The sequence below is a fragment of the Lacerta agilis genome, chromosome 2 (assembly GCF_009819535.1).
Source record: "Lacerta agilis isolate rLacAgi1 chromosome 2, rLacAgi1.pri, whole genome shotgun sequence".
Taxonomy (NCBI): Eukaryota; Metazoa; Chordata; class Lepidosauria; order Squamata; family Lacertidae; genus Lacerta; species Lacerta agilis.
Genome location: NC_046313.1, coordinates 47,624,748 through 47,768,926, shown reverse-complemented (window position 1 = coordinate 47,768,926; position 144,179 = coordinate 47,624,748). Strand labels below are relative to the sequence as shown.

Genomic DNA, 144,179 nt, shown 5'->3' with positions numbered 1-144,179 from the left:
TTAGGATTTAAGATATGTGGAGTATAATTTTAAGACTAAGATTAGATGCAAGAAAGTAGATTTAACAATGTTACAAAGTTACTAAAGAAGATGAGAAATGAACGCAAAAGAGAGGATGTGAGGAAGTCCCAAGCTTAGGATTATAAAGAGGATAAGGATGAGTAAATAACTGTTTTGTTTGTGTGTATTTTGTGTGGTTTTTGTAGTGTATGTATTTGTGTTTTGTGTATTTCTGTTATTAAAATCCAATAAGTTCTTTTGAAAAAAATAAAATAAAATAAAAGCCATCCATTAGTGGTCCTCACTGCATCTTGTGGTAGGGAATTTATATAAATAGGCACTGTGTGAAGAAGTACTGCTCCCTGAGAGTCCTGAATCTCCCAGCATTCAGCTTCCTTGAATGAATAGGTAATTAGGTGTGCTCACATTTGAATTTCTCTTCAGGCAACCATGCCCAACACACAGTTGTTGCAAGAAAGAAGATCAGATACACCTTAGCAACAAAAGGAACTAGGGTGGACTGAGTAAATGAAAAATGGATACAAAAACTTATGGAATATGCAGAAATGGCGAAACTTACCGGAAGAATAAGAAATCAAGATAACAAACTTTTTATAGAAGAATGGAAAAGGTTTATTGAATATTTACAGATAAATTGTAAACAGATAAAAACATTAGCAGGATTATTGCAATAACCTACAGATTTATAAGAGTATATATTTACAGTAGATAATTAAATGAGCAAGTTAAATGAATTTGGATATGCAGAAGATATTATAAAATGAATTTAAGGAACCGCAGAAAGAGGGGGAAGGAAGTCAAATTTTGAAATGTTAAATTGATTGTAAAACTAATGAAAATGTATAAATTTGAAAAGTATAAGTGGACTGAGTTAGGTTTTATTCTCTTGATTTCCATTTTATTATTCTGCTGCCTTGTGGACATTAATGGGAAACGCTTAAGGCAAGATTCTGTTTATGAGCGGGGTTTGCCAAGCCTGAGACTGCTTGTCTTGTCCAGATTCTATATGCCACCATAAGCCTGGCATGCTGCCATATGTGTTTCTTTTAATCAAGCTTCTATTAAACTTTTGCTGAAAGGGATTTCTCTCCCCAATAGAACAGCTGCCAGGCTTCTCCACCCCTTTGCCTGGCACAAAAGCCAGCTGCCAGACAGAAACGGGACAAAAAGAGCACTGGCACCTGGTAAACTGGCTGAATGGATGCTGTTTGTGCTTCCCTGGGAAGAAAAGGAGATCCATTACTTTCCTGGGAGAGATGCCACTTGAGAGGCAAGAGATTTAAAGCAATTAAACTGGGCATATAGCATTTCTCTGCCAGAGTTCATGTATTACCCTGAGCAATTATATCATGGAAACCTGGAATTTCATAGGTATCTAAATGAAAACCTGCTTTCTTTCTGGAATGATCTAGCAAATCTTTGGAGACGGGTTCAATTGAGAGATTGGGTCTAACCCTTAGGTTTGAAATGTCTCCTCTGAGCGATGTGGCACACCTAACAGGGCAGGAATTTGAAGTGAATTCATTGCTTGTGTGCAGAATCACACATTTTTAGTTCAGATTAATAGCTGCTTCTCTCTCTATGCCCTATTAAAACCATTCCTATACAAAACCCTGCCCATGAATCCCTAACCAAAGAATGGTTAGGTGGGCTATTTAGGTAAAGGGACCCCTGACCATTAGGTCCAGTTGTGTCCGACTCCGGGGTTGCAGCGCTCATCTCGCATTACTGGCTGCGAGAGCCGGCGTACAGCTTCCGGGTCATGTGGCCAGCATGACAAAGCCACTTCTGGTGAACCAGAGCAGTGCACGGAAACGCCATTTACCATCCCGCTGGAGCGGTACTTATTTATCTACTTGCACTTTGACATGCTTTTGAACTGCTAGGTTGGTAGGAGCTGGGACCGAGCAACAGGAGCTCACCCCATCGCGGGGATTCGAACCTCCGACCTTCTGATCAGCAAGCCCTAGGCTCTGTGGTTTAACCCACAGTGCCACCCATGTTGGACCCAAAGTTAACATTTCATCCCTCATACTTCCCCAAGCACTTTTCATTACCAGTTTGCGCTAGAGGGTTTGCACTAGAGTCAGTCTCCATCCTGGTCCCAGTTAATGACTAGTCCACCCATAAGCTACTATCATCTTCCTGCTGGCTTGAATAGATGCACTAAACTCACTATCCACTCATTTGGAGATGGTACAAGAGACTCAGTGTTCAGTTGTTACTTCTTCTTCTTCCCTGCTGTTTGAATCAAACATCATCTTGGAAACTAACTGACATGTTGTCCCGTTGTGGAGAAACTGGCACAATCACAGTGGTTTTAACCGAGTTTCAGCTACATACTACTTAGGCTATGAAAATAGGACTGTGCTCTTTCATTGGGCTGGTGACACTTCAGACATCACTCCTTTGATAAAGCAAGGAGAATGCTACTACACTGTCTCTGTATCAGAATTGATTAAGATAACTATGGGTTGTTTTTTTTTTTTAATTCCAACACATGATCCCTCTATATTCAGTTTGAACTGGTATAGTCCAGGAACAGATTGTAAAAGTGAAGAAATGCAATGAATTGTGGGTAAATGACAGAAGTAACTATGGTGCTCTCCTCTCAGAGGGATCTCCAGTTCCTGCCTTGTAATTGTGCTGTTACCACACATCCCCTTTACATTTGTATAGAACTACACACATAAACCCTAAAGTTCTCTCTAACCCAGAGTCCCTGAATGCCACAAAGGAATTAAGATCCCCATAAGGAAGAATAAGTAAGGAGAGAACAAACCAGAAAACAGGGCACCCAAATACACTGTGGCAAAGGCACATAGGTAAAAAACAGATGATTGGGTTAGCACAATAGTAGGCTTGCCATATTTCAAAGAGTGACAATCTAGACAGAAAAGTTTTTTAAGGGAAATCGCCATATTTAAGCCTACTAGAGGTGAGCATTTTGGAAGGTTGGGCTATTGTAGAGTCTTGGAATTGTAGAATTGGAAGGGATCCTGAAGGGCATCTAGTCCAACCCCCTGCAATGCAGGAATCTCAATACACAGTCCCCCATCCAATGTGAAACCATACTGGACCCTGCTTTGCAAATGCACTAATAATTTTCTTGCTACACCGCTAGGACGCGAGGAGCGCCGTGGAAGACCTGATACGGAGTTACAACTATCACTAAATAAGGAAGAAAAGGGGGGAAAGATGTAAAGTAGACAGAAGATGAGCTAGGCTAAGGAATGGATCCAAAATAACCAGTGATACCTGACCCAATGTGACACAGGTAGCTTTTTTGCAAGTTAGGCAGGCAAGAAGAGAAACAAGCAAGGAAGAGGGTGAGGAGAGAACACAACTATTACTCACACTCACTTCATCTTGGAAGAGGTATGTTTCCCCTCAAAGGTTTACTGTAAAACAGGCACAGCTAAGCTGCTCACTTCTCCTGAAGCCTGGTATGGTACGGAACTCTCTGGAATGAAAGGCATGTGGGGGTATACAGGCAGGCTAAGCCATGGGTTCTCCTGGAGCCCTCATAAAACAGGTACTAAAATAGAATAAGATAGGAAAGAAAAAGCCACCAAAGCTAGATGGAAACTCTTCTTAAAGGCTCAATTTCCCAAGGGAGGGGTTTCATGAAAGAAAAAAAAGGAAAAGGAAAGAAATATATATGGTGCTAGTGGGAATTGTCCACCCAGGCCGGTCCAGCTTCTGGCCTCTCAATCACTTTATCAATGGCTGCTAGTCATGACTGCTGTATGTCATCTCCAGGATTATTCTCACGCCCAGTGCCTATGGGCTTCTAGTTGGTTTGGTTGGTCACTGCAAGGACCAGGATGCTGGACTAGATATACCTTTAGACTGATCCAGTAGTGCATTTTTTTTTAAAGCAGATGCTTGCTTTGACCCAGTTTTTGGAGGCACATCTCCTAAGACATGATTTCTTCTAATATCAGTAAAATAGTCACTGGCATGCATTAGATCCAGGTCGACTGTATATTGTCCCCCAACACCTGCCTGCCAGCCCCCGTGTAGCAAATTGGCAGGGCTTGCATTGTGTAAGAGGGCTTTTCCCTGTGTCCCCACTGCACACACTGAAAATTGGCTCAGGGTGGGGTGGGCAAACCAAGGAGCATGGGAAGGAAGAACAAATGTTCCATCTAGCAAGCCGAAACACTGATACCAACAGAATGTTGGAAATGGTGTGATGTTGAATTCCACCCTTTGTGTCTGCCTCCCTCACTTCCTAACTGGGGCATTGATCATCTTCCAGTTGAGGCCAATGTGACCAGCATTGTCCTCCAGATGTTTGGGTCTACAATCTCATCAGCCCCAGCCATCAACTACCCTCTCCTTTTTTTCTTCTTGAGAAGTGCTGGTATGTTGAATTGAAGGATGGTATTTGGTTTGTTTTCAATATTTGTTCTCTATGTGAACTATGCCTGGGAGACACCAACTAACTTCTCTGGAGGAAATGAGATTGGAAACACTGGTTTGAAGTGATCTGAAAACAATTACTTGATTCAGGTTGATGCTTCTTATCTTGCACAACACGGATATAATCACACAACAACACCCATTTTTGTGTCTCCCCCCCCCCCCGGAGTAAAGTGACTGCCTCTTTGGTTATATAACCTTGCACTTTTTTTCTTGGCTGGGCTAATTTAAGAATCCAAGTCCAGCATAGAAATTGTATACACTTTCTTTGATAGATAAATGTCACAACTCCAGGAAGCAATTTCCAATGCTATTTATAGGTCCAGAAAGTATGGACATCAAGAGGCTTGTAAAAGACAAACAACAGGTTTTTCTGATCTTTGGAGAAAGGACAACACTCAAGAAACAGTATGTTAGGATGTTGATTTTAGAGGGTGCAGGTGAGGAACTCTTCCTTGCATAATTTTGTCAACTTCCTTTTGCTGTCAGAAGTAAGGAAGTGAAAGAGTTTACAGCTTTCTAAAAACCAAAGAGTGAAAAAGAGGAAGGGGAAGTCCACGAAATGGCTGGAACTGGTGTGAGCAAGGTAGTTTTGCTTGTGTTCACAATATTTAAAACTATAATTAGATAAATGATCTCATGCATCTGATACAGCACTCGGAACCTCTGCCTTTAAAGTCAATATCTATTTTTACATGTATTAATGGCCCACACAATCATGCAGGTGTTGGGGAAAGACTTACACCACTCATAAGCAGAGGTGCTGTGAGTGATATCTAATAGGTTTCCCCACCAATTGTGTAAATGCTTTTCCAAACAGCATTTACAGTTCCAAATGAAGTGCTAGATAGAAGAGAATTGCAATTTTGCAGGGGGGGGGGGGAACACTGCTATTTCAGTGCTGAGGTGGAAATGTAATATCCCTCCATTATTTATTTTATCTTAAGGAGAGATGTTTGGATCCCCTAGAATGGATCTCGGCTAAGCCTCATGTAATTGGAAGATTAAGTCCCAAACAGGCAGGCATCTTTCCAGGGACAGAAAAGACATAATAAATGGCAGCTGCTACAAGCATCTTAAGTCCATAGCAGAAGAATGGATGCGTCTCCAGAGACTTTCAGCCGGGATAAAAAGGCAAAAACGCAATATACCTTCAGCATCATTTAAAAAGGCCAGTAACATAGTCTAGATGGCTTATAATTTAAGAGGATAGCATACATAGTACAACAGAGAAAGGAAAGCAGAAACGAAGAAGGACATAATTAAATGTAGACACTAGCTCTTAAATGCTGCTGCTGCTTTCTCCACTCTGCATCTCCCCCCCCCCCAGTCCAATATTGATTTGAGTCTTCCTGTGCTCAGGTTTTTGTAGTCAAAGCCACAGCGCCTTGCAGAAGAGGCTGGGCCCCTGGATGGCTGTTTTGGTGGTGGTGTCAGCATTGCTTTTACACGAGAACCAAGCTTGATTTCCATCTGTGGCTGCCCAAAATTTTAAGTTTAATAGGTCAATTTTATATAATTTATTAATTTCATAGATCTGTAGGGTGGGCAGGGGACACACACACACAGGGTAGGGAGAACCATTACATTTACTGAACTACTCCCTGGTTCACATTGAGAAGTTATTTTTAAATGTCCTCCAGGGATGGAATTGAGAGCTAGATGGGGGGGAAGCTAAAATGTGGAGGGGGGAACCCAAAGCAGACCATTGAGCACTCACCAGGCTCAGTGGGCATGGAAAGATTTCTGAATGTTGGAGAGGGAGCAAAACCAGGGGGCAGAATGGAATGGAGCATCGAGAACCCTAATCATTGTTATACACGCCACCAGGTAAATTGTCTGAGTGAAAGACAGATATTGGAAGGAAGAAACCACATGGCAGCTGGTTCTAGTTGAGCCGATAAGAGTAGATCTGCTGTCTCTTGTACATTTCTAACTACATAGACCTTCCATGTACCCTTCCATCCTTGTTATAAGCCTGCTGTTCCTCCTATTTCTCCTTCATTACTAGAAGGAGAAAAATCTTCGTGAAACAGACTGTTGAGAAATCTTAGAACCCTGAGACAGATAAGGAGGCTCGAGCATGAAACAGTAACACAGCGGACAGAAAGCAAAGGCAGAGCAAAATCAAAGTGTGTATTGTTCGACTGACCTCCAAAATATTGGTTTTGGCGGAATCTGGGTGGCTGTTCTAGTTGAGCAAAGAAAAGCTTATAGGGGACAAAGGTCTGGGAGACTACTAATCTTGACCTGGCTTTTTGACTTTGATATTCAATTGGTGCTTTGTACACTGAGTGCGTGCAAGAGAGAGAAAACGGGATTCACCTTCCTTCCAATCAGGGAGGATGGCAGAGGCTTTCCATGAATGTGCTCCAAATGTAGACTTTTGCAAATGAGGATTTTGGCAGTCCACACTCCAGTGCCAAACTGTCCAAGGAGAAGATTTTCAGGAAAACTCTGGACAAGTACTAACATTAGCATTAATGTGGGATGCCGGAGTGAATTTTCTTTTTCACCCTTTGTTCCAGACTGCTGATGGGGATATCTCAGTTACGTGCCAAGATTTGTAAGATCCTGATGTGTGAATAACTCACAACTCCCTCTTTCCCTTGAGTCATTCACACATTTTCTTTTGCCTTTACTTTCCAACATGCAAAGCAATTCTAAATATCCACTTGAGCATGGGCTGACATAATCATCAGCCCTTACACAGAAAAGTCCTTGATTCAGCTCTTATCGCACCATCTAATATGTATTTGTTTTTCCTGCTCTGTGGCTTGATATTCTAATTCCCCTTGGCTGCTGGTGCTGCTTTATCTTTTAATAAGCAGAAATATTCTCTCTTGTGAGTGGGTGAGAAGAGCCTGAAGTGGTGCTAGCTAGTCATCCATCTCTGGCTTTTATGTTGCGCCAATTCTGCTGATACCGGGAGGAAGCTGAGTGCTTCTGACACCACCACAAAGACTTACAAGATGATCTCATATTCTAAGAGGTTCTGTACGTAATAATAAATACATGTTTATTTCCAAAACATGATGTGCCCATAGGCACTCCTTGCTTATAAATCTCCTTGCTGTGAGTAATCTGCTCTCACACTGTTTTCGAGAGGGAAATGTCATAACAGAATCTCCCATCTGGTAAGAGAGTCAATTTCCCCACTCCTAGTCAGCCAAAAGGCAAAAGAGATTAGATTGCAAGTTTACGCCAGTCAGGTGCTTCAAATGGTTGGATATTCAATTTGAGTAGCAAATTTGAATTGGAAATTAAGAGAAAGTTTTAATTGTTAAATGAAACCCATCCTTGTAATTACTCTCCTGCTTGCTCAGTTTTGAATCCCAAGTGTCATGGAAGTCTGCCCATTCCCTCTGCATTTGGTTTGTTGCTTCCCCCCCCCCCCGACTCCTCCTCTGAAGCACTGAGGTGCCATCAGGATGGGACTTATAGGGCAGAAGTCCAGGGTTCCACTCAGTAGTGCTGAAGGGCCATTGCTCAGTGGCAGAACATCTGCTTTGCATGCAGAAGGTTCCAGGTTCAGTTTCCAGCACCTATGGCTAGAGTTGGGGGTTGCAGTCATGCACTAGTTGGTTCTTTTTTCCTTGTGGTCTCCTTGCATAAATTCATTTTGATTCACAGCTCATAAAATGTGCGTCGCTGCAGGCTACTCTTACATTTTGAGAAAATGATGTCATTGGCTTTGATTTGCCTGCTGCATTGCAAGAACTCCCAGCAAAATGGACTTCTGCTACTGGTTCTGCCGCTATTAGTCATGGCCCACCAACACCAAGCACCCACTTGCATGCCCCGCCTAGGATTTTGTAGTTTGTCTTGCAGTGTCTTTGTTCTCATCTTTGCACAATACCAACAGAGCAATTTCTGCTCCCGTCCCTTTTAAATTACACAAGCACTTTTAAAAAAGTTTTCTCAATTTGGTCTCCAAATTAAACAATAAAATGGCAAGGAGGATTGGAGAGTAGAGATGGCTGAATTTTTCTGTGATACTTACTTAGTGGAAGTCAAAAAGCAACAAAGCAGCAAGGGTGGAATCCTAACCTGATTTACTTCGGAGTAAGCACCATTGATTCAAATGGGACTTATTGTTGAGTAGACATGGTTAGGAATTGATTGCTGCCTAACCATATAAGGTACATAATTTTGTTATTATTTTTAATATCAGCTGTTAGTAAAAGCAGTGCCACTGTCGTAGCAACGGCATCTTGTACTGCATGATGAACTCTGCCTTCATTCTACTAATGACTCTGCCATTCCTTAGAATCCCCAGTTTTTTCCTCTCAGATTCTTTAATTCAACCCTCTGTTTTGTTCAAACTTCTGCTATTGCTTTAAGCCACCATTTAAAAGCATGACTTCTCCATTTTTCGTCTCCTCCCACTGACTTCATGCAAATCCAGGATTGTGATGCAGCACTATGAATCCTCCAATGGGGGTTGTGCGATGACATCCTTACATTTTTATGTCTATAGGAGGACAAGAGACTCACAGAGAAAAATCCCTCTAGCCAACAAGCTGCAACTAGCAACTAACTGAAAGCACAGTGCCTAAGGCCTGAACTTCCTGCACTATCCGATATGGCAAACCAGGAGGGCCAATATTCTACAGGTAAAACTTATTGCTTTACTGTGCTGGTGGAATCTTGATACTCAACATAATGCTCAACCTCCTACATCATGCTATTTCCAATGTGGGAATATAAAAAGAGTTTTGCTTTTTTAATGAAGCAATCTGCATTTCCTTTTTAAAAAGCTGTTTTGGACCTTTACCTCCATATTCCAGTCATCAAGGAATGACAATAGTTTCTAGCCATTAACCTGGTTTGGTGTTACTATTCCAAACAGAATCAGAGCAAAGCATTGACAATGGAGCCTTCTGGCTTGTCTCTCATGGAAAACCTGGATCGCATACTAGGTGGAATAAATAAACAGATCCATTGTTTATTCTTGGTGCATAAAATGGAAATGAAGAAATATTTATTGCTACTCCACCGTAAATCATTTAAGACACTGTGCCTTTGTTTAGGCAGCACAGAAGCCTCATGCAATGACATTCATTCTTTAAATCTTCAGATAGAATTCTTAATCACTGCTGTTTTCTTCATCAGATACGATGACTTAGAGCAAATAATCTGTTTCATGAAATATTTGCGCTGAAGTTTCAGTTTACAACTAGCACATCTACAGCAGACCTGCCCAATTTGTGACTGGCCAAGTTGAGCACACCACTTGAGGCATGTATTGTGGTTCACCAAGGACTTGATAAAGTACTTGGTACTCCTGTCTACCCGGAACTGCAAAAACAAGTGGATCAGCAAGCAGGGGTGTTTTTAGGTACCCAAAAGACATACAAATGTACACAAAACTGGCATATGCTTATTTATATGTACAAATGCACATTTAGGTCTCTGAGCAAATTAAGATGGTGGCTGGTTGTGGTTTCTCTTTTGAAAAGTTTAAAAATAGAGGGCAAGTCGCAGGAGATCCCAGGGCCCAGCACCAAAGGTCTGCAGTTCATGCCCATGGACCATTTTCATAACATTGCCCCTGTTGTCAAGCACTTGGTTGGTGGATTGTCTTTGGCTTGGTGTGGCAAGTCACTTGTTGAGGAGTCCTGATCTACTAGAAGGAAATTCAGTTGCTCAGGCTGCTCTGAACCATCTGATCTGGTGTGCACACTCTTAATTTAAACTATAGATAATCACCCAAAGATACAATTCCCTGCACCCTTAATAAACTACATTTCCCAGGATTGCTTGGGGGAAGCCTTGTGTTTAAATGTGCTTTAAATGAGTAGTGGTGTGCGTGTGTGACCTAATTCTGGTCTTAATTTAATCTTTAAGGCACGCAAATGCACAGCTGCTTGTGCAATTGCAAACTAGAAGTGCAAACAAACTGTTGTTTGTTTTGTACTGCATTCACAGAGCTTCATAGATCACAGCTTCTATCCCTTGTCTTTTATGGGTCTAACTCTCTTTGTTTATCCTGATGTCCACCCTTTCCGTGCAAGTGGATTAATTAAGCTTTACATATCTAGTTAAACTTCATGTTTACATTTTTTAATTCTGAAGCAGAGCAACCAGTATTGGGAAACAGGGGACTAAGTACAAATTAAAGGCGATGTGTAGGTGCCGCCGGCCAGCATCGTATGCCTCATGCCAAGTAAGCTTTGATAAAAGAAGTGTGTGATGTGACACATTGTCCCATCCACATCTTGACTCCTTGCAGGTGACAGCAAATGAGTTGGAGTGAAAACATGGAAATGATGAGCAAGATGGCTGACGTCACCTTGTGTATCTTCTCTACCAAACATTAATCAGAAGAAATTAATCAGAAGAAACACTAATCAGCAGAGGAGGGGCCTGGAATGTATCCCCCCTTACCTTTACTTAGTTGCCAGACTAAACAGGTCTGACACACTCCTGCTTGAGCGTCAAAGGCAAAAAGCAGCAGCTTGCTTTTTCTTAAATATCCGAATATGTCTAAATGAATCTGCAGTTACGTTTCACTAAGTAAATTTGGCATTTGTGTTTATGTCTCCCTTGGAGCTATGTATGTGATTACCAGCAAATACCTTACACCCTTCTGTAATAACTGTGATGTGACAGTGACACTCTGTTTTTGTTTGTATAAGTTATCATTTAGTGTTGTTGGTTGATATTTTTGGTCATTGGCTCACTTTATCTAGAGTAGAGCTTTCCAAACTTTTCATGTTGGTGACACACTTTTTTGACATGCATCAATTTGTGACACAGTAATTCAGTTTTATTAGCAAACTGGAAGTTAAACTAACCCCTTTCCAGCCCCGGGAGAAGCACAGGGAGCATTTGTGCAACACACTTACACACCGCAGCTGGCATATTAATATGTCATGACACACACTTTGGAAAGCTCTGATCTAGAAGATGAAGTTTCTCCATGTTATATAACAGAGGTAGAGGCTAATGAAATAAGCATGGTTCCCCCATCCCATAATGAACTGTGAGTGGGGTTGTCAGCTACATAACAGGCAGAAGGCTCACCTGTTGGTTTTCCATCTGTGAGGCAGCTGTTAAAGGCAAAAGAGCTGTTCCTGAAAAGAAAAGCAGGCGGAGGGGAAGAAGAAACAAACTCTAAAAATGAGTCAGGGCAAAACACGGAAATTCTTTTGTAGACTTATATTTAAAAGGTTAACGGTTAACTTTAAAAGTCTTCAGATACCATCTGGCAAGAGCCTAGTTTGCTAGCTATGTGTCTTGGTGGTGTTTACATTCAGCAGCATTGTGAACCCTCTTGAATTAGGGAAGGAAACCACAGAGAGAAAATTATGACATTTTCCAGGAGCAGTAACCTGAGTATTCAAAGCCTGAGAAATTGTCTTGAGCCAGTCAAATGTTGTGTTATATTACCTACCCTTTTGAACTCTCTCCCATGACATATCAGCCGCATGCCATGTCTAGTTTGCTTTCATCACCAATTGAAGACCTTCTTTCTTCAACAATGCTGAACAGATGCCGGTTTGACAACAGCCGCATTCACAGCCGCTCACAGAGTTGCTAAAAACTATAGCAAGCTGTCTCCCTAGATGGTTTGGGGGGGGGGGTTGCCCCTGGTTCTGATCCAGGTCAAATCAGTGTGCCCCTGCCTCCCTTGTTCTCTTAGATTCAGGCAGTTGGCAAGGGCAGCTCTGAAGGGCTGTTGTGCAAACGTGTGTGTGTGCAACGGTAGAGGCCTGGCTGGAAAGCTTAAAGCCCACCACCACTACACAGGAAAGATGGAAGAAAAGGAAATATGAATTTTCCCCACCTGTGGCTTGACCAATCATGGCCAGGAGCGGCTAATAGCTAGGTCTAAAAAACAGTGTAGACTCACCATGCTGGGCAGCTTCTGTTTTGACTTGAAATATTTGTTTGGGCTTCGCAGAAGTATGTAAAGACAAGAAGCAGCTGGGGGGGGGGGTGCACACACCAGAGAGCACTCCAGCTGAAAAAAAAAGCTCTATCTCTGACTTGGGAATTACGGAGAATTAGCCCAACATTCAAATAGCATAGATTTCCCATGTGCATCAGGCTCCCTCTCTTAGTGCATTTCTTTACCCCATGACTAAAGTCCGTGTTTTCCATTGTAAAGCAGAAGAGGGCTGCAGAAGAGTTTGCCAAAGTGCAAAGGCCTCAATAAATGTCAGACTGCTGTGCTTGCTGGTCCTTGAACTCTTGCACTGTTGGAAAACTCTGAACTGTCCCATCTTGATAGCTAAAGTCAAAGCACTTGGAAATGCAAAGAATACAGCGAATTAGCAAGAAAATGGCGTGGGGTAGGGTAGGTTGTTGTTGTTGGGTAGTCAGATGACCTTTTCAACCAGTTGGCTTTTTTGACATAATAACCTGTCTCAAAAGGAAAGGAATGCTTTTTTTGATATAGATATGCTTTTGTAATATACTGAGCCCGAGATCTTAACTGAATGTCCACTGAAAACCTGTCTATTTGCATATCTTGTTTTACTCAGTGATAAATGGGCACCAATCACAATTTTATCCATTTGCAAACTTGTTCTGCTAAATTGGATATCTCCCAAAGTTTGGATCTTTTATTTGGAAAACAAAGACATTGGGGCATCAATCTCCCATGGAAGCACTTAAGATGGTTTAACAGCTGCTATCTGTTTCAGTGGGAGATGCTTCTCTCTCTCTCTCTCTCTCTCTCTCTCTCTCTCTCTCTCTCTCTCTCTCTCTGTGTGTGTGTGTGTACTTTGCCTCTGCAGCTCTGTTCTTCTCTGTTATACTTCTGGGCAGATAAATTGTCAAATTCATTTATGAAATGATTTGACTTGGACCCACCATCGGCTCTTGGTCGTGTTTTAGACATGTGTGGACATTCTCCACTGAGACACAACATTCCATGTCAAGTTAACAAGAAACAATGCTGTGAACCGTTTGAGGCTTGCTATATAAGGTTTGCTCAGCTGAGTTGAGTGAGCAGCAAAGTCTGATGTCTAGCCTGCCCTTGATTTGTGTTTCCTTTCCACCCAGAACATCTTCCGTGTTCAGTTACACTTTCCATGCTATGTGGTGTGAAGCCCAGCACTTTACAAGCATTTTCTAATTGAAAATGAGAATCTCAGCAATGCAGTCTACTGTATATATGTTTCCTTGGAAGTAAGTTACACTGTGTTCAGTGGGGTGAGTTAATCCCAGGTGAGTGTGATAAAGATTCCTAGAGGCTCTACCAGGCTTTTTTGGGGGGGTGGGGATGGGGGTGGACCAGGTGCCTTTCAGCATGCACACACCCAACCCTTCTGCTTGCATCTTCTCTTAAATATATGAGATGGTTGAGAGCATTTTTCTTTTCCTTTCTAAAAAAAACTTTAAAATAGAAAAGAGCTCACATCCCTCACAGTGGTGTGGGTCTCTTTGGGCTCTGCCCACTCCCTCTACTGGTGCCTACACATTCTAGGTCTTCAGAGTGATGCAACACAATACATGGTTATGTTGCTCCAGAGCCGCTCCAAAAAGTGTGGCAAGAAAGCCTCAGCTACCTCATACATTTAAGATAAGAGGCAGCCTCTGCTCCTCTATGAGAAGAGGCAAGTCAACCCACTTGGTAGGGGCTATGGACTATGCAGAACTCCAGATCCGTGATCCCTCTTCCAGCTCTAAGGTTGCCACTCAGAACCGTAACAAGGTGATCTTGTGCCCCTGGCAGAACCGCTCAGATTGCTCCCCCTAGCCACAGATAAATTAGCTCTCCTTTCTGCTTCTCCTCCACCCCTCCCCCACCCATTCAATTCACCCTCTATTTAAAACCATTTCTTATGTGGCAATAACCAATATTTATATTTATGGACATATTTTTAAACCGATTTTGCGCCCCCCACATTACCTGTGCCCCTTGCGGGGGCCCACCTCATGACCCCCTAGCTACGGCCCTGTCGCCACTTAGGAGCCTAGTGTGATTTTCTCCACACTTTCTTGGGAGTAAGATCCACTGAAATGCACTGGGTTCATTTCCGAGTGAGAAGGTAGAGGATTGGACTGCCTGGCTACAATCCTTTTCACACTCCCTTGAGGGTATGTTCCAGTGGTACTATGACAGAGTATTCATACTTGGGGCAGGGCTGCAGTTTCCCTACTGCTGCAATTCACTTGTACAGTGGTACCTCAAGTTACAGACACTTCAGGTTACAGACGCTTCAGGTTACAGACTCTGCTAACCCAGAAATAAAGCTCCAGGTTAAGAACTTTGCTTTAGGATAAGAACAGAACTTGTGCTCTGGCGGCACAGCGGCAGTGGGAGGTCCCATTAGCTAAAGTGGTGTTTCAGGTTAAGAACAGTTTCAGGTTAAGAACGGACCTCCAGAACGAATTAAGTTCTTAACCCGAGGTACCACTGTAGTTATGTCATTTGGAGCTGCCACACCTTCAAATCTTGATGTAAGAAGTAATCTTCTAGAGAGAGCAAATGCACAGGTCCAATGAAGCCTAACATATTTTACTGTCCTCTCAGAAAAAGAGGCTACATTAGTCGTCCCGTCCCCCGGTGCTACACTGTATTTGTGGTGGTCAATGCAATAACCTCAGCTGCTGGCTGAAGTGAAGCAGTGTGTAAGAGGAACAACTGGTGTTTCCTTGCAGTGCCTGGAATGCACCTTAGTTGACAGAAACCCCACAGCTCATTAAACATCTTTGAAAGCCGTGCCCATTTCCTCTTCATCATTGTGATCAAACAGCTGATAAGACTGGCTCAAGAATCATTACGGTGTTAGTCACTTGTCAGCTCACAGTCCAGTGAGGGCTGCCCGGAATGAATACACTCTCTGTTTTATGTTTGGCTTACTGCATAGATAATGTGATTTTCACTGTATTTCATCTCTGGAACTTGGAAACACTTTGACATTGTGGCTGACATCAATAGAAGCTTGTAGACAGGGAATGAGCTGGGGAAATGTACGTGGCTACCTCAGCCAATTAGCACAAGGAACAGGGTGGTTCTGTTGGTAAGAATTTCAATGATCCTTGTGGTCCCTTCCAACTCTGCAATTCTATGACCAGAATTATATAGATAGTTTCCCTTCCAGTTCTCCAGGTTCTCTAACAATGCTAGTTCTCAGATGTGAGCAGGGTGCTTTTTTCAAAAAAACAACCACAACATCATTGGGTGGATAATGTAGAGAAACTTCAATGTGGGGCAAGACTGTACTTGGGTAGCTCCTTATGAGTTGGTTTTTTTTTTTTAAAAAAAAGATATGCATGGGGGGGGAGACAAAAGAAGATACAGATCAGCATTAAAATTGCTTATGCATACTTTAGATAGAAATACTGCTCACCATAGCAGAGATGGCGTGACTGTTGATGGGTTACTTCATGGCCCCTGCTCTCTCCTGTGTAAGATAGGGCTGTGTTCACACTCCGATTTGCTGTGTACTCCCTGCATTTCCAGTACTGGGTTTTTAATGAGTTTTCGCACAACGTTATCCAAAATGCATATGTATCCTGTACTTTCTTATAAAAAAAACTTCTGTTTGATGTTCTGTTTCTCAAAGCTGCTTCACATCGATCAGAGTCCTTAAGCCGTTCCTAATTCATCTTTTGCCAAGGAGTGCATCTTCTGGTGTGTACACAAACAAATAAATCTAATGAAGCGTTCCTGATGTTGACATGGGGGGGGAGGGGGCAAGAGCTGTGAAATGTGCCAAAAACACGCACAACCTCAAAGTGCACAGCTCACTGTGAACATGGCCTAGGACACATGGCCACTCTAGACCATGCATCTAGGATACAGCCTAAAGTATTGGACTGCTCTTTCTATGATGAGGGGCAAAATCTTTCCCCAGGTACCATGACCACAGTCAATGCCTGCTGCCTGGTAAATGCTGTATCTGCATGTACATCCCAGTTAAAAATATGGAGATTTATCCATGTAATTCAGGATCAAAATGGTTTGTTTGCCTGTGTGAACACAACAAGGGAGCTAGAGCATTCATGACTCCTCGAGGTTCTGTAACCTCTGTGGTTCATGATGTTGACAAAATTGGACATTCCTTCAATCCAGGGAATCTTGAGTGAGGAGCTGGGGAGCAGGGATACCCTGGGACCATAAAACTGCCTTGTCCAACCCACTCAGAGTTTCATTCTGAGGCCAGCTGAAGCCAAATCTTACTAGGTTGCATGAAAGCTTTCCCTATTTACCACCCCCTAGAAGCAAAGAAAATGCATGAGCGGCAAAATCATAGCCTTCATTGGAACAGCACCCAGGATAGTACTGATGCTGAACATGAAAGGCATGTTGTCTTTGCTTGTCTCCACCTCATATCCAGTGCTTACTGAGGCTCCCTCATGCCCATAGTAATATATTGGCTGCCCAGAGCAATGGAGGATTGCTCAGGGAGTACACCGGCAGATGGACGGGCTCCTAGCCACTCTGAGCTAGAGTGGAGAGGCATGATTTTTGCAGCCCCCTTGGCCTGCATCCTTGGTGGAGGCCAATCTGACCAACCCCTAGGTATGCCCCTGGTCTCTAGTTCCTTTCATTTTTTTTTTTATAAGAATTTATTGGCATTTTTCTATAACAACATATACCCACACCCACACCTACAATTAAACGAATGCAATACACATAGAACAAATACAAACAGTGTCAAGTTTTCTTATTGCATCTTTCTAGAAAAAAAAAAATTCTATTTCCATATCTTGACTGTTGACTTCCCCTGCCTTTTCACCTTCGAGTTTATATCCTAAATCTATTTTATAACCATTTCTCCTAAAAAAGAAAAAAGAAATTAAATTCAGTTGTATAATTACAGTCAATTATATCTTCAACATTTTACTAAAAATACATCTCTACATCTTGATCTCAATCCTCTTATTCCATAAACTTAATCCACTTAAATTTACTTTACTTATACTCCACCTCACTGATCTTCACAGCTCATTCGGTCAAATCTATCTCTTCTATCCTTAAGATTGCTGCTAATAACATGATAACTAGAAATATCTCCTTTCATGTTCAAATAAAAAATATAACAAAAAATTGTTGACAGTATTCACCCTCCGATTTCAGTTTACCATATCAGGCTACCTTAAGTTTTACTTATTGCTTCACCCCACACCCCCTCTGTCCATTATTCTTCTCCTGGTGGTTTCAACACTAAACTTCCATGTAGCTTCCCTCTCCAAACGTCCACAGATCCAGGCACAGTCCAAACCTCTCCTTGCCACGAGTTCAGAGGTATCCATCTCATCATCTCTCAGCTTCTTCGGTTCTTTGTGACATTCCTTTTCTTCTTGTAAATACCTTAATTCTCTGTCCCTGGCCCCCGAGCTCACACCTCGGGGACTGGATATAAAAAAACTTGACGTCGCCTTGGGGCTGCCACCCCCAGAAAGCGAATTTCTTCTCCGAAGTAGCTCACTCATCAATCCTCTCAGCTCCTTGGCAAGGCATTCTTCCAAAGTGTCAAAAGTTTTGAAAGCCTCCTCTGTGGGCAATTGGTTCCATTTCAGACCCCCACACAAGACTTTGACTTTTCTACAAAGCAGTTCCACCTTCAAGGCAGTGAGTCTCTGTTCATCCGTTAGTCCAGAGTTCAATACCAGTTCAAGGACGAAGCCCAACATACTGGCAGAGGAGGAGGAAGTGGGTGTCATATTTCTACTCCCCTCTTTGTTCGTCGCCATTTTCCTGAGCTGGAGCGCAAATACCGCAACTTTAAATGGAGATATTTTCCTCTAATTAGCTTCCCGAAAGAAAAATTTGCCAGTCTCATGTGTCAATTTTAAATACATTATAGCCAGTTCTGTAGCAGTAATCACTCAGATTGGTTAGATTCTTGAGCTCGAAGGGAGGGAGGCAGGCTGCCCTTCTCCTTCCCCCCGGATCGTCCCAAAAGCACGATTTCACTCAAATTCTTTACTCACGACCACCGGGTTCCTTTAGCTCCATTCTTCACAGGTAGAACTTAGACGCTCACCGCGGGCTCTGTCGCCGCATTTGCATCCCGGTTGGGGCATGTCCCCGAAGCCCGGCTCCGGTTGTCCCTTCACCCCCACTCCCCCTTTACAGGGGGAGCGAGGGAAGGGTTCGGAGCCTCCGCGGGCGCTGCCGGGGAGCCCAGGGTGCGGGACGCTCTTCCCGCACCCCAACCGGAGCCCCGCTTTGCGGTAGCGGGGCTCCTGACCCCCGGGATGGACAGGGCGCTTCGGACCCGAAGCAGCCCTCGACCACCCAGCGATTGCGTCGCCGCCGGAAGTCCGTCTCTAGTTCCTTTCAAAAAAAGCAGTCAGTTGATTAATATTTCAGTCCTCAGCCTAATTTCTCTCATCAAAATCCAGATGACTTCAAAGTGCTTAAATTTGGCAGGGTCGTTTATTTATTTAAAGGTGTGTGTGTGTGTGTGTGTGTAAAATATACACTGTCTTTCATAAACATTTATTTCAGGGAAGTTTACAGTCCGGTATGAAACCCAAATGGAACACTAAATTATGTAATAAAACTATTGAAAATCAATAAAATTTTGGAACAACAGAGCAGAAAACGGAAGCTTAGTAGAATTCCTGAGAGAATAAAAATGTCTTAACCTGGCACCCAACATGTATGTATGTATGTATGTATGTATGTATGTATTTATTTATTATTCACATCACTTATTTATGATGTGTTGGGAGGACAGAGATTTCTGAAAGTGGTTTCCAACAATATTGGGCAATATATAAAACATAATGAATTTTAAATGCATTAAAAGTGGGCACCAGAGATGAACCCTTTGCTGTTTGTGACTAGGAATGGACAAACCTGTCAATTTCAGTTTCTTTCAGCTTTTCATTTTTCCAATCTTCAGTTTTTCCCATTTCCACATCTGTTTGAAATTTGGTTTACTTTTTAAAAGATGACCACAAGCAAATTCAAGCACATTTTTGTGCAATTTCACCTAAGGCACAATTCTTTTGCACATTATTTTGTGTGATATATGCATTTTTGCAAACAGTTTTTTTTTGTAATTTAGTGCATTTTTTGCATTAATTTCACTGGTATAAGTGTTTTTGAGTACACCTTCCCTTTATGTCCTTTTAAAAATGTATTTTGGTTGGAGGACTGTATCACTGAAGATAGCTGTGTGTAAATTAAGTGGGTTCACATGTGAATGAAACAAATTTCTCTCCCTTCCCTTATAACAGAACCCTCCTGACCTCTGACGGCTGGGACACTCTCGGGGATCAATGCAGCTGCATACAATATCCCCACAGGAAATTTCAGTGAAGCAGAGCCACAATAAAAAAGCATGATATGGCTGAGAAGTCAGCTGGAGAGTATATAGTTATCTGTACAGAATAACTCTGTTTATTCTGCATAGTGTTTTAGGTTGAGCCAGAAAGTCTTTTTTTGCCTTTTATCTTTATTGCTGAGGGGATTCTGTTTACATCATTATACAAGCAAATTTAACAGGGCTTGGTCTCTACATATCAGGCTGAAAGACAGTCAGGGACATCCTAATGTTTGCCGTATGTGGTTCAGACCTGTCCAGACTTTGAACCCGAGACCTCTTGAGAGGAGGATTGAGGAGAACTGAACCCTCCAGCAGATCTCCACGTCACCACTGCCTTTAATGAGCTAATGGATCCAGATATCTTTGCTTCAAGACTTGAGGTCCCCACTTCAGCTGCCTGGGTTCCTGGCTGGCTCTCAGACACCCTCTTCTTCTCCCAAAGGACCACAACAACAGAGGAGACAGCAAGCCAGACAGAAGTGTGAGAGCTGCTACCAAAGTACCCAGCTGCCTACTCAGGAGGAGGGAGAATGCACAGAAGAACCTGCCTAGATTAATGCCTAGCTGAGAACCAAGAGGGATTGGAGCTTCCAGCTCCTACATAAGTTCTCAGACTCAGCTGCTTCCTTGCTGAAGCAACAACGAGCCCCAGCCTTCCTGATCTGGGAAAATTGACAAATCCACCTCCCACCCAACATTAAACTGTAGGCTTTTCCTTATGAATGCCACTAGTCTCAGGAGTGGACTTTGGCAATATGGCACCCTGAGTGAGGCAAAATTTGGTGCCCTCCCCCAGTATTATTTTTACTATAATTCATTTCAGTAGAGTTGCTTATTTAAAGGATCTTCTCAGTAGGTGCCTGTATAAATGTTGTTGTTGTTGTTGTTTTGTGACTCCTTGGATTTAAGATCTCCATCTCTGCCAGATTCATGAGTCAGCTATGCAGTTCCTTGTCTTGCAACTCAAGCATTTCTCCAGTCAGCCAAGGACATGGGGAACCTAATGTAGACCAGGCATAGACAAACTCAGCCCTCCAGATGTTTTGAGACTACAATTCCCATCACCCCCGACCACTGGTCCTGTTAGCTAGGGATCATGGGAGTTGTAGTCCCAAAACATCTGGAAGGCTGAGTTTGCCTGTGCCTGATATAGATGGTCATTTTGTGGGCTACGGTACTTTCACTGTACCTCTCCTCCTCATTGCATCCCTTCCTGATTCACCTCTTCCCAAATGTAAAATTTAGTGTTATTTTAATATAGCTCCAAAATGGTCTAGGAGCAGAATATCTTGACAAGCACCTACTCAATAGAGGCCTTCCCAGCAATTCCATCCTATTTATGACTAGGAGAGTGATGTGGCCACCTGGGAAGAGCTGTTTGTGCCATGCGACCTGTCCTTCATATGTGCTATCCTATTGCTGGTGTTGAATATTCAACTGCCAACCAATTTGGCTTCTGTATATGGAATGGTTGCGTACTATTTTGTTCTTGTCTTTTGCCTCAGGCAGAAAAAATATGACGCAGTACCATAGCACAGCGGTAAAGCATATGCCTTACATGCAGAAGGTATGCCAGGTTCAGTCCCCAGCATCTCCAGGTCAAGTTGGGAATGAATTGGGTTTAAAACCCTGGAGAGCCACTGACAATATGGAGCTAGACAATATAGACAATATGGAGCTAGATGGACCAATGGTCTGGCACAGTGTACAGCATCCCCCCATATTCCTTCCATGTCTCAGGCACATCATGAGTATTATTCTGGGGGTCCTGCTTTGGGTCTGTCCATTCTCCTGTCAGAAATATGGTGGGTGCATTTAGAAGATGGGGCCTTAGCTGTGGTCTCCAAGTCTCCCAAGGTCTACCTGGATTTATCACAATTTGCTTTTATGCAGGCATGTTTCTTTCCCTTGGATTCTTTCTTTCTTTAAGAAAGGAGGGATAAAAATATTGATACTGAATTATGTTTTTTTAAATAAAATAAAAGCCCACTTTTAGATAAGTCACTCAGATATTTTACTCCATAGGCTGGCTGTTGGATTCCATGGGCGCAACATAAATGAGCAGCTATCATTTCAGCCAATTGAAGACTTTGTATTATAATATGCTTAATCCCTAGAAATAAACTTTGCCTAGATATTGTTTTTTAATTATGCATCAGCATGCAACTATCTACATTTTGCCTTTACATGGAAAAATAATTTCTTCTTGGCTACACACAAGCTTCCTTATCTTAACACTCATATTGATAATCTTTCTCTGGTTTATGTCCAATGTGGAGAGTATCATTCTTGCATAAACACACTCTCCAAAGAATTAGAAATGGTGTTTTGGGGATTTAGAAAGAATTATTTCTTTTTCCTTTGAATGTACGCTCTCCACAGCATGACTTACCATTTTAGTGTACATTTGATCTTCCCCAGTACTGGTTTGAAAATATATGTCATGTTTAAGGAAGTTGGCAGTGTACTTGTGTGACAGAACTTCCAGGACTGTGAATTCTCATAGGATATCTCACTTATCAACATTGTTCTTCCCTAATAGCTGGTGTCAGAGTCCTCTCGCTGATAAAATGTCCTGCATTTGGGAACAAACTTAAAAGTGGTTGCATAAATGCAGTCACTTGGAAATTTTACTTTTCTCTGCTGGAGGAAGAGGGGAAATTTTGGAAGAAACGGGCATATTTTAAAGGTCTAACAGCCTGTATTTCCTTTACTTTGATGCCTAATTTGTGATTCTAAACCTCTGCTGGGGCTTTCTCACCAAAGAGTACTTGCCTCAAATCTGGATCTTGACATCCAGGAAATGCATCATTTTTATTTATGTATATATTTCCTTTCTACAAACAAGATGAGAAAAGTAAAATTTCCAAGTGACTGCATTTATGCAACCACTTTTAAGCTTGTTCCCAAATGCAGGTCATTTTATCAGCGAGAGGACTCTGACACCAGCTGTTATGGAAGAACAATATTGATAAGTGAGATATCCTATAAGAATTTCACTCCCTTATGACATTTTGCTGGATGGAGAATACATCTTTCACTAGAAGGGCATTTGGCTGACAGCAGGGATAGGGAACCTGTAGCACTCTAAAGATTTCTGGACTCCAACTCCCATCATGCCTGACTACTGACCATGCTGGTTGGGACTGATGGGAGTGGAAGTCCAACAACATCTGGAGGGGCCCAGGCCCCCCATCCCTGATTTACAGCATCTTGCTTAACAGGCTTCTGATACTGCTTTATTCTTCTGGGATGAGGTTTGAATTGATGCTATTGTGAGTGATTTTCTACAGCTATTTTTATAGGTTATGTTTTATCTCACTTTTTAATGCTATTTAGCGTTGTAATAAAATGTTTAATGTTTTTATTGTTTAAATAATGGGTTGGAAGGTGACGCTCCTTAGTTTGCTCAGGCAACATTAGACAAGTGTATTTGAGGGGATCCTGACTGTCGGTTTGCCATAAGAAACACTTAATTTACAGTTGACAAACAGGAGCAAACTAGCTCACACAGATATGGCTATATTATATTCACATGCACATATATGCATAAATGGAGGACTTCTGAGCACATATCCCCTCTATTCATTGGTTTCCTTAATGGAAAGTGAATACATGCTAGACATATGGTTGAACATGTCCTTCATAAATGGCAGGTGTGGACTACGGATAGGTTATCTCCAAGCCCTGCATATTCTAGTTTGGGCTGAGAGAAAACTATCCACAGGTTTACTATTTTTTCTCCAGATGGTTATTTTCCTTCTCCCCACTCTGCATCATTGTCTGCCAGAATTTCACAGTGTTGTAGACTTATCACACTGGGTAAGTGATCCTAAATATTATGGGGAAGAGCTGACAGACCTGTCACAAAGATGCCATTTTGAATGGCATGCATACTATGGTCTGTCCCCAGCAGGCTCACAGTTTCTTAAGCCAAAGGAAAGTCACTTCTCAACCAATGTGGTTTCCACAGAAATTTCTTTGTCAGATAATTGAGCAATATGTGTTTCTAGCAAGGTGGAGGTCAATGAGTTTTGAAAACAGAATTGTTGGGACTAAAGGGGACACTCAATCAGCTCAATTTTTCCACTTGCTCTCATATCAGTGTATTACTGATCGGCTCACTTTGGACCAGCTGCAGAAAACCAAAACAGACAGTAGGAGGATGAGAGCAAGATGGGGGGAGGGGAGGGGAGGGGGAAGCAGGGTTGCTTTTGTCTCACTCTAGAATGTAGCCCTTAGCATTCTGACCCACATTCTTCTAATTTCAGCCTAAATGTATTAATAGCTAATTCAGAGCCACTGGTGCTACTCACAGCCCCCCTCTCTGTGCAAATAACCATTGCCTTCTTTATATTGTTACTCCTTTTGATACATTTGTAGAGCCTAATTAGAAAAGGGTGTGATTGTGCGATAGATTGTTGCCCCTTCCTTCCTCTGTAGGATATTAGTAGTCTAATGTTGTACAAGGAGCACAGGGTGATTTTCAGGAACCAACTTTATTATGAAAGTCACAAAGAATATTTTGAGTATTGAGTTCTCTTATAAGAGAGACCTATGAAAAAGCTGATAAAGGATACTATAAATACAAAATAAGATCCAGCTGAAGTGCATCAAGACAATCAACATGGCAGACTGGCTTGAGTGTTGAGATTCAAACCCTTCCTAGGCTATGAAGGTCAGGTGTAAACTTCAGAAAGTTAGTGAAACTCTCCCATCATAACTACTTCCTAACATTCTTGTGAGGCTAAATCTCTGCTCCAAATGCCTTCAGAGAAATGACAGGGTTCCATTCTAGCTGAAAAAGCTACTCCCCAAGGTCCCAACACACTAAAGCAGTTATGCTGAGAGATAGTGATGTGCTGAAATTTGAGCTTCATAGCTGAGCAAGGATTTGAATCTGGGTACTTTAAGTCCAAGCTCAGCAGTCTAGCCCAGGGATAGGGAACAATTTACAGACCAAGGACTACATTGCTTTCTGGGCAACCTTCCAGTGGTAGGCAGGGCCAGGTGCAAAAGTGGGTAGAGCAATGGATGCAAATGTTTGTCACTGTACACACTAGGCTAGTTTCTACACTCACACACTCACTCCATTCTAACTTCCACCTAAGCAAACAAGAGACATTATCAGAGTCCAAAGATACATTCCAGCTAGGCAAAAGCTCTGAGAGGTTAGCAGCCAAACTTAACAAATGCATATTCTTGCTAGTTAGTACGACAAGGGGCTAATTCCACGGAGCAAGGTTTCCAAAACTTGGGTGTCCAGCTGTTTTTGGACTACAATTCCTATCATCCTTGGCCACTGGTCCTGCTAGCTAGGAATGATGTGAGTCGTAGTCCAAAAAAGCATCTGGACCCCCAAGTTTGGGGAACCCTGCCATAGAGCTGTTTTGCTGATAGGCAGATACAGTGGTACCCCGGGTTACGTCCTTAATCTGTTCTGGGTTACAGTACATAACCCGAAAAGGATGTAACCCGAACAATTTGTTCTGCATATGTGCAGACCAAAAACCCTGAAAAAACAGCGAAAACGCTCTGTGCATGCACAAATAGTGCGTGCGTCGGGTTGCACTTCCGGGTTAGTGGAGTTCGTATCCCAAAAATTACGCAAGTCGGAGTGTACGTAACCTGAGGTATGACTGTACTCAGACCATAGAAATGGAATTGACAGAGAGAGCTCTGTATGATGTCATTTCCCCTCCTCTTCTGGAGAGGAAGGAGCAAATAGTATTTCCTGTCGCACCCCTCTCTCTCATCCTTTGGCAAGTGTTGGATGCAGACATATCTCTGCATGCTCCAGTTTTAGGCACATGCCTGAAGCTGGTTATACTGTATAGTTTTTGCCTGCATAGTTTTCACTGCTGCCCTGAATGCATGATTCAGGTTATAGATGATTCGGGTTATAGATGCTTTAGGTTGCAGACGCTTCAGGTTTCAGACTCCGCTAACCCAGAAATAGTACCTCAGGTTAAGAACTTTGCTTCAGGATGAGAACAGAAATCGCGCGGCGATGGTGCAGCAGCAGCGGGAGACCCCATTAGCTAAAGTGGTGCCTCAGGTTAAGAACTGTTTCAGGTTAAGAACAGACCTCCAGAACGAATTAAGTTCTTAACCCGAGGTACTACTGTATAGTAAGTAAATCTTATTTTTAAACTTACTTTACAAGTTCTTGCCTGATCCTTTGTTAAACGGGGTAAGAAGGGGCAAGGTAGCTTACTTCAAAGCTGGACATACTCAAAACTAGTTTTCACAGTCTAATTACTGTGCTTTAAAGTTTGCTGCCAAGGATGAGATTTTGAAATACTGTTCAACCCATAGATGTGGGCACCTAGAGGAATAAATGACAATTTATATATCCTCTTCTACCCATTAAAACCCATCCCACAAAAACAACAGGGATACAAAGCAGGAGCATTGGGGTATGTTCCTTTGGGGAGTGGGGTGTGGGGCCTGGAGAGATTTCTAAGGGCCAACGAGAAAGACCTGGAAGGCTGTATTTGGCAACTGGGCCTGAAGTTCCCCACCCCAATTTTAGCTAGTGCACCACATTAGTTGTCTTGCTGCCTTTCCAACAGAGAGTTATTTGCATTTATAGTATAGTATTGTGCCCAATATGTAGAAGACTAGGCAGAGAGGAGCCACCATATTGTTCTCAGTGAATACCAAAATATATACGTAGGCCTTCTCTTCCCAACATTCGTGGGCGCACACACCACAGTAAATGTGAGTATTTTGCTGACACCAACTCTTCAGGGAACACACAGTTGACAACAAGGAAGGTGCATGAGGCTCCACAAGATCAGGGCCATGCATTTTTATGCTACACAAAATAAAAATACAGTTAACGATAAGTCATCCATGAAATGATTGCTAGAGTCATTTAAATTAAAGATGAGGAGAGGATGAGTATACGCCAAGCGAATTCATTTGTTGGTTCAGCTCTCTCACTAAGCCTGGTCAAGGCAAAGTTTGCAAATTGCTCAGCATTTTTGCAAAGTGCAGCAGAGTTCAGCTGCCAGCAGGGCTTAAGGATCTGAGAAGGAAGAAGGCCCAAACTTTATGTGAGTTTTCTCTTCAGAGCAGCATCATGTGAGAGTGATCTTCAAAGCAGTCCATTCCCAGAGAAGCATCAGTGCCTGTTTCTTATTAAAAGTCTGCATCAGAGTCAATCTGCAACTGAGCAGATAAGGAGAGAAGGAACACCAAGAGCAAGCTGCATATATTATTACCTATATACTATTAGGAATAGGACATATTAATTCTAACGGTACTGCGCTGTTAAAAAATGTACTTTGTTTTCAGCTTTCAGTTTGTTTGTTTGTCCCTCTGTCTCAGTGAATAAATCTGTGAAAGACAGGTGTAGAGGCATCTTTGATCATAAACCTCATCTCATACTTAAAACACCAGTGGAGGCAAGCATCAGCAGGTGTGATTTTATTCTAAATTCAACATGTAAATTTAATTTTACTTTCACAGATTTGATGCAAATGGATACCTGGCTTGTTCTTTTTTGATTGGGCCTGAGTTTGTGCAATGTTAACAGCAGGGTATTTGGCTTATCTTGATATACAGTAAATGGTGCAAATACATTTTGCATTGATTCAGCCCTCTAATTCCTTTACCATAGTTTGTGGTTAATAGATAATTAGCCTTGGGTTATTTCCCTGCTTCTTGTTGACATGGCTCCCATTGAGCTGCACCTGATGTTTATAACCGTATCGATATATTAAAGACAGCAAAACTGTAAGCAGAGCCATCTCATCATGATTTACAAAACTTTAGGCTCTGTGCCACTGATGTCAAACAAGGACTAAGGGCTCTATTATATATACACACCAAGATAAAGCAGGAGAACTCTTAATGAGATTACGGCAATGTAAATACAATAAGACTCCGGTTATGTAATGCATGTAGCCACCCACCCATTCCTTCCACCATTAGTTTTGTAAACACAGTCAACATTCCTAAGATCTAGAAATAAGTCCTCATCTCAACAAATACACCTTATATTGTATTGCCTGGGAGAAGCCAGGTTCTGACCCTGGCAAGCTTCCAAAGGAAGTGAGAGGGAGCCAAGGGTGGAGGCCCTTTGCTCAGCTAGCCCTGTTGCCAGCCCTGCACAGTTCACAGAAGTAGTGCAAGGGAAATGCTATGAGACATGACAGCATTAATAGCATTCTCCAAAGCAGCGCATGCATTAAAGGTGGCCGGGAGTTGCTCTTGGCATGCCCCAGTGACAGACTCATGAGTTTAAAATCCAAAACATGTGCAAAGTAGGGCATGCATGTGTGCAAGGGAGTGTGTGAGCAGGGAGTGCTGGTTCCTGACACCACCCCTCTGTGCCCCACAACCACTTCTCTTTTTGCTATAGATTCATTTCTGGTATTGGAACCAAGATGTTATTGAAGTTGACTATTCCAATTGGTCGTGACAACTGGTGGTGACTATAATAAGAGATTTATCTTGTCTCTCCTTGCTGCTATCTGCACGCAACCACATGTGCACACTCGTGATCCTAGCCTCAGAAGCCCCAAGCTTTGTCATTCTCTACTAGGCTATTTGTCAGATCTGTCCAGTCACTATCTCAGCCACTTCTCAAGTTTTGAAAGATCAGCCTCGTTCAGACAACAAATGGAGTAATGTAAAGGCATGGAAGGAGAACAATGACATGGTGGTGGGAGGCCCCACCTCTGACCTCAACACATTATGCTAGAGATAATAATAGAGCCTACACACGAACATTATCTACGTGAATCCATCAATTGCTTCAGATGTCACTGACCTGTAAGACTTGTCCCTGTTATTGCTAAAGTTCTGTTGTTATAATGCTGTTTGTGAAGGGTAGCTTCTGATCTCATAAGAGAAAGGGTCTCATCAGGAGTTTTTGAAAGCTGCGACACTGAAGGCACTTGGCATCTAAAAGATAGGGGGGGAGTCACTGTTTTATCGCTGTATCTCTATTTTTATGATACTGTTTCATTATTTTTATTTTATATATCAGAAATGTTTTACAATAAATGCACAGAATGTATTCCAACCTCCTGCTGAATGCATGACAACTGGGAGTAGGGCAGTATGCACATTGCACAATCCCATCTCCATTCCACAGGCACTGAATGTGTGAAGGGGACTAGAAGAAGTGTAGCCAAGCTCATTTAGAAAGGTCAAAATCCCTATTCAAATTCTGGGTTGTCTTCAAATAACCTTTGCCCAGAACAGAGCCATTGAAATGAATAGACCTAAGTTAGTAATGGCCGTTAATTTCAATGGGTTTATTCTGAGTAAAAATCTGTTGACTACCACTCCTTCTAAACAATGACATCAAGAATATGAATGCATCTCCCTGGTATGCACTAGGTATGCTGGAGACCCTGTGAAAAGAAAGGAGAATAAGGGTAAACAGCCCAAAGCGGAGTCAACTCCAACTTATTGCCAGCAGTAGAAAGATGGCTTTTAAAGAGAGAGCTGACGGTGAAATGTGGTGAAAATGACTAATCCTTCTGCAAATTCTAATTTAAAGACATCCATATGCACAGCGTCTCTTAGGGCACACTCAGATCAGTACATGTTGAGCCTCTAACCTCTGAGACAGGGTGACCCTTGCTCTGCAATGGATAGAACATTGCGGCACAATTCCATGCATGCTTACTTGGGGGGCCCAGCAGAACAAAGTCCCCATGTGTTCAGTGGGGCTCATTCACTCTTTAGTAAGGGAGTTTAAGATTGCAGTATTGGACTCAGGTTCTGATCTCTGCTCCCTGGGTGATCTTGGGCCAGTTACTATCTCTCAGCTGAACTGACCTCACAGAGTTGTTGTGAGAATAAATAAGGGAGGGATGTGCACACCATCCCAAGATCTTTTCCTTGGAGAATTAATATATAAATTACAGACCTCAACATGTAGCTCAGCAGTAGAGCTGGTAGATGCTGGAGTTCAATCCCCAGCATCTTTAGGTAGGATTGGGAAAGGATTATCTGAAATCCTGGAGAACTGCTACCAGTTGGTGTCCCAAGCAGGCGATATTCACCTACCTGTAGATGGAGCAGTGGTCTGTTTTGCTATTTGGCAGCTTTCTAGACTCCTAATAAAGAAACAGCTTCACAATCAAGCCCATCTTGAAAATATAGACAGCTCTGTCCCTTGACACCTTGTTTCATTCCAGATCTGATTTCATAAGACGCTGTTGCTGTTTTATCATGTCCTCTCCCACCACTGCTGAGATGGTTTTCCCCCTTTTCTCCCTGTCGCTGGGAACTCTTGTAAATCTCTAGGGTAGGTCCCATGCGGACATCTGGTGCAATCAGAAACACAAGGGAGTGGCCCAGATGATTTGCTGCAACAGATCAAAGTGGCATGGATCTTGATCTAGCATCATGCTTCTAGTGGTGTTTTGTAGCTGCTGCCTCAGGGCAAGGTTGATCCCTTCTCAGTGTCAGGAACACGCCCTATATAATTAAGGGAAAGCCTCTGTCAATCGACACTGGCATACTCAAGGTAGGATATCTCGTGGTGCCCATGCTGTCGAAATGGATCAGAGCTTAGGTTAGCCAGCATATGAAGAAGAAAACGTTTTCTCAGCCACCTTTCAATAAAAGACTTCTTACATCCTTAAAGGGCCCTCAGTGGTTCTGATCTGGGGGCATGCTTTGTGGGAGTCTTTACTGTTGGATTCCTGGTGTGTGCCTTAATTCTGATTCTGAGTTGCTGGTCAGAAAATGCTGAAAGGCCCTACTTGTATGATTTTACCATCTTCTAATTATACAATGTATTTTGTTCTCAGGTGAATGAATGTTCTGGTTGTCACCTGTCTGTCTCAGGAGACAATGGAAGAGTGCACCTTCAGGGGTGAAGTCAAAGCACTGAAGAGTTGTGGTGCCTGCTGTGGCTGTAGAGAATGATATGGGAGAGGTACATTTTGTTGCAGCCAGACATATTTATTTTACTAGAAACCTGTGGTAAGTATTTGGTTGGTTATTTCCAATTAATATCTGAAATTCAACCTTCTGCTGGTCTGTTTCCCATACCAATTAGCAGCATACAACCTTGCCCATTCCTTGGTCCTATGTGGCATTTCCTCTCATCTCCTTGTTTATAGTACTCCAGGACTTAGTCCATACCCTCCAACATTTCTCTGATGAAAATAGAGACGTCTGATTCCATAATGATAATTTTACTATTTATACCCTATGCACCTTACTGGGTTGCCCCAGCCACTCTGGGCAGCTTCCAATGTAGCCTATATAAAAACATAGGAAAACATTAAACATTTTTTAAAAATCAGGATTGCCTTCAGACTGCTGGGGGTCAGATAATGCCATACCCTCCAACATTTTTCTAGTGAAAATAGGGACATCCTAAGGAAAAGTGGGACATTCTGGGATCAAATCAGAAACCAGGACAGCTTCTCTAAATCAGGGACATCCCTGGAAAATACGGACACTTGGAGGGTCTGTTGGCCCATCTGCCTCCCAAGCTTCCAGTCTTATTGGCCCTCTTAAAGCATACAAATTTTCTTGTGGGAAGAGTGCTGTTGTGTTCATATCTTGCTTGTAGGTTCCCATAGGCATCTGGTTGGCCACTGCAAGAACACGAAGTTGGACTAACTATATGTGCCTTTGGTTTATCTACCAAGACTCTTCTAATGTTTAGTGTTTTAACCTATCTCCTCTTCTGGTCTCTTGGCTCCTTGGTCCTCCACTGTCACCCATGCCTTCACAATTCCTCTGCCACATGTAGCTCCATATAGGCCATGTGAGTTGTTTTTCTTTAACACCTATACCTAGAGGCTGTATTAGTCATGGAATAGAGAGGGATGAGTAGCAGGACTTGAAGGAAAGAGTCATGGAATTTTGGGAAGAAACAGCTAATAGTGGCTGGAGAAATTGAAAGACAATAAGATGATGATGTTGCATGCCACTCCCATCTCCAAGTGGCACAAGGTTCCAGGTGCTTATCCAGGGTTCAATTTCCTTGGAATGAGGGACAGCGGAGACTGTGGTGTCTTTATGACATATGGTTTATTTACACATACATACAACCTGAGCCTATGGGAGGGGCCCACAGGATTAACACTCCAGAAGGTTTTGCTTCTACCATGGTCGCAGCCTTGGATTCAAGCAAAAACCAAGTGTGGCTCTCACTCTCCAGCTTCTAGCCCAGCTGATACACCCTCCACTGCCCCAGCCTTTGTATTTCTCACAACCAGCCAGGTGAGGGAGCAGACACACCCATTTGCCCTCTGGCACAGAGCAATCACCTTTGCTATATTAATAACCACACTTGGGTGGTAAACTACAACCCTTGCCAACCCTTACTGGATCCAGAACCTCAGGAATTGGGTCTCAAGCATCATGCAGACTTAACCCGGACCCCTGCAGCTCACAACACTAGTAATATTACTACTGCTGCTGCTGCTGCTACTAAAACTACTAATGCAGAAGTTGGCAAATGAGGTGATGGATTGCTGAAGTGGAAGTAGACTCACTGTACCACTTCAGTTTGTGGGGTAAACCAAATTTTTAATGCTGTGACATGGAAAATTCTTTGCACGTGGAAGAGCAATACACCCAGCAATAGGCTTGGTTACAACATTTCCCCTAAAGATCAGCTTTCTGTTTGCAGGGATTAACTTATTTTTACATGGAGAAAGATGCAAGTGTAGGTTTTTCACCTGCAACCTACAATCCATTCTATTACTTCATTCTGCTGCAGGTGTAAATCACCTTGCATAAGAAAACAGAGCACAGAATGAACTGAAACACTTTTATCTGCACATCACAGATAGTTGATGGGTCATTTAGAATATCCCCTCCTCTTTTGGTAGAGATTTGCTGCTTGATCCTGGCACCAACTTTGTAGTTCTCAGGGAACACTAGAGGAAGCACCACACTTCCATTGAAAGATGCGCTGGACCAGATTAATTGGATTGGCAGTAGATACATATAAACTATTTAAACTATTTGATAGCAAATTGTTTGTTTAATTACATATTTAACCTGAATGATTTTTCATGGCTTTTGTTTGAGATTGGATATAGTTAGTGTTTAAACCTTCCCCACAGCAAGGAGTGTGATTCATCTCCTCCTCCTCCTCCTCCTTATATTTAATTTAACCTAGAAATTTAAAGCTATTACAGCTCCTTCGACCAACCAGGATTACCTCCATCCATGACAGTGGCTCCACAGTTTGTCAACGTTCCATCACTTATCCCTAAACAGTTCATGAATATTCTGTGATAATTGGTGTGAGGGTTCTGTTAGTGACCTTTTGAACTATTTCATATGCAAGGTTTTCAATAGATGTGTCTGTTTTGCTGCTGGTAAAATCCCAAGGCACCCGCACATCACACCTGTCACTTTTGTGTTCAGTCCATGACTATGCAGATGCCTCTGTCCTACTTATTTTCTCGTCTATCCTATATCCACTTAAAGAATGTAGCAATTCCAGACTCACTCCTGGGCATGGTGAATTTTGTCTGGACAAATGTAACTTTGAAAAGAACAAGTGAGAGTCTTTTGGTGGGAGTTCTAAAATGTACAGTGCAGCTACCGAGGCCATAATTTGAAGAGAAAAAAAACTGAGTACAGGGGAAAGAGGAGCTCCTTATCTCTTATTCCTCATGCTGTTTTTTGCTGCTGAAAATTGCCCACACGTCCTGCTTTTCTCCCCATTTGGATAAAGGCAGGAGTAATCATTTCATTCTCTCGGTGGAGGTAACCATAAAAGCAGCTGTTTTGGGGCACTTTAAATGGAAAAATAGCCCATGAGGAAAGGGATAAGTAGCCCCTTTCTCCCCAGACTGGTCTTCCAGCTCAAGGTCTCCCCTCGAAAGAACCGCAGAACTACATATATGTTGTTCCTCCTTGGTATGAAATGCTTGTTATTAATAAACAGTGACAAGATTCAAACCTTCAGGACGATAAGATTGCACCTTATCACAAAAGAACACATGTATTTGCTTCCGTTCTGTCAGACTTCTTTTCCTCTTACTTTTCATTTGGAAACAGATGTTTAAATGGAATTCCTAGGAAACCCTGGACACTCAGAAAACCTATTTCCTGGAAATCAGATTTGGAGAATTATTGGCATGTTCCTTGCTACCTTGCTGATTACCACCATGGCTTTCTATTTCTGTCTTAATTGCTGCCCCTGTTCCCTTTCCATTTCCCTGCTTTAGGTGTGAAAGCAAGAGTTCATGTTTAATTTGATATCATCTCTGAATGCTGCAGTAGCAGGAAACGTGAGATACAACAGATGATCAGTGGTCAATCAAACCGGGTATCACATGCAGTCAAAAGTATAACGTTGAAAACTAGGCTTTTTCTGGAGAAGAGCTGGGTTTTATGATTTGGCTGCACAGTATGTTGGTATAGAAAGTGCAGACAGTGCTTAACTTCTAAAAAAAAACATGGGTGCTGGACTCAGGCTTGTGTAACAGTCATCATGCCATATGGCCTGTAAAGGTTAGACTTCCATCCTTAATTATAAGTGTGTGTGTGTGTGTGTGTGTATGTGTGTGTGGACATCTAAGCAGTCATGAGGAAAATAAGTTCTCTAAATTTGCAGAGGCACTTCTCATGTATTCCAGGACTCAGTGCTGGTTTTTTAAAAATGTATTCTATGGTATTATCTCTTGTGACATTGAAGTTCTGGACAGGACACCCTTTTCTCTGTGGTTTGGGCTGGAATGCTTACATTTTTTAAAAAACAAACAAACACATCTCTCTCCAAGTCCTTTGCTTCCTGAGAAACAGAGGCCTTAGGGGAGCATGTGGCTTGAAGGACAGAGGGCTACAGTAGGCAATAAGTCAATGGCCTACTGAGTCTTCAAGCCTTTCTCCTCAGCTAAGATATAGCAAGAGTGTTGAAGGAGCAGGAGCCTGGCTTGGAGCCTGGTACTTCAACATTGCTGGATGGCCTCCAGATGGGTGAGTGAAAGGGCCTTGGTAACTTGGAAATGTAATGGATGTGTAAATTTGGGTTCTTTGAGGGGTCTAACCCCCTGACTCAGGGTACAGCCAGATATTCCTCTGGGTGGCTTGCAAAGTGAACAGTCCTCTGGCTGGCTTGGGGTCTGTGGGATCCCTGTGACAGTCCTGCTTACCTACAGCAGAGCTCTCCTATGCTTCAGGAACACTGCCCAAGTTACCTGGTTTCTGGGGCAACACAGATTCACAAACGGCTGACATTTCTATAATCCTTCCTTCCTTGAGGAGAGTCATACCCTACTGAATACTTAGCAGAAAGTGAACAGTTCCTTTTACTGCTGTCTCGCCTGGGTCTGCCTGCCTGTCCACCTGCCTAATGCATTACTCTAGAGCCTTCCTCCATGTGCTTCCCACATGAATTTGTGCAGGGTGTGTCAAAATTACATAATGGAAGGAAAAGCTGTAGGAGGTGGATCATATTGCAAAGCTCTTGCATCCCCTCCCTTTCCCACCACATCTCTAATCATGATCTGTCATCAGCATTATACTTTTGTCCAGACTAGACAGACTGAGGAATGCAGCCAAGCTCCCTTAATCCAAGGGAAGCCCTGGGGTTGACCAATCTCCTGTTCAGTGCCAATAGTAATCAGCAGATTAGTTGGCAAGGGAGATGCCTTCTTGCAGCAGGCACAGCCAACCCTCCTTTTATCAAGTTGTGTTGATGTAGGTGAGCCCAACCTTTCTGCTGTGTAATTTAAGTTTTATTTAAGTATTTACATAATGCATAGCTAAGCAGTCGGCCTCTGAAACCTTCATTTGTTAAGACTGAAGCCAGATCTAAACACTAGCTGCATCATTGTTGTATAAATATTTCAATAAAAGTAGGTCAAGAAAAGGGGAAGTGAATGTTTTATAAAATGTGCAGAGGGTGCCTGCTCTGCTCTGGGAGATAATTCTCTCAAGTCACCCTGCAACAAATTATACTACTTAACTAGGCAGCCTACCTAAGGATATTGAAGGAGAAAGCACAATTTAAAACAATGTAGATAAGTAAACTTTGATCAGAGGGAGGAGGACAGTTTAAGGAGCACATGCAAAAGTGTTAAAGAGTTACAAACTTTCTGGTGAAGAGTGTGATGAGGCACAAACTGTCTATGAAGACTCGTATATTTGTCCCTTCCTCTATACAGTTGTATCTTGGATCCCAAACGCCCTGTGAGTCGAACATTTTGGCTCCCAAACACTGTAAACCCAGAAGTGAGTGTTCTGGTTTGCAGATGTTCTTTGGAATCCAAACATCAAACACCTTCCTGCAGCCAATTGGAAGCCACGCCTTGGTTTCTGAACGTTGTGGAAGTCGAACAGACTTCTGGAACGGATTCCATTCGACTTCCGAGGTACGACTGTACTCCCACCACTCTATCAGTGTTTTTCACTTAAAATTGGTGACAGCTAATAGACAGCATCACACCTGGAGTGGATTAATGACCCATTTGGCCCTGTCTTCTTTTTAGGACAAAAGTTTGCATTGTGTATTAAATATTGTTGAGGAAATGCATGTGGTTTGAGCTAGGAGAGAAAATATTTGGGGCAGTAATGTGCAGGAAGCGGCAGCTCTGGAACTGAGCAGTGGGGAGAAACACATAGCCGATGAGACAATGTTAGGCCTGTCTTGCAAGACTGATATCAGACAAATCAAAATGATTGTGGGAGAAGGACAGGAAAAGAAGTTTTAACTTCCTTTTCATCCCCCCACTTCACTCATCCTACCTGATCTTTATTAGTGTCACGGTCTGGGCTGACAGCGAGGAATGTCAGGACCAGGGGCAAGTTGGTAGGCAAGAGGAGCCAAGGTCCAGGGGACGGGAAGCACAAGGTACAAGTCTCAGTCCAAGGGTCAAGGCACAAAGTCACAGTCCAAGAGGCAAGGTACAAACTCACGGTCCAAGGATCAAGGCATGAGGTCACAACCAAAGAATAAGGAGGCACGCAGCGAGGCAGGGAATGCGTTGCTGTGGCAAAGAGCTGAAGGAAAAAGCTGGCCTAATATCCCTGCCAGCTCCTGCCACCAGGTGCAGAGAGTTATCAAGCAGCCTCACCTGTGCAGCCGTGCCCTGCCTCTTTAGAACAAGCCGACTAGGCCCTAGTCCTGCAAAGCCCTGCTGGTCCCAGGGCCTGGCCCCGGCTGCACTCCTGACAATTAGTTGCTTTGGAAAGTAGATTTCAGAACTGCCATATTCCAGTCTTCCACATCCACCACAATGCATTGTAAAAAATTGGATGAAGGATGAGTTTCATATGATTTTGACTAATGGAAGAGGAGCCTTGGCTATTTTGAGATTGAATAGCTCAGCCAGAAATGCATCCAAACAGCCATGGTAACTGTCATAGGAACTGACGTGTAAACAAAGAGAGATTCTGGCATTTAACCTATATTTATAGAATAATAGAACTGTAGGTATATCAAGGGCCATCAAGCCCAAGGTGGTGGAATCTACTTGGTGGTGATTTATTCACAGAAGAGGTGTGCATATAGGGTCTGTGAAAAATCATAACTCATGTTGATGTTGTGGTAGATCAGTGGATGTCAGAGTTATAAGCAGAATTGGGTTTGACATTTAATTACCAGAGGTAAGTGTTTTTGAGCTCTTTAATCATTCACTTGCGCAAGCCACTGACTCTTTAAACGAAGTTTTATCAGCTCATATCCCCAAGAGTCCTGAATGTAATTTGGTACAAATTTAGTATTCACAAATTTAAGAAACCAGGCAGACAATTTTGTATACTAGGTGGGCAGGAGCTATAAAATATTTTCATCCTACATACTTCTATACTTTAATCCAGACCCACAGTCTTCCTTGTTTTTCTAGTTTAGGGCCTTGGCACAGAACTGACAACATACTTCATGCTTATAAGTGCCAACCACTAGCATTCCACTCTTGGGAACCCCACCCACATGTGCACTCACACAGACACTCAGGCAAAGACCTGCCATGCTCAACTCTGTTTTAAATCATCAGCATTTCTTGCAAATGCCAAACTCTCATCTTTCTTGGGTTGAGCTTGTCAGTTACAACAAATGTATGCAAAGCAGGTGAATATTATCCCATGTGTCCAAATTATAATCAGGTTGCTATTTGGTATATTGCAAAACAGATGAGGTAATATGGGATGAGTAACTCCTAAATAAGTATCAGTCCTGAGTAACTCCTAAGTAAGTATCAGTACATTAGTGTATTGGCAGAACTCATGCTCAGACTGAGAAACCTTCTTCCAAAATGCCTCTTCTTCAAAGTCCTTTGTACAGCATCACTGTCATGTCTATAAGGATGCAATTTTATACCTACTCTCCTTGTTACTGAGTAGACGCCTCTAGGACTGCACTGTAACCTTGTTCTGCTGCCATTAAATCCCATTGAAATAAATCACAATACACCCACCTGCAGTTTCCAGTCCAGAACTTATATCCAGGATGGGGAACTTGCGGCTCCTATCAGTTTCAGCCAGAAAGGCCAATGGTCAGGGATAGGAGGAGTTGTAGTCCAACAACAGCAGCAGCAGCAAAGTGAGCTGCAATCAGTGGATTTGCCAAAGATTCCTTTGCATCAACGTCATCATCATCCTATCAATGTACATTGCGCTAGAGTTTTGTAGATAAGAGAGAAGCTCCTGCCCCTAAGGAGTGTATAATCTAAATAAGACAGCAAGGAAGGTGACAGAAGGAGAGGGAGACCAGGGTAGTAAGGGATGAAGGTGTACAACTGCAGTATTGCAGCACGTCAAAGTGCAAGTAGATAAATAGGTACCACTCCGGTGGGAAGGTAAACGGCGTTTCCGTGCACTGCTCTGGTTCACCAGAAGCGGCTTAGTCATGCTGGCCACATGACCGGAAAGCTCTACGCCGGCTCCCTCGGCCAGTAAAGCGAGATGAGCACCGCAACCCCAGAGTCAGACACGACTGGAGCTAATGGTCAGGGGTCCCTTTACCTTTACCTTTACAGATGGTGGTTAAGAGATGAAACCCAAAATGTTGCCAAAAAGATGGGTTTTGACAAGGGATTTGAAGGAAGAGAGATGGCGCCAGGTCCAGGGCGGATGTTCTTGGCATAGGAGACAGTTAGTAGAAAGGAGGAATGGTTAAGGAACACGAACCTTTCCGACAGCTGAGTGTTGTAGAAGTTGAGAAGTTAAAAGTTGGCAGGGATACTAGTCATATATTGGGAAATAGTAGCAGACTGGGTTAAATTGTGCTTGTCATGGAAGGGGACAGAAAACCAGGGTCCAGATTTGACGAGGGATGCTACAAAATATCATATGAAGAGCCATGATGGATTAGGCCAAGGATGTATCTAAGTCAGCATCCCATTTCCCAGGGTGGCCACCCAGATGGCAGAGAGAAGCCCCCAAGCAGGATATGAATGCAATAACCATCTCTCATCATGGTTGTTTCCCAGTAACTGGAATGGTGCCTCTGACCTTGCAGGTAGCATATACATATAATGACAAGTAAACACCGATGACTCCACATTTCATTTGTATCTAGGTAATAGCCAAACATACACATGAGGAGAGCTTGGATCTACAGTAGCATTGCTATTGGTGTGTGATAGCTCCACAATCAGAAATTAAGCCACCCATCCTCCATACAGTCATACCGCGGGTTGCGAACGCTCCGTGTTACGTACGTTCAGGTTGCGTACTCCGTAAACCCAGAAGTGTAACACGGAACGCGGATGCTTCTGTGCATGTCCACGCAGTCTGCGCATGCACAGGAGCGCAATGTCGCACTTTTGCGCATGTGTGAAAGCGCCACCCAGATTGCGCACTGTTTGGGGTGCGAATGGCACCCTGGAACCAATTGTGTGCACAACCTGAGGTACCACTGTATTGCACTTCACCTGTGGGCTCCAGAGACAACTTCTTGCAATTTTGAAAATACATAATCAAATGGATCTACAGTTTCTAACAAGGTGTTGTTTTCTACCAAAGGGTTACATGAAATATTGTATGAAAACAATTTGGTTTCCCCCTGAAAGCCAGGACCTGGGGAAGATCCAATTCACAGAACATGTATTTATGAGCACATGATGTCTATCACACTTTCTTATTTTAATACTAGGCATGAGCCAGGAAGCCAGAACACACTGAACATTATTATTGCTATTGTTTTTATAGGGAATATTTTGCCTTTTGTTCTCTACATGTCAGCTTCTAGCTGGCTTGGAGGTTTCAGTAAAGCATTAAGGGAAGAGGCTCATCTGTAAGGTAGTCTTCCCCACCCTGTGAGAATTGTAGAGTTTAGAAGGGATCCTGAGGGTAATCTAGTCCAGCCCCCTGCAATGCAGAAATCTTAACTACATCATGCCTGATATATGACCATGCAACCTTTGCTTAAAAACCTCTAAGGAAGGAGAGTCTACCACCTCTAGAGGGAGATTGTTCCACTGTCGAACAGCTCTTACTGTCACAAAGATCTTCCTGATGTTTATTCAGAATTTCCTCCTGCCTCCAGAGCAGGAGAAAACAAGCTTGCTCCATCTTCTATGTGACAGCTCTTTAGATATTTGAAGATGGCTATCATATCTCCTCTCTGTCTCCTCTTTTCCAGGCTAAACATACCCAACTCCAACAACCATTCCTCATAAAGGGTCTGGAAACCAAGCCCCATCAGAGTGGTCGTCCTCCTCGGCACATGTTCTAGCTTGTTAATATCCTTCTTAAATTCATCCACAGCCAGTATGGTCAATGATCAGAGTAATGGTGGGAATTATAGTATGACAGTTGGAGGACAATTGCCATACTAAAACCAATATGACAATTGGTTGGGGAAGACGGTACTTAAAATTGAAGAATGGAAACCATGTGGAGAGTGGGGACCAATGATGAGGTGAAATTATAAACTGAAGCATTCCAGCAGGCACTCCAGATTGAATAAGAGCATCCCAGTGGCCTAAAGGACCACAGTATAGTGCAGCTGAGAGAGTGTTGGACTTGTTCCAGGAACCCCTGGGTTCAAACTTCCATTGGATGCTCTGCCATGAATGTGCTGGTGATCCTGGCCAAGCCACCGTCGCTCAACCTAACCTCCCTTAGTGGGTAAAAAAGAGAGAGGAAATCATGTACACTTTCTGGAACTCCTTGCAAAAACAGGAGAATATTAAAGTTTCTGAAAGTGAAATGTGTGGCTCTCATCATAGGGCACCCACCTGGATTCCAAGTAGTGAAGAAACACAACAGGGACTCGGTGCAGTGATTGCTGAAGACTGCAAAGCAGGATACAAAGAAAAGAATGAACAGAACTTCCAAAAATAGCAAGCAGGATTATTGGGTTTTGAAAGGTTTTGAACTAGTTCATTGGGAGGGAACATTTTAGCAAGAATAACAGCAACTCATAAACATATCAGATGGCTTTTAAAAAACACACACCAGTTCCTGATATAATCTGGCGTGGGCTATTGCCACCACAATTATAGGACGACACAGTACTTAAGAGATATTCTAATGTTGATGGTGGCCACATTGAACAGGAATTCCCAGGCCAGTTATCATTGTTTAAGGAGTTGTGCACAACCAGTTGTTTTGATGTGATACAATAGGCCCGGGCAGATAAGGGCACTGTGTCCAGTGGCATGGGGCATTCCACTCTCAGCAGTCAGCTGTTATATAAAGCAGGTTGCTAAAGGAAATGTCTGGTTAGATTCCTCTTGGGCTGTTTATCCTTTAACAAAACAGTGTTTTGCTAGAGCAGGGGTGGCTAACCACCATTTTGGGGTGGGGTGGGGGTGGGGCTGACCTGCAGCCCGAAGCAATTTTTCTGCCTTCGCATGATCCCAGCAATTTTGATGGCGGGACAAAAATAACAGAAAAAGTGAAGTAGACACAGCACTGAAGTGGGCAGAGCAGAGCTCAGCAGCCTGGCAATCAGATTAATCATAGGATAAGTGGCGAGGGAGTGATAACCCCGCCATCTCAGCTGATTTACAAGGATCAGCTGATGGGGGTGGGCACTGTGTGCCTGTCTGTGTCCATGCAAGAATGTGCATGCAAGAGTGTGGAGTGGACACACCCACTGCTGTCAATTAGCCCCCAGAGAGTTATCCAAAGATGAATATAACCCTCAGGCTAAGCATGGTTAGCTATTCCTGTGCTAGAAAGTGCTACAGACTACGCTGGAGTCATTCTGACCAGGGTGAAAGTGGAGCATTGGTTTTCCACTGGTAGACTGTGATGGTAACTTCTGCTAGTGAAACCATTATCGGTTTTCGTAACAGTATTTTTAAGAGACTCAGAAGGGAGAGAAGGAAAAAACAGGAGGCAAATGGACATACATGGTTAAAAAAAGGTCCTCAGATCTGGGCTGAAGAGGACTATCAGTTGGTACAAGATCTGAAACAGTTGAAGAGCACTGCAATAGAGAAAAGTAAGGGTGGTCCTTGGCATCATACTTTCACAGTGGCGGAGGCAACATCCACAGGGTGAACAATGGCCCACTACAGAGGCAGTATTGTTCCATATGGTTGTAGTAGCTACACTGAAGCATGCTTGCAAGTTTTGGCCATGTTCTCAACCACCCCTCTGCTATGACATGAATGTGAGTTGGATTGTTAATCCGTGCCCCTTTCTTTTCCCATTCTCTAGGCAATCCTGAAGATGTGGGCAGGGAGGCAGGCAAAAATAAATAAATGTGTGCTTGGTTTTATTTTCTTCTATGTGTAATATTTTATGCATCTGGGAGATGTTGTCTGCACAGGCATGAATGTTGGCAGCCATCCACCATTATTATGTAAGCTACCCTGAACTCCTGCATAACCTGAACTCGCTCAAAGTGCTGCAGTGCCCTGCCTTGGTAGCCAGGTGGGCACTCCTCCTTTCCCTCGGCCCATTTTTTAAAGGGTGGAGGTTGTTATTGGGAGCACTGGGTACCAGGAAAGATAATGGCTTCCCCCACTGCAATTTAGGTGGTGGCGGTAGTGAGAAATGGATATAAAGGAAAGGGAAGAGTTACAGCTGATTTTTAGAGAGGTGATACAGCCCAAAGAGAAGGAAGTGTTTGGAGATATTTATCTAGGGCACAACTGGTCAGGGTAATTATTGAATGGCTCTCTGATAGGCCATCTAAACCTGGGGAAATGTTATCACACTTCTATGGTATTTTTTTTTTAAATGAAGGGTTTTCTGTACTCTTAGGGTAGTACTCTTAGGCACAGGGACAGATGCTGAACATGGGAGAAGATGTTTTGATCACAATATTGTACCTCATAGAAATCTAGTGAACAACAGGTGGCTATATCACAATATATAACCAGTGTGGGAATTGCACTTTCAGGGAAAAATATATCCATAAAAAATAACAGCTGACTGGGATAATGATGATTGAGTTAGAAAATGTTACCACGAGGTGATATTCCCCTTTAGTTTTACATATTAACATCGTTTTGTGGAAAGATCCCCCATGTAGTAAAATTGAAAAGTTTCCAAAAATGCTAGCAGTCTAGTAATTTATAGGACAAGAAAACTGGGGATCTGGGAATATTTTTGGAAGAGAACTGTACCTTGTAAAAATGAAGGGGGAAAAGATCATTTGGGGCAACGTTTTCAAAAATAATTGTGCAAATTGGCCATACATGGAAAACAATTGGAGGCTGTTTTAAGAATCTCCAGTTTCCAGCCATTAGCAATGGAAAAATGCAAAATAAAACCAGATCACACCCAGTAGCTTGATCTCACAATCAAAGATAACAATATATCGTATTTCCATTCTACATGTCACAAATTTCTCTGTCTCCATTTCATCTACCCTCAGTGCTTTGGAGCAACCTCACAGAACAGAAAAAAACTCTATCTGACTAATAGCGACCACATAAGCTATTTTGGGTTTGATAGGAGATTTAATAAGAAAGCTCTTTGAGAATTAATTTTCTTTCAAAGAAGAATAGAGCACATAACGTTCCTTTTCCTATAACTCAATTAAACAAGTTGCTTTTCTAATATTAGGAAGGCCTCTTTCCCCACAGCTGTTTGACATCAGTGATTTGGCTAAGCACATTCTCAGGGCCAATCAATATCCAGCCATTTGTCACCAGGGGCAAAATAAATTCACTTCCACTATAGGGAAATGGGAGAGGAAAGGAATGTAGGCAACAGGCTGTGTAGGCAAACTGCAGGAATGGACAGTGTTCAGCTCTGTTCCAGGCTTCTTTGTTTCTTAAAATTATACATGATAGAACATATCTGGATTTAAACAAAAGGATGTGCTGGCGTCAGACATACATGTAGTTTGAGCCCAGGAATGTGTTGGTTTATGCCTCCTGCAAATGAGGATCTCAGAGTGGTTAGTAAAGTAGATGAAACTGTACCAGAATTTTACAGATGGGCAGCAGCAGACAGCGAGGTGGGGTGGCTGTGCTTACCTGACCTCCCAGGCAATGGAGTCACCACTGCGTACTGGGATAGAAAGTGGGAGAGGTAAGGCAATGGGAAGGTCAGTGTTATGTAGATGCATTGGCAGAAGGACCGTTTTGGCTCTACCATCTTGTTACACTGTGCCAATCCCCTTGCCCCTTCCATTTTCTCTCCTGGTAATTAGCAGCAACCCCATGGCTGCGAGGTCAGGCAAATACTGCTGCCCCATCTCTCCATTTGCTACTGAAGATGGAGTCAATGAGGTATGCAGAAAAATTACTCTATCTAGGGTGACAAAGTTACTGGATATTTCCATTGTTCTCTTTGCTTCTTAGCCCCAAAGGCAGTTGACCTCAAGTCATTCCCATGCTTGGTGTTGATTTTTCTTGTGATGCAGGAATCGGAGGCGTTGCTTTCAGGGTGTGAAATTATGCTATGAGCTCTTATTCAGAAACCTTTCCAAAGACCTGAAATACTCTATCATTAGGTAGAGTGAAGCAGCCACCTTACTGCAGTAGATAATGAAAGGGGGAAGTAAGGTGTGCGCACATTGCACACTGTTAAAACTATCCTGCAGAAATATAGCACTGCATGGGTCTTGGAGGGTACTACATTGACTACCTCTAATGCAAAGGGAAATTACAACCCTGAACTTGTTCCTCCCAGATTGCTGTCGAACTCTGCAGCTTAATTCTGAAGTAAGCAGGTTCTTGCTTTTAGACTAAGAAGCAAAGCAAGTAAACAAACCCTCCCTCAAATATAAAATAATAATAGAAAGTTATCTTAAATCAAATAACCCCCCTAAACTTTTAAATCTGTAAATAATATTTTGAGCTGCCTTTATTTTATCTGTTTGGCTCCTGTTTCTCCCATCATTTTCTATCCTGTGTTAATCACATGCATAGATTTATGCAGGGAAATGCAACATTTGGCTAAAAGATGATAAGTTTCTAATATGTAGCAGTTATATTCAGTACTAGAGGTTATATAAGGAGAATCAGCTACTGTGGGGTGATTTATTATATATTTTTTGTACTTGATTACGTTTTTACACTGTCCTGGAAGATAACGAATATTGAGAGATTCCTAAGTCCCCAAGCCAACTGATACTATATCATATAGACTGTTAAGTGGTGGGGTGGGGGACATAGGGCAGGTAGTCAGTATATAAAATACTGCTCGCAGGGTTGCCTATCCACTGGAGGCCAGAATCCAGAAATTGCATGCTGGTTTCTCCCAGGATTCTTTGGGGGGGGGGTTATGTGCTTAAAATGTTGGTTGGGTGTTCTTTAAATGTATGGTGTGGATCTGTTGTAAGTGGCACATGGCATATTGCTTTATCAACTCAGAGGGGTTTATAATGTGGCACTAGAGGTTGCTTGCAGGACAAGAATATTATAGACAAAAACTGCTGCCCTCAGAGAAGCCTTCCCATTTGCCTGAGCTTCCTGGATTGTGGCAAGAATCTAGAAACACAAAGCCCCACTTTGGTGACAGCAAATGAGTATAGAACAGCTTTCTGTGCAAAATGTGGTTGCACAGCCTCCTTCTTTTATCTTTATTTTTAAAATAATTTTTATTAATTTTCCATTTAAACATATATGATCACACCATTATTATCCACTTTACTTCTTTGGCTCTTTAGAGCCTGTCAACCTCCTTCCCTCCCACCTCTTGGCTTTCAAAAGTAACCTTTATATATATAAAAGCATTTTATATATTTTCCAGTTCTAATATAACATTACAAAATACCTCAAAGTTTAAATAAATGTAGAAAGGTAAAAAAAATTATCAATACAAGTCTTCAGATAACCCTAATAGTGTTGTTAATTGCTTACAATGGTCTTTCAAATATTGTATAAATTTACTCCTGTCTTTTTGGAATACTTGATCGTGCTGGTTTCAGATTTTTCCAGTCAGCTTCACCAGTTCCACAAAGTCCATCATTTTCATCTGCCACTCTTCTTTCATTGGTACTTCTTGTTGTTTCCATTTTGGGGCTAAAAGGATTCTTGCCGCTGCTGTTGCATACATGAACAGTCTTTTACCTTTTTGTTGTGTTTTTTTTTTTTTGGTAGCTCTTTGCCTACTATACCCAGTAAAAAGGCTTCTGGTTTTTTTTTAACAAAAGTGTTTTTAAACATTTTCTTTAACTCATTATATATCATTTCCCAGAAAGCCTTTACCTCTTTACAAGTCGATCACATATGATAAAAGATATCTTCTTTTTCTTTACATTTCCAACACTTGTTAGATCACAGCCTCCTTCTTTTAAAAAAATATGCTCTGCAGCTAAAAAAATTGCTTCTGGGTTTGTTATCATAAGAGGCGCTGGATTTAATCAGAGATAAACTGCACTTTAGAGATGGTTACTGATTGGTGGTGTAGCATGGGGGCTGCCACAGGGGCATTTGCCCTGGGTGCAAAGCTGTTAGGGGCGCAACATTTCAACACTCGGTGCTGCCTCAATACAGCTGTGTGCTTCTGTTGCTGGGCTCTGTTGAAAGTGGCTTCTCCATGTGAAACAGGAAGTGACCTTTGCAGACAATGGAATGGTTCTTCTTTTCTTATCTCTGTGGTTGTGGTACACATGCATACTCTGTCCATTTCCCTCCCTCCCACCCCCCCTTCTGCGCAGCCCTGGGCACTGGCAACCCATGCTACGCCACTGTTACTGAGGACTAGTATGACACAGAAAAGCTATTTGGAGATGTGTGAGATTTTATCCTCCCCCCCCCACAAAGTCCCAGTTGTGTCTCTAGTGAGTTAGACCCAATAACATTTAATGATGTAGATCTCATCTAGCTACTGTTACAATTTCACCTGCCCAATAACTGTTGCTGCTGGAGAAAAACAATTTGGTGTGCTTTCACTGAATTCATTGTCAACTGAATCCATTACCTTTCATTACCTAGTTCATTTGCAATTTTTGGCACCCTATTCATTAGAAGGCTTCCATTCAAAGCTTCCAAGTAAACAGATGTCCTTTGCTATAATGTAGGGCTAAGATGATTTCTCACATTTCATTCCTTTGTTGTTCCCCTTCTTCATTCTCTCCTGAGTTCTACTCCTCCTGAACTTTGGTTTAACTAGCAGAATTTCAAAGCTTTCAGTTCCATCAGCTCATTTACATCTTCCTCTGTATTAGAGGTGGAAAACTTCTGAAACTCTTGCTGTTGGTGGACTACAACTCCCATCATCCCTGACTACTAGCCCTGGTGGCTGAGGCTCTTGAGAGCTGGCATACAAGAACATCCAAGAAACCACAGGTTCCCCCATCTTTGTTCTACACTGATAGTTGTTGTTGGCATCTTTCTGTCTTGGGAGGCAATGGAGGAGTGTGCCTTTATGGGGGAGGTCAAACTCTTGGAAGGTTGCAGCACCTGCTGTGGCTGTAGAGACCAATGCAGGAGAGATATGTTTTGTTGCAGCTGGGGCAGATGAAGGCATCCAGTCATGCTGCTGCAGAAACACCATGGCGTTTCTTCTCTCTGCACTCCTCTCAGCACTCATTCTTCCTCTGATCAAGCCCTGCAAAAAACAAAAAAACAAAGATTGATATCACAAATTATTACAGCAGTGGTGTCATAGCTGTCAACTTTCCCCCCTTTTTAAGGGGAATTCCCTTATTCTGAATAGGATTCCTCGCAAGAAAAGGGAAAAGTTGACAGCTATGAGTGGTGTACTGTATGTGTGTGCATGGATCCACACCTGCATCTCAAGCAGCCACACTCACTCTTGTGAGTGGCAGGATCTAGAATACATCTAGATCAGGTGTGGAGAGCCAGAGGTTGCTGAACTGGAATTCCCAATAGTCCCAGTAAGCATGGCCCAATGGCCAGGGATTATGGGAGTTGTAGTTTGGCCACAGCTTGGGAGCCTGTGGCCAAAGGCTCCCCACACCTGATCTAGATGCAAAGCAGCATATTGAGCATGGCTATGAACAATTCTGCATTCAGATAAACTACTTCTTTGCATTCTAAATGGTTGCGTGTGTAGCCTTGGTAACTCAGAACCACAAAACTGAGGACTTCTTCCTAATTCTTCCTAGTTTCTTCCTGATTTTGGTCAAGTTTAACCCAATGATCTAGCACTCCTGTGCTCTGCTGAAGTCACTATCTAGGACAAGATGCAAAGCAACTCTGTAAATAAAATGGCATGTTTGGAAACTTCCAGAAGTCTGCTTTCACCAGTGATGGCTGTGCTTTTGTGGCTAACCAGCATGCTGACAGGCTGGATACCCACTAGCCATCAACTAGGATGACCCCCATGATCCCATCTGTCCAAATACATCAGTGATGCAAGGCTAGCAACAGTAGCTACAGACAGGTATGTATTCTAAATTACATTCTCTTTTGTTTCTAGCTTTTCAGGAGACGATAACTGAGAAAGCCTACACCTGGAAATTCCTTATCCTTGTTTACAAAGTTTAGAGGAACTCCCATTACTGGTACCCTTCCTTTGGTCTGTGCATTCACACTCCCTAGCAATTAGCACATAAACTTGTTGCATCGTGTGAGTAGGCTGTATGCTTCTTAACTGAGAAGATCTATTTTAGCATATCCTGTTTCCTACCAACGACCAACAATTTGCTGTGAGGGTATGCCCCGTATTCAGTGCACTGTCTCAGAATTGATTTTTTTGCTCTTTCCCATGCATATTTTCTTCTTCCATATGTATTTTCTGTAAAGACTTTTGGAAATAAATAAATAAGTTTAAACATTGGCTTGAACACACCTATATGCTCCCAGTGAACCTGCTGCAATATGCTTTAAAAAAATGTTCCAGATTGGTAGTATCCGCTGCCTCATGCCAAGGGACTTCTGCTTCCTTTCCTCTGCCCATGTCTTCCAACCCTCTGCAATGGGCTGCAGGAATAAGAGAGGAAGGGGAGTTCTGCTGTGCAAGTGGAGTGGCACTGTTGGATACAATCCATTATATTTGCTGCAATGGGCTAAAACAAAATATTATAAATGTGCAGGGGAGAGGGATAACTTAAAACAGAACTGTGGGGTTAGTGGGCCCCGAGATCATACAGCAGCTTTATTCAGCTTTTGGTAATAGAAGTTAATAGGTGGCATTAGCAAGGTATGGAGGTGAGTGCAGTGTCTTGTATGATTTGATTTTGGGGGATGGTTAGCATATCACATTAAAAAATAGACTTGGACACTCATTTGACATTTCTGCTAACCACGCAAGTGATAAAAAGAAATATTACAGTCTCTAATTGTAGGTGATATTTTCGAAAGGTCACTGTCTCTGTTGGTTGAATAAAAGATTAAAATGTCCAGATCTATCTCAAATAGAAGCCAGTGAAGTAATAAATGCGTGCAAAAGCAATTGCATGTCTGTATTTCTTCTGGGTTCTTTTGCCTCTTTGCTCTTCAGCAGGCTTTTTGCATGACACTACAAGCTGGTATTTCATTCACAGAGAGTGTAGTATAGATGGACCTGGATTGATACCGTTCTGCCACATTATGCACCAAGGTTAGACCCTAAAATAAGGAACCAGTTCAGGTTCAACATGTTCAAAAAGCAACTGATTCCTGTTCATGTTCATGCATTTACAAGATGAACTAGTTCAGTTCACAGTTCAATTCAACTTAATTTAATTATCGCTAGTTACAGGTAGGTAGCCATGTTGGTCTGCCATAGTTGAAACAAAATAAAAAATTAAAAAATTCTGGATATGTCTGATCTGTTCAGCATCATAACATATTGCAACACTCTGCTGCAAAAATAAAAATAAAAAAAATGCCAGGGATAATTAAAAAAAAAATCCTTCCAGTAGCACCTTAGAGACAAGCTAAGTTTGTTCTTGGTATGAGCTTTCGTGTGCATGCACACTTCTTCAGATACACACAAATTTTTATTTTATTTTGTTTTAATTATCCCTGGCATTTATTTTTATTTTTATTTTTGCAGCATTCAGAGTGTTGCAATATGTTATGATGCTGAACAGATCAGACATATCCAGAATACTGCAGTCGGCAGCAGTGTCTGGGTGAAAACCAGTGAAATGTCCAGGAAAATCCAGGTGTATGGCAGCCCATGTCAGCAGTGCCATTTTTTTGCCATTTCCCCATAAAAATAGCTCAAAAACGGCTGAGTCTTGCAATACCTTTTCCCACCTGGCCTGGGAGCAGGACCGGTCCTAGGGCTTCTTGCGCCCTAGGCGAACCACCTTCTGGCACCCCCGCCCCCCGCCAAAGCCTACTTTAGCGGGAGGTGGGGGGGGGTGGAGAGGCAAGCAGCAGTTTCTCCGCTGTAGCAGAGAAGCTGCTGCTCACCCGTCCCACCCAAGCCTGGCCAGCGCCCCCTCCATTTTGGCACCCTAGGCAATTGCATAGTTCGCCTAAATGGACGTGCCGGCCCTGCCTGGGAGGGTGGGACACTGACTGACTCCAACTACAAAAGCTGAGTCTGCTCAACAGACTTGGGCTGGGGTATTGTTTAGTGCATTTTGTGGTGGAGGTGTTGTTGTTGCTGTTATTGATTCTTTTGTATCTTTTTTGCATCTTATTACTGTATGGGAAAATTGTTCAATTTGGGTATGTATTTTTGATGTTTTACATATTATTTCTGACTACATTTGTTATGTTGTCATTGTGTATTTTTTCATATCGTAAGCCACCTTGAACATGGTTTGAACTATGGAAAGGCAGCATACAAATATTGTGTGTTTGTGTGTGTGTGTATAAAATATACTTAAGACTAAGAAAACATCAAGACACACACACAGTGGAATGTGAATGGTTTAATTTATTTTCCCCAATGATGATGATCTTTAGGCTTAAAGGCCCAAAGAGTCTTAAAGGTTTTTTCCCCAAACAAACAAACAAAAACAAACAAACAAACAAACAAACAAACAAACATGTAAGAGAATGAATTTGAAGAAGAACTAGAAATGGTCTAAAATTCTACCCCAAAGCAAACTTAATTCATGTTCAGTTCACCTGGCAATTATGGGGACTATTTTCACGTACTGTTCAGGGATTTCTGAACTAATTCAGTGAACTTTGTTCATCTGAACTAGTTCATTAGAAGCACTGACAAAGACCAACATACAGTAACTGAAAAAGTTGTGATGTAACTGAAAACTGAAAATGAAAACTTCAGAAAGTCTGCAGCAAGGTGAGCCCAAAAAGAATGACTCAGCTGAAGTGGCTGTCAAAGACCGCTCTGAGTGTTTGTTTCAGACATGAAACTTTTCAAGCAATGCCACTTCAGGGGAACTTGCAAAAATTTAATCAAGATTCGCATGTGCTGTTCTGCATAATGGAGACCTGTAACTCACCCTACCATTATCTTTTTGTGCAGACATATGTCTGAGATAAGTGCTTTGGGACATGATGTGCTACATAGAGCTGTGGTCAAGATATAGATATAGATATAGTCAGTGTGGAACAGTATTATTAAATAGTGGGTGGACATAGCAGACGACACAGTGATTTTCAAGCAGCTCTCTTTATTCTCAGGCTGGAACAGAACTGAACTGAAAGGCTGAGCAAGCCTGCTTATATAGTATTCAGTGACATGCAACAGTAACGACTCTCTCTCTCTAGCTACCCAATCCGTGAGCGGCAATCTCAATCCTTCATTTGCATGTGCGGACCTGAGTGAGAACTGCAGCCACGGTAGGCAGAGTGAAACTATATACACAACACCCCTAGTGGCCTAGGGTGAGAACTTCAATACATAACAGGTATCTTTACATCTCATTCTGTTGAGAATGTCACCATATTTTATATGCCAACTGCTCATTCATACTATCAGTTGCAAAGAGCTAATTCAGCAGGGCTCTTGTAATGCTTCAGGAGCTCTGCAATCAGGATGAGGAAGGGCAGACTACAGTCATGCTGGAGAATGGAATATCTTGGAAAGAATATTAAAATACTTATTTATCTCATAAATCTAAAAGAACACGACCATTAAGTAACCAGTTTATAATGACTGTTGTACAATTAAAACATCTCCAAAATGACCCAATCCCAAACCTTGGCATGCGAGTTGATAACAGTGAATTGCTTGAATAAATGAATAAACAGTGTCTGTTAGCTGTTTAGGGAGCAGTTTCAGACTTGGGGCTTTCAATGATCAGTGAACACTTTTCTTTTAGGGTTGCCTCCAGACTGTCTCACCATTTGTGCCCCTCACATTGACTCACCATGTGTTCCAAGGCCTATAGGAGCACGAGCATAAGAACAAATATGCATGATTTGTTTTGGTTATAATTTTTTTGGTGTAGTTTTTTATGTTTGATATTTATTTTTTAGGTTTAGGTTTTTTGTGATGTATGTTTTGTTGTGTTTTGTTTTTAATGTATGAATGTTATAATTTTCAATAAAGATTTAAATAATTAAAAAAAGAACTCTGGCTTAGAGATCATGTATATCTACTTACAGGCTTCTTGTTGTCGATTACCTGTGTCTGTACGTCTCTTTTCATGGAGGTTGAGCCCTAGTTGGTTTGGGTTAAGAGTGTAGAATTAGTGTTTGTCTGTTTCTTAATTAGACTGATACACACTGTACCTTTAAAGCACATTTGAGGCACGTTTTCCTCCTCAAAGAATTCTGGGTGCTGTAGTTTTTCCCTCACAGAGTTACAATTCCCAGCAACCCTTGACAGACTACAGTGCCCAGAATTCTTTGAGGAGGAAAAGGTGCTTTGAATGTCCTCTAAAGGTATAGTGTGTACTCAGCATTAGACTCTAGGAAACAGTTGAAAACAAATAGAAATAGAGTTCATTCTTTAGTGATTCACAGCTTCAGGTAATCTCAAGTGGCCCCACCTTATATTTATGAAAAGGAGAAATGAGAGGACGGAAGAGGTACACTTGGCAAGATTGTTATGTTACCGCAACAACCAGTCACAAGAAGGTACAGTTTCCTTGCCCGGCTCTTTTGTTTGGAGGTGAGACAAACTCACAATCAACAGTCAAGTCATCCATCTATTTAGAAGAAAACCATTTGTTTATGCTACACAGGGCCTATGGGTGTCTTCATTATGACTTTAATCCCCTCTCAGAATCTGATGCGGGTTCCATAGCAGGTTGCACACAACAGAAATCTGAGCTGCCAGGAAATACAGAAAATGTCGCTTCTGGAAAAAGAGACTCCGATTCCGCTCTTGCTTACTCCAATCATTATCTCATTTTACATTATCTGGAGAACATTTCTTTATTTTGGGAACACAAAACTAGTCCATTTACAGCAGCTTCAAACCTCAGGATTTTATGACATCCAAAATTTCTTGAAATTTTTGGACTTAGGAACTGAATGTTTCCACAGACCCCTCAAATGCTGCAAGCTGCATGCTACAGTTGTGGGAAGAAGGACAGCAGAGCTGGGAGGTATCTCCTGGCCTTTATGTCTCAGTGGAGGCTACCAATTCCCTGTGGGGAAAGCAGTGCAAATGGAAATCTCCAGCCATTTCATTTGTCTGACCCCACTTGCTTCCATGTCAAGCAGGAGCTGGACTTGATGTCCAAGTCTTGTGTTGCTGCCAAGAATTGAACATTCCAGGGATAGTTTCATGGCATCAGTTACTTTACAGCCACACATCAAGGCATGTGAAAAACCAGTTCTTGAAAATAAGGAAGTCTGAGGGATACCGGGTAGGTAGGTTTCACCATCTAGAAAGATCAGAAGGTTCATTAATCCAAGACTTGTGCAACAACCCCACCCACCCTGGTCTATGCCATCCATAACTTCATGAGACATGCAAGAAAGGAAAACATATTTTTTTTGGTAGACATAAATCTGTCAAAATGATTGTATCCTGTTGAATCTTTTTGCTATGTAAACATACCAAAACTTATTGTCAAACATATTGCATTCTAAACCTTTTAGTATAATTCTCCCTCGTTCCCCCATTTTAATAGTTTATGATTTGTTCATATATGCCTTTATAATGTGACTTGTGAAAGCAGATATGATACTGTGGCCTACCCAGTGCCTACACTGATACTGCAACTTCCTTTATTGCTTTGAGATCCTTCATCTGGTCTTACAAACTGGTCATGTTGCTAAGGAACTTCAGTGGTGAGGGGCCTTAAAATCAACAACACACAAACTCCTTGCACTTGAAAACAGTTGGCCCATTTCAATTCAGCTGCAGATTCCTTCAGGTCCAAGGTGGTGGGGGAGATGTTTGACTCAGTTCACATTTAAAGGTAAACCTACCAAATTTGCAGAATGAAACAGAGCTATCCTTCACAATTTGTACTTTTCCAAAGTTTGGGATGCAGTACTCTAGCCAAGTAATGTGTGCAAACAATGCATAAGTGAGAATAAAAATATTACTGAAAATAACATACAAAAATGCATTATCTTAGGGGAAATTGCTTGCAAAAATATGTATATTAGGCAAAATTGCATCTAAAAATGCATATAGGAAATTTTTGCATTAAAATGCTGACCAACTCACATGAGGACTTCTTTTTTAAACTGGTGTAGAAACATGGACCAGACCATTGTGCTTGACTGGAAATATGAGAAACAAGAGAAACCAAAATTGACCCCTTCGCCCATCCCTGTCCTGTACTAGGCCTTAGCTGAGAGAAACTGAAATGGGCAGATTTGTCCATCCCTATCACTGCACTATATCTGTTTCTACCAGCCCCCCAACAAACAAAACAAAACCAAACCCTGACCTCTGAACTGGGATGGGGTGGGTTGGTAACCAGCACTGGAACACAAAGACAGGCATATTTCCAAGTAAAAGCTGATAATCATGATGTGATACTTGCTCGCCAGCTCAAGAGCATCATTTTTAGTTTTGAGTTTTATGCACTCTTATCATAGTTAGAGTGAGTGAAAGAGTGTGAGTGTGTGTGTGGGGGGGAGCTATGCAAAATCCAGATCCCTTCCCCAGTCTTCCTTTCAAATCCTTAACAACACCCAAAAGCGTTTGACACTTTTTCAGCCATTACACAGGAAAGCTCAAAAAGCCCAACTAGCTCTCGTTGTGTATTGTTTGTGTGTGTCACATGTACCACTACTTAAAAGAGCACCCCCCCCTTTTTGCAGCACTTTCAGTGAAATCAAAGAGGAAGCTAATTTAATTCCTGAGGACAGCAGGGCCGGGATCTACAGTAAGCCGTGCTCAACCCACCACGAATTTGAGACCGTCCAAAGTAGTTGATTTGTGCAATTTGGAGCCCCAAGCAGCTTTGTTAATGAGAACATTCTTTCAAAAGAATAAACACAGTGAACTTTGAGAGATTTGCAGGTAACAATAAAGAGCTCCCAAAGCCAGTGTGGCAGAGTGGCAGGCAGGTTGGACTAACCTGCATTCTAACTTCCACTCCACCATGAAGCTCACTGGGTGACCTCGGGCCACTCACTGTCTCTCAACCTAACCTGTCTTACAGGGTTGTTGAAATAATAAAATGGAGAGAGGGAGAACTATGAGCTCCTCAAAGGAATGGTGGGATAGAAATGTAATACATGGATGCATGCATACATACATACATACATACATACATACAACAGGTAATGTCAGAGCCAGACCTCTTGTATGCAGAGGGATCACTGTGAGGGGACCACTGACTTGATCACCATCAGAATGATCCCGCCCACAAGGTTATTCTGTGGGACCAGGCTTAAAAACTTGAACTTAACCAGGCACCAAGAACCAGAATATGGGACGCGGGTGGCACTGTGGCCTAGCCACTGAGCCTAGGGCTTGCCAATAAGAAGGTCAGTGATTCGAATCCCCACGCTGGAGTGAGCTCCCGTTGCTCGGTCCCAGCTCCTGCCAACCTAGCAGTTCGAAAGCACGCCAGCGCAAGTAGATAAATAGGTACTGCTCTGGCAGGAAGGTAAATGGTGTTTTGTGCACTGCTCTGCCTTTGCCAGAAGTGGCTTAGTCATGCTGGCCACATGACCCTGAAAGACTGTCTGTGGACAAATGTCAGCTCCCTCAGCCAGTAAAGTGAGATGAGCGCCACAACCCCAGAGTCGTTCAGGACTGGACCTAACTGTTGGGAGTCCTTTACCTTTACCTTTTAAGATCCAGAATATTAATCATCAAGTCACCCTGGCTCCTGGTGGGAGCAAATTTGCATTTTCAGATGAGTGGCCAAGGCAATGATGCCCAACAAACAGCAGGCAAAGGACACAAAGTGCCATCTCAGCACAATCTCCAAAAACCACAAGATAACTTCCTGGAAAATGTGAATACTGTATGAATGTCCTGGCTTGTTCCAATTCTTTAGGCTGTTGCAGACCAGTAGGCACTATGATTATGAGCAAAGTAGTTGCTTGATAAAGGCAAGCAAATAGCTACCTCCCTTTGTTTTATTGAGAGTGTTCAAACTAACATTAATTAGCAAAGAGACACAATCAACCCTAAAGTTAAATTACACAGCACTGCTTCAGTCTCTCCTTTGCACTCCATATTTCTTCAAATGAAAGCAGGCCTGGATTCCTGAAATCCATCTTATGTGAAGACTAGTATTGCTCCATTTTGTTCTCTTGTGGCTGAGTGTAAACAAAGTCATGCCAGAAGTTGCACCTTTGGACTTGCAAAACCTTGTGCAATACCTGTTTTATAGGACCTGGTTTTCAAAAATCGAAGTATTACATTGAGTGGTGGTGATGGTGGATAGGGGACTGTGCCTTTTGCAAAAACAAAAAAGTTGCCAGTATATTTAGTTCCTCTGCACTGTGTAAGTAAAGGTATCTAGTGAAATTGTGGTCATGTTTGAATTTCCTGCGTTTGTCATATCTTACTAACTCATTTTTGCTTCAAGTGAGAAAACTTCTATGTATAGCACAGGGATGGATGCACTGGTGACATTTCCAGGCCTATGATTTTATTATTTCATTTAATTTATTTCTTGGTTTTATATACCATCTTTTCATCCAATGAGTTTAAGGCAGTGTGCATAGTTCTCACTATATTTTATCCTCACAACAGCCCTGTGAGGTATGTTCAGCTGAGAGACAGTGCCTGGCCCAAGGTAACTCAATGAGCTTCATGGCTGAGTGGGGATTTGAACCCTGGTCTCCCAGGTCCAACATTCTAACCACTATAGAAGATTATCATGAGGGTCTTGCTACCTGCTTCAGAGGCATCTACTGTGTTACACCTGCACCAGGGGCTATTGCATGTATTCTACCTATTTCCACAGTGGTGTCAGATAAGGCAGTGCTCCCCAACCTTTTCATCGCCGCGGACCAATCAACATTTGATAATTTTACCGTGGCCCGCTGAGGGGGGCGGGGCATTGATTGTTTATATTTTAGATTGTTTTGATTTAATAATTTTAATTTTATTTTATTTAAACATGCCTTCAAAATAAAATACAGTTACACCCGGTTAACCTCTCACCCATGAAATGTCGCACAAACCCGAGAGAAATACACCACAGTAAATAAAATGGAAATAATTTAATGTTCCTTGGGCGGCCCGGTACCATTTGATCCACGGACTGGTACCGGTCCGTGGCTCGGGGGTTGAGGACCACTGAGATAAGGCACTGCAGAGGCAGGCAAAATACATTGGCAAAGGAAGGGAGAGAGTTCCCCTTGGTGCGCTACTTCAGACCAAAGTTGTGGCTTGCAGAATTAATATGGCAGTGGTGGTTGGTACACATTGGAGGTGGCAGAGTCAACAGTATGTGGAGCCAGAGCTAAGGACAGGTGGAGTCCACAAATTCTAGGTTTCTCACCATCCTCTCTGCTGAATTCTACAAGAGCAACCCTGAGCTAAGGACTGGTTGTAATAAGGCAGGTAGATGGGAGCTGGGCTGAGGTTAGTGGAGCAATGTCCCATTCGCCCTAATAGACCACCCTCCATTGGAATAGGGATATGGCTGGATTTTGCTCCAGCAAAATCTGTGATAATAATTTAAGAAAAGGCTGATGGAACAGGCCAATATCCTGTTCTTTGCGGTCAACCAGATGCCTATGGGAAGTCCACAAGCAGGATCTGAGCACAACAGCACTCTCCACTCATGCAGTTTCCAGCAACTGGTATCCAGAAACAAGTCTGTCCCCAACTGCAGATGCAGAGCATGTAAAGAACCCAAAGTGAATGCTGGAGCAAATAGCATGTTTGGAGTGGAATCACAATGCCCACATGAAGCGGCAGATCCAAGACCTTTCAGAAACAACCTGCCCAATTGGCAAGGTGAGTAGGTGGTGAAAACACACCACCTCCTTGCTGTGCTGGATGATGAAGATGCAACTTTCTGAAGTAGACCTGTGGTACTCTGGACTTGTCCCTTTACATGCCATGGTTACATTTGCGATCCATTCTGCAATTTTAGGGAGTAGAACAGATTCATTTTGCTCTCTTATCTAAACTTGCCACAGCAAAACCACTTGCATGTGCTCACTGCTGCTGCTTAATCAGCTGAGGAGAGGAAGTTAAGGGAACTGTTGCAAGACATGTTCCTGGCTGTCCCATGTGATGACATACAATGGATTAACAGACTCCAGCTATTAGACAGCAGTGACAACATAGTACATGATTGTTCAACATGGGGCATTTGGTGGTTTTGGATGTCACCATTCTTACAGTCAATGATACCAACCAGGTTGAGAAATGGAATAGCATCTAGTAGATTTTCCCAGAAGAATGTGCCACCTCACCAGGACAGGATATATTTCCTTTTATGTTTAATTATTTGCTGCAAATAGTTGTGATAACTTCAATCTTAATTATCCTTCAAGAAGCTTAAGATCCTTAACTAGATAAGCCCCAAACTGATACAAGAGGATTAAAAAAAATGCCTGCTCTCTCTCTCTCTCTCTCTCTCTCTCTCTCTCTCTCTCTCTCTCTCTCTCTCTCTCTCTCTCTCTCCCCCTCCCTCTCTCTCCCTCCCTTCCTCCCTCCTATTGGCTACATAGTTGACATTCTATAATACTCACATTATAGCAGCTGGGAAGGATGACTGTTGCCCTCACTGGGCATTGTAACAATACCCACAACTCCTACTCATGCGAGTAGCAGGGATGAACATGCTAAGCTTTGCCCCCTCTGTTGCTGCCCACATTGCCCTCCATGAGTTGGAGGGTGAACCTCCGACGTAGGGAGCCTTTTGTATTTGTGGAAGCTCTACACATGATTTAAAGCTCTGGGTTCTAAATAGCCAACATATATGAAACTGGAGGTCCACACCCCAAATTCCACACCCAGCCCTCCTTTTTGAGTGGGTATATCACTGAGTCTGGCTCAGTGTCTAACTAGAGCACAAGGCACTGTCCATGCCATTAACAGCCAATATGTATATATATATATACAGTATAATATGCTTGAGGTTTGACTAAATGGGTTTTTTTGGAAGGGAGGTGGGGGCCCCTACATGCCTGTGATTTTATAGCTTTTAGGGTGGGATTTCTGCAGTGATGAGAAGTTCCAGTGGTGCAGCACTTACCCAGGTTTCATTTCCTTTGGAAGGTCGCTGGAAGCTTATTGGTGGTTTGTGCTGTTTGCATTTATTTGCAAATATGCAGGTTGAGCACAGGTGGAGAGGCACAACTGAAGCACTCCAAGAGGCAGCTGCAATCCACACGCTCCCACATCAGATCTCTTTTAGGGACAGCCAATATCTTAAGATGCTTGCAGAGCCCAAACTCGACTGTTTCTGGGCTAATGGACACAACCTCTTTTTCATGGGTAGCCCTATGTAAAATGAGAGTCATAATAGTGATCTATAGTTAGAAGTTGGCAGATGTGTGTGTGTGTGGGGGGGTGTTATTGGGTTGTTGATTTTATTTTGAATATATATAGTGTGGTTTTTATGTTGATCTTTTCTGTGAACCGTCCTGAGACCTCTGGGTATAGGGCAGTATATACATTCTAATAATAATAATAATAATAATATGGCAACCCTATTTTCAGCTGCAGTTTCTCTTCTCACACAGATTATTATCAACCTTAGCTTAAGGAGTGGAAGGACAAGTGTGCTCTTTTGCCAAAAAAGCTCAGCGTTTCAGAGTAGTCTCCAACTATTTCCTAATCACTGTGGGGCAACTATTGAGAGAAATCCACCACTCTCTCTAATGAAGGGAAGGTATTAGGCAGTCTGAGTTCAATTAATCACCTCCTGCCCAACCTTACAATCACTTTACAATTGGATAAAAAGGTTATTTGGGCCCTTAGCTGCATAACTGGTCTGTTAGAAAGCAAGCAAAAAAGTTCAAGTAATGTAGCCTACCTTCACTTGAGGACATTTCCTCCTCCGTGGTTCTTAATAACTCCACTTCCTCTGCATATTTCAGTCCAAGCACAAATGTCACTTCCTTCTGAGAATTTTGTGGTTTTTTTAAAAAAATACGAGTCTTGTATTTACTTTATATCAACACCACAATACAGCAGTGACAACAAAGAGGAGCATATAGGCTAGCAGAGGGAGGAGAGGAGAGGGCGGTACTCAGAGTAGGCCCACTGAAATGGAAGAACATGACGAAGTTAGGTCCATTAATTTCAATGGGTCTACTCTGAGTTAAATACCACACTATTCATTTACTTTCTGATATGATTATTTAGCTCTCTCCTTAATGTGGAGGCAGCCAAACAGGTTCTACTTGTAATACTTCATTTAGCCCTAGAAAACAATGGAACAGCAACATCCTTAAAATGTATCACATAACTTACAAAACTTGATTCCTTGCTCGTTTATTCTCACAAGAATTTTGTTTAAAAAGAAAACCCTTCCTTCTATATACCCTAAAAATGTGGGAGACAGCATTATCCAAATGACAATAAAGTCCATATATTACTGTTAATGGCCTTATGGCAGAAAGGTTCTCTAGGGCAACAGCAGTATCACTGAAAGTAAGCAGAAGTTTGAGGAATGTGTCATCATTTTAGGATAGTTCATCCTTCCTGCTTCTAAATATTGCCCCTTCCTATGCATGTTTCAGTCCAAGTTGCAGTGATGCCTGACCTTTCATCCCAGGTTAATTCTATGAATAATCACCAGTGTTGCAGGTGAGAACCTTACTTGTCACTGGAATGGGGGCGACGGACGGGGGGTGTTTCCCAGTTGGGCTATGTCTGTTTGCTGTGGGGAATTGCAGCTCCATATTATGAAGGCTCCCCTAGATTCTTTCTGGTGCTATGCTACTCCACATGTCTACAGCTAAGACATTATCCCACTTCAATTTGTAATGCAACAGCAATGCAAAGGTCTGCAAAGTGGCATGCAGAGCAGGTGACTTTTTGTTCCACGCCATTAACGTTGGACATGCCTTGTTGAACCAGATCAAGGTCCATTTACTCCACCATTCTGCTTCCAATGGCAGGCATGCAGGCAACTGCTGCTGGGCATGGGGAACGACCATCCCAATGTAGCAACAATGATTGCAGCATCCACAAAAACCACCAGCTAACCAACTACAAACAGTGGCATTAGGTCTACTGATCACGGCTCGTTAGTGAGCAAAAAACCATGACATAAGAGAAAGTCAAGGCTTTCTGGCTTATTTATCCTGCTCACGCCAAGGGAGGAGTAAAGTAGGAGTGATCAGGCAGCATCCTCCAGCCCGCCACTCATTCATAATACACCATTCTCACCCAGAAAACATGGCTTATTGTTAATGTGTGACAGCCATAACACAGGGGCAGAGAACATGCTTTGCAGGATCTCCATTATTATGAATGTGAAAGATCTTTTCCACATGAGAGATCTGGGGAGAGCTGCTGCCAGTCAAAATAGTAGATGATGGTGGACTAGATAGACCAGTGTATGACACAGTGAAATATACTCAGAGTCAAGTGTGAATTTCATGCTCTTTATTCAGCTCATAGTAGTGAGGAATGCAGTTCCCCCAAAACGTCTGCTTTATATACACTATATACACATTGGCCCCCACGTGATTGGCTAATTCCGGGATACTCCTGTATGCCAATCGGGTTGCGGATTCACTTCCACCTGGAGCTGGATTGGGTGGCTCCTGCAGACCAATCTGCCTGCTGCATTCTGGATCCTATTGTTCTTTGACCAATCAGACTGCTGCATTCTGAATCCTATTGTTCTAGGACCAGTTAGACTGCTGCATTCTGAATCCTATTCAACTCAGTACATAACACACTGTCATACCCTCCTATGCTGGAAAATGTGCCCTCTTTAAAAACACAAATGTGTGCATATTTACCCAGAAGTAATTCCCACTGTGTTCAGTAAAGTTTACTCTCGACAAAGTATGCACAGCAGCACTGCTGCCTAAACCAGTACTTTCGTATGAAGTAACTGTGAGAACTATAGCAGCACCTCTCTCTTTTTGCATAAAACAGAGTGGTTATTATTTGGGGCTTTTTGAGGTGATTGTACATTACAAGTACCTTTACAGCAGTTTGAATCATCCTCTTTCGCTGTTCTTTCCTAGCAATTGATATTCAGAAGCATGCTGCCTCCGATCTTGGAAATGGCACAGAGCCATTGTGACTCTTCCGTTAGCAAACTGACCTTAATTGTTTCCTCTCCTCTCCCCCACCTTTAAAAATGGTTTAAACTCACAGTGGATCTGCTTGCACTTCTTATTCCTTAGCAGCAACTGGAACACGTTCAGTAATGTTTACTATCTGGGTAGTCCCACCCCATTCAAAGGGAAGGACTGGAATCTCAAACAATGCTTGGCTTTGGTAAACCACCAGAATGTGTAGTAGAGTAACATTTTAAGCCCTGCCTCAGCTCATAGGAAAACTGTCTTTTAATGAGTCAGACTCAGATCAGTGGTCCACCCAGCTCAGTATTTACTTTTTTTTTATTAATATGCTGACTGGCAGTAACTCGCTAGCATCCCAGACAAAGGTCCTCTCCTAGCCCTACTTGGAGATGCTGCAGATTGAACTTGGGACTCCCTGCATGCAAAGCAATGTTCTAACACAGAACTCTCCCAGTAGTCAAAATAGGGCCATTATTTTAGTAGAGGCGAACACAAGAAAACGAGAAGACCTAGGGACAAGCCGACCATCGGGTTTAGAAGGGATGGCAAAAGGCTATTGTTGTGGGGTGCGAGTGTTATGGAATAGGGGTGTGTTCACCAAGCAGGGGTGTGTATGGGGTCTGAATTCGGGTAACGGTGGGCAGCGTTGCTGTAAAGCAGAGTGGCTGAGGACAGTACGCGCTGCAAAGAAAGAGATCGGGATGTGTCTCTAGTCTCCCTTCCGCCGTCACCCACGAATAGGCTCGTCGGCTCGTCCGGATCTTCTCTCTCCTTCCCGCCAAGCGCCTCACTTCCCACCGGGCGTGGCGCACAGTTCCGCACCCGGGCCCTTCTCCTGTTGCTCTTCCCAAAGCTCTCTGCTCTCGGGAGACGACGCTGCTTTGGGAGCAAGGCGCCCCAAACGAGGGTCAGCCACAGCAGCGAGCGGTGTCAGCTGGGAGATTACGGGACAGGGGAGTTTGCCGGAGTTGGCGGACCAAAGCGGAGCCTTCACTGCGTGCACCTGCAAGCGGCGGCCGCGGGGCAGCTCTTCGGAAGGCGCCGCGATCCGCTGCCGCCCGTCTGTGCCCGCGCCGCGACTGTGCTTGCGCGTGTGCCGCTCCGTCTCTGTGTGTGGCTCCCTCTGTCCCGCCTATTGGCTGGGAGGTGCCCGACGTCACAATTGGGAGTTCCTATAACTCCCCCATACTCTCAACATAACGGGCTCCGGGCAAGTTCTAGGCAGTCAGGAGGTGACGAAAGGGAGGAGGGTCCGAACAGACAAATGCCTCTGCGGCGGCAGGCTGCATGCGGCTCCCGGTCCCGCCAAGCCCCGCGTGCGCTCGCCAAGCCTGGATCTTCTCCAGCGCGCCCGTAGCGGCCACTGAGAGCAGAGAGCCTGCAAAGGGACCAGCGGCCGGGCGCTTCGGAGCCTTGGTCACACCCGGCGTGACGGACAGACCCTTCGCGCGCGGACCTGCCGAGAGGCGCTCCAAGTAAGAGCGGCGCACAAGAAGGGCTTGGACGCGGCTGCTTTCCCGGAGGGGCCGAGCGCGATGGAAGCGGTGAGCGCCGCTAGCGCCGTGCAAGCCACGCTGGGCGCCAACAACAGCAGCGGCAGCAGCAGCGGGCAGAGCGCGGGCAACTCCACCGGCTCCGAAGAGAGCTGGGTGGTGGGAATGGGCATCCTCATGTCCCTGATAGTGCTGGCCATCGTCTTCGGCAACGTGCTGGTGATCACCGCCATCGCCCGCTTCCAGAGGCTACAGACGGTCACCAACTATTTCATCACGTCTCTGGCTTGCGCGGACCTGCTGATGGGGCTGGCGGTGGTCCCTTTCGGAGCCAGCCACATCATCCAGCTCACGTGGAAGTTCGGGAACTTCTGGTGCGAGTTCTGGACCGCCATCGACGTGCTGTGCGTGACGGCCAGCATCGAGACTCTGTGCGTTATTGCCGTGGACAGGTACTTCGCCATCACCTCCCCCTTCAAGTACCAAAGCCGCCTGACCAAGAATAAAGCCAGGGTGGTCATCCTGTTGGTTTGGGTGATTTCTATCCTAACCTCCTTCTTGCCCATCCAGATGCACTGGTACAGAGCCACGGACCCCAAGGCCAAAGAGTGCTATGACGATGAGACCTGCTGCGACTTCTTCACCAACAAAGAGTATGCCATCACTTCTTCCATCATCTCCTTCTACTTGCCCTTGGTAGTCATGGTCTTTGTCTACGCCAGGGTCTTCCAGGTGGCCCAGAAGCAGCTGAAGAAGATAGGCAAATGCGAAGGGAGGTTCCACCAGCAAAGTTCACAGCAAGAGCAGCAGGCTGGAAGGGGAATCCACAGGAGGGCATCCAAGTTTTGCTTGAAGGAACACAAAGCGCTCAAAACCCTGGGCATTATCATGGGCACCTTTACACTTTGCTGGCTCCCGTTCTTCATCGTCAACATTGTGCATGTCATCTCGGAAGACGTCATCCCCAAATTTGTGTACATCTTTTTGAACTGGGTGGGATTTGTCAATTCGGCCTTCAACCCTTTGATTTACTGCCGAAGCCCAGACTTCAGGTATGCTTTCCAGGAGATCCTTTGCTTCCGGAGGTCTGGCCTGAAAATGTACGTCAATGGATATTCCAACAGCAATGGGAAAAACGATTTCAATGGGGATCACAATGGCTATCATATGGGACAAGAGAAGGCTAGCGAACTGCTGTGCGAAGAAGGAAGCCCCCATGCTGGGGAAGAGTTTTTGCACTGTAAAGGTACTGTCTTGCATGGTAGCATTAACTCCCAGGAGACCGAGCCTAGCACAGGGGACTCCCTCTTGCCGTGATTGTTGTCATTGCTAAATGCAGAGAACAGAATGTCGTGGCTGTCTGGCAGCCGCACTCAAGCCAAGGTTTACTCAAAATGTGGGAGCTGCCCCGTAGTTTAGCAGTCGGTGGAAATGTTTAAGGATGGGCATATGTGGATTTGTATATGTGCATATTAGAGCCCCCTTCTTCCATTAAGGGTTAAGACACTGCAGGGGTTAGCCTACAAAGGAGTTTATTATGCTGATGTAGTGTTACCAAACTCATCTACCTCACAGGTGTAGGAATAATATTGAACTGAGCTGCTGTTCCTAAAACTGAAATCCCTACACTCAAGAAGGAATTTGGTGCTACTGATGGCTCACCCTCTCATTGGAAAACAATAGCTTTAAAGACTGTTTTAAGGCAAGAAGTTAGGGTTGGCTGTAGAGTGCTTAGGAATCTGTAAAGTCAAGTGTTTACCATTGTTTTCAAAATATTGTCCGTAGTGGTGACCAAGTTGCCTGAACATGTTCTTCGCTGCAGCAAGCATTACCTTTGAAATCCTCATTAATGTCAGCTGTTTGTTGAGATTAGCACAAAAACCCTTTCAATTCCCCTTCAGTTTAGATCTATATTTATTTTCTACCCACACAACCCTGCTATTATCTCATTTTCATTAGCCGGCACTATTCAAATGCCAGATACTTATGTAGTTGTGAAAGCAGAATCTGGTGTTGCTTTCCAGCGAAACCAGTCCTCCCTCGCTGCTCATTTATGATAATTTCCCCAAGCCAATAATATGCTGGTGTCCTGCATTGGGGCTCACTGTTCCCTATTAGAGTCTTGGCAAATGGACTGGGTGTCAGCTTAGATGACAAGGAACCTATGTGCGTTAAACCTTGTAAAATCATTAACCCAAACTTTTTGCTGCCGTTGCCATAAGCCAGAAACTCACAGCAAGAGACCTAGAAGAAGTGAAATAAGCTTAAGCCTAGTTTGCATTAGGGTATAAAGCAGCATTTCATTTCTAAGGGCAGAGGAGCTGGATCACCTGCTGTGCCAATGATTACATTTGCCCTTCTCTGACTTCTAGCCCAGCAATGACAGGAAGGTAAAGGTATTTATTACTCAGAGCAATGCTTTGCTGGTTTTGGATCAACAAGTAGCTAGCAAGCTGTTCTCATTTAGGAACCCCTCCACACTGACTAGTTAAGTTTATGGAATGATTTTAAAGGCATTAACCTATTAAAACTATAATTAAGGTAGTAAACACTCCCTTTCCACTAATTCCACTCTTTCTGTTTGACTAAAACACAGCCCACAAGAACCCACAGGCAATGAATTCTGGGATAGATCTGGGATTGACCTTGCCCATTATATTCTTCCTTCATTTGTTAAATTAGTACCCAGTGTGCTTGATGCTCTACCTCATCCCTGCCCTGGAGGTGTTTAGGTGAAGTAAAGGGTTTATGTGGCCATTTGTATTTTAGGTTCACTGAGCTGTATAGCCACTTCCCCTTGCACCACCAGACATCTTGTCCCTTTTGGTTCTCTGTAAAGACTGCCTTCCTTTTTCTGTTCTGGGCTCGCAAATCATTCTGTGCTCTTCTGCAAAACTAATCAGTGCTGCTGCTTTTGAACAAAAGCTGAAAGTGTGTCGTGACAAAGCTTGTTGCCGTGTCAATGAAACTTGTCCCCCCCTCCCCGTTTCCTGACCTGAGTAGGGTGTACAACTCTTGTTGCTTTTTGATTTGAAAAAAATAAAAACATCTCAAACAACGACAGCAAATGCCAAACTGTTAGGATTCTAGAAGCAGGAGATAGTTCTTGAAATATTATTCCGAATGTTTTTGCTTTCACATCTGAACTGAGCTTTACTAATAAGGCTGAAACTGTTGCTGGGGATGCACAATCATCTCCCTGAGGCTCAGTTTAGTGGGTATCTATCTCTCTCTGTGTGGTGTACACACACATTATGAGTGGGCCAGCAAACATTGGCCACCTTCCATGTGAACTGCTGGATGTGTGCCTCCTTCGGTTGCAGTATATGACACAGTGACCTGTTGTGCATAACCCATAAATGTAGTGAAATACAGAATAATGAAATGAAATAATGGAGAAAGGCAGCATCTGCAGAAGGTCCCAGGTTCAATCTCCAGCATCTCCAGGTAGGGCTGGTGAGGAATCCTGTCTGAAACCATGGAGTGCCTTTGCCAGTGCTGAGCTAGATGGACCAATCTGACTCGGTATAAGGCAGCTTCCTAAAAATCCATTTGTGTTTCTTCCATTGGCACAGAGCTCCCTCACCTGGCAACCAAAGCCTAACTCCCATTAATTTCTCATGTACTTGGGAGAGGAGAAGACTCATGGAATCATGGAGTTGGAAGGGACCAGACAGAAGGAAGTATGCATTGTTTTTTCCCCAAATTATTTTGGCTCATGGCAACAAAGATTGTGATTCATTGTATTTCAAAGGATTCGGTATTTTTAGACACACTTTTGAAGCAACCTATATAAATTCCTTAATTGATAGTTCTCTATAAAATGCTGGATGCTGCGTAGGAGACTTTCTAAGGCTGCCAGTCCTATACCCAGTTTCCTGGGAGCTGGAGCATGGGATCCCTTTTTAGGGAGAAATGCTGAGTCAGCTCAGCCCGGTTTTGATTTGCCTGCTTTCTGGTTTGTTAGATTTTCTGACATGTTGCTTTCCTTTTCTTCTGAGTTTCCTTTATGTCAGCTCCAGGGCTGTCAGATGGGAATCTGATACGATGCATGAGTCAACAGGTGCAAGAAAGAGCGGGGGTAGGAAGTCTGAAGTGGGTGGAAGGCAAGTGCCAAGCTATGTCACCAGGGTCTTTGTTCATGTCAGGACGCAGAACAAACTTGCAGATGATCCAACTATTGATGTTTTACATAAGTTCAACCCTCCCCCATTCCATGCACAACTTTATTTTCAGGGCATGATTGACAAGGGGATGTGAAAGTGCCCGAGACTGACACAGCAGAGGATATAATGCAATCTGCTGCCTCTCTACAAGGCAGTGGCACATTTTCATTTCCTGTTTGTCTGCCTATCTGCTCATTATTATTCTAATTCCTCCACTTAGCATCTGGGCAGCTGAACTGAAGGCCTTCCCAATCTTTCAGGAACAGAGTGCTATTTTAAGCTCCCCAGAACAGCCAGAGATTCCTTCCCCCACCCCTACCCCCGCTGTAAACATCAGGGAAATTGCAACGAGTAAAACATAATACTTATATTTTTTTTGTACAAATTTCTTATGTTTGCAATATTGAAACCCACCCCCAGCACTTTTAAGGACATTAGTTCACTATAGGTAAATTTATAAATCACAGTAAACCATGGTTTATGATGATGGGAATGGGCTGCCTTGGGTTTGTGCACCCCTCTCTTCCTCTGGCACGTCCCTGAGAAGGAGATCAGAAGATTTCACATCCATTCTAGTTACTGCAGTTTAGCATTATGCCTCAATTCTAAACTCTGGTTAATCTTAGCTATGGTTTGTTGAAACAAGCCAACTTCATAACTCAAGCAGCAGTGGTTTAGAAATCCCAAGCACCAGAGAATGTCTTGTCTTCCTTCAAAGAGTTCTTGTCCCCTTACTACATTAACAACCTTGTGTGGTGTCAGGGCAGACCTCTTTGCCTCTTCCCTCCTCCCTTGCCTCCTCCTGCAGGCATATCTAAGAGGCCAAGATAGTTGCCTGGGTTTGAGTCATGTCACGTGACATTCAAAGTGAAAGTTCTTCCATCTCTCTGAAATGATGCTTTGAGTGATAGGTCAGCTTCTTGGAAGTTGAAGTCATATTTTTTGGCTCTCTTAATACCAGAGACTTCCTGTTAGCACAGAACTGTTGTTGTTTCAGTATCTTTGAATGTGTTTGTCCATTATTATTATTATTTTAATTGCTTGAAATAGTTACTGGCCAATCATGGTGTCTTTCATGCTGCCGGCAGCCAATAAATACATTTGGATTAGACCTTGAGAATTCTAATAAGAAGTTTCCTAGAATAGTGTCTTGAAGGGAAAAACATTGGGGGAAGGGGGAAAACTTGTTTTGTTCATTTAGGCCTAGCCTCACTTTTAAAAAAAGGTGTGCACTCAAAGCACTTTATATAAATATGTATGGACTTATATTTTGTTTATTGTCTGACACAATGTAATTTCAAGCAAGGGGCTGCTAAAAATTGTAAAATAATGAGAAGCATGTACGATGTATGGGGGGAGGGAGCAATATTTGCATTGTGATATGAAACTGGCGTTTGCAATCTTTTTGTGGTAAGGTAGTTCACGGTGTTGTCTGCAGGCCGGACATCGATCGCCGTGACAGACAGACAGACAAACAAACGCTAAAAGCCTTTCTCAAAACAAGAACTAAAGTCTGCAAACAACTCTTAATGAAAGTGAGAGCAAGTGGTATGAACTGTATAGCATTGACCAGAATGTATGGAGAGTTGCTTGTGCTCAAAATGCCTTTGGGATTGCCTCTCTTTGTTTTGTACATATTAAAGCACTGATGGACTTTCTGCTGTTTTACACTACGTTTGTTTTTGTTTTTTGCTTAGCAAACACCACAGTGGGCACTGCTCATTCATTAATGGCATGCCGTGGCTGGTGTGTCGTTATTCAACACATGCTTGATAGGGAAGTTCCTTTCTCTGGAAACACAGAAGAAGACTCCTGTCTGCCTGTCTCCTTTCTGGCTGAACCAGTGAAACCATTTGCTGAGTCCCATGAGAAATGCTGTTTGCAGAATGTGCAACATTTAATTTTCCACAAAACTCTTCCTCCTACCTCTGCTTTCTGAGCACAGCCAAATCCCTTAGTTAGCCCTGCAGTTCACAACGCAGAGTACTAACCACTATACGATCATGGCTCGCTTCATTTTTTAAAAAAGCTCTGCAGTTCAAAAGCATTTTTTTTTGCCGCATTCCTATTTCCCATCCCATAATGCACCTTCATAAACCCTTCAACTTGTGCCTCCATCAGGCTTGAGGCTTGTTTTTACTCAGGTCAAGTTATTACGGGACTCAAAAGCCCGGCCCTTCCTGAACTTGGATGCAAGAGGAAGGACAAGCTTTGGAGGGGAAATCCTACTGGCAGAAGTCTGACAATTCTCCCTCCTGCTTGTCAAGTGCACTTAAGGGATAGGCTCAGAGCAGCTCTCTTTCCAAACAGGATAGGAAAGCAATCATGGATTATCTCCTGCATCTCTTCATTTACCCATAGGTTACAATCCTAAATGGATTTACAATGGAGTAAACACCAATGAACACAGTGGGACTTACTGCTGAGTAAACATGTGTTGTATTGTAATTATGAAACATGCTTCCTGTTCCTGTATACAGAAAGGTGCCTTTGATGGAATCAGACCACTGGTCCATTGAGCTCAGACTAGGGTTTCTGGCCCAAGAATGGACAGAGCACTATGAAACAGAATGTAAGGTGAGGATCCTTCTAAGAGAACAAAACTCAATGCTCTGCGCTGTTCCCAACTTTCTTTTGAAACACATGTTTTGTTGGGGGGGGGGGGCTTATTTAACACTGAGGTCCCCATGAAGGAGGGAAATTGGTTGAGAATCAAGAGCAGAGATAATTTGGACAATCTGAAGGGTGAGGTACTTAGAACTTTCCAAACTGAGTACCCGTATATACCCGAGTATAAGCCGACCCGAATATAAACCGAGGCACCTAATTTTCCTACAAAAACCTGGGAAACTTATTGACTCGAGTATAAGCCGGTTCACCTTTGCCACTGTGGAGGAGGAACGAGCAGCCCCAAAGCAGCCCTTTGGGCTGCTCCTTCCTCTTCCTCCTTTGCCAAGTTTGCATTTATGCGAGCAGTTCAGGAATGAAACAAGCTGCCTGGGGAGAGTAAAGAACCGCCATTCTTGTACGCTTCTTAAGGAATGGTTGACTGGGGAGAGTGGGTGGCGGCACAAGCGGAGAGAAAGGGCTTCTTTCTCACCGCCCCCACCGCCCGCCTCACTCAAGTATAAGCCAAGGGCAGCTTTTTCAGCACAAAAAATGTGCTGAAAAACTAGGCTTATACTCAAGTATATACAGTAAGTGTGGAAGGAGAAGAGAAAGCAATAAAAACACTACTATTACAGCCTTCTTGCAATGAAGTGCATCTTGGGTCTTGAATTCTGTTTTAAAGTAGATTCAAACTCAGTAGATATTTCAGTGTTTAGAAAAATGAAGTTTAGATTGAGGGAGCTTCTCCTAGTAGTATTCCACATGACATGTTCTTGGGTGCCTTGTGCTTGCTGGATACTAATCATCGTACTCAAACAGCAGGCAGATCATTGCGGTTTTTGTTTTGTTTTTTAGTGTTATTGATTGGTTCCTCCCCTCTTCTTGCCCATTACGAAGTCCTAAGCAGACCCAGTGTGTTGCTTCATCTTGGTACGAAGCCTGACCTCATCTCAGGGCTATACTGTATGTGGAATAATGGCACTAGAAGGGTACACAATTGAGAAAAGTCGCCAAGTCAACAAAAGCATTTTCTCTTCAGATAAACATTAACAGACTATCCTAGCACTGTGAAACCTGACATAGGGGACTTGGCAAAATCAGATGATGTTTGGTAATGAAGCCTGTTTCACACAGCATATGGCTTTTAGGTCAGTGGTGTGGGGCAGAAAATATTCCGAAATGAAAAACGCTTTGGGAAAATTTCCAGGTGTTTTATTTTTCCACGGAAAACATTCTGTTTCATAAGCTCATTAATATCAATGAATGGATGACCACTTCAGATGCAATATTAAGCAGGTCTAACAGCTTCAACTTTTTAAGATTTGCTTACTAAAAACATTGCAAATTACTCTATGGCATATACCCCCCCCCCCCCGATTCAAAATTTTCCAGAAAGATCAAATCACTGGCTTAGGTACAGGATACTGGCATGCAGTACAGCACATTCACTGGAAAGCAAACATGTTTACTCTGCCAACAGTATTTCAGGATGCCCTAAAGACGACTCAGAATACAAACCTATACATGTCTACTCAGAGTAAGCCCTGCTGAGTTCAGTGGGACATACTTCCAGGTAAGTAAGTTTAGGACTGCAGCCTAATTCACATCTGCAGACAAAGGTGTCAGAACCAGTCTTTAGTATAGATAGAATTGTTTATTACATTTGTATGCTCTCTTAACTCCAAGTTGCTCAAGACAACACCCATATTTCTCTGACGCGTTGCCTTTTATCCATATTTCTCTGACGCGTTGCCTTTTATCTACACAACTTCGTGAGGTGCAATTAGACTGAGGGAGAGCGACGGGCCTCAGGTCACCCAATGACCTTCAAGGCTGAGTGGGAATTTGAGCTCAGGTCTTCCCAGGTCCAGTTTCACACACTAACCACTATACCACTTTTTTATTTGTTTAACAAGATTAATATAACACTTAATAAAAAAAATATTCTAAGTAGTTTACAGAAATTATATATTATTTAGAGACGGCAATAAAAACAGACTTCCGGGCTCCACCCACACGCTATGCATTTAAAGCAGTATCATACCTCTTAAAGCAGTCATGACTTTCTCAAAAGGATCCTGGATTTGTTAAGTGTGCTGAGAGTTGTTAGAAGACCCCTATTCCCTGGGAAGCAAAGCCAGCAGCTTCAGTACTCTTCCCTCGTGTATATTTCTACTCTGATTGACCATCACCTAGAGCTGTAGTTTGGTGTGATTGCTCGGCTCTTTTGGGTTGAGGTTGCACCAAGGCTATGCTTGACTCTGGCTACATTTGCACATTATAAGCTGGACTTTCTGTCTTACAGTGGTTTATCTAGAGTGAGCAGCATGCTGGTGCACTCACTTCACCTCCTCTGGTGTGAGCAGGATAAATAACTGAAGAAGCTTTAGCTTTGTGTTACATCTGAACCAGAGCTTGTGGTTTATTTCTCTAACAAGCCACAATCACCGGCCAACCTGTAGCCATGGCATATTGTTGGCTTCCTGATCATGGCTTGTTGGGGAGCAACAAACCATGATTTCTGATTTGCTTATCATGCTCCTGCTGGGGAGGAGTGAAGCAGGAGCAAATTGGGCAGCACGTACCAGCATGATGCTCATACACAATAAGCAATAACATGTCAAAAAGTCTGGCTTATTGTTATGTACAAACACAGCCATTGGTTGCCGATCTGTGGTTGTTGTATGACTGGGTCCATAAATTATGTAAAAATATTTCACATGAATTAATATTTTTTATTGCTGAGCAAATTGCTGGTAAACGAAAATATTACATTAATATTGGTGGCGGCCTAGTATGCAGAGTTAAAAACTTCCTGGGACAAGTTTTGCTGCAGTTTACTGAAGTTATCGCACCAGGAGCACCCCATTTCCCCCTCCTTTTGATGATGACACAGGGTACTGAGCTGTTGCGCTCTGTGAGTTTTCTGCCCTCATGATAGTGCTTGCAAACATTCCAGGAGGTATGGGAAACTGTAGAAATCTGTCGGCTGACTCAGCAGCAAGAGGCAAGTTGGTGCTGTCAGCATATTACATGCTTACGCCCAATTTTCGCTTTGGATCAGCTTGCACATGGAGCCTTTGTGCTATCTCAGCTACCCTAATTTCTGAGATTCAGTCCACAACTTCTGCCACTTGAATTCCACGTGACCCTTGTATAATCTTGTACTTGTAGTCCAAATGGACGGGGGACCTCAGGCTGGGGCGGGAGAGGAAATGCAGGCTTATCTGGTCCTCGGGCTCATGCTATATCACACTTCCTCCCTAGCCACACCCTCTCTCTCCCCAGGCCACACTCCTCACCCGCTTTGCATACTCCTTGAGTGCTTCCGCGTGGTTGCAATGTGTCCTTGAACTCTGCTAGTGCATCTTGCTTGCTTGAATGGAGCCTAGTGAGGGGTGTGTGAAGAAATTAGCCTGCTGTTCAAAGGTGAAATTTACATGTGTTGCTCTTCCCCCTTTTGCCCCTGACCCAGCCTACCATTGGCATGCATCCCCTTGCCCAAAAGGGAGTGTGGCCCTCAGACTGAAAAGGTTTCTCTGTCATCCTATATAACTTCTTTCCAGGGGTCTGTTGTTGTTCAGTCGTTCAGTCGTGTCCGACTCTTCGTGACCCCATGGACCAGAGTACGCCAGGCACGCCTATCCTTCACTGCCTCTCGCAGTTTGGCCAAACTCATGTTAGTAGCTTCAAGCACACTGTCCAACCATCTCATCCTCTGTCGTCCCCTTCTCCTTGTGCCCTCCATCTTTCCCAACATCAGGGTCTTTTCTAGGGATTCTTCTCTTCTCATGAGGTGGCCAAAGTACTGGAGCCTCAACTTCAGGATCTGTCCTTCTAGTGAGTACTCAGGGCTGATTTCTTTGAGAATGGATAGGTTTGATCTTCTTGCAGTCCACGGGACTCTCAAGAGTCTCCTCCAGCACCATAATTCAAAAGCATCAATTCTACGGCGATCAGCCTTCTTTATGGTCCAGCTCTCACTTCCGTACATTACTACTGGGAAAACCATAGCTTTAACTATACGGACTTTTGTCGGCAAGGTGATGTCTTTGCTTTTTAAGATGCTGTCTAGGTTTGTCATTGCTTTTCTCCCAAGAAGCAGGCGTCTTCTGATTTCGTGACTGCTGTCACCATCTGCAGTGATCATGGAACCCAAGAAAGTGAAATCTCTCACTGCCTCCATTTCTTCCCCTTCTGTTTGCCAGGAGGTGATGGGACCAGTGGCCATGATCTTAGTTTTTTTGATGTTGAGCTTCAGACCATATTTTGCGCTCTCTTCATTCACCCTCATTAAAAGGTTCTTCAATTCTTCCTCACTTTCTGCCATCAAGGTAGTATCATCAGCATATCTGAGGTTGTTGATATATTTTTCCGGCAATCTTAATTCCAGTTGGGGATTCATCCAGTCCAGCCTTTCGCATGATGTATTCTGCATATAAGTTAAATAAGCAGGGAGACAATATACAGCCTTGTCGTACTCCTTTCCCAATTTTGAACCAATCAGTTGTTCCATATCCAGTTCTAACTGTAGCTTCTTGTCCCACATAGAGATTTCTCAGGAGGCAAATGAGGTGATCCGGCACTCCCATTTCTTTAAGAACTTGCCATAGTTTGCTGTGGTCGACACAGTCAGATGCTTTTGCATAATCAATGAAGCAGAAGTAGATGTTTTTCTGGAACTCTCTGGCTTTCTCCATAATCCAGCGCATGTTTGCAATTTGGTCTCTGGTTCCTCTGCCCCTTCGAAATCCAGCTTGCACTTCTGGGAGTTCTCGGTCCACATACTGCTTAAGCCTGCCTTGTAGAATTTTAAGCATAACCTTGCTAGCGTGTGAAATGAGTGCAATTGTGCGGTAGTTGGAGCATTCTTTGGCACTGCCCTTCTTTGGGATTGGGATGTAGACTGATCTTCTCCAATCCTCTGGCCACTGCTGAGTTTTCCAAACTTGCTGGCATATTGAGTGCAGCACCTTAACAGCATCCTCTTTTAAAATTTTAAATAGTTCAGCTGGAATATCATCACTTCCACTGGCCTTGTTGTTAGCAAGGCTTTCTAAGGCCCATTTGACTTCACTCTCCAGGATGTCTGGCTCAAGGTCAGCAACCACATTTCCTGGGGTGTATGAGACCTCCATATCTTTCTGGTATAATTCCTCTGTGTATTCTTGCCACCTCTTCTTGATGTCTTCTGCTTCTGTTAGGTCCTTTTCACTTTTGTCCTTAATTGTGGTAATCTTTGTACGAAATGTTCCTTTCATATCTCCAATTTTCTTGAATAAATCTCTGGTTTTCCCCATTCTGTTATTTTCCTCTATTTCTTTGCATTGCTCGTTTAGAAAGGCCCTCTTGTCTCTCCTTGCTATTCTTTGGAAATCTGCATTCAATTTCCTGTATCTTTCACGATCTCCTTCGCATTTTGCTTGTCTTCTCTCCCCCGCTATTTGTAAAGCCTCATTGGTCAGCCACTTTGCTTTCTTGCATTTCTTTTTCATTGGGATAGTTTTCGTTGCTGTCTCCTGTATAATGTTACGAGCCTCCATCCACAGTTCTTCAGGTACTCTATCCACCAAATCTAAATCCTTGAACCTGTTCTTCACTTCAACTGTGTATTCATAAGGAATTTGATTTAGATTGAATCTTACTGGCCCAGTGGTTTTTCCTACTTTCTTCAGTTTAAGCTGGAATTTTGCTATAAGAAGCTGATGATCTGAGCCACAGTCAGCTCCAGGTCTTGTTTTTGCTGAGTGTATAGAGCTTCTCCATCTTTGGCTGCAGAGAATATAATCAATCTGATTTCGATGTTGCCCATCTGGTGATGTCCATGTGTAGAGTCGTCTCTTGTGTTGTTGGAAAAGAGTGTTTGTGATGACCAGCTTGTTCTCTTGACAGAACTCTATTAGCCTTTGCCCTGCTTCATTTTGATCTCCAAGGCCAAACTTGCCAGTTGTTCCTTTTATCTCTTGACTTCCTACTTTAGCATTCCAATCCCCTATAATGAGAAGAACATCCTTCTTTGGTGTCATTTCTATAAGGTGTTGTAAGTCTTCATAGAATGATCAATTTCGGTTTCTTCAGCACTGGTAGTTGGTGCATAAACTTGATTACTGTGATGTTAAAAGGACTGCCTTGGATTCGTATCGAGATCATTCTATCATTTTTGAAGTTTGCATCCCAGTACAGCTTTCGCCACTCTTTTGTTGACTATGAGGGTCACTCCATTTCTTTACGGGATTCCTGCCCACAGTAGTAGATATGATAGTCATCCGAACTGAATTCGCCCATTCCTGTCCATTTTAGTTCACTGATGCCTAGGATGTCAATGTTTATTCTTGCCATCTCATTTTTTACCACATTCCAGCTTACCAAGGTTCATGGTTCTTACATTCCAGGTTCCTATGCAATACTTTTCTTTACAGCATTGGACTTTCCTTTCGCTTCCAGGCATATCCGCAACTGAGCGTCCTTTCGGCTTTGGCCCAGCCGCTTCATCAGCTCTGGATCTACTTGTACTTGTCCTCCGCTCTTCCCCAGTAGCAAGTTGGACGCCTTCCGACCTGAGGGGCTCATCTTCCAGCGTCATATCTTTTATATGCCTGTTGTCTTTGTCCATGGAGTTTTCTTGGCAGGGATACTGGAGCGGCTTGCCAGTTCCTTCTCCAGGTGGATCACGTTTGGTCCAAACTCTCCGCTATGACCTGTCCATCTTGACCTGTCCATAGCTTGCCTGAGTAATTCAAGCCCCTTCGCCACGACAAGGCAGTGATCCATGAAGGGGCCAGGGGTCTATGGAGTTTAATTCAGGCACATAGGAACCACCTGCTTCATGATCAAGCTCAGGGCCCTGCTCTCTTTCCCATGTGGGATCAGGTGGGCAGGTATAAATGACATGGTCTACTATGTAGTGGTGGAACCAGAGCCATGTCATGCCCTCCAAATGAAGAACTGCCAAGCTTCTTCCTCCTGCCTCTTTTAAGATCTCTGTTGAAGACATCTGCATGTCAGCGTTTTTAATACTTTTTAATACTTTAATGTTTAGTTATTGATATTCTTTAATGTTTAGTTTTATCTTTGACCGGCATTTGTGTGACTGCTGCTCTTTCAACAGTTGCCTTTAATTTAGTTTTTCCTTACTGTTATTATTTTTACTATTTTGCGCATTGTGTTTGTTTTGAATTGTGTGTTTCATTATTTTCATTGTTTCTAAATTCAAGAACAGTAGGGCAGGAAAAGAAAGGCTTTTCTCCTCTCCTGCCACAACTGCCTGTCTGGGTTGGCCAGCTCTGCAAGGGGAAATTTAGGAAGACTGCCACCATATTTTCCCTATGCTGTCTTCTAAGCTTGGGCAGAAGTGAGACCCAAGTGCTTATGAAAGGAGGCAGGGAGAACACTTCCAGCCATCTCTCATCAGAGCCCAAGATAGCTCACTGTTCTCTGTTAAATCCCACTGAGACACACACACACGTAGTGTGAGGTCAAATGGTCTAGGCATGTGACGGGCAGAAATGTCCTATTGAGTCTGGCAATTGATTAAGGAAAGGACCGTGTATGCTGCCTTGAGCATACATTAAATAAATACAGTGGTGCCTCTGGTTAAGAACTTAATTCGTTCTGGAGGTCCGTTCTTAACCTGAAACTGTTCTTAACCTGAAGCACCACTTTAGCTAATGGGGGCCTCCCGCTGCCACTGCGCCGCTGGAGCACGATTTCTGTTCTTATCCTGAAGCAAAGTTCTTAACCTGAAGCGTTATTTCTGGGTTAGCGGAGTCTGTAACCTGAAGCGTCTGTAACCTGAAGTGTCTGTAACCCGAGGTATCACTGTAATAGCAATCTCATCAATTATAAAAGCGTGCAATCCTACTAACTCAAGTTTGCTAACACTGTTGACAACTAAGCTGCCAACAGAAGTTAAATGTAGCATAGTATGGATAGGCCTCCTACCAAACTGTAGTGATGTGAGCTTCATCTTGTCTGGGAGCAGCATCCCTGCTGTTAGATAAGCCTTGCCTAAAGTCCACTGGTGTATCAGAAGCAGCCTGAATGCTGAGCGAAGAATTGCTGACAAAATTGGTACCCCCAAATACAGGGGTTATTATTATACAGGATTATTATTTTAAAACAAAATACGAAACTGTGGGAAAATGAAATTAACAGATTAGCCCATCTCTACTTGAGGCCCAGACACCTTTAAGCCCCCCAATTCAGTGGGAGACAACACAGTGGCTCCTCCTGCCATATTGCTTCCCTGTCCTCTGGTTTGCGGTTACCTCCTTTCCCCCCTGCTCTGTGATGCGTCTTGGAGCCCTTCTCACTACAACAGATGATGATGATGGGGCAGTGTACAACAATATCAGGACAGGACAACCGGCCATTGCACTAAAACATTTAAAGCTCTGCTGATGAGGTGGCAATCGTAGTAGGTGGTTGAAAGCTAGCAAGACAGAAAACAAGATTTCGGACAGTCTGCTGGGCAGATCGGATTGAGGTTTCATTGTTGCAAAGAAGGGAAACTGAATCTATGGATTTTAAGTGCCACTTACCCTAGAATAGCTTTGTGAAATAATGAGCATCAGTTGTTAGAGTAGAAAGCACAACTTGATTAGAGTCATAAGGGAAGGGGAACAGTGATTGCCCATCCACTTTCTCAGTGAATGAGGTCTTTTTTAAAAAATAAAAAAAACCTATTAATAACTCAGCTGAATTAAAAGCCTTATTGTGGAATGGGATGCTTACTTAAATTATACCCTCTCAATAGAAGAGAATTATAATTGAAAGGATGTATAATATTGCTGGAAATCAGCAAGACTACACAGAGAAAACTCATCTTATTTACTCTTGTGTCTTTTGTACAATCATACATACTGCTGAGGGGAGGGGAATGCTAAGAAATTTAAATTCTTGCAGGTAATTGCTTGTTATGTATGGTTGGGCCCAATTTGCTTCACATGTGTTCACATAATGATTATTACTGGTACTTCTAGTGCCTGAGTTGTATTCCTAAAGAGAATGTTTCTATCATTGTGTCAGGTTGCCTTCCCATGCATTTTCCCTGTCTTTTCAAGGGCCGGCCCTGTTACTGGGCAGAGAGAGACAGCTGCCTGAGGCAGCAGATGCTGGGAAGTGGGTGGAGGTGTTGAACAAGCATAGGCAAACTCGGCCCGCCAGGTGTTTTGGGACTACAACTCCCATCATCCCTAGCTAACAGGACCAGTGGTCAGGGATGATGGGAATTGTAGTCCCAAAACATCTGGAGGGCCGAGTTTGCCTGTGCCTGGTGTTGAAGGATAGGTCTGTGAGTACCACTTAGCCTGCCCAGCTTTCCCTCCTTCTCTCTGGTGCAGTGGAGGATGCCGTCCGATACGCCAGTGTTGATAGTCTGCTAAATGTTTGGGTTTTCCTGAATATGTCCAGGAATTGGAGGGTCAAAATGGCATCTGGGCGGATTTTTGCCGAATCAGCAAAATGTCTTGGAAAACTTGGATATATGGGAACTAGAGCGTTGTTGTTGTTTTTTAAGGACAAATGTTGTAAAAAATACTTTTTTTTGGGGGGGGGAGAGAGATGCTCCCAAAAAAGCTCAACAACTTTGTCCGAAATTTCACTTTGGGGAATATGGCAACCCTAGTCAGATTCAACTGCCAGTCCAGGTCAGCTTCTGTAAAATGGAAGAGAGACTGTATTGTCCATTTTCTGAAGCAGCAAAATGCTTTTGGTTCTTTTGACTATAAAGTGTCTGTATTGTAAACAGTCAATGTGCCAATTGCTGAAGTGTTCTGGAGTCTACAGTGGAGGTCGCAGTTCAGTGAAGGGGGATCTGTTCTGCATGCAGAAGCTCCCAGGTTCAATCCCTGGCGCCTCCAAGTAGGGCTGGAAAAATCTCCCTGTCTGAAACCTTGGGGAGCCGCTGCCAGTCAGTGCAGGCCATACTGAGTTAGATAGACTAAGGGTCTGACTCAGGCAGCTGCTTATATCCACAGCCTATTCCTTCAGGCATTTGTAGAAAATCAGTTTCTCTAGTGCTTCACAACAAGCAGATAGCAGTTCTTCCTTTGTAGTAGGGGATTCCAGACAACCTTCCTTCTTGATGGCCAATAAACTTTATGTATCCTTTGGAAAGCACCAATAGTTTTGCCCATTTTAGAAACAAAGCTGCTGAGCGGGGTGTGTGTGCATGCATCTGTTTGCTCTAAGCATTAGTTACTCACCAGAAACCCAGCCCTGAGTGTCACCGTGGAGCCATTTCACATTCTTCGTGCCACTTGAAAGCAGTTTGAGGAGTGAAGCTGCAAAAGGCATGCCTTTGTCCTAGACACTCCATGCTGATTTCAACTCTTACCCTTCTCAAGACACACAAACAAAACAAACAAACCAACCCAAAAGGGTTTTAATTAGGTGGTATCAAACCACACAATTGGCAACTTTCTAATTACATCTCTCTTTGGAAAGCACTTAGCTTTCTTTCCCATGACCAGTCCGTAAACATGAATCCAACCTTAAATCTTTAAACATAGCTCTAGGTAAATCTAGAGTAATATAGGCAGTAGAGGTTGGAGTTGGTTATGAGAGAGGTGAATTCAATTCAGTACTCAGCCATAGGTTCTCAGGGATTGGGGGGGGGGGGAAGGTTGGCCGAGCCAGACTCAGATGCCCAAAGGTGGTGTTTTCTTTTTTAAAAATAACTGCCTGCATAGGTCTATTTAAGGATTAAAGAGAGATTAATGTTACCACTGTAAACTATTTTGCATGCTAAAAGCATTAATGAAATCCCACTGTTATCCCACTATATTTCTTCCCACTATATTTCTAAACATGTCATTGAAAAGGTGGCAATGCCAGCGGCGTAGTGAGCCGCTTTGCCGCCTGGGGCAGCAAACTTAAAGGCACCCCCCCAGGGGCGATGCGCTGCTCGCTAGCGCGTGCACCCTAACATCACGACGCATGCGTCGTGATGTCACGGCGCATGCACAGCCTCCTGGGTGGACTGTGCATGTGTGGACATGCGCAGTCCACCCAAGATGGCGGGCACAATCGGCCGGCACCCCTTCCGTGCGGTGTGGCAACTTTTAAGGCTTCAGCGCACGAACAGCAGCACAGACGCTGTGCTGCTGTTCGTGCGTTGGAGCCTTTTAAAAGTTGCCGCACTGCTGGCGTCGATCGTGGGGGTTGGGCCCGTCCCTAGATTGTCACCCCCCCCCGGGGCGTACCCGGGGTGGACCGCCCCCGCCCCCTTGCTCCGCCCCTGGGCAATGCGATTTGATTTTGGCATTATTTCTGTACTGCTTTTGGGCTTCTTAAAATACAAGAATGCTGGCATTTTGTTATGTATTCCTCTTATGAACAGCACTTTCTCCTTCCCCAGCATAATGAATCCTTTAGCCCAACGTTCTGGTAATATAAAGTCCTTCCGAATGAATCTTACCTGCACTTAAATGAATATATTGCAGTCAAGTTTAGGATTGGGGAATTATATCAAAGCACATGGTCAGGGCTGCCAGATTGTAATTTGCCAATTGGCTCTGTCCTTTTAAAACTAACAGTTTAGCAGCAGATGCTGCAATACCCTGCCTGCTTAGCCTCTGTCTCCACCCTACAGCTGTCACCTGGTTTCTGTGTCATGTTCTTGGAATTCAACTTGCCCCTGTAGGCAGCAGAGTATGGCAGCAGAGGTGAGGTGGTCCAGGGTGGTGGGGAGTCAAAACCCATTACTATTTCTGCAGCAGGGTCTCTGACTCCAGTCAATGGCAGACTTTGGCAATTCAAATTTCAGTGGTGTTCTGCGCAACACCAAACCCCAATGACCTAGAGCCACACAATCAGCATGAAAGGGGAGCATTTTAGCACCTGAGAAGAAGTCTTCTCATGCTGATTGGAGCCAAGCAGAGTGAAAGGAGATGAATCAGCCACTGAGGATTGACTCCTAGGGTCACTCTGGAGAAGGCGTGCAGGAAGAACAGGGAGGAGGTTTTTGTATGTTCCAAAGCTCAGCAATTAGGAACCATGAAGACACAAGGTTCTTGGTTTTCAAGAGAATGGTGTGCAAGTTCTGATACAGTGGTACCTCTGCTTAAGCACTTAATTCGTTCCGGAGGTTCATTCTTAACCTGAAACTGTTCTTAACCTGAAGCACCGCTTTAGCTAATGGGACCTCCCGCTGCCACTGCGCTGCCGGAGCACAATTTCTCTTCTTATCCTGAAGCAAAGTTCTTAACCTGAAGCGTTTATTTCTGGTTAGCGGAGTCTGTAACCTGAAGCGTATGTACCCGAGGTACCACTGTACATACAAAGGAACTTCAAGGAAATCACAACGTAAGTCACTCCAGCAGAAGATATTGGAGCACCAAAGTCATTTACCCGTGTACGTGCACAGAAAAAGTTGATCTAGCAGAAACACAACACACAGAGAGCTGGAACTGATCATTGCAATAGAATCCCTACACAAAATTTTAAATGTATAACTATACTATAATTGTACTGTATAATCTCTAGATGGTTGTCTTATCTTAGAAGGTATGTGGCTGTGAGGGGGCAAGGCTGTGACTGTAATGAAGGGACTCTGCACTTCTGAATGTGCCACCGCCACTGTAGGCAGGCAGAAGAACTGGGAAAGGAATGGGGTGAGGTGGGAGAAGCTGCAATGTGACTGCTTAACTGGTATTTTTTAATACTACAATCATGAATCTCCAGGTTACAGTCTGGTACCACTGAGTCTTGATGAACTCAGTGGATTTAGCCTTGCGCCATAAATGGGTTCATTCAGGAGGTGAGAGTGGCATGATTACCAATTGGTCCCTTCTGCTGTCCATCCTAAATATTTTGAGCACGTTGCTAACTGGGAGAGGCTCAAACTTTTCGATCAGGCCTTGCCCCCAGTCTGAAATTCCCCCCCCCCCCCGCGCACTAATGCAGCTCTCCCTTCAGAAACAGTCCTGAGAACCAGCAAAGAATCTCTCTGCTCTCTCTCTCCACTCGCATCTCCTCTTCTCTCCTCTCTCTCTCATTAATATTTTTGATTCATATTGCAAATCCAATCTTCTTACGATAAATCACGCCAAATCTAAAGTTTTAATTTTCCTCCAAAAGCCGAGATCTTATAACTGGAAAAATAAATGAACGACTATTGAGCAGTTTTAAATTCCAGTATTTGGGAGTATATTTGCAATATAACATGGTCTGGAAGGCCACACCTCACCTATACAGTAAACAGAGCGAAAGCTTTTTCATTTGCGCTTTTGCGCTTCTTCTTTTCAGATGGAGCCTTTCACATCCCATCCGCACTAAAAGTCTTTAACGCTAAGGTGATCGCCACATTGGCTTATGCGATCCCATTATGGGGGCCTTTGTAAATCTTAACCCTTTGGAGATAATCCAAAACCAGTTCCTGAGACGGTTATTAAAACTACCCCGATGTGTAAGCAACTCGGCGATACGTCTGGAATTGAATATAACATCACTTGAAAGCACCCTATGGAAACGCATGTTTAGTTATTGGTTGTCATTATGGTATAGACTCCCTAACCATTATCTACTGCAGTGTCTCTGGAGAGATAATTTTCCCAGCCCTTGGGCAAAAACTCTACACTCTAAACTGGTGTCCCTTGGATTATCACCATCTGAACTACTGGGAAGGGGTTTAGGCCCTGCCAAGAGAGCTGTATATAAGGCTAAAGGAGGTTGATCTCCAGCTTAACATTCTGACAGGAGGTGGCACCTGTTCACCAACAAGCCTGGGGTTAGCACCAATAACGAAATTACCATCTACTTATCTTCTATTTCTGTGGCGGCGCATAGTATGCCTTTATCAAGGCCAGATTTAATGCCTTTCCTTCTAATGTCATGGACAACAGACTCTCAAATGGCCAGATCTCATTGCTATGCAACGGTAATAGTGGTTCCGTAGAAACATTACAGCATATACTTTTTTCCTGCCCAGCTTATTCGGCAGCCCGGTCTAGATTTCTGTCCCCACTTCTGATAGGACAGGCTGATAGAACCCAGGAGGCTAAATTAATTCATTTATTGAATGATGAGGAACCGAGTAGATCTCTTACAGTCGCTAGATTTTGATAAATGTCCTATCCCAGAAAAAGAGAAATGGGTCACTGCATAGTTTCGATACTTTAACTAATACTAAGTATCATTAAGAAGAAATTAAGTTATTAATCAACTCTTAAATTAAGTTTTAACTGAATCCCTATGCTGTATATGTATTAACTAAATTGAAGTAAAATGTTGTTCTTGATGGGTTGCTAGATTTGATATTGTTTAAATTGCAGTCTTGCTGCCTCGTGTTTTTTTTTTTTTAATTGTCTTACGTCAAGTTGTTTTAAATTCTATGTTTTGTTCGCTTGTCTGATTTGTTCTTGATATGGGCCAATGGCCGTAATAAATTTTACTTACTTACTTACTTACTTACTCTCTCTCTCTCTCTCTCTTTTGAAAGGCCACTTAGAGAGCAAAATAGCTTCGGCTCTGCCTCACTGATACTGAAATATGTCTTCACAACAATGTTTTAGGCTGATAGGTTCTGGAATTATTCTCTTTCCCCAGTATGGTTTTCATTTCAAGAGTTATCTTTTGTTGTGCTGTGTAAATCAGGAATTAGTTCATACTGAAGAAAATGCAACAAATGAGACTCATTTGATTGTGGATTTCAGAAAGTATGGGCTGTGTAGCACAACTGATAGCATGATCAATAGCTATTTATAACCATTTATTTGATGGACTTTTTATATAACTGAGCTGCACAAGCAAACAATACTTCTTGGTAATTTATTTTTCTAGGACTTATGAGATCTTCTCAAAGAGTATGAGGCTGAAATGCTGAAACCATTTGTCTGGGGCAGACCGATTTAAAGTCTTGTGTTTCTATAACAGATTCTCAAAATGAGTGGCTGCTGTCGGAAGAGGAGCAGCTCCCCATTTCACTTCCCTGTAGAAAGAATTGCTGTTCTCACCTTGCAGGCCTCCAGACACCCAGCTGCACAACGTCCATATTTCTCTTCTCCATGCCGTAAAATTCGTGCCACCACTATGCACCCAGAGTAAGGATGTGTGAGGAAGATACTTTGTCAGCTTTTCACGGTGGACTGACCTTGTCCAAGTGTCCCCAACCAGTATGTGGATCAGAATGCAGTTCCCCTTTGGATCACACACTTCTGTGATTTTGTGATGTATTTTCAGTGGACAAAAGTGCACATACAAAAAAAAAAACATTTATGCAAAAGATACATGCAAAATGCATTTTATGGGTGAACAAAAGCATTGAAAAAGTGTCCGTTTTACATTAAAAACTTCATTTTATCTAAAAAGTGCACACAGAATGCATGTAGTGGCTAGAATAGGTCCTGGGAGGTCAGGGTTCAAATCCCCACTCAGCTGTGAGTCTCACTGGGTGACCTTGGGGCAAGCCACCGCCTCTCAGCCTAACCTACCTCACAGGGTTATTGTGGGGCTGAATGGAGGTGAGGCAGCCATGTACACAACCTTGAACTCCTTGGAGAAACAGGTAGGACATAAATGCAATAAATAAGTAAAATAAAATAATAAAAAGTACAAAAGGAATGGAACTTGCACACAGCAGGATGGAACAGGCAAAGGGATGAGTGCCACGATGAGACCCAAAACAGGACAGAATTAGCTGCTCTCTCCATCCTTTTCTGGAGATGATTGGGGCAAAAAGCCTCGGAGCTCAAAATATGTTGGTTCTGGGTAGGAATATAAAGGAATGGATGCCCATGGTTGCTCACTGTCAAGAATCCTGGATAAGGAAACACCTTGCCTGGGCTGGTTCACTGCCACGGAGCCCTCTCCGTGGGCCGGATTGCAAGCACACGTGAGTGCACTCGCCCACAATTTCTGGCATCTGTATCTGCACAGATGCGATTTCTGGTGCCACAGAAGCGAGTCCCCATGCCGTGCTGCACCAGTTTAGTGCAGCACGCGGGGACTCGCCAAGTGGGCGGCTTGGTTTGGAGGCAGCACGTGGGCCGGTAAAATGAACCCTGTGGCTGTGGCCCATGGGCCTTAGGTTGCCGACCCCTGCTTTAGGTTTTATGGTTTGGTTTTGAGAGTAGCAGAAGTAGGTCTCTAGTACTGGAAATACAACTAGGTGCTAAAAGAAGACTGACAGGTGACTGCAGCCTGGGCTGGTTCAGGACTAGCAGCTTAAGCCTGTGTGCAGAGATAGCCTCTTAGCATCATGTCATGGGAAAAGTTAGAACTCGTTCACATGATGCTGGGATCATGGGTTACATCTAGATCAGATGTAACAGGGTTGCGTATCCAGAACCAGACTTTTCAACATCAGGACCCCCAATTGACTTATAGAAAGCTGCCTTATTTTGGGCCAGCTCATTAGCCCATCCAGATCGCCTCAGTATTGTCTTCACTTACTGGCAGCAGCTCCCCGGGATTTTAGATGGAATTATTCCCCAGGACATGCCAAGGATTGCACCTGGGGTCTTTTGCAAGCGAAACACCTGCCCTATCACTTTGCCATAAGGCATGTTGCTGTCAACTCTTTGTTGGAAGCCTTTGCAGTGGTAAAATGTATATCTGTGCCTAAAAATCTCAGTGCCTTGTCATGAACAATGGGACTGCATATGACGACACTTCAGTGGTTTGCAAACAGTTTGAACTTCCAGAATGGAAGCCCCATATAAATGTGCTTCTGTGCCATCCAAAACAATTAACTTATTTTAGATTGCCATTGGGAGAATAACATGTGAGCTGTTCCTCTTGGGCCCCTTCTCCCTTGTGAGTCTGCAAGGTGACGTGTTAGCAGGTGCTAAGTGGCAGCTGTGGTCAGATCTCACTCGCAACACTAGGTGATGACAAACTGTACAGTACCGTGCTGCTGCGGCAGTGAAGGGCAGGGGAGGAGGGTGTGTGATTCCGCTGGGTTGAACAACAGAAGAAACGACATAATTAAGGTCAGGAACTTAGCTCACGAGCTGACGCTCGACAGCCACAAACTTGAGAGCAGTAGCGGATATCTCAGGAAGTGACACAGTTTCTCAGCACAGCTAAGTTTGCTTTGGCTTGGAGAGCCAAAAATGAAGAAAAGACAACATACACCCACCACGAGAAAACCCTGGCTTTTGTCACTGCCAACTTCAAAAACAACCAGCCTTGCAAACATCCCCCAGTTTGATATCACATCCTAGCGTCAGAGCCGTCTCATCCATTGGGGCTGGTGGCGCGGCGCGCCAGGGCGCAATGGCCTGGAGGGCGCCTCCGTCCTCCAGCCCCGCTGGCAGCGCCTGCCGGCAGCGCCCTCTGACTCCTGGCAAGGGAGCTGGCCGGCCACGCCACGCCCTCTGGCTGCCCAGCAGAGCACAGGAGCACAGCTCTGCGCGCCCTTCCAGCGCTTCCGGACAGGAGGCGAGGGCGGCCCGGCTCGCGCTCCCGAGCGCCAGCCGGGCAGCTCGCGCTCCGCGCGCAGCCGCCACCCACCCGATGGGGCACAAGCTGCCCAGCCGCGCCGCCCGGCTGCGCCGCGCCATCCGGATGCGCGCGGGAGCGCGAGCCGGCCGCCCTCGCCTCCCGTCCCGGAAGCGCTGGAAGGGCGCACAGAGCCCCGCGCCGCTCCAGCGCCACGCCCCTCATCCCCCGCTTGCCCACCCCCCTCCCAAGGGGCGGCAAGCACGGGAGGGAGGCGGCGAAGAGGCGGCATGGCGGGGGCGCCGGAGGGATAGCCGCGCCAGGGCGGCAGATCCCCTTAAGACGGCTCTGCCTAGCGTTGCCTCTGGAATCCTCAGGGAATGTGCCTTGATCTAAACAAGTGGATTTTTGTGTGATGTGTGCACTGTTTTATGCACTGAGATCATCCACCAGAGGCATATGAAACCTGCAAAATTCTAGAGCAGGGATCTGCACACACAGCAGCAAGCTACAACCAGCTGGTGTCCTTGGGGAATCCCTAAGCCCACCTAATCTACTGCTGAGGAAGGAGGCCAAATTTTGTGCAGCAGCTATCAAAATATGACATATAACGATTAGCACCCAGGATTAGTAGAATTTATTGACCAATGGACACTCTTAGGTCAGAAGGGTTTCCTTTCTGACAGATAAATGACCACACAAAACTGCTCTTTCATGTATACACGATTTATATTATTTTATGCATGATTTATATTATTTTACCTTGCCTTGAGCTTTTAAATTTTGCAATTGGTGGTTTTTTTTTTTTTTGTTTTTGATACTGGCAATTGACCGTAATAAAAGGTCTTGACTACTGCTGAGGAACAAGAATGCAGCCTGGTCATGCCTTCTAGTCATTATTTAATATCTGAGCTGCATGTACATCTAGGAAAAGTTATTTGGCAGAGGAGAGGTGTGTGGAGCAAGATGACAGAATCTTTTGGCTATATTTGTAAATTCCATTTTTTTCTGAACATCAAAAAGACTCGCATAGATCACATCCAGACCATACATTTAAAGCACTCTTGATTCTCTCAAAGAATCATGGGAACTATAGTTTACCCCTCACAGAGCTACAGTTCCCAGCACCCTTAAGAAACTGCAGTTTCCAGAATTCTTTGAAGGAAGCCATGACTGTCAAAGTGGATTCTGGAATTTGAACAATCTATGCAGATGGCTTTGTATCACTCTGTCCCACGTAAACCCGAAATTGAGGTATGTGGAGCTGCTAGAGGACACCTAGAGATGGGAAGGTGAAAATTGATGATTGATTTCTGAGGAGCCCATTAGGTTCTTTCTCAAGGGACCAGGGTTACCGTACCATATGTAATGATCTCTGGCAGGCAAGCAAGCCCCAATAAGAAGTAATGACTCTCTGGCAGTTTTATGTACATTTATTTACAAAAAGACACATCCAGAGCCCAGCATCTCACCTGTTCGCATTTACGTTTGTTGGTCAGTCTGAAGTTTCTCCCCTCCCACAGCAGGAAGGACGCCAGACTCCTGCTTTCCCCCTCTTGTGTTTCTGTTGCCTTCTGATTTTATCCAGACGCCTGGATCGGGGACTGAGAGGCTGATCTTCCCCTTCCACCCCACCCCCACTCGACACAAACTCAGACCTCTGCTTATCTGCTGATTGCCTAGCAATGCTCTGACTGCCTTCCAACTCTTCCTCTCCTTGAGAGCTAACAGAGTCTTCCCCGGGAAGGTGGGGTTGAACTGCCCTTTCTTGACTGTCAGCCAGCTCTCATCTGCAGAGTCGGTCCCTTGTTCACTTAGTTTAGTTTCTGAGTCTGACTCTTCCCCTGCACTCTGGGGGGGGGGGGGTCACATTCCTGTCAACATACATACATACATACATACATACATACATACATACATAGATACAGAGCTGTCATCCTTAGTGTCCTCCTGGACTCAGATGGGCTCCTAGAGGTACAGGTGGCAGCTCTAGGTAGGAGCACTTGCTAGCCATTGCATCTGGTTCGCCAACTGCACCCGCTTCCTAGAAAACAGGGATCTTGCTTTAATTATTCATAGATTGGTAATCTTGTGGATAGACTGCAGTGATATGCTTTACATGGGGTTACATGAGCAAGATAATTGAATCCCCAGGTGGTGCAGAATGCTTAAGTCAGATACCAGTGGACTGGTGGATGTTGGTGCTAGGTGTACATAAAGAGTGTTTTTTAAAACTAATCCAGAGAAACTACAGCAGGTGTAGCCAATGTGTTACTTTCCAGATGTTGCTGAACTACACCTCCCTCATCCCTGACTCTTGGCACATTGACTAGAGCTGATGGCACCACATACCTATTGAAAACCAATAAATATATACAATGTGTTACACAGGAAATGCTGTTTCACGCTGAATGCTAATGACATTGTTACTCCTGGAAGAGAAGTCTCCTCATTCTCTGTCTCCCAGCATTTATGTATTATAAGTCTTTTCTGTAGAATTTGTACCAGACTGAATAATGCTCAGCAGTTTGCACTGAAAAGCATTTGCCCTGTTATCAAAAGCTTATTAAACTGTCTTTATTTAAGTTTTGTTTTAAGAAGGCATTATTATAGTGAAAAGTGTTCCTATCTACTGAAGGGAGGGGTTAGCGTTGGGCTTAAGGATGCAAGGGTTAAAATGACAGGAAGCACAAAGCAATTGTATCATACCTGCCTCCACTATTATTCCTGAATGAGACAAATCATTAAGTAGCATGGTCCATCAATATAAAAATAAATTCCATCTCCATTTTGATAGCAATGTACTTACTCCTTGATTTCTAAATGGTCTTATGAGAGCGCCAGTGTGGTTAAACCTGTAGTACACCTGGCTGTCATCCAACTTCATGGAATCCTCTGGGGTCAGTCTTGATTTGGGCACGATGCTTTGACTACAAAAGTTTCATTAATCTGTGATTAAGAGATGGTTGAACACAAAGTCCATAGGACAATATAGACTGGCCCAGAGAATTCTAATAATGCCATATCATATGCCTGTTTTGAGCTGGACCTTGAAGTCAATAAGAAAATGCTGGAGAAAATTACTGACAAAGAGTTGGAGATATTTGGGGAGGCTAACTGCATCTTCATTAGGATCTTACCTGGCCATGTAATCATACAATTTGGGTGGCGTCGGGGGTTATTTAGGTCTGCCACCATGGTCCTTCCTCTCTCTTAGCAAGTCTCTCAAAGCATGATATCGATTAACAACTCTGACAATTGTGGCCAAAGATCATACACGCTTCAGCTTCACCTCATTCTTAGCTTGCCATATGGACTTAATTTTCACTTATGTTTGAAGCTCTCCCTGCCCTCTCCATGATTTTTTTCCCTCTTCAAATTTTGGTCATGTTGTCTATCTTTTCAGCGATCTGCTACATACTCTGGATCATCCTAAGATTCCAGACTGATTAGTCTTTGCTGTTTCTGCCACTGAATCTTTTCAATACCTTCTTTCCTTACACTCCAAGGCTGTGACATGCCTCAATGATAAGTTAATCTTCCAAGAGCCACCACTGGCTGGGAGCAGAGTCAAGCTGGACCTTGTCTTGACTTCATTCCGGGAATGGTCATAAACAGCAGCCTTGTTTGTAATTGACTCTCCTCCAGGTAGACCTTTTTGAGCTTGTCCGCCTCAGGCTTCATTTCACACTTATTCAAGTGATAAACATTGAAGTTTGCATTTTTTGCCTGGAGAATTTTACAGAACGTTTCTGCCTGGCACTTGTTGGCCATAATAACAGTGATCTCACAGAGACAAACTTGGCAACAGTTGTGCCTTATTTTGCCAATGTGTTGTGTGCATGGGCACCTATGTGACAGAGTTACAAGTAAGCATTATCCCCATTACTCATTAGGACGCCCCAGTTTGACTTGGCTGTGTTTGCTCCATGCATAAATGAAAGAGAGCACAGACCATTATTAATTATGGCAAATTAATGGTGTTTCCCTCCACCCACCCGCCCCTGGAGTCTCCTGGCCATTTTCTCTTAGAACAGCCAATCCTTTGCTGCTTTTAATGGGGTGTTTCCACTGTTGTTAATAACTGCAAGCCATGCAAATGGAGATCTTTTATTGGCCTTCATATTCTGCCCTAGCTTTGCAAAGCCAGAAAGGTGGAAGAGCAGAATAGGGGACTCGCTTTCTGTGACTAGCAAATGCAGTTTATAGAAGCGGGAGGCATGAGAAATAAAAGGCAGAAGGAAGTAACTAGGTTTTGAAATCAGGAAAGCAAAAGATTTCACAAGGGTGCCATTTTATTAGTAATATATCCTCGGGCAAAGGAGGTGCTTGGGCGGTTTCCTTGCTGCCTTGTTTCTTCTTTATCTAAACTCAAGGGTGGATGGATCTGTCAATTCTGATCTCTCTCATTTTCTCATTCTCCCAGTCTTAATTTCTGCAATGTGGAATTTAAAAGGGATTTCAAGAAATCCTCATGAAAATGCACCAGCAATTTGGTTTCTCTTTCTGTGTGCAATTTTGCCTAGTATGGTTTTATGCAAGCAATTTCCCTTAACAGAATGCACCCCGCCCCACTACTATATGCATTTGTATGCATGCTTTCTCCAGTGAAGCCATTCTTCTGAACATGGTTTAGTTGGAGAATTGCATTGCAAAATTCAGAGAAGTGCAAAATTTGAAAGAATAGGTGCGTTTCTGGTCACAAATGGGTTTGGGAAGTGCAAATGAAGGAGCTTCACATTGAAATGTGGACCAAATTGAACTGATGTCTCCCACCCCACTACTACCCAATTCACAAAATTATATGTTAATTTGCTTAGGTGATGTAAAGACAACAATATCATAAATGCATAGAAAACAAGCAACCAGGCTGTTGAGGCATCAGTAACAGTGAGAGAACTTTCCACTGGACACAAACTCTAAGAACATTGGAAGGACCTTTTCCAGAGAAGCAGGTCTCTCCAGAATGACACTTGATTATATGGAGGTGTGGGCACATGTGTTTTCCTGTTTGAATACTACAAAAAAGGAAACCACATCTATATCAAACTACCTTGTGATGCTGAGCCCGGAAGGTTGCAGTGGCTCATTTGTCCTGATTGCACTATTTGCCATACTTGTCGAACCAGCACTGTATGGTGTGGCTTGCTCTTGATCTTCAGCATCTGGCTACCTCCATATGGACTGCTGCCAGCATTAGGCTCCCCCTCAAATACCATCACATTTATATTCAGCCTTTTTTCCAAGGTGGCATACAAGGTCTCCCAGATATTTTTTTTTTAAAAAAACCCAAGTTATTCAGGTGCTTGTTGGGACAATTGATTCTGCTTGACTTATCTCCAACGCATCAGCAGAGAGATGCTTTGCTAATATTGCAGGAGAGTATTCTAGTAACTGGATGTGAATGTTTTCGTTCAAAATTACAGCTGCTGAAGCGCTCTGTGGTTTTCTCATTACATAGAAATAAGTGCATATCCTGTTTCTAGGATCACACACACACACACACACACACACACACACTGCCTCGCTATTTGCTTTGGGCTAGGAAATTTTTATTTTCCTGTGAACATAAACAGTGAACTGTACAAACTCTGCTCCTTGGAAAACTGGGCCGCTGTTTGTTTAGAGGACATCTGGGATCCCAAATGTAGAACATATTTTGCACAGCTACAATCTCCTCTTCAGGAGGACCTGCCAGTAGCAACCAGCTACTGGCTGAAACAGTCCATAGAAACTCACACAACATATATCTGAGGTAATGCAGTTGTTCTGAATGTCTCTACTGTTGTATGCAGTTTAGCTGCAAGGCAAACATCTAGCCGAGGAGGAAGCCAAGAGGGTGCCTCCAGATGTTGTTGGACTCCAACTCCCACCAGCTCCAGCTAACATGGCCAGTGCTGAGGGATGATGGGGATTGTAGTCCACTAAAATTTAAAAGGGACCCAATTGGATACCACTGATTTAATCTATTTAGTTCTTCATAAAGTTGTGAGCAGTGGCTTTTTCATAGACTAACCATGAGCCTGGATGTTATTCATGCACACAGAAGGCTGTGGCCATCTTTCAATGAATAGTAAATTTGTCTGTATTTGTACCTTTTCATTGGACTGCTATGCATCAGCAGCAGCTGGTGTGCTAGGACAGATAGTGGAGCCAACTTCCCTATAGCAGCATCACTGCCATTTATCTGGAGGCTGCAAGGGAGGAGCTGTTTGGCTCTGAGGTTGGGTCTGCATGGGCACACCGGCAGGATCCTCAGCTCTGCCAGTTTGCCCACCCAGCCACAGCCTCACCGCCACACAGCCCCACCCCATCCAGGTAAACCGCTCCTGAATTATGCCTATACCTCTGTGGCTGTGTGTCCTAAGTGCTGGCCAGTCCTAGCCCTCTGTCTATTGCTTCATTTAGAGGTTGGGCGCTTTCCCTGTACTCAGAAGGACTTAAATTTAAATGCTTTCCAGGAATATAGCTGTTTTAGGTTTTAGGTTATCATCTTCACTGCTCAGTTCTTATATCTACCTGGATATTCAGGTCCCGTCCCCAACCCCACAGCATTTGCTTCAGTTTGCAAGTTGTTACAATGCATGATTTCCCTCATTTTACTTCTGTGGGTCATACATTTCTGTGGGGATACCTGCTGTCACTAGGACTGCGCTGGACTGCTCCCCTGCCCTCTTGACAATGCCCGCTGCTTGCGAAACAAGCATTCTTTTTCCCCTGCCTCTTTGCAGAAGCTGTGTATGGAACATTTCAATGGGCTGTGATTGCTTGTGCTTGCTTTTGAATGCAACAAGGTGACTGGGGAATTCTTTCCCTTTAAAACAGGTTTATAGTGCTGTGTTTGGACTTGCAGTGGCATGAGGCTTTTTAAATTATTGTGTGTTTTTTTTTTTTTTTTAAACCAACATTCTTTGATTCCAAGCTTTGGTCTGTGATTTGATTGCTCATTTCCCCTGGTGCAAAAGAAAGTTTCCCTATGACACTGTGATTCTGAGCTAAAGGCATGTGTATATCCCCACTTCACACGCAAACACAAATATACCAGCATGTGTAGATGTAAGCACATGATGACAACAGGTGAGGCATCCGACTGCATGACCTTCTTAGCAAACCACCCAGTGTTGGCAAGGTGACTAGCACCCAGGTTGTTTCTGACTACCCAATTCTCTGCTCAAAAGAGAAGTGGCTGGGGTGGGGGAGAAAAGCCTGTTGTGGCCATAGCGCCCTCTTGATTCTACCTGGTCATCGTCCACACGCTTTTTGCTACCTCCAGTCTTAAGAAATTGTCATAGGCCCTAGAGCACGACTGACCTACTGTCATCATTTCAGATGTGCTCATACTTGCTGCAATGGCTGCCACAGCTACCCACCCCCATCCCCAAAAAGGAGTGATCTGCAAAATCATCCTGATCCCAGCCACCTTCCCCTTAAAGATCTGCATAAACTGCAAACTGTGTCAGAGACAGCTTGCTCCCATGAATAAACAGTGGGCAGTGCAGATGGTGCTGGGTGGATAGGGAGTCCCACAATGCTGCCAGCAGGTATATCTGCCAGCCGAGTGACCTCCACCTCCCTTTCCCCATTGGTCCATGAAGCATACCAAAACAACTAACAGTTCCCTCAGTGTGATACCACAGCCACTGAGCATTCACTGTCTCAGACTGGACTATGGTGCTGTATGGTCTAGGATTTGACTCCTCGGTCAGGTTTGTTAAATGTACAGTTTGTTACTAACTGCCTTGGGCATATGCATCATCTCTCTGTTGTCTCTGTAGCTTGCCAGTTTGCTTGCTTAAACTGAGGTTCAGACTATGCGTTGCACTCAACAGAAGGAATGTTTCCCCTTATTTTGCCTCCTGTGATGGAAAGCAGCTGCAGAAAGCTGCCACCTGCAGTGGAAGGTTGGGGTGGGGAGTAGGGGATATAGCCACTGAAGAGTTAAGCACCCCTCTCCCAGTGTATTGTTAGGATCTACATTGCAAATTTTAGTGGCTGCTTTGGTGTGTGTGTGTGTGTGAATGTGAAACATACCATCAACGTCACATGTATTTTGCCTTGGCATAATTCAAAGTCACTGCTTGTTTTAGGGTAAACTAATTGATGAACCATTTTAGGGCTTTTTGAAAACCATATTTCACTCCTGTGTCTGGGGTTTGTGTATCCCCCCCATCCCACCCACCTCTTTCCCCCTTCTTTCTCTAATGTCTCAACAACCAAAACTGATTTGTAAAAACGTTACATGGAAAAAATACGAGAGAGACATTGCACACACTTTTGTAAATCAAGAAAACCTTTAATAATAATAAAAATACACCATAGCCTTCTTCTCCTTCTTAACATAAAAACAAAGTTCTGATGCTACCAGTAACACAATGGCCAGAAGTATATTTCTCAGTCTCAGTCCTTCCCCTCCTCCTTCCTTGTGCTGACTGAACCATCTGAAGGTACTTTGAACTCTGGCAACAAGGGGCAGTCATTTTAACTCCCATTTTTCTGGAGGGCAAAAGGTTTAGCACTCCTGATCTACAGCTTGTATTTCTTGACTTCTGGTATATGAACCAAAGCAGTCTTTTTACTTTTACAAGCTTGTTTGTTTGCTTTTCTTGTCTGTCCCTGGGTGTCTGTTTTTCATCACAGTGACAGATAGGCTGTTGCTCATGAGTACGTACGAGGACACCTTTCATTACTTCACATTGCACAGTTATGTATCCCAGCATGCAGCTCTCTGTCCCCTCCCCACTTCTCCCAGTCCTGACTCCTTGCATGTGAAAGCTGCAGGCTGTAATCCTCCTATACCACTTACCCAGGACTAAATCCCTGGGCATTCAATGGGCGTTCACTTCTGAGCAGACATGTATAGGATTGTGCTGTCATTTACTTCAAGTCAGAAGTTTCTCAAAGTCCTGGGACTATCTAACAGAATGTGGCATGTACAGATTGCAACAAATAAAGAATACGATGGTGATGATTATATATCTCTGCCTAGGACACTGTAATAATCAAATAGTTTGGTGTGACTCAAATAGGAGGGATGGGCAAATCTGTCAGTTTTCATTTCTCTCCATTTTCATTTCTCCAATCTTAAATACAGTTCTCCACATTTCTACATTAGTTTGTGATCTATATCTATCTATCATTCATATATATATATATATATATATATATATATATATATATATATATTCATTCCTCTTGAAAATTCACTAGCATGTAAGTGTGAATTTCTCCTAATATACATCTGTTGGTATGCAATGTTGTCTAATATACACATTTGCAAAGCAAATTCCTCCAAGTGCAAATTTTGATGGATGGCTGTGTTTCAATTCATGTATTGTTTCAGAAAATGCAGATTGGGTAAATTTGCCTTTAAATGTGAATAGAATTTCTCCCCCATCCCTACTTGTCACATGTGCATGCATAGGCTCTGAATACGCAATCTGTATCCTTCCTGTTAGCTGGGTGTAGAGTGTACATTTAGAGCCTATGCGCATTGTTTGATACTTGCATAGCCCCATGAATAAGTTCCAGTTAGCCCAAGGAAGCCAAAGTGGAACCAACAGGCATTATACTATTCCACATTTATATCCACTTTGACTGTCTGCACAGTTCTTTATGGAGCTGCTTTCTCATACTTCAGAGTGTTAATGCCTCAAAGCCGTGTTGCGTTTTGCTATTTTAATTGACAGAGAAGGTTGTTTTCTAAACCTTTTCTTCCTCTCCCTGCTTTTTTCTGGAGTGGTGGTGAGAGTAAAGGCAGACTCTGTGTCTCTGGAAAGCAATTTTTCAGCCAGTTCCTCTATCAGGGTCAGTTATCTGCAGTAATACACAACTGTTCCTTTGTTTCCCCAGTTCCCTAGCTGCATTCAGTCCTTTTTTTGTTGTTGTACGTGGTTTTGTCCCTTTAAGACTAATAGCAAGTCACTTTCTTCCACCCAGGCTTCTCCTTGTTCTCTGCAAGTCCATGCTCACCATGGGTGTGGAGCAGACATGCCACTGTCTGTCAGTATTACAGTCAGTGCTCAGTGGTGAAAAGAAAATTATTCTGACTCTCATAATGAAAACAGGGCAAATGACCACTCCACTGCAAGACAGCAATGCGCCTAACATGTTTCTGAGGAAACCACTTGTTGATAAAGAATAAATAGGAGCCATGTTGCTGGTGGCATGGGTGGAGGAGCCAGAGGGAGGGTGGTGCACCAGTTAAGTAATTTAGATCTGCCTTGGGAGGAGATGCCTAAGTGTGCCAAGTTTTACAGATAATTATTATTGCTACTATTTCCCACATGGCTTTTCCACACTCCAATTTGACATCACAACAAGGTAAGCTTGGCCAAGAGACAGTGGCTAGCCTAAGGTCACCCAGTGAGCTTCATGGCTGAGTGGGGAATTGAACCCTGTTCCATCCGCCTACCAACTATATTTCACTTTTCAACCTAGACATCTGTGAAGTTTATTTTAAATTATGTAGTCACTACACCTTCCACACAGGCATCAGCTTCAGGTGAAGAATAATGTTCTTCCAAATGGAAACACTTCTTGGTGAATTCGCATTCTCAGATTATGGGAAAGCCAGTCCCTGATGGATTTATCACCTACAGATTGAATGTCAGGTAGAGCTGCCTGAGGCACCAAGAGGTAATCATGTAAGAAAACTGACTGTGAGATAATTGATGAAAGTGACTGCAAACCTTCAGCTTTGTGTGACATGGTTGCAGCTATTATGTGAACTTCATTGTTGCTTGTGATTTTGTGGTGGACCATTTGAACTGGCCCTGTCATCCAGAAATCTTCCAGAAGCTATGTCAATACTTAACCAATCTCAGTCTCAAAAGCTGTAACTTTTATTTCCCACCAGCTGCTAATTTGCCTTTTCTCTAGCCCCTTCCATTGGTTGATTGCCAAGAGCTTTCTGTGTATATTTGACTTCTCCCTTCACACCCATCTTTCCGATAGTTCTTTTAATGAAGCAATGGCTTGTTCTTTGTTATGTGAAAGACTGGCCTCAAGGAAAGCAATGTTACGTGAGCGAAAGTGGAAATAGGGGGGGGGGAAATTGACTAGACTATGCATGAGAAACAGAGCATACAAAATCCAAAGGGCTGCACCCTAGCTGCCTAACCCTAGGGGTTTTACATGACAAATGGTGAGCAATAGAAATGAGGTGTGGAACAGACTACTTGTGATACCTTAACTATTTCTCCCAAATCCTCTGTTTGATTCACTGTGGATCATCACATGCCCAAAGAATCAGTAAGCTGTTCAGCACTGCTACAGCAAGTTGTAACAATGAAAAATATCCCCTGCACATTCCTAGGCATTCATTTCTGCCATGCGCTGGTATGCTGTGTATTTGCCTCAGTAATTCAATTTAAATAGTTTAAACCTGCGTAATTCTAATGCATTAGCAAAAGCTGATTCATAAATGCTAACTCACTGCCATACCTTAAACTCTGCCCATTCTCACCTGAGAGGTATATTTTTAGAACCTATCCTATCTTTGTGATTCTAAGTTGTTTTAAACTGCTTTTAATGTATTTTAAATGGTTTCAAACCATCTTGGAACCTTAGGATGAAGGGTGTGTAATAAGTTAAAGCAATAATCGTAATAATGACAACCACCATCATCATAAGCACATGGGACCACCTACACTTTCAGTCAGATCACTGCACAAAGTTAGATTCAGACTCCTGAGATGGTGGTCTTATCTGCACTATCCATTTAAAGCAGTTTCATACCACTTTAAACAGTGTTGCTGACGTTAAGGGAACCCTATTCCCTTCAGAAAGCTATAGTTCCCAGAGTTCCCTGCGAAGAAGGATTGTTTGTTTGAACACTCTGGGTATTGTAGTTTTGTGAGGTGAACAGGCATCTCCTAACAACTCTCAGCACCCTTAATAAGCCACAGTTCCCAGAATTCTTTGGGAGAAGCCATGACTGTTGTATGATATTGCTTTAAATGCATATGTAGCCATTGCGGCATGCCCCAAGGAACAGCATGTTAAGGAACAGCTGTTATGGAATAGCGTGATCTCTCTCTTTTTAACTGAAAACTCTCAGTAGTGTTTCTTCTTGCACTGGAAGCTGAGCTGGAAGACAATGCAAAACTGGCTCTTCCACTTTTTGAACCCCTTAACCTTTATCTATAATTACATTTTGCAATGTTTTAGCTAAGATAAACCAACTCTTCAAAAGCAGGAAAGCTGCATTAGAAAATTATGAGTCTTATGTCTATATAAGATTTGAGAGGTAGAACTGCAGTTTGGGGAAGTGGTGGCTTCATAGTGGAGTAGAGCAGTCAAGGGATGAGAACACAGAAGGTGCTAGAATGGGTATGTTCCAAGCAAATACCCAGTTGCCATGGCTGCAGTGTTGCATCATGATGCCCTGCTGAAGTATTCCAAGTATTCCTTTGCTCCTGGGGAAGGTGTGCTACGCGTCATGCGTTTCATACTTTCCATTAAAGCTTTCCTCTCATCCCAGTGCTGTTCTGAGAATTCACCTTCTTATATCTCTCACTGGAAACCATTGTATCATCAGCGAGCCAAGCTGCATCCCAAGCTCTGTTTGTTTTATATCAACAGACTAGAAGATGACCTGGATCAAACTGGTGATTACCGTATTAAATAGTCCTGGGTTGAATATTTGCCTATTTCAGTTTTATTCTGGAGGGTAAATATTTCTTTTAAAACAACAACAACTAGAACCCTTAATTACTAAGTATTCTGCCCTTTCCCAGTCAGGTACAGTGCCATTTCTGTCTATCGACATCATTTTTCATTTCCCTTCTCAAAGTGATTCCAATAAGGGAATCATGTAATAAACATGACACCATACAACAGACAAAGGATATCCATCCACTTTTAGAATGAACCCCCACAACACACCAAAACAATGTGGCGATTTTCAAATCTGTCCAAAAGAAAGAAAGAAAGAAAGAAATGGGGGGGGGGGAGTTCTGCTATTGGTTCAGCCCTATTATTCCATGTCTCTGCCAAAAAACCAGTGACCTAGAAATAATGTGGTGCAATTATAGCCCCAAAGAAGCCTAAATCTGGGTGTTACACATGCTCCACCCAGGAATTTCAGGTCATTACTTGCCTTGTGTTTATATTTAAGACTCTGAGCAGGCTCTGTTATGTCAGGCTGCTTTCAGTTTGTTATATAACAGGTGCTGCCTGCCACTTGAAAGTCAGCTCAGTAACTTGGCTTACTGGGATGACAGCAGAATGGATGGAGAGGCAAGCTCAGCGATCTGTAGCCAAGTTCCTTGTGAGCATGACCTTCTCATGCAGCCTTGGCAAAACCCTCACGGAAGATCGAAACCCTATTTGTCCCACAATTGTCAGAGCTGAAACTATTTTTAAGATTAAACAACACCCTTTCCTTCCCACAAACACCAGCAGTGCATTTGAAAAATCTTTATTGTAGCTACTTTCTTAATACTTCTGCCAGTCCAGAGGTGGAGAAATGATTTCAGCCTAGGATCCACATTATCTTCTTGACAACCTTCCAGGGACGACATACCACCGGTGGGTGAGGTCATAGAACAGCATTGGATGTAAATTTCACCTTTGTCCAATAGGCTAGATTCCTCCACCCAGGCAAGGCAGAGGAATTATTGCTGTAGGGGGGGTGGTCTGTGACCTGTGACTTCCAAGAGTCAGGAAGAGCCCAATGGCCAGCCCAAGTTCTGGAAATGATAAGGACAGTTTTGGTTTCTTATTCCCAAAGCCCAGTGGATGCAGATCTTAACAAAACCTTGTGAAATAATCTTAGAACGGAAGGGTCATAGGTTAATCGTACGGCCATAACCACATGGGGAAGATTCTAGTGAGAAATTCCAGAAAATGGCCTGTTAAAACCAAGGAAGCCAAATGTCAAGATATAAAGAATTTTATTAGACAGAGAAGTGAAGGAAAACAACAATCACACACTCATGTGGGAGGGGGGTCGGCTTGCAAATAAAATCAAAACAGTCCATTTAATTGAACTAGCTATTTGTGAGCTACTTGGGCAGTCTTGGGTTTCGGAGTTCTTTGCAGAAGAGCAGTTCTGGACTTCTGGTCAGATGTTTCCAGGAGGACCAAGTCTCACATATTTTTAGGAATCTGAGACCTGTTTAAGCCAACCCCTTTATGGAGACCAATTGTTATTTTCTCCATTTGAGTGCTATGCTCCATTTCCAATGCCATGATTTATGGAGGCATTGAGAAATTTATTTAGAAAGTAGTTCCACCTTCTTAATAGCGCTATGTGTGTCAGTCAACAGAGCTAGCTAGTTCTAACTGGATGTGTTGTTGTTGTTCAGTCGTTCAGTCGTGTCCGACTCTTCGTGACCCCATGGACCAGAGCACGCCAGGCACGCCTATCCTTCACTGCCTCTCGCAGTTTGGCCAAACTCATGTTAGTAGCTTCGAGAACACTGTCCAACCATCTCATCCTCTGTCGTCCCCTTCTCCTTGTGCCCTCCATCTTTCCCAACATCAGGGTCTTTTCTAGGGAGTCTTCTCTTCTCATGAGGTGGCCAAAGTACTGGAGCCTCAACTTCAGGATCTGTCCTTCTAGTGAGCACTCAGGGCTGATTTCTTTGAGAATGGATAGGTTTGATCTTCTTGCAGTCCATGGGATTCTCAAGAGTCTCCTCCAGCACCATAATTCAAAAGCATCAATTCTTCAGCGATCAGCCTTCTTGATGGTCCAGCTCTCACTTCCGTACATTACTACTGGGAAAACCATAGCTTTAACTATACGGACCTTTGTCGGCAAGGTGATGTCTTTGCTTTTTAAGATGCTGTCTAGGTTTGTCATTGCTTTTCTCCCAAGAAGCAGGCGTCTTCTAATTTCGTGACTGCTGTCACCATCTGCAGTGATCATGGAACCCAAGAAAGTGAAATCTCTCACTGCCTCCATTTCTTCCCCTTCTATTTGCCAGGAGGTGATGGGACCAGTGGCCATGATCTTAGTTTTTTTGATCTTGAGCTTCAGACCATATTTTGCGCTCTCCTCTTTCACCCTCATTAAAAGGTTCTTTAATTCCTCCTCACTTTCTGCCATCAAGGTAGTATCATCAGCATATCTGAGGTTGTTGATATTTTTTCCGGCAATCTTAATTCCGGTTTGGGATTCATCCAGTCCAGCCTTTCGCATGATGAATTCTGCATATAAGTTAAATAAGCAGGGAGACAATATACTGGATGTAGCATTATAAAAAAGAGCTTAACTCCAAATGTTTATTCAGAGATGAAGCTCAGATATTTGCTTATTCATACTTGATGTTCAGGATCCAAAATCCCAAACACCCTCGAGACAAGATGGCAGCATTGAGGTACATTGGAATATAGGGGTTCCAGAGAGCCAGGTATAGTCAAACCTCGGTTCCCGAATGGATAGGTTTTGGAACGTTTTGGCTCCCGAATGCCAAAAACCCGGAAGCAAATGCTCCATTTTTAAAACATTTTCCGGAAGCCGAACATCTGACTTGTCTTCCGCTGGTATGCAAGAAGCTCTTGCAACCATTTCTGCTGGAGTGCAAGAAGCTCTTGCAACCAATCAGAAGCTGCACCTCAGTTGTAGAACATTTTGGAAGCCGAACGGGGTGCTGGAATGGATTATGTTCGACATCTGAGGTTTGACTGTATTTGGATTTGGGAAGATGATCACATGAGGGTCAAGAACAAAAATAAGTTTCCTTTACTGAATAGTAAGATGGCTTGGCATTTTGATATTGAAGAGGTGATGTAGCCAGGACCTCAAAACACAAATTAGTGGAGAAGGGTGAATGTATTCAGGGCTATTTCCTGCTATATCTTGGCTGGGGTCCATCCATGCCATTGCTCAGATCATTTTTCTTCTTGTCCTAGTTGCACATAAAATTACGAATCTTTCTTTTTTAATCTGCAAAAAAGGACGTTTATGTATTTCTAAACAGATTGTCAAAAGAAGGACTTAAACATATATTTCAGAGAATTTTTTGAGCAAATGGCTGTGTCAGAATATTCAGTAGGTGTGAAAGTGGAAGCAGAATGATCTGCCTAGTAGGCTACAAGGTGTGGATCAGGCCAGTCCACATCAGAGTTATCAAAGACTGGATTCCTCAGATATACCTAGTAACAGCATCTTTAAAGCCCTTCACAATGCAATCTTACTCATAAGGCAGCAAGCTTCTTTCCCACCATCAATTTGCAGGAGTCAATCATTTGCTTGACGTCTGAAAAAAATGTTTCTGGTCTTACTCATTCACCCTAGTGACACAGATTTAGCTGCAGCTGAAATGTAAACATTATGGTAGGGATTCTTTCTGCACCCAAATGGAAGGAAAATATAAATCTGCCTTAAACTGGAGTTTGTGTGCATTCCAATATCAGTGCTTAACAAATTGTGTTCCCTCCTCCCACCTCCTCTCACACCTGATGGTATATAGAGGCAGGCAAAAGATCCTTCCTAGCCCAGGACTTTCCCTCATCTCAGAAAGCTACTGCAACCACCAAATTTTTCTTTGGTCAACCAAGATTTGGAAAAAGGGGCAGGGAGAGAGGCTGTTCGCTAGCAAGTAGAAAAAGCAAATTAAATTAGAGGAGCAGGTCGGGGGGGGGGGAGCTACTCCAGCGCAGTCACACAACAGCAGTTGCTCTTTTTTAACTCTGATAAGGAGAACATAATCGAAAATTCTTTCTAGTAGCACCTTAGAGACCAACTGAGTTTGTTCCTGGTATGAGCTTTCGTGTGCATGCACACTTCTTCAGATACCAAACATATTTAGAAACAGGAGGTCACAGGCCATGGTTTGCTTTCCGAATTTGTTGGTGCAGTGGTCATAGAGCATGGGTGTCTGGAAGGCAGATACGTACACAGAAGGGAAACCCTGTGATCTTAGCAGCAAGCAGAATTGTTTCACAAGTCAGCCGACAGCAGCAGAAACCAAAGCTGAAAGCTCAGACTTTTGCAGACTTTTGAATTCTTGAGAAGAGTAGAACTAAACTGAGCATGCAAAGTAATTTGAGGCTCCCTGGGACTACTTCTTCTTCTTCTTCTTCTTCTTCTTCTTCTTCTTCTTCTTCTTCTTCTTCTTCTTCTTCTTCTTCTTCTTCTTCTTCCGTTATCAGATGTAATATTAGCCAAGAGCAACAATTCCACCTAAAGCACTGCTATTCACACTTCAACACACAGTGTGAGCATGAGAGACTGGCCTTCTACATCCCACAGAAAATTTAACTGGAGGAGGTGTGATTGTAAGTAAGATTGTGGTTGTTTGTTTGTTTCTCACCCATAATCAGTGCATGGGTGTGTAAGAGAAGGAATGTTTAGGTGGAACAGACTGCTGCAAAACCAAATAAATAACTGCTTAATAATAGCTACCAGTTGGCTTTAACAGTCACTGGAGACTGGGGAGTCCTATTTCATTCTCAGTTAAAAATCATTTATGTATAATTCCTAGTGTAGAAAATGCTTCATAATTATGTTGACAACAGGTCCCTGAGGTTGGATTCCCGTCATTCTGCAGCTATGAGGGTGGAGTTCTCAGACATTATTTTGGCAAACCCTGCATTTGCAAATATAATGGGATTAAAGGTATTTAACCCCCGCCCTCTTATGCCCACTGATTTGTTTGTTTGTTTTTTGACCTCCAAATGACCACCTTTCTTCTGGGGACCCACATTTCCACTATTTATTTTGGCATTTGCAGGGGCAAATGGGCAGGTATGTTAGGGGGTTAAGCACCCCATCCTGTCAGCTGGTTCTTCCCTCAAGTCCCACATCAGTCTTTAAATAGTGTTACACAGTGTGGATAAAAATGATACAAAAGAATAAGAGGTTGCAACAACAAAACCATCAACAACAATCCAACTCCTTTAAACTACAGCTACAGTAAGGTTCCCATAAGATTAAAATGAACTCTGAACTTAATGCACACATCGTGTCTTAAAAATAAACATATGGAATTATGAAAGGACGCTTTTCTTTTTAAAGAACCAAAGGAGGCCATCTTTGTTAGCCATAGCACAACACAATAGTTCATGTATTACTATTGTGGCTTGAGGTTGGGGACAGTGTGCTAGTATGTCATCACAGATACGGGAGTCTAAGCCAGCCTTTGCCAACCCATAATCCGCCAGGTGTTTTGGATGACAATTCCAATCAATGCCAGCAGGCGCGTGAGTTTTAGATGAAAACATTTGGGGGACACCAGGTTGGTGAAGTCTAGTCTTGTTTAGGTGGTGCCACTCTGTATCTCACCAGGATTATCCGCTCAGCCCATGTTGTTGATCTTGCCTGCTTGTCTTGTGACCAGCAAAACGAACTCTGCAATGTGTTCAGTTTTGAAATTATTGTTTATGACTCTAATGACTATTATACAACATGGGCATTCATTTCCATCTTATGAAGAAACTCTATTTAGGCTAGAAACAGCCACCCCTTGCTTCTAGAAGGTTCTGGACGTCTGCTCTAGCCCAATTGATGCATGTTCACTTTGAAATAAGTTACACTTTGTTCAGTGGGACTTTACATCTAAGGTTGCCTAGGGTAGTTGGGTTCTTAACAATGTAATTCATTGTACATCTACTGAGCAGTCTGTCCCACTGCGTCCAATGGGTCCTGCTCCCTAGTGTGTTTAAGATGGCAACCTTAGCTTTAAGTAAGTGAGTGTGCTCAGTATCCTTGCATGTGGAAGCAGAGCTGAGCCACTTGAAGCAGTGCAGGGCTTTTCATAAACTTAAGAAAACCAGGGGGAAATTGAAATCTCTTGGTCACCTCATAAGTCAGTGGCAACCCTCTAACAAAATTTGAGAAGGAATTCCGCCCCCCCCCTCCCAGGGATTTCTCAAGAAAGGTTTGTTTCACTCCCCACCCATTTTTTCAAAAATGTTTTGCATAGCTCTGCTTCCTGATGCATCTGTAGGGTATGATCCTTCAAGCACTTAGGTGTACTTCATGCAAGTCAAGGAACTTAAGCACATGTAAATGACTGCAGGATTGCAGCCACTGAATTTGTGTTTTGCTCCTCTGCCCTGCAAATGACCGGCTTGACTTTTCTAGAGTGCCAGTTCCCCTGGAAGCATAGGCTCTAGCATAGGAAATCTCCCTTTGTTCTCCTTGGAGCCTTTTGAGATTCCCTTTCCAACACACTGATAGGAAATTACTTCTTTTGAATCTATTGTGGGAAGGCAAATCTTGATTAATTCAGCCAGTGATTTCCTTTTCCCCAATTGTCCTTCAAATGGCCTTTTATGTGGCACTAGATCTCTATTGATAGCCCCCAAGCAAGTTACAAGAAGGATTTATATGTGTACGTTCTACGCACATCCTGTTTGCAGATATGCTGGAGAGAGTTTTCAGGTCTGCAAACAGTTCTTTGTAACGTTTGCAAACACAAGCAACAGTGACAGTAGATGTGAGAGACTGCATCTCACTGTACTCGTTCAGGCTAAACAGTGATGTTTCTGAGTTTGATGCCATTGAAGAGAGATGACAAGAGATGTGAAGGGTTCATTAAGCTGACCTCTCCAGAGACCTACCCTTGTGGATGAAGGCTACCCCTCAAGACATGCCTCCCCCACCTCGCAGAGCTTTGTTCCTGTCTTCCTTTGCATATGGGAACCTGCAAATGATAAGGAAGATCCGCCCTTTAAGGGATCAGGGGTTTAGTACTAATGTGTGATGTTACATTATGGTTTGTTTATATTCCACTTCCTGATCAAAGTCCCCCCCCCCCACCGAGGTATACAGCATATGAATACAAAAGAAATATACAAATGGTTCAAAACAACAAAAAATGCCAAAATCACAAAATGCCAATCAATCACACTTGATATGTGTTTTGAACTCGGCTCAGTATACCTGAAGGAATGTCACCACCCCCATTGTTCAGCCAGGGCACTGAAATGCAGCTCCGAGGGTCTTCTGGCAGTTCCCTCCCTGTGAGAAGTGAGGTTAGAGGCAACCAGGCAGAGGGCCTTCTCAGTAGTGGCGCCTGCCCTGTGGAATGCCCTCCCATCAGATGTCAAGGAAATAAACAACTAACTTTTAGAAGACATCTGAAGGCAGCCCTGTTTAGGGAGGTTTTTAATGTTTGATGTTTTATTGTGCTTTTAATTCTGTTGAGTGGCTGGGGAAACCCAACCAGATGGGTGGGGTATAAATAAATTATTATTATTATTATTATTATTATTATTATTATTATTATTAACCCAGTGGCAAACAGGAAGGGGGGCTCAAACGAACCACCCCTATCTTTCACCTAGGATGCACAAACTCCTATCTTTCCCTCATAGCCATGGGTTCCATCTCTCACCCAGGGGGAATGGGGAAGGGGAGCAAGGGAGACCACAAACATTGGCTTTATTTTGGGACTACTGAGGTAACATTCAAATAGGACATTGTAACAAGGGTGTTACTAAAGAATGATGCTTTCCTCCCACAATTTTCCTGCAGTCTAGATCCTGGGGAACTGTTTGTGAAAGGGAAGGAAGCAATAATAAACTAATAGAGATTAGCATGAACGAGACTTTAGAACCTCTTTGTGGTGGAATGGTTGTTCAGCTCAGCAATGTTTAGCTTAATTGTATCCTTTCATCGGCAAGAAAAGAAGATTTGTGGGATGCAAATTGTATAAAATTACCAGCTGTGGCTCTGCGGAGAGCAAGCTGACTGCATGAAGAGAGGGCAAATGTGTCTGGTTTCATTGTTTTAAAGAAGTGGCAGGACAGGGGAATAGGAGCTTTGTTAGCTGAGAGTTTTCATCCCATGACACAATATAAAATATTCCCCACCCAATCCCAGGTCACTGTAATCTTATGTGTCCTTTTCTTCCAAATGTCTCTATTCCATTAGCATAACACTGTTCTGTTTTTTTTTAAGTGCTTCAAACAGTTAGATTTAGGGCTAAAAATGTTTTCCCAGCAGGAGTCCACATCCACCTAGGCAGCTGCCATTTTCCAAACAGCAATCCCGTTTCAGGCTGCAATCCTATATGCACTTACCTGGAAGTAAGCACCACAACCTCCGAATAGACATATGTAGGATTGTGCTGTTGAGCAGTGAAAGTTCCAGCTAGATCAGTGTTTCCGAAACTTGGCTCTCCAGCTATTTTTGGACTACAACTCCCATCATCCCTAGCTAGCAAGACCAGTTGTCAGGGATGATGAGAACTGTAGTCCAAAAACAGCTGGAGACCCAAGTTTCAGAAACACTGAGCTAGATCAGTTGTAGGTGGGGTCTCCAACAAAATGCTTCCAATAACTCCAGAGTTGATTTAAAAAAACAAAAACAAAACATAATTAGTGAATGCTTTAATCATCCCAATATATCTGGTTACCCAAATCCATTCAAATCAATGAGTTGCTAACATTCAGAATGATGGATAAAGGAAAGGACTCAGTCATTCAAATGCGGGCAAACGGGTTCCAGCTGGCAAATGTTAGATTCATGTGGTTTGTGTGCTTCAAGTTTCCTGTATCCTAGGTTGGATTTGGCAACAGTATATTATTTGGTGACTGTAAAAGAGAAGCTGTCTTATGTAAATGCACATGCCATCAAGGTTCAGAAAAGGCTTAAGCATTCCGGTTGCTTGTTTTCATGGTGCATCTGCATTTTTGCATGATACGCAAATGATATTTATGCGGAGGAGAGGGACATGCCACATCGCATGTCAAGAGCTCTCCACTATTTATGCTCCGCATGTCATTATATTTTCCATGCAAAACCTCGTCCCTCGTTAAAGAGTAACAAGTTTCTCTGGGAAGGTTCTGGACACAAGTCTCTCACTGGCCAGTATCTTGCCTTGCTTCTCTTGGCCAAGATCTGTCATCTGTTTATGCTCTGCCTCATGTGGAATCTTGTTCCTTCTTCAAGAGAAATTAGCTTCTCTGGGAAGGTCCTGGGCACAAGTCTCTCATTGGGCAGGAACCTCGCCCCTCCTGCTCGCTATAATAATGTAGCTTCTTGTTTCACACCTTGTAGATGTCACCTGGGAGAGGGGAGCAGCAGCTGAAATTTGCAATGTACGTGACCAGCCTCCTTTTCAATCTCATCTCAAGATACCCACATCCCTTGCTTGACCAACTTGCTCCGATTTATCAAGGGCTATATATATATATATATATATATATATATATATATATATATATATGGGTGAAATTGCACAAATCCAGTTTTATTACGAGCAGTCAAACTTTGGAGTCTAAAATGCTGAGACAAAGATACACCGTCATAGAGTGGAAAACACTGTAAGGGTTTAAAGATTTCAGGGTTATCTTCTTTCTCCTAATCCTATTGAGTCAAGCCCTCCTTCCCACTCCCAGGAAAACTGGAACCCAATACATTTGCCAGGGCAAATGCTTGCTACTCACATGCCTGAGATATTTTTTAAAAACCCAAACTCCAAATCCTTATATTCATATCTTTAAAAAAATCAACAAGGGGAAAATGTCTGTTCATGTGATGTTTATTTTATCTATATGTGTGGGTTGTTTCTATCCCATCTACTAACTGAATTTCTGAAAGCAGCATGGAGCTTATTTCAAGTACAATGAACTAGAAGGGCAATGCCATAGAGCTGAGCTCCTGACTGGGGCATTACTGCTGCTTCCTGGGCAGGGCAGGGCAGGGCAGGGCAGGGCAGGGCTGGGCTGCATGGGCACACCTTAAGAGCCAAGCCACAACCCCCACAACCCTGACCTGACCCCTGGCCCTTCCCAGTAAGCAGCAGCAAATGCTGATGTTGCAAAGGGAGCTCAGCACTCCCATTTCATCCCCCTGAGTGCTGACCATTTGAGATTAGAGTGAGTACAGTAGGCAGCTTCTTTCACTGATAGCTGACATGCAACCAAAAGTGTCACAAACTTCTATCAACTTACTTTGCTCTACATGCTTTACAAAAGCTGAATTTTGGCAACTAATTATACAAATAAGTCCCACCCAGTTATGCCTATTAAATGCCATGGTGGAATCTGTTTGGCACACAGTATTTGTTTTCCAGTAGTAGTAGACTATAATTCTGTGCGTTACTATTTCCTGGTTTTATATGTGTTTGTTCAAAGAAAGAGCAGGCCAACCCTGAAACAAAGTGTAATGTGCTGAATACTGGTGTGTACACATTTTCAGACAGAAGGCATCTGTCAGCCGAGCAGGTGAAGGAGGCAGCATTCAGCGAATTCCCTTCAACCCTCTGCCGTCCTCCAAATCTGCTCTGGAGGGGGACCAAAAATCTGCCTCCTATCAGCAGAGCAACACCAATTGGATCCCACCCTATGTGTGTTGCTCTAAATGCTCTTTTGATATTGTAATGGCCTTTGTTTATCATGGCAAAATGCAACAATCTGCTTTAATAATATACTTGCTGGGACACATATTTGCCTTAAAATGAAGTTCTACTTTAAAAGCACCAGTTTTAAAAGTGTAATTTTCTTGCATGTTATTTGTCCCCAGGCTCTTCTAAAAATACCTTGATGCATAAAGAGGAAGGTATGCTGTGCCTTAGGCAATCCCTGTAGCAACAGACTTGAGATCCAAAATTGTTGGCAGTAGATTGTCACCCTTTCACAGCTTTAAACACACACACACACACACACACACACACACACACACCACTTCATTCCTCCCCTTAGTGTCACCATGTAGAGGATCCATGATTTCCCAAGTGGTCGAAAGAGAGTTAGCAAAATGGGCTATAAGTAGATTGTGCACTGACCTTGTGTATCGACAGATCTGTCAATCAATATTGAAATTTCATAAAATAAACCTCACTGCTGGCTCCATCCTACTGTTTCCATCCTACCTAATAAGCACTGAGCATTGCTTCTCATTTTCAAGCAATGGGCTCTGAGGCGCCTCAGGTGAGACCTTCAAGTGGTCAGTGGAAAGCCTGTGGCACCCTGCCAAAGATGAGGAGTGGGTTTCCAAAGCCTGCCCCCAGCACTCAGCTGTGTTGGCCATCTGTAACATCAGAGCAGATAAGTAAATGACCGTCAAAAGGGTCACAGAGCCAGTGTGGTGTAGTGGTTAAGAGCGGTGGACTCGTAATCTGGTGAACCGGGTTTGTGCCTCCGCTCCTCCACATGCAGCTGCTGGGTGACCTCAGGCTAGTCACACTTCTTTGAAGTCTCTCAGCCCCACTCACCTCACAGAGTGTTTGTTGTGGGGGAGGAAGGGAAAGGAGAATGTTAGCCGCTTTGAGACTCCTTCGGGTAGTGATAAAGCAGGATATTAAATCCATACTCCTCCTCCTCCTCCTCCTCCTCTTCTTCACAGGGTGGAATTAAATGTTGCACTAAGGCAATATCCACAAAATCATTTCTGCTTGCCAGACAGAACAATTTCCCCACTCCATGCCTTGTTCTGGGGGGTTTTCTGACCCTCCCAATAAGATTTGGGGGAGGGCATAGGAGTTGTGTGGTGAGGGAGAAGAAGGGGGGGAGTCCTGTCATGATAGTGGGACCAGTTGCACTGGAATCTGCTACTGCAACAACTTACTTGGATCCAGCTCATAGTTCCCCTGCCAACAGTGGTTCATTGTGACATCAGAGTCAATCAGTCAATAGCATTAAAAATGTGAGTCTATTGGAGAGGCAGAGAAGGTGAAAGTGAAAGTAAGATGGGAGAAAGGGATTGGAGGGCCTCATCCATAGCCTCACTTAATGAGGGGGTTGTTTGCTAATTGTAACATAGTGGGGTAAGCCAGTAAGAAGTTTTGTAGAGATTGCATTCAAATAATAGTTTATGGCAATGCAGAGGTAAATCGCCTTGTGATGCCTTCTGATTATTTGCAGTTGTCAAAATACCCTTTCACTATTCTCTTAGTGGCTTATACCTGCATGCAAATGCCTGAGAGATGGTGCCTTAGAATTCACTCTCCATTCTTCTGGAGAAAAGTTAAGAAACTGGGTATGCATCTCGGCAAGTCCATAAATATTTCTAGTCAGGGGCGTAGCAAGGTAAATTGGTACCCGGGGGCAAAAAAATTTTTTGTCACCCCCCCCCCAGACATGGGAAGGTCAGGTGGTACCTGGTGCGAAAAATTTCTTGTCAACCCCCCCCATTGATTCCCCCCCCCCGCAAAAATGGTTTGACGTTATTTCATATTTTCTTACAAAGGAATAATAACAAGTAATAATAATAATAAACTTTTATTTATATCCTACCCTCCCCGGCCAAAGTCGGGCTCAGGGTGGCTAACATCAGATACATAACATTGGTATAAAATCAAACAATAATTAAATTGCCTCCTAAACATCTCAAAATCAAATTAAAGTCTAATTAGATGGCTTTCCACAGGGTTAGGGTTGGGAACAGTAAGTGTTCTCTGAACTGAAATTTCAGCCTTCATGACATAGGAAAACAGCCAGGTTTTGGTGGAGGAGGGTCAAGATATTAACCAATATGCATGAAATTTCATATATAGCTATATAATCCCTAGTATAGTAAGATAAGACCTACAGAGCAGGCATTTTCAAATTTTTTTAAAAAAAAATTCAATTCCCCCCCCCCCAATTTTTGTTCCTTGATAATTTGTCACCCCCTCCATTATAGAACACGGGGCGGCCCACCCCCCCTTCCTACGCCCCTGTTTCTAGTAGAGCAACCTGGGCAATTGGAAAAGGAGGGGTCCTGGTACAAGACCATGCAAACAGTTATCAAGAGCCTGGGATACATACCATAGAACAAGTGCTATCACAGCAGTATTGTATTGTAAAGACCTCACATAGATTTCCTGGTGATTGCCAGCATTTCATAAACATGTCATCTGAAAGAAACCCAGGGGTTTGATCATGAGGAAGTAACATTTCCCTGAACGGGTTAGAGGAGCTAGTCAGCCGGTGGGAATCACAGCTCTTTCAAATTCCACAAACAATTGCCTTACATCTGGAGAAACATTTCCATCACATGGAGCCAAGTGTCTACAAAGGTTTCCTCACTAAGAGTCTGAATCCATTTTAATCTGAAGGATTTGAAAGCAATTTATTGCCAGCATTTAAATGTTCATATGCCAGGCAAGGAACGATACCCTGTTTCATATCCTTTAATCTCTCGTCTCATCCCTCTTCATTACCACTACTCTTTGCATCATGTCCAAAATGATCTGGTCTAGATACTAGAAAAAAAAAAAGTATTGATTGTAGCCGTGTGAATTTCTTATTTTAAATTGTGCAAAGCTATTAATTCAAAATGTCTCCCTTCAATGTGCTTCCAAATTTGCCATGCACCAAATAAACACTAAAGGTCTAGTACTTATTATTTTATTTATTACCTATTAAACACTGCCTTTCAGAGCTATGCAGCTTACACCAGGCAGTTGCCATGAAGCAAATTAAAATACAAAATTCACAATGAAGTAATAAATCTAAAAAGCAGCAGTAATATAGTAAATAGATAAAGCTGTGCACACACTTTCATTTATTCTGCATACAGTGCTCTCCTGTCATTGGTTTGGGAAGCAGTGTACACATTTAGCCAAATCCATATGTATCCTCAAAACAAAATAAAGAATTCCTTCCAGTAGCACCTTAGAGACCAACTAAGTTTGTTCTTGGTATGAGCTTTCGTGTGCATGCACACTTTTTCAGATACTAAGTGTGCATGCACGCGAAAACTCACACCAAGAACCAACTTAGTTGGTCTCTAAGGTGCTACTGGAAGGAATTCTTTATTTTGTTTTGACTATGGCAGACCAACACGGCTACCTACCTGTAACCACATCTATCCTGTTATGTATGAAATACTGTGCTTTGAGAAAAATTCTTATCTGTGTTTTAAGCTGGTAACATGCACACGGCTCAAGTGTTAAGAGTTTAATCAAATGATGGTAATTATGTAATATTGCATAGGTGATTGCACTCCATTCTGAGTGGTGCTAGCTAAGGGTTTGTGGTGATATAGTTTGCAATAAACAGCATGAGCCCATGGCTGAAATTGCAATTCAGGTGTTTCTCTGGGTTCTGCTCCAGAATGATCATTCCCAGCCAGCTTCAAAAGCATTGTGATGTTTTATAAGTATGGAGGTGGAGGTGAATGCTTGCCTGGAGGTGAGATGGCAAAGGGTTGCTAGCAGTAATCAAAGAAGAGGCATTTTGCAAGAAAATAAAATGTGACAATTGGCACTTAATGACTCACTGGGTAACCATGGCAGGAGGAGATGAAAGCAATTAGCCTCAGCAATATTCTGAGCTAATAATCAGCTATTGAAAGTAATGTATTTAATCCCCTGACATTCCTGGTTCAATCAACTGCTTTGCAGCCCCCTGACCCCCTCAGTTTCAGATCTCATTTGAATGGTGGAAAGAACAAAGATGGGCGGTGAACTAGTATTTTCAAAGAGGCAGGTAAAAAATCTGGATGGACAAAGAACATTTCACTACTTCCATTTCCGGGCAACGTCAATAAGCGGTTTGGGTGAAAATTATTGTTGTTGTTTTCCCCTCCTATAGTAGCACAACAAGAGATTTTCATATATGAGAAGGCCACTTCCGCCTTAAGGAGGAGGTGGTGTTGCGGGCTCTCACGACCCCTCCACATGCGCAGGGGTTGGGTGGCCAGCCCTGCACGACTGGGGGATTTCCGGCTGCGTCCCTGGCCAGGCTGACCAATGTGGTTGGTCTGGGGGTGTGGCCTGTCCAATAAAGGCAGGACGCAGCTGGAAGATCTCTCTCTTTCCGGCTTCCAGCTGCTCTGGCTTTCCCACCCTCCCACCCTTTAAGGTTTGCATCTCTTTTGACCTGGGTATGGACTTCAGTTGGTCACCGTTGAGGGTCCTGGTAGGAATTTTTCCACTTGGCAAATTGGCACCAGCCACTTGGTTTTCACCTACCTCATAGCAAATTGTCACAACTTTTTAAGGTTTGGCGGTTAGGCACTGGAATATTTCTGGAGAATATGCCCCACATATTGAAGGGTATTCCATTAAAGGATTCCATGAGGTGTGGCCCTGTCTGAAGCCTAGGGAGGTTAGGGCCTAAGGCACGACCCCTATCTGTGACCCCTGGGGAAGCTCCTAGTTGATGTGCATCAGCAGGACCCCCCCTACTGGTGAACCCTTCCCGAACTCCCTGCAGGTGGGCTGGAGTAAGATATAGTTGGTTAGATCCAGTGCCTAAGCCAATACCGCTCATCATCTGTAACCAATAAGGTTGTGGCCTTTTTTAGCCCATTAACCTTAAATATTTGAGTCATGCGTCTTTATTCAACCAAGGGGGCAGGTTGGGACCTTGCCAAGCAATGGCTGATTAATAATACACTGACATTGACATGCATGTGTGAGCTCTCAAATGATCAAAGGTACAGTGTTGTTGAGTTGTAACATTTCCTAAATATTCACTCAAATTATGATTTTTTTTAAATCATGGAAATAATTGATTGTTTTTCTTTTAACCCTGTCTTTTTAAACCATCTACTCCACCACCATCATATTATGACCCATTAGCTTTATTTACATAAGAAGAAACTTGCTGGATGAGGCCAGCGGTCCATCTAGTCCTGCATCCTGTTCTCACTGTGGCCAGCCAGATGCCTACAGGAAGCCCCCAAAGTAAGACCTGAGCACAACAGCACTCTCCCCTCCTGTGGTTTCCAGCAACTGGTGTTCAGAGACATATTGCCTCTCACTGTGGAGGCAGAGCATAACCATTGTGGCTAGTAGGCGTTGATGGCACCCTAAAGGCTGACAGCTTTATTGTGGCATAAGCTGTTGAAGTGGGCATTAGTTCACAAGAAACTGTTAGGCTCTGTTCAATGGTGTTGCTCAGCTGATGCCGGCAAGGCTTCATGTAGTCATTCTACGTGCTCTCCCTCTCTCCAGCTAGGAAGTAGACACTCCCCACCCCCACCCCGTTTTGTTTCCATTTTTAAGAAAAAGAATGCAAATAGTAATAACAGGACTGGCCTTGTCACATATCAATGTGAAACAATCACTTTAGGCAGCAAACTCTAGAGGGGCTACCAATCATCTGGTGCTGATTTACAGAGGATGGGGAGGGGCTGCAGAGAAGAGAAGGGCTCCCCACCTGTAACAAAAATTGCTGTCATCCTAATTCCACTGATAGAAATCTTACAGGCATCAGCTGAGCAACCCCAATGGATAGAGGCCTAACCATTTTTGTGTGTGGAGTAGAGCCCACTTCAACAGCTTATGCCACAATGAAACCGTTAGCCTACCAGGTGCCGTAAGACTCATTTTTGTTTCTACAGGAACAGTAAACAAGGTGGGGAGATATATGGGGATTCTGTTTTGCCAGCCCCTGCTGCGTTGCATCTGTTCCACATTCTGAATAAACCACAGAGTTGTTTATTGCCGATGGGGGAGAGAGAGACAATCCCTTAACTCTAAATTCTAATTGTGTTTTTTTAATTCCTCCCCCACCCTCTTCAATTTGTCTGCAGGGTTTTTCTATTTCCCTGGCATATTGGCACCACCAAGTGGTGATGTTCTAATCTGCCATGGAATTAGTGCTAAATGCTTGGAAGACGATTAAGAAACAATTTCTCAAAATATGAGGAGCACAAACTGAATGGCTCACAAACTGGTCTTGTTTTCTGCTGCAGAGCCATGAAAGTTACTGTAAATAAATCAGAATTTTATGGCAAGCCAACTCTCCTGCCTCAAACTGAGAAATGGGGACTTCCCCAAACCTTTCTTAACAGACATTGATATACTGGAGAAGACAAATGTCATCTGTGTACTGTGAGGTTCAACTTTATTCTAATGATGTGCTGGCTATTTTCACACCTGCATGTGGGTGAGGGCAGGCCATGACCACTATTTCTGTGTATGCAAAAAGGATTGCATGAACTCACCCTCTGCCTCATTATAAATGTGGAGGCTTAAACTTTTCCCCTTTCCTCATTGAGCATTATTTACATGAGAATTGCTGAAACTTGAGTCCAAAACAATATTGAGGGTGTCTTGGGCCTCTCTGGATCTCCTTTTTTATTATCATTTGTGCTTATGGTGGTATCAGGGCAGTTATACAAGACCCTGCTTTCAGTACTGTTTGTGCCTCCAAAGATTTTGAGGCAGGCATTTCCAATTGCTGCATATCCCATACCATCCTGCTAAAATCCTGTAACTTTTTTTACTGCAGCTACTTTACTTTATTCCCCCCCCCCCACACACTTTTGTTACAACAAGAATGTCCCACCAGAGGACATGAATAAAACAACATTGGGGAAACATCACAGAACAATGAATAAATGATTGAGCTTCTGGACCCAAAGCAAAGTGCTTGTATATAAAGTTCTATATGACTTGACACCCAAGCTGTTGAGTCTTTATATGCACCAGCCCATACCTTATGGTCTGTGGTAGAGGCCTTTCTAACAGCACCACTGCTACACCACTGAGAGCCAGTGTGTTATAGTGGTTAAGAGCAATGGACTAGTAATCTGGTGAACTGGGTTCGCTTCCCCGCTCCTCCACATGCAGCTGCTCAGTGACCTTGGGCTAGTCACACTTCTCTGAAGTCTCTCAGCCCCACTCAACTCACAGAGTGTTTGTTGTGGGGGAGGAAGGGAAAGGAGAATGTTAGCCACTTTGAGACTCCTTAGGGTAGTGATAAAGCAGGATATCAAATCCAAACTCTTCTTCTTATATAAATGACAAGGAGGGTGGGCTTTCTCTGTGGCAGCACCTTGTCTTTGAAACTCCCTCCCAGAGGAAATTAGGCAGTCCCCATCCCTGACCATATCCAGGAGAAACTTAGACCTTTTTAGTTGTAGCTTGTTAAGGGTACTGGGAATTGTAGCTCTGTGAGGGATAAACTGCAGGATCCTTTGGGAGGCCAAGTGCTTTAAGTGTATATTGGATGTGCTTTGAATTTATGGTGCAGCTATGCCCCTGCAACTTCCGCAGGCACAGAGGCCATCTGGGCACAGTCTTCCCCATTATGGTGAGATTGTTTGAATTTCTATTTCAATTACAGTAATTATTTCTAAATTTGCACCTGTACACATATAAAATTGGCATATGCAAATCTTCATCTTCTTTTTTTAGTGAGGCATTTCCTCTCCTTTGGGAATGCAGAAGTGGTCACACTACTTTGGATGCAATCCTGCTGGAATGGAGCATGTTCAAGTCCCATTCATTCACTTCAGTGGGAGCATTTGGCACAAGCTTAATTTTCAGCTTAATTACATTTTTGGAACAGTGCTGTATGATTAATGAGATCCCATTTTTGTTTGGAAATGGTTTTCCTTAAGTTCCCTGGACAGTTTTGCATGCATATACTTTATTCTAAGTTCTCTTCATTCATTGACCTATCATCTGTTCACTTAATCACAACTGAATGGAAGAGTTTCTCCCATTCAACTTTTCTTTACATCTTGTATATGCAGCAGTAGGATTATAACAGTTTGGTATCCTCTGCACCATTGGCCAGATTGAACTACCGGTATGCCATTATAGCAGACTTTCTCAAGCTTGGGTCCCCAGAGATTGTTGCACTACAACTCCGATCATCCTGCTAACTAGGGATAATGGAAGTTGTAGTCAAGCAACAACTGTGGACCCAAGCTTGAGAAAGGCTGTGTTATTGTATACTTACTTATGTTTGGGTTCAGGGGGCATACAGTAACTCAGCTCCCAGAAAATGTCTGTAATCAGGTGGACGTGCCAAAATCTTGACTAAATAGCAGTGTTTATTACAACTGCAACCTAAAACATAACTGGACAGAGTCAAATAATGAGCTAGAGATATACCCTGAGATATTAAGGAGGGGCAGGAAGTAGCATTCTTAAATACATATTGACAATATATTACAGTCACATAATGTCCAAATTCCAGAGGGGTAGCCACGTTAATCTGTTGCAGCAAGAACAACAAAAAGTCTTTTGACACCTTAAAGGCAAACATTTTTTTAATGGCATAAGCTTCTTTGAACTAGAGTCCACTTCAGCAAATGCACAATGTGTAATTCTTGGTGGTCAGTTATATATCTACATAAGGGTGTAAAGAGAAATGTTAAAGCTGGAGTTAAATGACAATGAATTCAAAAAGTTCCATCTGTGACCATTCCGTTAAATATATGCAGACTGATCCTTCACAGCACCAGCAATTGGCAACAGCACACTCATCTTAGACAATACAACTGGAGTTTAAATTATTAAAAGTGAGTGCAGATACCCTTCACAACAGCAATGGTGGTGATGGAGATAACAGCATCATCTTAGCACTGCTGAGTACATTTAACAGCAGCAGCAGAGCAGAATACCATTGTCACTATTCAGACCCAAATGAACAGAATTGCACTTTTTGACAATTCAGCAATTTCATGCTGGAGCTTCCATTGGACATTCCTTTGGTCCTGCCCTAACTACTCAGGGTGATATTTGAGCAATAGAATGTTCGTTAATAGTGCAGTTTTTGTGAGGGAAGTGGAACATCAGAATGGATGGAGGAAAAGAGACTTGGGGGAGCTGTGTACTGTTGCCATAAAGAGCAGAAAAGGCAAGATAGGGGATAGGTGAGCTCCAGGATAGATCTAGGTAGGACGGGAGAAGAACTTTGCCTGAAACCCTGGAGAGCCACTGCCAGTAGACAATACTGATCTAGATGAATCAGTAGTGGGCTGAAAAAGGAACCTAAAGGAACAGAGAGTAAAGAAGGCAGGGAGTGTTGTTGTTGTTGTTGTTTGTTGTTTTAATAAGCTGTAGGAAGCACTTGTCCTAAAGGCAGAAAGGATTGCATGCTGTTAGCAGAAGTATACAGGCAAAGAACAGGACCAAGCATCAAGAAGAGCAAAAATGTATTGAGAGTTGTACTTATGAGTCAGTCTTTATGGCTGTTCTGAATGGTTTCATGCATGCTCTTGCATACTGCTCAGTTCTTTAGATTGTACTCATTGCTGTTGGGAGGGATCATTTGGCCCAAGAGCAAAGGCAGGTTTGCATTAGGAGCGATCAGTGGTCAACTGTAGGCAAGCTTTTCTTTTTGGGTCTGACTCAGGGAATGAATTTGGCCAAGTGTCATTCATGGGTCAAGAAGCATGGCCATGAGAGGTCATGGAACCTAAATCTCTCACTGGGTTACCTAGAGCAGCAGATAGCTAGAATTCCAGCTCAACATCTGATTTTTTACTTCATGAGACAGATGTTTAGGGCAAAAGCATCTGTCTTGTTTTTGTTCTCTCACTCTGCATCTCTTCTTCTCATCCCTCGTTCATGCACAACAGTAAAAGAAAAAGAAAAAAAGAATTAGGTTGTCAAACACTTAATAATCCCTGTTTCCATCACAATCTGATGAATGGAATTTTTACATCATTTGCTGTAGTTTTATGGGGTAATAGTGTTCACTGAGGAGGAGAAGGCGGTAGTTTATTTACCCTTTATACAGTGAAGAAAAGGCGAAACCAGAGAAGGATGTATGGTTGTGAGTGGTTCGCCTGCATAGAGAACTAGGCACATCTGCTATAGAATTAGGTTGATTTTTATACCAGTTTAACACTCATGGCTTGCATAAATAATCCTAGGACCTGCAGCTTGCTGAGGCTGCTAATTATGTCTTATTTATTAAAGTATTTTCAACACCACTCTTCAGCCAAAGAAAGCTTCCAGGGTGGTTTGCAGATATCAACGGCAGGACAGATCTTACCATCAGATTTATAATCTGAAAGTGGCACAAAGGTGGAAAAGAGAATAGGAGATAGGAGCAGGGAAAGCCAGCCTAAACACTAGTTCTTGTTTATAAAGCTTTAACGACAAGCTGGAATAGAAACAGTTCAAAGAGAGCATGAGCCAAATGTGGCTGGTATCTCAGTTGAGCCAATGGAGTGGCCCTGCTTCCCTCCCCCCCCTTTGATTTCAGTCTGATGGAATGGCTGCTGCCAGGTGACAGCTGGTAATGCTTTCAGAGATTTATAAAGAGAAACTTTATAGCCCCTTACATTTCCCTGGAGGGGAGAGAATAGCAATTAGACTACAGTGGTACCTCGGGTTAAGAACTTAATTTGTTATGGAGGGCCATTCTTAACCTGAAACTGTTCTTAACCTGAAGCACCACTTTAGCAAATGGGAACTCCCGCTGCTGCTGCTGTGCCGCCAGAGCACAATTTCTGTTCTTATCCTGAAGCAAAGTTCTTAACCTGAGGTACTATTTCTGGGTTAGCATAGTCTGTAACCTGAAGTGTCTGTAACCTGAAGCGTCTGTAACCCGAGGTACCACTGTATTTTAGATGTAGATGGGCCTTAAGCATTTAGTTTTCAGCATGGTCTTCATTCTTTGGGGATCAGAACAGACCTTCACAAAATATCAGTGGTCATTCCCTGTGTCATACAGGGATTGTGGTCTTCTGAAAATCTGATCTGGAAGCTCTATAGCTACAAAAATAGAACAAAGCAAGTTAACAATGGAATTTTTTTAAAAATGTTTTCATATATTAATGTAAATCCTTTCACATGAGATAGCTGAAAAATTAAAAACTAAACTTATCCCAGGTGTGTCACATCACCTCACCAGGTCTGTGATTTTCCACAACAAGAAATGAGAAAGAAAAGAACCATTGGGAAACATGGCACTGTGGGAGGCAAATGGATTACGTGAATTAAGATCAATTATGAAAGAAAGTTTACTGAAATCATGCTGTCAAGGAGCAGGAGCAGACACCTGTTCATCCAGTATTTGAAGACAAGGCACATCATAACCAGTTTATTAAAAAGACTTGGTACACTGAGAGAAAAGACAAGATTTGAAATATTAATTTCAAAAAGCAACCACTCAAAAGGAATCATAGTATATATATATATAACTGCAGAACTGGAATCATCCCAACCTAAATGTCAATCAAAATGGGATGCAGATATGCCTAGCAATATATCTCAAGAAAAATGGCCCTGGTTCTGGAAGAAACATTTCCAAATTTCCATTTCCAAATTTACACTTTGTATGAGTTTAAAATCTATAAAATCATGACTCATTGGTATCTGTCTCTAGATAGACTGCATAAAATATATCCAACAATAAATAGTGTTGCAGATGCTCCAAATGTGACTATTTGTCATGTACTTAGAGGAATGTCCGATTATTAAATTATTTTCGGAGTCAGTATTAACAGAAAGAGATAATGTCCTTGGCTAAGTCCGCCCCATGAATTCTATTCTAACAATATTTGGATATCTCAACAGCATCATTCCAGAGTCAAAAATTGGTAACCTATTGATTAACTGCAGCAAAAAAATGGGAAATGACCTTTATGTCTAAAGTTACAACTCTAATAAGAGTAAGAGAAGACATACAAATAGAATATAACTCTACCGGAAAATGGAGTTTGTTTCTACTATATGCAAAGTGCAAGAGCAAATAAATCATTATGCCTTGTTAAGGGACATATAGACATTAGCGAAAACTTTATAAAATTTAGTATAGATTAAGCACTTTATTGTGTTTTGAAGAAGCTTGAAATGTCTGGTATAAGGATTTTTGAATGTATATTCATTATATTTACTAAGTTTATATTTATCCACCTAACTTATGAATTAAGCTGTCAGCTGTGTATGTAATATTGTCTTCTTCTTATTCTCCCTTTTGTAATCTACCTTGAAAACTCAGTGATCTGAAACAAATAAACTTTTTTTAAAAAAAGAAGAATAACAAAAAGCCATTGCACAAAAATGGAAGGGGGTTGTGGCAAACTGAAAATATATGAGGAAAGTGCCAAAAGTTGAATGTTTAAAGAAAAAACAATTCATGTTGGAGAAATGCCACACATCATTCTGACCTCTTTTGCTTTTAAATGAACATCCTCATTTTCTATGAACACATTATGTCAGGCACGTTGAACAAGTAGATTGTGATGTACCAGTAGATGACTGGACATCTGTGGTAGATCACTGGTAGATCACTGGCTCCCTCAAAAGAAGCTGAACAAATTTTGTTCCCCTAAAAAAAGCTCAACATTTTTGCCCTGCACCCCACAAAACCGGGGCTTTCCTCCTCCCTAAAAAGCTCAGTAACTTTGACCTGAACCCCCCAAAAGGGGGTAGATCACTGCTAGTCTTTAACTCCGTGAGTAGATCGCAGTCTCTTGGGAGTTCCCCCCACCCACCCCCCACATTATGTCATTGGCATACACAGAATGTGCCTAATCCACATTTTTTAAAGATCTAAAACAATTTCATTCATATACAGCAACACATGTACACACACAATTCCACTAATGCCCGTGTACAGAAGACTAGGTTCAAATAATTTAGAATACTAAAAGCTTGATCCTTTTTGTTGTTATCATCATTATTGTTGGTTTTTTTTTTTTTAAAAAAAAACAGTCTTGATTTTTTCACAAGCTTCATGGTGTGGGAAACTTTAATGTGATAGAATTCATACAAATAGACATGACATCAAAGTGTCTGAAGTTATGCCTCCTTTGGGAGGAAAGGCAGGTTCGAAATTTAATAAATAAAATGGCACCCTGGGACACAAAAGCATTTAGCTAAGAATGAATGAATCATGTTGCTTCTGCGTCAAAACTTACTGGCACACTGGATTTTTGTTTTTTCCTGAATGTAATTTGGATATCTACCTTTTACATCTGGATTCTGGGGGGTGGAGTAGTCAATAGATCTTCCTCTTCCTTCATTAAGAACAGATCTATTGTACCAATGTAGGTTTATGCCAGCATGCTGCATCTTGGTGAAAGCACAAGTCAGGCCCAATAGAGGGCATTGATGAGAACATTTCTAGACACATGAATGATTATGAAGGCCTCCCCAAATATTTTTGAGTGGACCTCAGGATTTACCATGAGAAATATGTGTATTTCCTGAATTTGATGCATACTTTGGGAATTGTATTATATTTCCTGGATCTGATGTATATTTTGTGAACTTTATACTTCATTAAATTTATGTATATTTCCTGAATTTGATGATATACTGTGTCAACTATATAAAGGACTGTGTATATGTATGACTTCATTTGCACGGGGGCTAGAGAAACTTATCTTATGACACCACAGGTGTAAAACTAAGGAATATACAGGTGTAAAACTAAGGAGTACAAAGGCTTAAACCTAGATCTTAAGAGGAACTTGCTTTGCTAAGTTCACACAGCAAGCATTCAATTTTTGGCAGCTCCAGTTGTTACCTTATCCGACCCTTTCATGCTATTTGACTACACTAGCATCCATTTATTCCAAGACCACAAAGAACCTATCTCAAATCTATTCCCTATCATTGGGATGATGCCCCAGGATGATTGTAAGATCAGTGTTGCTGTTCCAAAATAACATCTGGACGCTATCCTCATAGTCTGCAGTGGAGGTTGCAATTGCTACCATTAAGTAGATTAAAATAACCGAATGTGTATTTGTTTTAAAACATTTCTGAATTGCCCTTTCATTTAAAAAATAAATAAATCCAGGGTGGTTTACAGTAGTTCATACAACACAATAAAAGAGCAATAATCAATAACATGGTTAGGGGGAGTAAAAGACCGTGCTAAAAACAGTCGGAGCAGAAGTGAAACACCAGAGGTTTAAAGTATGAGAAAAGGGCAAAACATAGTACTTTTAAAAGATTAAGGTATCCGTCAGGTGAGCTTCTCTAAGGTGAGAATTCCACAAGTTGGGTACCACAGGCAGGAGCACCACAATGTATGTTGTTTGTCATTGCGTTCCTTGTACGGCCTCCACTCTCACCACCACCCCTTCAGCGTATATGTCAAGTTTAGTATGTTTGGGCCCAAGGCACATTGCTTTCAAGCTTACTTACTTTTGCCATTTAATTGTTCCAATTATCACCCAGTTTGGAGAGCTTCTTCTGGAGCTCTTTGCTTTTATGCTTTTTACCAGCCTAAATAATTTGGCGTCATCAGCCCACAGTGAGACATTCTTTGCCAAGGACACACCAGCTAGAAAATAAGTGAGTAAACCACATGCTCAAGATGCTTTGCAGAGTGTGAATGTACATGGGATATTCCTACAATGAGAGAAGAAAACCTCAATGAGAGACTGTCTTTGAGACCTTCGGAAGAAAGGTTGTATTGGTCTAAGACATGCTTAGACAACACTGGGAAACCTGCAGCCCTCCAGAAATTGTTGGACTCCAACTCCCATCAGCCCCAGCCAGCATGATCAATGGTCAGGGAAGATGGAAGCTGTAGTCCGGCAACATCTAGAGCAGTGTTTTTCAACCTTTTTTGGGCAAAGGCACACTTGTTTCATGAAAAAAATCACGAGGCACACCACCATTAGAAAATGTTAAAAAAATTAACTCTGTGCCTATATTGACTATATATAAAGTAATTTTTCAATTTTTCCCACGGCACACCAGGCAACATCTCGCGGCACACTAGTGTGCCACGGAACAGTGGTTGAAAAACACTGATCTAGAGGGCCGTAGATTCCCCAGCTCTGGTCTAACATATATGGAAATTAGAAGAGAAAAATGATCAACTCATTTCCACCCCTCTCTTCAATAAGTATGAAATGATTTCATAGATGTGGACCACTGTTGCAATTGTAATAACTGAAAATAAATCCTTAGAAAGATTGATAAAGGAAGGCAGAGTATTGAGACAAGAATTTATTAGAACTGAATATGAGACTGGGTCCAATTATAAAGAAGCAAGAGAGAGAGAGAGAGAGAGAGAGAGATAAAAAGAGAAAGTAATATACTGAGAAATTACAGATAGCAGTTGCATTACGTGACTCAAGACTCCGGCATGCTATTGCTTGAATGTATTAAAGCAGAAAAGTGTTTAATTAAAATGCACAAAAAGATATAAGCAGGATGTCAATGTAGTGCTGCAGGGGAATACAAAAAGGTTGTCTTAATTATCTCTGTAAACTTGACAATTGTATGTCCTAATTTGCATCAATATTGTAGCAACCTTAACATCATAGTGGTGCTTCTCTTCTGGATGACCTGTTGAACCCAGCTGCAGCAGAGAGGTCATGGCCTTGGAACTCCCATGCTTTTGAGCTCATGCCTGCATAATATCAGCCAAATTTGGGGGGGGGCAGGGTAGGTGTTTTTAAAACACAATAGTCTAACATTTCTCCAATGAAAATAGGGACACCCTAAGGAAAAGCAAGACATTCTGGGATCAAATCAATCAAAAAACGGGGTGGCTTCTGTAAATCTGAGACTGTCCCTGGAAAAATAGGGACACTTGGAGGTTTTGTTGTCCTGCTATTCAAACATCATACCTAAAGCAGGAACAGCGACCTATATGGTGCAAAATATCCCCATTTCCTCTTGCACAGAGCATTCATTGATGATATAGAACTGCTTTGAATCCCAAGACATTGATTGTCATTAGGTAAGCCTTTAGGTCTGTTCATAAATTTTAAATTTAACCTGCTATCGATACTCCTGTGCTATATCATTCTCCTACCATTGATTATCCAACCCGGTTCAACCCAGTTGTTTTTCCTCTCTCAGAAAGTTCCTTCATAATCTTAGTCAATGTCTTTTTGTGAAGGAGCAGCCCCATAGCACAGCTAGGGCTGATGAGAGTTTCAGTTCAAAGCATCCGGTGAGGACCAAGCTGGCAAAGGCTGAGTTGAGGCAATGCATTAGATATGGCAGACCAAGCAATGTGAGGTCTTGCTTTTGTTGAATTTGGATTCTCACTTCGTTGAATGTTGGTTTCTCATTACAGACCCACTTTGGGGTTTGAAAGAAAGATGAGTAGTTGTTATGTGATGCCACCAAAATCAGTGTCGTGAATGTGGACAGAAGCACAAATGTTAACTGCGACACATCACCCATTGGGTGCTTCCATACACCAAGCTGACCAAATTGTGTTTCTTTTTCCTCTGCAGAGATCCCTGGGTGCCCTGGAATGGTTGAAAGTTGAGCGGGTTAAGCTCTCACCCTCCAAACCATTTGCAACTCTCAGAAGTTCATGAAGAGACTGCTTTACTTCGCATTCCTTTGTACAGGGATGAAGGGAAGGACAGCTAGCAAACCAAGTTTTCAGGCAGTGAAGCATAAGAAAACTGCAGCGAATGAACCATTTTGGGGTTTCATCTGTGAGAAGCCAAAACAGCTCTGTGTAACTACTGCTTGAGATAGGATTGGTGGAGCCTTCTCAGTGCACTAATGAAAGGGTTTCCTGGAGCTGAAGAACATGAGTTTCCAGAAGTAGGGGAAGAATTAATGATTTTATTAACTCACCCAGACTGTCTCCGCTGGAAATATCCTCAAGGAGCTGAAAAGCTTTGGGAAGACATTTTCCCATCTTGTTGTTAGTCTACTTGTGGAAGAGACATCAAATATCTGGCTTCCTGGTGGAGCCAGCAGATTGCTAGGATTGGGATGGGATCATTATGCAGCCCAAATATGAAAAGAATTTGGGAAGTAATACACTGAGGAGCACTCCAGTAAAACCAAATTGGTTTGCAATACACATTCAAAGCTGGTTTCTGCTCCTGGAAGTATTTGGCCAGCTTTTCCCAAGCCAGCACCTGTCCCCATAGACAAGTGGTCCCACAAAGACAGAAATGAATAATCACCTTGTGGTAGGATTTAAAAAAAAAACTGACTCAACATTTACCAAGGCCCTTATTCAGAGGCAGTTCTCAGTAATATTGACTTCTGTTGCAGTTTCAAGAGATTTCAAGAGACCCCAAGAGACCAAGATTGAAAGGCAGCTTCTATCATTAAAAAAAAAAAAACTTGTAAGTAACCAAACACCCCTCCATATACAGTTCTTGAAGCTAAGCTTTCTGCATCCACCTCAAAGTATCATAGGATGCCTGCATTCTTCTTTTGGAATCTCGAGGTGTCTGGCCTTGACTGCTCAGCTCGCTCCAAATACTGATGATGTTCAACCCCCTTTGCCAGGAGACACTTCCAAGGCTTTGTAGGAAGGGGAAAGAAGCCTTGTTGAATACTTGGGAGAGACAGACCAGTGCCAGAGAAGCTTATGTGAGGAGTCCGGAGTCAAAGTTGGATGGCCAAGGGTGGTTTCAGAACAGGGGAGAATCTTTCAAGTTGCGGCTTTATAACAAAACTCAATTCCCTGTATATTACATTAACAACACTGAGGTGTAAAAAAAAAAAAAAATGCTTTCAAATGTAATCTGTTTCAGCCTGGAAGGCAACAGTCAGCTTAAAAATGCAGAAGGAAAGGTTCTTCATTTTGATGATTATGTTAAGGGCTTTGTCCCGTAAGATTTAAAAGATGCCTGGAGCCAAACCATGAATTATTGAGGCTTCTGTGTGTGTAGTGTCCTGTCCCTTTGACGCAGTGTGCAATATCGCTAAGGATCAAAAGACCTTCCACTGTCTACAGCAAAAGAGAAGGAGAAACCCATGCTATCAACTGCAAGGAGGAATGAAACGATCCATCAGCAGAGAAGCTGGTGTTCTTGCCATTGTGCGTGACAAATGATTGTACTGCCGTTTGCTCTCATGGACTGTGTGCAAGCATGAGCCTCTCACTCATTGGACTGCTTTGAACACATTGGATTCCTAAATATCATGTGGTGGGGGGGGAGAAGGGATTTGGGGCTCTGCAGGGCATGTTGCCTGTGAAATTAAGACACACCGGGCTTCCATGTGTGCTGCTCTAAAGTTGTGGTGTCTATTTATTTATTTATTTATTGGGTGAGGATGAGTTCTGGTTTCCTCACCTTCCTTACTATGGGGGAAGATGGTGCCAAATCTTACAGAGCAATGGGTCACTGGCTGCTCCAAAATAATAATAAAAAAATTAATCCATTGTGTGATGTTGCCCAATATCTGCTAGAGGAACGTTAGGGGATAAAGTCTGTCATTTTCTTCTTACTTTGCTGGTCCAGAAGAGACCACGTCAGTATGCTAGTTCCTCCACAGTGCATTCTGTCTCCATTTCTGCTTTCTTAGCTACGCCATGTGTAGTATAAAAAAACAAAAAAACAAATTTGATTTAATGCTTAGAGGTTCTTTGCATGCCCTCTTTGTGTATAATCAGCTGGCCTAGAGCCTCACTGGATATAAACCAGGCCAGCTTCAGTACAGTCTCTCTGTTTATCTATGCATATTTCTCCAGTGGAGCCTCTCAACTGTAGCTTCCTCTCATGCATTGCAAGCTAGTTGTGCATTCGCTGCGTACACAGACATTTTCATTGGCTACACTGGCATTTAACCATTATCAACTACTACTACTAATAATAATAATAAATAATAATAATTTATTTATACCCCGCCCATCTGGCTGGGTTTCCCCAGCCACTCCAGGCGGCTCCCAACAGAATATTAAAAACACGATAAAACATCAGACATTAAAAACTTCCCTAAACAGAACTAAACTAGGCAAGACACAGAAGACCAGTGAACAGAATCTCCTGCTTAAATACATACATAAAAGCAGGTGCAGGGTGATCTTAATTGGGACTATGGTGCTGGAGAGACAGGCAAACCTTTTCACCCCATCCCATTTCCTCCATGTCAACTTCATTTTTAGAAGCTGCTACTACTATATAGGTAACCTGTTTCAGGGTTGCACGGGTTCCTGAAAATTATGCAGGGAGGTAACCCCGCAACCAGTAATGATCTGTGGCTGGCTGTACCTATTTCCTCTGAAGCCCCATCTCCTCCAAGTATGCTGATTGGGCTCAGGCCTTGGCCAAATCAAGTACACACAGTCCTAATAAAAACCCTTCCAGAATGTATCAGCTCAACACTTTCTAGCCTCTAACAATCTACCTGTATGACCCAGAAATGTTATCATCCCTATTTAGAGATTATTGATGTGGGTTAGCCAATAATTCTCTACACATGGCAACACTTGTTGCCAAAGGCCAAGATGCTGTTGCATCTATCCCTGCCATTCCCTAGTCCTTGGGGTGCCTAATGTAGCCGCACCTATTTTAGAGCTGCATCCCTTCATCAGGAACATTAATGGAGGTGGCATCAAAACAGCTGCTCAGCATGCAAAGACCACCAATAAAAACCCATGGCATGGAAGTTACATGTGTGGTTATGATGCTCACCAACATGTGTATAAGAAAGTGTCCAGGAGCAGCTCACATTTGGGCAATACAATCCCATCTGTCTGCTGTGCTATTCACCACTAACACCAGCACAACATTGGTGTAGCTTCATCATTTCACCTTACTCTTTTCAAACAGCAAAGCAGACAGCCAGATGATACCATTTAATGTAGCAGCACCAACCCTTGTTACAGTTTCCATTTCAGCCCTCCAGTCTTGGTGGTGTGCATCAACAATGCTCCCACGTTAGCCATGCACAGAAGGGACAGATCAATGCAGAGTGACCCCAGGATGCCACCTTTTCTAGGACTCATACAAAAGGGCAACCACAGAGATACTACACCAGGGGTAGGCAGCCTAAGGCCCATGGGCCGGAGCGGCCCAATCGCCTTCTCAATATGGCCCGTGGATGGTCCGGGAATCAGTATGTTTTTACATGAGTAGAATGTGTCCTTTTATTTAAAATGCATCTCTGGGGTATTTGTGGGGCATAGGAATTCGTTCATTTCCCCGCCCAAAAAAATACAGTCTGGCTCCCCACATGGTCTGAGGGATGGTGGACGGGCCCACAGCTGAAAAAGGTTCCTGACCCCTGTACTACACCATCCAAGGAAGCATAGACCTCTGTAGCAAAACAGTTGCAGTTGTCCAACAGCTACTATCAATAGCCCTGGACTGCAGGGTTCTCTGCAGAAAGATCTTGAACTTCTTTGTAGCACAGATAATAATAATAATTTTTATAATAATAATAATAATAATTTATTTATACCCCGCCCATCTGGCCGGGTCTCCCCAGCCACTCTGGGCGGCCTCCAACAATCAAAATACAATACAGAGTCACAAATTAAAAACTTCCCTAAACAGGGCTGCCTTTAGGTGTTTTCTGAATGTCAGGTAGTTGTTTATTCCCTTGACTTCTGACGGGAGGGCGTTCCACAGGGCGGGCGCCACTACCGAGAAGGCCCTCTGCCTGGTTCCCTGTAGTTTTGCTTCTCGCAGTGAGGGAACCGCCAGAAGGCCCTCGGCGCTGGATCTCAGTGTCCGGGCTGAATGATGGGGGTGGAGACGCTCCTTCAGGTATACCGGACCGAGGCCGTTTAGGGCTTTAAAGGTCAACACCAACACTTTGAATTGTGCTCGGAAACGTACTGGGAGCCAATGCAGATCTCTCAGGACCGGTGTTATGTGGTCCCGGCGGCCACTCCCAGTCACCAGTCTAGCTGCCGCATTCTGGATTAATTGCAGTTTCCGGGTCACCTTCAAAGGTAGCCCCACGTAGAGCGCATTGCAGTAGTCCAAGCGGGAGATAACCAGAGCATGCACCACTCTGACAAGACAGTCTGCGGGCAGGTAGGGTCTCAGCCTGCGTACCAGATGGAGCTGGTAGACAGCCGCCCTGGACACAGAATTAACCTGCGCTTCCATGGACAGCTGTGAGTCCAAAATGACTCCCAGGCTGCGCACCTGGTCCTTCAGGGGCACAGTTACCCCATTCAGGACCAGGGAGTCCCCCACACCCGCCCGCCTCCTGTCCCCCAAAAACAGTACTTCTGTCTTGTCAGGATTCAACCTCAATCTGTTAGCTGCCATCCATCCTCCAACAGCCTCCAGGCACTCACACAGGACCTTCACCGCCTTCACTGGTTCTGATTTAAAAGAGAGGTAGAGCTGGGTGTCATCCAGACATATCCAGACAACTCAGACAAGCATGCCAAGCTTACACATGGAAGTAACACAGCAAAAAGACAGAGTTGGGCTTCAGATCATGCTTCGCCAACCACATACGTCCATTGGGAAGAAGCATGCATGGAGAACCCATGAGTGACTCAGGAAAAGGATTCAAGACCCATGAGTATCCATTCAAATGATCCATGCAGTGTAGCCAAGGAGAGAGTCTCATGCACAAGGAAGAAAAGGAACTAAAACTGGTAGCTCATAGAATCAGGAGCTACCTGCTAGCTCAGCAGGATTGAAAAGCACTGGTAGGATTGAGTCACACACCAGGGAGAAACATTGTATGGACACCACAGCCCCCAAGGCAAAACTCATCTTTTGATTTCCTGGCCAGAAACAATGATGTCAGATGCAAAAAAAGTTAGAAGCAACATGACTAGAAACCCACACTTCCCATGACACACAGAACAGCTTTTTTTTTTTTTAATCTACAAAGCCACAGAAAGAAAGATGCATGATGCAAAACTTTGTAAAGTTTTGGGCTCAAGCCACAGACACAAACATATGACATAGGAGGTTTCCTTATACCAAGTCAAACCATCTGTCTTATTTGGCTCAGTGCTGCAAACACTGGCTAGCAGTGGCTCTCCGGGTTTTCAGACAGGATAAAAAGCATCCCAACATCCTTGGTGGTTGCATGTGTCTGGACATAGATTAATGCAGCATTTGTTTACCATCATGCTGACTCCTGCAGATGACTTTGGTTCTTGAGCCTGAAAAGTTTTGAAGATGCTGCTAGGTTTTGGAAAAAATTGACAAAGGAGCAAATGCTTAAGCTTCGTTTTCCAAAACAGAAAGTATCTAAGTTCCCCTGACGCTTTGCTCGCTGTCTCTCTCAATATTTTCCTCCAGTTCCCAAAGTTCTGAAGTCCCAAGTCTCTCCTTTCTCCACTCACCCTGGAAATTGACGTAGCCCTTGATCTTACTTAAGCATATGTCTGCCATAAAGCGCTCCAGCTTCATCCTTTCATGGCTAGATGCGCAAACATGAATGATTGGAGTTTAAACAGTCTTGATGGGAGCATGTAAAATTACTTTATGTGGCTTTGGTTAAACCGCCTTGTTAAGCTGACAGCAGTTGCAAACAAGGCTGCCCAAGTGGGGCTCTTTTATTAATATATTTAATCTTCTCAAAAGGAAAGAAAAATGCTGCTATTCATGCATGAACTGCACAAAGAAATGTGTTTGCTATCAGTCACCACACTAGCTTCTAGCTTTTTCATTCTTTTTGCCAGTTTCCCTGCTTTCATAGGAAATTGTTTTTTTCCAATGTCCATTTTCTGCACACACACACACACACACAGCCCAACTAGGGATGAAGGAGAAATTTTATTCCGCATGCATTTAAAGGCAAACCTACCTGATCCTCACTTTCTGAAACAATACACAAACCAAAACACAGCCATCAATCAAAATCCATGCCTCTCTGACCTTCAAAAATGCAGTTCTACAGCCAAGTGGTGCATGCAGAAATGCACCGACTGTGGTAAAGTGTGCATAAAAATGCACATAGAGTAGTAGTGAACATAATGTAAAAAATGCATTATATCAGGAGAAATTCGTAGTAAAGTGCTAATGAATTTTCATGAGGATTTTTTTTCTTTCATTGCAAATTGATTTGGAGATGTGAATACTGAATTTAAGACTGGGAAAATGAGAGATTAAAAACAAACAAACAACTCCTCCCATTCCTTCCCTCAACTCTTGTTCCAGTTCTAAAAGCATTATGGCAGAGTTGGGGAACCTGTGGCCCTCCCATTGTTGGCAGATTTCAGCTTCCATTAGCCCAGCCTGGAGGGCCAAAGGCCAGGCATGATGGAAGTTGTAGTTCAGCAACATCTGGAGGACCACAATTTCACACCCCTGTTACAAAAACAGCAAAAACATAATTAGCTGATGTTATGAAATTTCACTGATATATTCAGCACAGCGGGGGAAATGGTCACATTGAATCTCCAGCTACTTCACATCATTTCATTTCTCTTCCTCTGAAATAATCCAAGTTCTACATTAGTTTATCATTTTGGATTTGAGGCATCCAGTTGCCACTTCTCTCAGAGAAGGAAGATGTGGGAGTGCCTCCTTATTTGCATAGGACAACCATTTAAATCAGTACAAATTTGATTCACATTGAACAATTCTCGGCTTCAAACTGGTTCCACATGCCCCACTCATCCAGTCACAATTACTAATATAGACAGCCATTCCACCAAGGAGGAAATATCAGAAAATATATAAGCCCCAAACTTTACCAAACACAGGAATCTGGAGCAGAAATATTTACGCCACACTTCTAGCAATGTAGACGCAGGGACAATAGGCAAAGGGAGGCAACCGTATCAAGTGTCAAATGATGGGGGGGGGAACAGGATCAGTCCACCAGCTGTTCTTCCTAAGCCTCACAGCCATTCCTATTGGAGAACAGAGCTGTATATGCTACAGGTCCTCTCACTCCATGCCCCTTCCCCACAAAAAATAGCCCACTGCCTCAGATATTGTGGAAGAGGCTATCCTACTAGCATCAGCGATGAAGTAAGATTCATCTGCCAATCCAATCAGCTTCTGTACCTGGAATGGGAAATGGACACCAATTTGTCTGCTTCATGCAGCAAAATGTTTTGCACCTGCCCTGTAGAGATGATCCAGCAACCACATGGTGCACTGAAGAACTCTCTTGAGCTCAAGATATCTATATGAGGTGACCCGAGCTGAATAAATGCGTGTATGCCCATCAAGGTCTTATGCTGTGCTGTACATTATAGTGCTGACCTCTTGTCTTTGGATCTGAATAAGTATAAAGCAGCTTTGTATAGTAATTGTTCTGCTAATGGAGTAGAACATCAGAGCAGCGCACAGAAACTGGTTTCATCAAGACAAATAGAAGAAATATGCAACTGTCATTCTGATCTATATTGTCCACTTTCACTAACTGGTAGAACTCAAAATTGTTGGTTTTGTGGGTTCTTTGATGCTTTTGTCTTATGATTGGGGGGAAAGGCAATAAAGCTTTAATCTCTACAGCAACCGCAGCTGGAGAGATATAGTGAGTGACAAACATAGATGGGGCAGTAGAAATACCCAGCTGCAGAGCTTGGCTTGCTGAGCTCCATCCTTGGCTAATTACTCCAATTAATCTTCCTATTTGCAGCTAATGGGGTCATCTAAAAAGGAAAAGTGGGAAATGGAAGGATTAAAAAAGACAAGCTGGGAGAGTTAATGGTGTAGTAGATGTTGTGCTTTTATCTGGGAGATCCAGCTTCAGAAAGCCTGTGTGGAGTAGAGATTAGAGTATTAGACTAAGTCTGGGACATGAAGCTCACTGGATGACCTTGGGCTAGTCACCACTTCTTAGCCTAACTTACTTCTAAGGATGGGAAAGAAACTTCACTCAATTCTTACTTAAAGGCAAACTTAAGCAAATTTGCAATTTTCTGAAACAATATGCAAACCCAAAATGCAGCAGTCCTTTGAATTTTGCAATGCTATTCTCCAGCCAAGGAATGTGTACAAAATTGTAGATTGTAGGCTAAAGTGGGCATAAAAATGCATACATTAGTGAACAAAGAATATAAAAAGGCAATACATAAAGAGAAAATATTTTGCAAAAAATGTGACTATTAGGCAAAAGTTGCATTTGAACACGTGTATAGTAGGGGAAACACTGATGGATTTTGACAAAGGCATTTTTTTAAAACAAGCTGATGTGGAAATGGGGAGAACCAAACCTAAGATTGGAAAAATGAGGAACTAGCCAAAATTGACATATCCACCTATCCATACCTGCTACACAGATTTGCTGTGATGATAAAATGGAGTGGGAAAGAACAGTGCATGCAAGAAAAGACTGGATATAAATGTAGTGAATAAGTAAAATAAATTATTGTTCGTCCCTGAAACTCACTGACTTGAGCCACTTACTATATCTCAGATTACCTGATTTGTTGTTTTAAGGAATATTTCACACCCACCCCATAAAGGCTTCCTTCAGATCCTTGGAGGTAGAACAGGCTACATTCACAACAGTTCTTGGCCAATCCAGGGGATGAATCTTCTGTGCCAGTAGCATTAAGTGCAGGCTATAGACAATGATGCTGGTGACATTTTTGTAATGAATGCTGTGGTGACACCTTTATTCCTGACAAAGGTTGCTATGCCTTTGTTAGCTGCATGATAGTGAGAAATGAAAAGAGGTGTTGCTTTCTCCTTCACATTTTCCCATCACAAGAAAAGCAATACCTGCTGAATATATCTTTGTCATGTCCCTGTTAAATCCTCTGTATCTCTCAGGAATGGAGGCAACAACCTCATCACCTCTCCTTTTGCATGGCAGACAATATTGCAAACTTTTTTCTTTTTTTCTTTTACCGGCTGTGCCTTTTGCAGTAGTCCCAAACATAGAACTGCTGGTGCTTTCACCATCAAGTTGCTTTTTTCCGTGTCAGGAAAATTTTCATCTAATAAACTTATATATCAGGCTGCTGGAAGAGATACAGGAGGAGATCGCAGTCTCTTGGGAGTTGGCCACCCCTGGTCTAGTGGGTTTGTCCAATAATTTGTCCTGGGATAGTTAGATGATTCATAAATAATCTGGAATCAAGGCTACATAAGTAGAATCCTCTGCACAACCGGGAAACCAGATAAAGCTGGTTCCCCAAGCATGCAAGGTCTCTGCAGAAATTCCCTGCTGAATAGGGGAAGTCTGAGGACTGAGTAGGCAGGGCTATTTGCATGGGGATGTTCAGGTGAGGAAGCCAAATGTTTGCAGATCAGATTATGAAATCCTAAACAGGCTGTAAAAAAACTCTAAGGCTGCAATCCTATGCACACTTATGTGGGCGTAAATCCAACTAACTAAAAGGGGTTTACTTCTAAGTAAACTAAGTAAAAGGATTTTCTAAGTAGGATGATTGGGCTGCATAATGGCAATATGATGTGCACTGGGATTAAGATTTTATTTTTAATATTTTTTTTTTAAAAAAAACCTAGCAGCTTTACATATATGCTAATGAAGTCTAAACTGGCTGCAAGCTCCCAAGAAAGAAATCTTTTAGAACACAGTAGGAAGCTTATGGAAAATGTGAGCTCAGCTTGCCATAACAGCAAAAAAAGGCAAATTCACTGTCAATGCTTATTAGAGAGAGGAATGAAAATAAAACAGAAAACACAATAAAGCCTTTGTACATATCTGTGGTGTTCCATTTCCAACACTTAGAATTATTGTATGTGGTTCCTGTTACCTGAGTTTTTGGAAGGCATTGTGAAATGGGAGAAAGGTACAGAAAAGGGCAACAAGAATGACCTACACACACACACACGGGATACACTGTGTTATTTTAGTGTGACCCCCAACTTGTATATACTAATAGTCAACTCAATTGGCCAAGTGCCAGTTCTTACATAGCCAAAACAGCACCATCCACATGCCACAGGGAGGTATCACCCAGCTTGAAGGAACATGGTAGGACCCCAAAGCAGCCCAGTCAAGATGGAGCATGCTCTGTGGTCACATAATGATCACTGGCTGCTGGAGGAGGGGGAACAGAAAGATAGGAGCAGGAGGGATGGAATGGAATGGGAGTGTCTTGGAGAAGAGCATGCCAGACTGGAACTATGAACAGGAGCACTCCATACTGCAACAGGTGTCTGCACTACTCAATAGCCACGATCCTGTGAACCACCATGTTCACAGAAATATGCTAGGTCATATTGAACTAATAGTGTTGCCAATATTTTATAAATTGCTTTCTATTAACAACTCTCTATAATTTTATTTCTATCCAATGTAATTAGTAAGCCTGATCTATGGCCTTTTGCAGAGGTGTTCTGCATGGGTTAATGATGCTGCCGTGCCAGCTGGCACCATGATGTCATCAATCTACATAAAATGATGGAAGGAGACCCTTTGGCATTTTTGAAGCAAGGAATAGGCCATTCTGAGATGCTTAGGTTTTGGAATATATTGCAGCCATCAAGGGATCTGAAGCTGATTCTCTAACCAAGTATGACAGCTCTGAACAAAAAGTCATTTCTGCTTAAAGTATCGGTAGTTCAGCTCCATAGCTCTACTCATGGCAGCTTCCACCTCTTTCAATGCCAACTCTTTCTCTTCCTTTTAAACATGGGAAGTAAATATTTTTTGCTTTAAATTACTGTTTGGGGTTTGTTTGTTTTTTACTTTTATAACTCTAAAACAGGTGAGAGACCCAGCAGCTGCACATACTTAAAATTATTATTTTTAAGTATGTTAATGCTGATTATGCAGCAGACACATTATTTGGTTATCTGTGGAAACAGACCCAAAAAAAGCCTTATCTCTTTAAAATGGTAGCATCGTGCCAGAAGATGCATTGTTAAGAGCCATTTCCCCTCTTTCATTTATTCCGCAGAGTAACTTTGCTCATTTTCCTACTGGAAAAACGAATAGAATTAAGTTGGCCATGTGCCATCTGCACATCTGACAGTGGCAGGGAAGAGGAGGGAGAAAAGGTCTAGCAAAAGTGGAAATTATACTAATTAAACCCTGGGAAACAAGAGCAAAACATATCAAGGTGTGACAAAAGCAGTTGTGCATTGATGATGTTGAGCAAACTGTTATATAAGAGCAGGAGAGGGAAACTGGAGAAGCCAGAGAGAGTTAACTACTAGGGGACATTTCTTAAATACTTCATTGCTGGCCTCTGATACAGCTCTGCTCTTCCAGTGAAGGGACATGTAAAATATACACAGGTCTTGAATAAAATCAGGTCCTAGTTCAGCATCGATTTTTGAAAGCAATGGACATCTTGATGTAGGGGAACTATTTCTTGATGTAAGGGAACTGAGAGCCAGTGTGGTGTAGTGGTTAAGAGCGGTAGACTCGTTATCTGGGGAACCGGGTTCGCGTCTCCACTCCTCCACATGCAGCTGCTGGGTGACCTTGGGCTAGTCACACTTCTCTGAAGTCTCTCAGCCCCACTCACCTCACAGAGTGTTTGTTGTGGGGGAGGAAGGGAAAGGAGAATGTTAGCCGCTTTGAGACTCCTTCGGGTAGTGAAAAGCGGGATATCAAATCCAAACTCTTCTTCTTCTTCTTCTTCTTCTTCTTCTTCTTCTTCTTCTTCTTCTTCTATTTGCGCATCACCAAAAATGAACATGATTTGCATAAAATTTGCCTATGCTTATTTTGGTTTATTTGTGGAAATCGTTAGTCATTCAAATAGATGTACGATATGTCTTGCCATGGTGGGAGAGATTTTGGGTGCTCCAGATTGCTGTTGTTTTCAGTGGGGATTGCCAGAAGATTCAAGAGGCTCAATCACAGTTGATTGGGAGGTGTCGCATAACAAACCCAGCTCCTGAAAGTATTGGATATTTCGTGATGTGGAAAGTGACAGGGAAATGCCCAGAAAACTGTGGGACAACAACCCCTGCTTTGATGTAAAGTCATCTACAAACAAACCAGAGTGACTGCTTATTTAAAAGCCAAAATTGTCTAATCTCTCTGAAAACAAATCAGGACAAATACTAATTTAGGAGTGTGGGGAACACTGCCAGCAACAAAGATTTTTTTTTAAGTTATATACATTTACAGAAAGTATGTTAACTCAAATGATCAAAAGTGATCTCTCAAACTAGACATGATGCTGGAAGTCCACTTTTGGACTGACACCATTTTCCCTTTCTCTTAAGCATGTACATTTTCTTCTCTAGGACCAAAACAAAATAAAAAATAAAAAATTCCTTCCAGTAGCACCTTAGAGGCCAACTAAGTTTGTTCTTGGTATGAGCTTTTGTGTGCATGCACACTTCTTCAGATACACTGAAACAAAAGTCACCAGACCCTGAAGAAGTATGCATGCACATGAAAGCTCATACCAAGAACAAACTTAGTTGGCCTCTAAGGTGCTACTGGAAGGAATTTTTTATTTTTTATTTTGTTTTGATTATGGCAGACCAACACAGCTACCTACCTTCTCTAGGACCAGTAGCACTGTACATTTGTGTAGTGATTTCGATCAGGGCTATGATATGGAGGGCAAAGAGTTAGATCCCCTCTTCCCTGCAGTGCCCTAATCCAAATCATTCCCCACTCCTTTGTGTGGGATATGTCAGTCAATTCCAACATTCTAAGAGAGGACTAACTGCCACTATGTGACAGTTAGTTTGGTCCGTTGTTCAGTTAGGCTGCCGCTGATAGAAGTATTAAGTAGTAAATGCTCTGATGGAGTCTTTTTAGGACTCACTAATATCTAATATATAGTTTATATCTTTTGTAACCTAAGAATGTACTCAATGAATCTGACAGTAAACTAGTTTATTTTGTTATCATTCAGATTCATGTGTATTTTTCTTTTAAGAGGGACAAAAGGGATTACCGGTAACAACCAAGAAGGCAGGAAGGTAAAAGACATAATTATTTAAAAGGACTCAAACGAGTAAGCAATCCGCTTGCTGCTATGTAAATTTAAATAAGGAAACATTTAACCCTGCTATTATATATAAACGTTCCTACACTTTGCAGGTTCTTTTGCAAAGAAAAAACAAAATAGCAAAGTTTCCCAATCCAGAGCTAGCACATCTTGTCTACTTTGAGTTTTACATTGTTTTATTATTTATTTTAAAATTGCCCTCCATGCAGGTCTCAGGATGTTGCCCAAAGTGCATCACAGAGACACAAAACAGGTGGCAACCCTATTTCTGCACTTATAAGAGAAGCTTTTGATTTTGATTCTGGTTGGTGGAGCTGAGAGGAGTGTTCTGCCTTGGACAACAATCTATGAAGACCCTGATGTTTACCTTTCTTTAATTTTTTAATAAAGTTTTTTATCAATGTAAGATCAAATATAAAAAAGAAAATAAAACACAATCAAAGTTACAAAACATAGGAGCAGTACAAAGGTTGCATGTTCCAAATAAACAGAGAGCAGATAATGTAGAAAAATAAAAGCAGCAAAATACATAATGAAAGCCAAATTTCACAGTGTGAGTTTTGTATATCTTAATTTGACACGTAATAATTGACATCACCCCCCCCCCAAGGCATTAAAATGTTCTGGGTCTTCTTTATCCTTAGAAATGTGTGACTTGTGAGTTACTTCTCTGCAATAGCCAAAGTCCACATATTCTTGTACCATAATGAGGGGTTTGTGTGCTGCAGTGTCTTCCATTTTTGGGCCTTAAAAGTTCTACCTTTTTATGAGTCATCTGTCTTACAATTGCTCTCTTTACAAACACCCCCCCCCCCGTGGTATTCATACATCCTACAAATACAACTCATGTTGTTTTAACCTGCCTGTTGACATGTTGAAGAATACTAAAATCAACACCCTTGTGATATTTGATAGTATAATATTGCTGCATAGTTAATTCTATTTAATTGTCTCACAAATCTTTGCTTGGAAGCATTAGGCAAACTGACAGATCATGAGGCAACAAATGCCACAAAAAGTGAAATATCAAGCACACATATTTGGGGCTTTTCTAAATGATAAACACAAACCTCTTCTTTCCTATCAAAGGTTAGAATCCAATTTTGTTTGCTAAAAACTTTGCTGGTGTTTTGGAGACAGAAAACCAAGGAAACCGATCTTCCCTTGGTCTTCTGTGTGCAGGGAATATTTTGTATGGTGGAATATTCCATTGTGTGAGTTTTCACCTGCAGTCAGAGAAAGTGGTTTAGTTAAGAAAGAAGTTCATCCTTAAAGATAAGCACATGCCCATGGATCACACTGAACTTGCTCAGAAATGAACTGACCTCTTTCCCTCCAAAGTGGAAAGGAGTTTGGTTTATTTTTCAACCAATCTGAGTTTGTGAATTTTTCATGGGGACACTCCCTCAAAACAGCAAAGATCCTTACCTGTTGATTTGCCTGGGGAGTTGTTTGATTAAGGTTGCCCTGGGAAAGATGCTATTGGACGCAAAAGCTACCTCCCATAGAGAACTCTCTTGTCCTTAAAAGACCAGTCTCTCTCTTTCAGCCAAGCAGCATCAGCATAAGGGCACAATAGCAGGTCTCTCTCCTTCAGGCAAGCAGCATCAGTGTGAGGTCACAATGGGCATCTCTCTCCTTCAGGCTAGCAACATCAGCATGAGGTCACAATAACAACTCTCTCTCCATCAGCCATCATCATGAGGGCACAATGGCTGGTCTCTCTCCTTCAGGCAAGCAGCATCAGTATGAAGTCACAATGGACAGTCTCTCTCTCCTTCAGGCAGTGAGCAGCAGGGACCTTTCTGAAGCAGGCATCTACAGAATATGGGCAGCATCTCTCCCTTGTGGAGCCACGAAGAACCTTGGTACTTGGGTACAGATTCAGAGGGCATGCACAGGAGCACATGGTCACAGTGGCCACCAGGATCTCTCATTGAAATGGGCGGTGTTTGGGGGCAGAGAAACAGCAAGCGAGGAGGGAAGGGTTGGCAGGCAGACATTCCAGTTTTTGTAGGGTTACTACATATGAGTGCCCGAGGGTGGCCTGATACAAAAAAAAGGTCGAGATAATCCAGGTGGGCACAGAACTGTTAGCAGCAGACCAGATATTGGTACAATTTGAGGGGGGGGGAACAGGCAGAGATTTGGCAGGCAGATGCATATGAGCCTCTATCTACAGATACAGCAGTGCTTTGGGTTTCAATGTGTGCCCCCACTGAAGTGGGGTGCAGATTAGGAGAGAAAAAAACTAGGTGGTAGCAGGCAGCCTTTTGGTTTGGCGTAGGATAATTTCATTGACTTCATTGACTATGCAAAAGCATTTGACTGTGTCGACCACAGCAAACTATGGCAAGTTCTTAAAGAAATGGGAGTGCCGGATCACCTCATTTGTCTCCTGAGAAATCTCTATGTGGGACAAGAAGCTACAGTTAGAACTGAATATGGAACAACTGATTGGTTCAAAATTGGGAAAGGAGTACGACAAGGCTGTATATTGTCTCCATGCTTATTTAACTTATATGCAGAATTCATCATGCGAAAGGCTGGACTGGATGAATCCCAAACCGGAATTAAGATTGCCAGAAAAAATATCAACAACCTCAGATATGCTGATGATACTACCTTGATGGCAGAAAGTGAGGAGGAATTAAAGAACCTTTTAATGAGGGTGAAAGAGGAGAGCGCAAAATATGGTCTGAAGCTCAACATCAAAAAAACTAAGATCATGGCCACTGGTCCCATCACCTCCTGGCAAATAGAAGGGGAAGAAATGGAGGCAGTGAGAGATTTCACTTTCTTGGGTTCCATGATCACTGCAGATGGTGACAGCAGTCACGAAATTAGAAGACGCCTGCTTCTTGGGAGAAAAGCAATGACAAACCTAGACAGCATCTTAAAAAGCAAAGACATCACCTTGCCGACAAAGGTCCGTATAGTTAAAGCTATAGTTTTCCCAGTAGTAATGTACGGAAGTGAGAGCTGGACCATAAAGAAGGCTGATCGCCGAAGAATTGATGCCTTTGAATTATGGTGCTGGAGGAGACTCTTGAGAGTCCC

The 144,179-nt window shown here is 42.9% G+C and overlaps 1 protein-coding gene across 2 annotated transcripts; it reads left to right on the top strand.

Moving 5' to 3' along the window:
- The first annotated feature begins 63,514 nt into the window (after positions 1 to 63,514).
- On the top strand, positions 63,515 to 128,665 carry ADRB2 (adrenoceptor beta 2). Of its 2 annotated transcripts, none has more exons than XM_033139937.1 (2): positions 63,515 to 65,167; positions 127,822 to 128,665. In XM_033139937.1, exons 1-2 carry the CDS (start codon positions 63,964 to 63,966, stop codon positions 127,854 to 127,856), a joined length of 1,239 nt encoding a protein of 412 aa, XP_032995828.1. In that variant the 5' UTR covers positions 63,515 to 63,963; the 3' UTR covers positions 127,857 to 128,665. The 2 variants fall into 2 exon arrangements, with proteins under 2 accessions (XP_032995828.1, XP_032995829.1); XM_033139938.1 differs by lacking the exon at positions 127,822 to 128,665 and adding an exon at positions 67,497 to 69,745.
- Positions 128,666 to 144,179: the final 15,514 nt, after the last annotated feature.

What these genes read in the sequence shown, in the direction of transcription:
- ADRB2 (XM_033139937.1), top strand. Translation starts at nt 63,964, where the DNA reads ATGGAAGCGGTGAGCGCCGCTAGCGCCGTGCAAGCCACGCTGGGCGCC. An exon ending in AGAGTTTTTGCACTGTAAAG is followed by an intron (nt 65,168 to 127,821) that starts GTACTGTCTTGC and finishes TTTCCTCTGCAG; the next exon opens with AGATCCCTGGGTGCCCTGGA.